Source organism: Embiotoca jacksoni, unplaced genomic scaffold (genome assembly GCF_022577435.1).
Source record: "Embiotoca jacksoni isolate LCO1_2020_lvr unplaced genomic scaffold, fEmbJac1.0.p SCAF_5, whole genome shotgun sequence".
NCBI lineage: Eukaryota > Metazoa > Chordata > Actinopteri > Embiotocidae > Embiotoca > Embiotoca jacksoni.
This window is the reverse complement of record NW_027185403.1, coordinates 6,896,648-7,023,065: the sequence shown is the minus strand read 5'-3', so window position 1 is coordinate 7,023,065 and position 126,418 is coordinate 6,896,648. Positions and strand designations below refer to the sequence as shown.

At 41.5% G+C, this 126,418-nt stretch overlaps 7 protein-coding genes across 8 annotated transcripts; 3 read left to right on the top strand and 4 right to left on the bottom strand.

Moving 5' to 3' along the window:
- The first annotated feature begins 18,277 nt into the window (after positions 1-18,277).
- Positions 18,278-24,250, top strand: npas4a (neuronal PAS domain protein 4a). Its single transcript, XM_069171020.1, has 8 exons — positions 18,278-18,795; positions 19,214-19,377; positions 19,468-19,570; positions 19,685-19,997; positions 20,126-20,235; positions 20,390-20,525; positions 20,654-22,422; positions 22,540-24,250. Exons 1-8 carry the CDS (start codon positions 18,621-18,623, stop codon positions 22,566-22,568), a joined length of 2,799 nt encoding a protein of 932 aa, XP_069027121.1. The 5' UTR covers positions 18,278-18,620; the 3' UTR covers positions 22,569-24,250.
- Positions 24,251-27,637: 3,387 nt separating this feature from the next.
- Positions 27,638-67,701, bottom strand: mrpl11 (mitochondrial ribosomal protein L11). Its single transcript, XM_069171021.1, has 6 exons — positions 67,622-67,701; positions 55,553-55,731; positions 36,858-36,953; positions 31,221-31,314; positions 30,357-30,516; positions 27,638-27,878 (listed from the first exon to the last, which is right to left on the bottom strand). Exons 2-6 carry the CDS (start codon positions 55,673-55,675, stop codon positions 27,764-27,766), a joined length of 588 nt encoding a protein of 195 aa, XP_069027122.1. The 5' UTR covers positions 55,676-55,731; positions 67,622-67,701; the 3' UTR covers positions 27,638-27,763.
- tmem265 (transmembrane protein 265) lies at positions 42,992-49,345 on the top strand. The gene is made up of 2 exons (XM_069171639.1): positions 42,992-43,411; positions 46,543-49,345. Exon 2 carries the CDS (start codon positions 46,545-46,547, stop codon positions 47,607-47,609), a length of 1,065 nt encoding a protein of 354 aa, XP_069027740.1. The 5' UTR covers positions 42,992-43,411; positions 46,543-46,544; the 3' UTR covers positions 47,610-49,345.
- A 2,328-nt stretch (positions 67,702-70,029) lies between the features above and the next one.
- LOC138211738 (uncharacterized) lies at positions 70,030-83,041 on the bottom strand. The gene is made up of 16 exons (XM_069171842.1): positions 82,745-83,041; positions 82,211-82,316; positions 80,309-80,522; positions 79,879-80,021; positions 78,560-78,734; positions 78,353-78,408; positions 77,348-77,538; positions 77,141-77,251; positions 76,870-76,995; positions 75,566-75,664; positions 75,322-75,480; positions 72,377-73,001; positions 71,187-71,250; positions 70,914-71,092; positions 70,732-70,820; positions 70,030-70,618 (listed from the first exon to the last, which is right to left on the bottom strand). Exons 1-16 carry the CDS (start codon positions 82,931-82,933, stop codon positions 70,517-70,519), a joined length of 2,628 nt encoding a protein of 875 aa, XP_069027943.1. The 5' UTR covers positions 82,934-83,041; the 3' UTR covers positions 70,030-70,516.
- A 4,233-nt stretch (positions 83,042-87,274) lies between these two features.
- slc25a5 (solute carrier family 25 member 5) lies at positions 87,275-90,027 on the bottom strand. Its single transcript, XM_069170957.1, has 4 exons — positions 89,350-90,027; positions 88,077-88,563; positions 87,842-87,982; positions 87,275-87,692 (listed from the first exon to the last, which is right to left on the bottom strand). The coding sequence occupies exons 1-4, from the start codon at positions 89,458-89,460 to the stop codon at positions 87,535-87,537; spliced, it is 897 nt and encodes a 298-aa protein (XP_069027058.1). The 5' UTR covers positions 89,461-90,027; the 3' UTR covers positions 87,275-87,534.
- A 178-nt stretch (positions 90,028-90,205) lies between these two features.
- slc25a43 (solute carrier family 25 member 43) lies at positions 90,206-97,560 on the bottom strand. Its single transcript, XM_069170956.1, has 5 exons — positions 97,073-97,560; positions 94,518-94,759; positions 94,133-94,305; positions 92,266-92,400; positions 90,206-91,344 (listed from the first exon to the last, which is right to left on the bottom strand). Exons 1-5 carry the CDS (start codon positions 97,342-97,344, stop codon positions 91,132-91,134), a joined length of 1,035 nt encoding a protein of 344 aa, XP_069027057.1. The 5' UTR covers positions 97,345-97,560; the 3' UTR covers positions 90,206-91,131.
- Positions 97,561-107,952: 10,392 nt separating this feature from the next.
- lnx2b (ligand of numb-protein X 2b) lies at positions 107,953-125,994 on the top strand. 2 transcript variants are annotated; one of them, XM_069171447.1, is made up of 10 exons: positions 107,953-108,254; positions 114,734-115,307; positions 116,834-117,027; positions 118,676-118,875; positions 120,156-120,581; positions 121,564-121,710; positions 122,698-122,872; positions 123,542-123,785; positions 123,887-124,045; positions 124,137-125,994. In XM_069171447.1, exons 2-10 carry the CDS (start codon positions 114,904-114,906, stop codon positions 124,270-124,272), a joined length of 2,085 nt encoding a protein of 694 aa, XP_069027548.1. In that variant the 5' UTR covers positions 107,953-108,254; positions 114,734-114,903; the 3' UTR covers positions 124,273-125,994. The 2 variants fall into 2 exon arrangements, with proteins under 2 accessions (XP_069027548.1, XP_069027549.1); XM_069171448.1 differs by lacking the exon at positions 107,953-108,254 and adding an exon at positions 113,706-113,883.
- Positions 125,995-126,418: the final 424 nt, after the last annotated feature.

Sequence of the window (126,418 nt, the reverse complement as noted above, 5' to 3'; positions counted from 1 at the left end):
GGCCATTTAGCAATAGCTTATAAAGGGAACTAATTGGATAAAATTACTGACAGCGGTAAAAATATTTACTGCTTGCTGAGTCTGCAGTTCAGGCCAATTAGAATAGTTGCACGTGGCTAGCCGAGTTAGGTCGTCATCTAGCCATCTACTAAACCGAGGGAATTTTCCGTAGCAAACAAACCAGGTGTACTGACCTTGTTTAAACACTTGAGATCAGATCTTTAGTGCAGCTAATTATAACACAAATCACACCTAAAAACAGTGGCATCGGTAGATGGTCGTGCTGTGACTGTCACCTTGTTACAATGGTCTTGCTACAAATGAAGATAAGCAAGCTATAACATAAATTATAGGTTTATATTATATATTATCACCATTTTTTTTTTTTTATTGATCCAACAGATACGATGTAACTTTACAATCATCTGGTTTTTTTTTTTTATAAATAGGTCAAAAGTAACACAGCAGGGCAAGAATATGAAGACTTGGATCAACCAGCTGAAACTTTGTCAGACTGAGGACAGATTGAACTCTACAGTGACTCACTATCGCCTCTTAAGGGTACAAAGAGGTATTACAAGTAAATCTGACATATTGCACCTTTAAGCTGCCATTAACAGTACTTTCACACAACAATAGAGCAGATCACTTGCAGTGTGATCCAGTTTTCTAGCTACACCGCATCAGCTTAAAATCAACGGGAGGACCCACTGGCTTGATACACGGCTTCATCCAAATCCCATGCAGAACTCAGTAGTCCATTCCTGTTTGTCCACCTTCAACAATAACCAGTAGCTGTATCATACATTTCCACACCTTTCTCTGACTTAATACACCTTTAAACTGAGTGAAACCTTTCTCTCACCCAAAGCAAAGAGCAGCAGTATCCACCATCACTGCTTATCTAGTTCCACCAGAATTCAGTCCCTTACGTCATATCAAAGAAAAGAGCATGGTTTCCTCCGAGCTGGTATGTTAGAATAAGAGGGCGGGGTCTACGGGGTCTACGGGGTCATCCGGTGGCACCCTTTTAATAACTGGTGTTTCGTTGACTTGGTACATGACACCCACAGCTGTGTGCTCGAGCATCCCAGAACCACCTCCTCTCTACCTGCACCCACACTCGACACGAGCCTCCCAAGCCAAGATATATACAGTATGTGCTTCTGTCTACAACACCATGCAAGCGAACGTCATCATTATTATTTCTGCCCTGTCTAAAAACGAGCTCCGTGCTGTAATGAGATAAAATGCAGGATCTTGGTGTAAAAAAAAGACAGAAACATCACTTCCTATTTTGATTCTGCTCATCTTCATTAATGATCTAAAATGTTTCCTTCCTGCTTGAGAAAGAGGCAGATTAGATCCTAACATCCTTAAATTAGGGAGGAAAGGCACCAAATGGCTGCAGTTTAAATTACACAACACTGAAGCTGTGTTGCTTCTGTTCTATTTTTACTGTCACAGCACTTCACTCGAGTGCCAACTGATTCTCCTGACCCACAAAAAAAACTAAGGAAAAACAGAGAAAGAGAGGGAGAAAAAAAGAGAGAGAGGGGGAAGCCCTTATTTCACAGTCCACTGATGTTTTCTCCACCCAGTCCTACACACAAACACACACAAACACACCACACACACCTCCCATCTGTCCTCACTTGGGGGTGATGACTCACACGCAGCCCTGTTTTACGTAATAGCAGCAGACAGCGTTCAGCCACCAGGGGGCAGCAGACCCTGCAGATCTCCTCTGCAGCAGCAGTCCAGGAATAGCAACAACATGAGGAGACAGTGTTGGTTTTATAACCTAATTGGCCAATGAGCCTACATTTTCTACCGTTTTCCACGAACCCATGCACCTGTGGGAGGAAAAACTGACAGCAACCCTGTCTACTCTTCAAAAAATACTTTTGAGCAATTTCCAAGCTCTGAAACATGTTGTATATACAGATTTATTCTTGCATAACTTAGCACCTTGTGAAGATGGAGACCAAAGATGACAGAGCCTAGTGATGGCGTTAAAAAGTGCAGTAGGGTAGGACGTGTGTGTGTGTGTGTATGTGTGTGTGTGTTCGTATTAGGGGGAGAGCAGCCCTGGCATTTCCTGTTGCCATTCAGACTGAAAGAAAATCTGACTGAAGCAGGTTGACACAGTCACCGGTGAATTCCTCGACAGGACAAGCCGCCTCTGGGCTACACCTGTAAAATGTCACTGAAAGAGACACACTACAGAGAGACACAAAACAACTGCAAAATGACAACAAAGAGATGCAAAATGACTAATTAGAGGTGCAAACTAACAACATAGGGATGCAGAATGATTGTAAAGTGCTGCAAAATGACCACAACACATGCAAAAGACCATACAGAAACACAAACTGACTAAAACCAGATGCAAAAGGCCTAAAAATAGATGCAAAACAACCAGAATAAGACGCAAAACGGCTAAAAATAGGTGCAAAATGACTAGAAATAAACACGAAACAACCAGGATAAGATGTAAAATGGCTAAAATAGATACAAAATTACCACAAAGAGGCATAAAACAGCCACACAGAAACATAGGATAAACACAAAGATAGAAAACGCCCAAAACAACATAAAGAAATGGAAAACTGTTGTCGTATCTCCTGTAGTTTGGGTGTGCTGCTCCTGTGTGAAGGGTGGAGGGCCTTTTACAGCAGCTCAGCAGAGTGTGAGTGAGCATCTGTGATTTTGTGTGAGCGCAGTAATGTCATTTGATGGATCAATGGAGCATTTCAAATGAGTGCATTAGTATATTCATCCAGTGTCCATATGAATCTGCTTGTATTTGTGTTTATGAGAGTGTGTGTGTGTGTGTGTGTGTGTGTGTGTGTGTGTGTGTGTGTGTGTGTGTGTGTGTGTGTGTGCGCAGGATGTGGGTGTTTACATTGGAGAGCATGTGTTTAAGAGTGGCAGTGCCCACACAGATGAGTGGGAGGAGTGTTTGGGGTGGCAGTGGGGAGTGTTGGAGCGCCTGGGCCTTGGTTTATTGGCACCTTGGCCGGAGCATGATGTCATTTCTGGGCAAGTCGTGCCCTGTAGGCCGCAGCGGGGCGATGGCGTGGGTACGGAGGTGGAGAAATGGAGGCTCATGTGGGGCACTGATGACTCCAGCGCGATAGAACAAACATGGTGGCCATGAAAGACATGTCCCCATGTTGTACAATCATGTCCTGTCCCTCAATTTGAGACATGTTACCATGTTGGAGGAGCAATCTTTCCCCCTTTGATCTCCTCCTATTGCATTACAAAAAGCTCTCGACGCCTCCCCCTCCACTACAATACAATGCAGGTATTATATTTATGAATGAAAGAGTGAGGTGGAGTATCATTTCCCTCCACCCACAACCCCGAGCACTGAGATTAGTTCATTAATGAAAAGAGCGGGCCGTGGAATCTGTGGGACATGAAAAGCGGACGTATAATACGAGGAGGGCTGAGTGATTAGGGAGTGTAAATTAGTGAGGGCATGAGGCAGGAAATGGTTCTCTCTCATCTGGATATTTGCATAGAGTATCTATAGATATGGAGAGAGGGTGATGAGCGGGGGAGGACAATTACAAAATATGACAAAAACAACAACATCAATAACTAATTTAAAAAAACAAAACAAGCCATGATTCTATTCAGTGTCTTTCACATACAATTTACGTTGAAACTAGTGTTTTATTTTTCCATAAAAACAATTAGAAATATGGAAAATTAGTATTAGTATACTCTGTATTTAAGTTTTAGGTAAACTAAAAGCTTCCCTTGGTAGAAAATAAAAGATGAAGCCAGGTCATGTTTTGCCTTGAATTAAATGAAAAACAGTATTTACATTGCTAATGAGCTGCTGTACTTTTTAATCACGAGATCCTCTTGGGTTGTAGCAGCTAATTTGAGAAAATAGAAACAATGATATCGCAAGAGATGTATATACATCCAGTGTATGTGTTTAGAAGGAACAGCTTGATGTGACGATATTTTGTAGACTTAACTTAAACTATATTGCATTATACAGCAAGATGTTTCTGTTATTCCACCCACCATTGATATAAATTGGGAAGACAAAATAATAGAAACACCCGTTAATTTAATGCAACATCCTCCAACATGAACATATACCTTCAACAAGAACTGAACATTAAAACCGTCAAACCCGTCAGTCCACTAGAGGATACTGTATCACTGTCACATTTTTCCTCGGCTAGGCGTGAAAAGTACACCCATGTCCAAGAAGGAGGTCATGTGATGAACTACAGAGTGGTCAGAGTCGGGGAGCTCGAAGGTCGTTGGATGGACACATAACTTTTTCCTTAATGACCGGTGTTTGATTCAGTGAGAAAGCAAAAGTCAACATAGATTTTTGTTTTTTTTAAGTAACGTCAACTAGTTACTTTTATAACGTACCGTATTTAATTTACAAGTTAAGTAACTTAAGTGACGTTACTTAAGCAAAGTTACTTATTTTAGCCCAAACCATGATCTTTTTCTAACCCACACATGCTTTTTGGGGCGCCTTACTTTTCACGCTGAGGGGAGGCATAATATGACATTTACACTGTATTGTCTCGTGGACTCACAGGTGTATTACACGCCTCATTGTGATGTCAGGTTGGATATATAGCAGATTTAATGTTTTTCATGTTAATCATCTTAGCTTGACACGTTAGTATGAGAAAATCATTATTTTTGCATGTATTTGAACATAAAATAAAGTATTGGACATATTCTCATTTTAACCTGATGATGATACCAGATTAAAAAAAAAAAATGTCATAAAATCTTAAAAGTTATTACAATTGATCCTGCAGGGATCAATAATATCTGAACAGAAATTCAGGGCAATTTTTCCAGTAATTATTATATTATTTATTATACTATTATATTATTATAAATAATAATTATATATATATATATATATATATTATATATAATATTATAGATTATATAGATATAGATATATTATAGATTTCACTCCATATCATTGACTGTATTGTTTACATTAAAATCTACTGGGATTTAAATGTTTGACTGTCTGAAGATGTTTCCACACATAGTGAGTGTTGATTGGATTTTCCATTGTTTAGACATAAATCCTGTGGGATCTTCTACTTTGAAAAAATGTAATCACTTCTCCGAGCAGGCGTGACCTCCACATATCACACAAAGGCTTACATGTCCTGCAATACAACACTTCTTGTTAGCTTTAGAAATAATTAGCTTATCAGTCTGGTGCAATTACAGGTTCAGTTGCTGGGTATGTTCACTACCTCGGGTCAATGTAATCGCCAAAGAACACTCTGGGAATTTAGTGCAGGTTATTGCAGCGAGCAGTATGTTGGATCACATGTCAGTGATGAACAACAGTGTGATTAAAAAATATGAGAGGATGACTGCACAAACTGCATGTCCTCTGACTGAAGTCTATGTTGACATACAGGTGCAAACGAAAACACGGAGGCCCCCAGAAGCACTCATACAACATCTTTATCCGCCGTTGTCAATCAAACAAACAGAATTTAAACTGAGATGTCGGATTACATGAGAGTCGCTGAGATAGATTTATACAAGGCTCCAAGTTAGAGACCCATTCCTACTTTACTTTCCTGTTTCTTTACTCATTGCGTAAATGTGGTTACCAAGAGACGACAACGTGTTGCTATGGGTGTGTGGGTGTAGAGCGGCAAAGAGGGACCGATGCTGAAAAGACATTCAGCCCTGAGAAAAATAACAGAAAAGAAAAAGTGAAAGGTATGTGAGCGGCGGGGAGCAGAAGGCTGGAGAGGAATTCTATGAATTACAAAACTGATTGTGAAACAGATATTTGAGCTGCTGAGGCACCGTTGCAGGATTCAAACGACAAACAGCTCACTGTGGTTCACTGCTGGGATGTAACTCATTTCAACTTAAGTAATCAAAAACATTTACTTAAGTACTCAAGTGCTGTTTTGAGGTACTTGTACTTTACGTGAGCATTTCCATTCTACGCCACTTATTAGACAATCATCAGTCAAGATATAATCAGCTACTAAATCATGATGTATTTTATAGATTAAGCTACTCAGGGGTATGTACAGTTGTTCAAATCAGCCTCACCTTTACCATCATGAAAGTGATGTTCATCAATAATGAATCATAGCCCAATTAAATAATATACATTATTCAGAAATGAGACATACTGCAGATATTTAGTTATTTTTGGCATTTTTTTGTGTATGTGCAAACACTTGTACTTCTACTGGAGCGAATTTTTGGACCTTTAGCATTTTGACATTGTTGTATTCAAGTAAAAGATCTGAACATTTCTTCCAGTATTGGGTTTCACCGAGCAGCGGTAAAAATAAAACACTTGCAATTCCAACTTGACTATTAAAAGTAAAGTTGACAAACCGAAAAAAGCTCCCTGTTGTTAATACTAATGCATCAGTACATAAAATAGTATTTTACAGTTGTGGCTGATTGAGGTGGCGTTTTAACCATATAAAGAAGTTCAATCGTTTATTTAAGTGGTTCCCAACCTAAGGGTTCAGGCCCTCCAAAGGATGACAAGATAAATCTGAGGTGTCACAACTGATTAATGGGTGAGGAAAGAAGAAAAAAGCAAACTTCTGCCACACAAATCTGCTTCCATTTCATTAACGCTGCTCTCGTCTTTGCTTTTCTTGTGTGATACATTTTAGATCATCTCAGTGATCATCTTAGTAAAAGGTTATAGAAATGAAATCACGTGAGATGTTTGGATTGTCATGGAAATCATGGAGCTGGTCTACTCTTCTGGAAGAAGCCTCAGGAGACTACTTGATGACTTTAGCAGAAATAACTATTGACTAACAAGAATAGCAAGTGTGCAGGTGTCTTGCCATCGTTCCCTCTCTGAGGTGCCGCTTGCTCGACTCCCGTTATCATTCACTCCTTAGAGTTTTCCGTGTTTCCAGATAAGGAGACGTTAGTCTTAAACTTGAAACTTGGTTGATCGGGGAACACCAGGCTGCTTTTGTCTGTAGCACACCTTACATCACAGACCTTGTGACCCACAGTTCAGGAGGTCATTCAGGTCCCATGAGGATCAGAATGAGAGAACCTGATGAAAGAAAAGTCCTTCGTATAAACACTTAGAATATGAAAAGGAGCCCCAACAAGGCCGTGATGTTTTATAAGGGGGCCGCAAGCCAAAAAGGCTGGGAGCACTGATGGCAGCATCCATCCACTTTGGTCCAGACTGAAATATCTTAACATCTACAGAATGAATTACCACAAAAAAATTGGTTTATGACGAAACATTAATTAACAGTCCCATCAGCCTCTGCTCTACTCTGTGTTAAGTGATGAGTACAAAATGTTTGTATGCTAACAAGCTAAATAACTATGTCACCTGTGGGACAGATTATAGCTTGGCTGTAGACTCTTAGTCTAGTTTACAACCTGTTACCTGTTTTCCAGCTTGTTGACGCCCTGCAGGTCCTGTTGATGTATTTTTGGGAGCGCTACAGATAGAAAGCCGGCCTCAACGGGAGGACATGAAAAATCCACAGCTGATTGTAATTGACCCTATCCGTTTATGAATCAGCCCACAATGAATGGACCCAGGACAGTAGATGACATAGAGAAAAAAATGAAATAATGACAGTTATGTGAGGGGAGTCATGTGACAGGTTTCAAAACGTCAGGTCAATAGGGATGTATTTTGAGCCACGCTCAACAAGGACAGCGAAGAAAAAGAGGACAAATGGACTGAAGTCTAAGAAAAGAACAAGGTAAAAATCCATTGAATGTGTTCCTGTCTCACTGACATCATCCCACTCTCTGCTTCTGTTACACAACACCTCGATCTATCTGCTCATCTCCAACATATGTCCAGGTGAGACACATGGAAAGCAGCACTTGAGAGCCAAAACCAAATGTGAGATGTATCCGTGCATCACGTCTTGCGCGCAGTTGTATCTGTTCTTGACCTTTTGTCTGAAAAAGAGGCGGCTGATAGTTAATCGAGGGGTGCGGGACGCACACGGGGTGGAAAACAGGGAGAGGAAAGCAGAAAGGGAGTCTCAATGAAAGATCTGCTGCTAGGAGGTCTCTCATGATGTAACACATCTACATCACATCACCATGGCAACCCCGCATCAGCACCAACTGACTGTGGGGAGCAAGAGTCGGTGTCTGTGCTGGTATGTTACATTAGATTACTCTGGGAGAAAAAGTCTCTGCGTGTGCCACAAAAACAAAATAAAGACTCATGGGTACAAATTACTGGATAATAAGTATACAAATGTTACATACAAATATCATGAATATTACATGGCAGTTCCCAAATTATACATAGGTGTCCACAGGCTTTTCTTTCTTTGCCTTGAAAGCTGCATGCAACCTTATCCTTGAGCATAGACACACATTCAATCTCATGCAGTATAATGACGCCTCTCGTGGCCAACTCCATCCACAATAGAAATAGCGAGGCTATTTACCGAGTTATTGTCCCCGTGTTCTCCTGTGAGTCTAAGTATAATCAAGAGACCTTGGGGAGATAGAGAACTCGAGCCCAACTAAAGAACACTGGTGAAAAAAGTTCTGTCCCCTGTTCTGTGCCCCAGCTGCTAAAAATAAACGATATTGAAAAGCGAAGAGAAAAGGCACAAGGCTACCGGCTCACAAAGCCAAACGGAGAGAAGGAGGCAGGCAGAGATGGATAAAGGCGGGAGGTGAGGAGCAGCAGTGTGGGTGTTTGTATGGTTCGTATACGCAGGTTGCGTCTGTCTGTCGATGGTTCTGACCGGCTTCGAGTCCGACAGAGGGACATGCAGTGCGAAGGAACTGAGTGAACTGAGCAGCAGAAAACATGTATGTTCAAATAGCACAAAAAAATATCTGATGATGAGCAGAGTTCATCCTCTGTATGTGTTAGGTCAAAAATAATGGAACAAATTCTTCTGCACACATTTCCTGCTCAGAGCCATGAGATGGTCGGTGTGTGTCTCAGCATGCATTAGGGAAAAGGTGGGATTCAGAGCAGTGGTTCCCAACCTGAGGTCCGGCTTACGAGATCAAATTAAGAAGTTGCGAGATGATTAACGTACAGAAAGAGTGGAAAAAAAACAACTTCTGATCTGCTTATTTTTTTTAAGACAATCACTCTCTGGTTAAACAAGTAGACATATGCAACAGGTGACTGCTTGTTTCAAGTAAACATTTTTTCTTTTTAATGCAACACTATTCTGTTGTGTGTGTTCAGAGTATTTGAAGAGCAGCCGGAGGACCACCAAGTGTTCGACCACAACAGCTCAGGCACCAACATATCTCATCATGGAGAGGAAGAGAGGGGATTTGTTGCCCTCCCTCAAAATTTCATAGAGATATGTAACTGCAACGTCCTCTGATAGACTCCATATCTCTATAAAAGCATATGGACAAGCTAATGAACACTTCCTGAATAATTTTGGGAGAGATGACAGGACTGAGTGAAGAGAGAGAAGCAAGGACAAAAGCCAGATGCAAGCCGGATACGTTGGTGGTTCGCAGGCCACCAGGGCACCACTCAATAATCTTTTCTCTGTGTAATGTGTGAGAATCTCTTTATTATATAAAAGTACATGCAGACAACTGGTTCCAGTTCTGACAGTCTTTACCTATGTGTTATTAGATTTTCCCTGTGTACTGTCTTGAGGCTTCTAATCATTTGAATTACTGAAAAATGCAATAAATAATGCATACAGTAAAATCAATCTGTACGAGTGTAATATTTGCTCAGAGGTTAAGATATATAATATAAACAGTATCCTTGTTTCAGATCCAGCTCAAGACCTTTACAGCTACTCTGGATATCTGCATGACTGCTATTCTATAAAGGCCTTTAAAAAAAAAAAATCAGACTTTGAATAAAAAAAACAGTATTTTTTTTTTTACATTCACTGTTAAAGCAGAACAAAATGGGATGTAACAAATTCCGACTAATCAATGCTTAGTTTCTACATTTGGGAGGGCACTGCCAGGAATGTAACTCCTAATTCTTATAAGTGGCCCATTAACGAGGCATGGATTCTTTAATTGTTAGATAATGCCTCTTTTAAATATATATATATATACATATATATATATATGAGTTAGTTGAGTCAACAGGAACAAAACAGATACAAAATATTTCAGAGGAAGTCTAAAGGAAGTCAAGCTTGTCTCTGTTTCTGATTGGACTTTAAAATTCAATTAAAAATCACTAAACAAACAAATTGTTGCAACAGATGTGAGTTTGCCCCTAAATTTCTAAATTCCCTAAATATTATTTTTTCCTCAACTCTTCTCTTTTCTCCACATCCTCTCTCGCTCCTGCTTCGCTGCAGGAGTGGGAGGTGTTGCTAGGCGACAGATTAGCTCCTTCCTTTCAAGAAGCTGAGTGCAGACCTTAACTCTCTGGGTGTAAAAATAAACAGAAAAAGAAAAGACAGGCTCAGAGGAAAAAGGACAAGTATCATTCACCTCTGGCATGAGAACTTCACTCCTTGTTTATCCTGAAAATATGGTGTATATATAACCCACCCCACTCAGCCTCGTTCCCCCTTATCTTCACCCTGAAGTGGTCCAAAAATAGTCCACACATTTATAGTCACATTTACATTCGAGATAAATACAATCCATCTCCTATTATGTGTGATAAACTTTCACAATACGGTAGGATGGAGCGGCTGCAGAGACCGATGATCTATCCGCTCTGTTCCCTGTGATGTGATGACTAAGGTTGTGGAGGAACATGCTGCTCGTCCCTCATCCACAGTTTCACTCACTGCCAAGAGCTGAAGCTGTGAAAGTAACACCTGTTGGCTACTGAAATAGTATTTGTACAGAAAGAGCCAGAACACTCCTGCCCTTTGTACATCTGTGCAGTATATGTGTGTGTGTGTGTGTGTGTGTGTGTGTGTGTGTGTGTGTGTGTGTGTGTGTGTGTGTGTGTGTGTGTGTGTGTGTGTGGTAGTGACAGAGAGTAAGTGTTGATGAATGAGGGTGTGAGCGACTGAATGAGTGAAATGTGCCTGAATGAGCACATCTGAGAGGGTTCGAGAGGAAATATGTGGGTGAGTGACAGAGTGAATGTGAGGGAGTGAACAGATTACAGGTTTTATTTCTGCTGCTCGCACATTTTTTGAAACACTGTTGCTGTAGGCTACTCATAAGCTACCGTACCACCATATTACACTGAGCAGCACAATGTTTCACTGGCCACTCAGAGCATTTAACTCCCATGTCAAAAAAGAAAACAACCGCCAACAACAAAAACAACTTTTATAATCACTTAAAACCTGCAATGGCTGATTTTATTGGCACCTGGGGGCGACAGAAACAAATTGTGGATCATAGTGAGCAATCATACATTATATATAAAAATGGATGTAGTCTCCGGGTCTGAAATGTGAAGCAAATGAAAAAGTGCCTTAAAACAGACTTCCAATGAAAAACAACCAACTTCGCTCATGAAGTCAACTAAATTTACTCCTTCTGTTCAGTGTTCTGGTGGTCCTGTTGAAAGTAACTAATTTGATTTTAAAGACAGGGATGTTTGGAGGCGTGCCTTGTTTGGTTGACACGCCTCGTAGTGTCCTCGGGTTCTCAGTCAGATCAACCACTCACTCCTCCCCAGCTTGTCTAAATATGGCTACGTCTTGCTCTGGAAAAACAAAATGGCGATGGCCAAAATGCTCGATGGCGGCTTCAAAACGGCAGTTGACAAACCAATGGGTGACGTCACGGTGGGTTTCCACTTGGGAGAAACATCATCATTAATCTGGAGTTATGTTTCTGCCTGTTTGATGAAGGTCTAAAAATTATTTTAGCTCTGTTTATGGTCTCAACGAACCCCCAAGATAAATATCTAACTCTTTAGCCACTAAATGCTCCACTATATTCACCAGCTAGTCGCCAACTGCGTCTGTCTGCTGATTGGTGCTGAGCAAGTAGAATACAATCAGTTTTTCTGTTTTGTTTTTTGTCATTTGATTCATTTTCATTATAAGAATATAAGTTAAAGCCTCTTCAAGTCAAATCAAGGTAAATATAATACATTGTATCAGCTTGGCAGAGGTCAATCAAAATGTGTGTCTTGTATGTCTCCTTCCAGTTTCAGCTGCCTGCAAATGTTCACAAATAATTTAGAGCCGGTTTAAGCCATCAACTCTACTAATACTCTTAAATTATCAATGTATTGGTTTTTTTTCAATTCATTACTGACCGTCGGCTCACCATGCTGTGAAATGTACCAGACACTCCCCGTGAATGGCTGACCGAGTGAAAGGGTGACTGAGTGAACAAATGAATGTGTATAAACTTGTGACAAAGTGAGGGAGCAATTCATTGAAAAATAGGATCAACAAGTGGAAAAATGAGCGAGTGAATGAGCGAGTGCCTGAGTTAATGTGCCTGGATGAGTGGCTGCGCTAAAGAGGGTTGTAAGACTAAATGAGGCTCCACATGAATACTGAGACAAACAGGAGCTTCTAACACAAAGACAGCCCACTAATTGGATTCATTTGAGTCCATTTGCTGTCAGGGAGACGATGCAATCATCCCTCCGACCCCTCGCTCTTCAACCATCCGCCTCCCCGCAGCCATGTTCTTCTCTGCCACCCACCTATGATGCCAACACAACCTCGTCTCTTAATGGCAGGGATTCTCATGTAAAAACACAACAATGGCAGCGTTTGAGACAACAGCATGTGTGGCACACCGGGACAGCTTGAGTATCAAGGAGACTGTTGGGTGCAGAGAAAAAAAAACAACTTTGAGTGTTTATGTTCGGGGAGCTCCTGCATAAAGATGCGTGCTATTTCTGCCCACAGAGAGTCTGCCGGTGCTGTTTTTCTTTTTTTAAAGGCAGTCTCTAAAAACATAACATGTTAAAGAAAGTGACACTTGCTTGGTCACAAATCATATGAAAACAAGAGTCACATGTCGACGTTGCCATCGGTAGGATGATGCTGCCAACACAGTTAAAGTCAATGCCAAACTACAATCTTTCTTGTATTTCAGCTCAAACAAATCATCCATTGTTTTGTCTCCTGATGTCTTGACTATTGCGAAGCTTTATAATTCTGTGAAAGCCAAGAAGTTGTAGAACATCTACAAGTACTTTAAATTTCTACTGCAAGACTCCTTTCAAAGACTCCACAGTATTTGTGTATCACACTGGCATCCTGTCAGATTTATGACTGAAATTAAAACCCTTCAAATGACTTTAAAGGTATAGCAGAATTTGGCTCCAACATATCAGTGAGTTGCTGGTCCTGTAAAGTTTTTTTTAGGCCTCTCAGGTCATCAGAACAAGGACTGAAAAATTAAGAACCAGGGTAACTGAGCTTTAACTGCTGAACCTGTTTCCTCTCAAAGACAAAGTGGTGGAGAAAAGTACAAAAACACTCAGCACTTATGATTTTAAATCTGAAAGACAGGGAAAAACACATTCATAAATCAGAAAAAAAAAGCTGCAGTAAACAGTCTGTATTAATGAATATGTGGTGTGGGGAAATTAAACAAATTACGTACCAACACCAGCTTAAGTGTAACAAGGGTTGGAATCTAGATTCCTCACTGCAGGATTCATTTGTGGTTGACATGACAGCGTAGAAGGTCAAACCTGTAATCGAAGTGATTTTGTAGTCAGTCATCCTTTGGAAAACAGAAATAAATAAAGTTTTTGTAGTTAAAGATTATTGTCTGTCATTAATTACTCTAATGATGGCCAATAATACACAAGGCCTCAGATTTGCTTACAGGCTAGTTAATGATGCAGCAGACCTAAATGTGTTGTCTGCATAATTATTCTTTTTTTTATTTTTTTTTTTTGTAAGAAAAAAGAATACCGCAGTGGTTCTATTGAAGAATCTGTTTAAGAGGAGGATTTTATTTGCTAATGACACCAAGATGCAGAGGATCCTATTTAGTATGTTGTCACACAGAGTACAACTTGTAGAGTACAATTCATTACTTCGTGGCAGCTGAAGAAACCAAATCACGAGGAGCTGGGTGGATTTTGAGCCAAACTCCTGATGAGAGATGGAAAAACGTTTTTTTATGTCAGGAAAGTCAGAGTTTGGTGCTTCAGAGGGGAGTTCAGAGAGACAGAGGTGGTGTGAGTCAATACATTATACAGTACAACCTTTTTACAGGAACAAGAGAACGATACAGAGTACAATGCAGCATACGATGCAAACATCTATTGTACGTACTTTTAAACTGGTAGGCACCTTTTCGGCTATAATGAGCATTGCCATTATTAAGAGCCGCACACAGGTCACAATAGAGTGTCCACTGTTGATGTTTTTTGGTGAAGTGAGTAGTAGCTGACACTGCTGAGCTGCTAACAGTATCATCAGATTATTCTTATAGCTATTGCCTGAGATTTTAGGTCTGCACAGTTTTGGATACAAGTCGAAGTTCCAACAGGCCTACTTTATAACACAAGCAGGAACATACAGAATAGGGCGATAGGCCTACAGCATGTTTCTGAAACTCTCGTTCCCGGTCCTGTTTGTTCAAAACTAAAAACACACCAACAAAAAACATTTTGTTCTCGTCTGCACTCCTCCAGTGTTGGTAAGTTGTATATAGTAATTTTGGAAATAACTCAACAGATTTCTTAAAAAGCTTCTTCCCATTGACAGTGAAACTGACCCTCATAATAAGAATTTAAAAAAATACTCAGTATTTAAAAAATACCCGCAGTATAAATTATCTTTAAGGTACAAAATTGCTGTCCCTTACTCCCTGACTTCATAGTTACCTTGTACCTACATGTATGTTTTTGTAAGTGCAATACTGGTGTACTTAATTCGATTGTAAATTGGGAGTAATTATACTGTATGTTGCAGGCTGTAAAACAATTGCACAAGTAAAACAATGAAGTCAATGTAATCACCCATAAATAGCAGCAAAGTAATAAAACATGAAGTCAGACTGTATAAAAAAGAACTGAAATGTATGAATTGTGAAGAGGTCGTGTTCACTGATCTTGCAAAGAGATAAAGGAAGACGATTGCAAGGTGGGAGCAGAGAATGTTTGGATTTGTTGATTATCGTATCTGATAATTAATTAGTTGTTTGATCGGCTTTGGCTTTAACAGACATTTAAGGTGATTTATGAGGAGACATTTTTCATGCCCTTTATAAATAACCACTGTTTACTCAAATAAAGCTCCTCCATTGGTATGTATGTGGTGAGATTACGCTGAAAAAACCCATTGTGATTTCTAACTGAACTTAAAAAATACTTTAAAGGAGTTTGTCCAAACTGATCCTGAATACAAACCACGATTTCTCACAATTATTACTCATGTGGGAGTATTGACTGTTGCCCCTCAAGACATCTTCATTTAAAGACATTTCCTTCAAACCATCCTGAGATGGGAACACTGGCTGGAGGACCTTTCACACATCATACCAAACAAAAGGGTATTTGATGCACATGAAACAAAGAGCATGACTCAAATTTAGTCCTTTTAGGATTGGTTGGGAAAAAAATATGATCACAGCCTCTGCAATTATGTCTTCTCTGAGTGAACTGCATTAATAAATGAGTGTGACGCTGCATCCAGAATAGGAAAACTGATGTCACTGTCCTGATATTACGGTCGCCACTTTAGCAACAGACTGGTATGTGATGTATTTCTCTGTGCTGGAGGGGAGCTGCTCACCCATGTGATGTGCAGCAGAGATGACAAACCCATATCTCTCATTCCTACGGCTTCAGGGATCTTCAGGGTGAAGTGAATTACAACTGCAAAGACAAAATGTAAGAACTGGGGGGTCGTTTTAAGAGGAAAACAGTAAATTTAACAGCAAATGTGTCATTTCTCTCTGATGATCTGGTTTAGTACCTTTAGGTCATAACCAAACTGGAATACAACAACAGAGGAGGAAGCAGAGGTGGCTGAGTCATCCGATATGAAAAGCAAGAGGCAGATCCACAAGCACCAGAACAAAAACCAGACACACACACACAGGGACTGAAACAAGTAACGCCGAAGGTCCCCAACAAAAAGCAGGATGATTCATCAATGAGATCTCCTCTGCACACTGAAAAATGTCACAGGAGGAAAACAGTGATGCAAAGTAATCAATATTGTTTGGTAAATGGGCCTTGTCCTGTTGACTCCTCATTCATCTAGATGACAGAGAATAACAAAACAACTCAGATAATAGAAGGTAAAACAGATCAGGGTCTGTATCCCATGTTGTAAATGTACACACATGCTCGTGTTTTCATCACTTCGGAGGACATCACATTGACTTACATTCATTTTATTCTAACCAAGTCTTCACCCTGAAATGTTATGATTTGCATTATGGGGGCTCGTTCTTAGTCCACAAAATGGTGGCAGGTCCCCACAATTCGACGTCATAAACAGATTTATGTCCCTTCAACACGAGTAATACACGTAAACGGACACACGCGCGCGCGCACACGCACACATTAAAGGAGATTTTAGATCACCTTGAATTTTGACTTTTAATATCGAGTCCGGCAGCTAAAAGAAAAAATGTGCCAGTGTATTCTCTCCAGTCAGTGACTAGTGTGTACGCGCGCGAGCGTGCGTGCGTGCGTGTGTGTGTGTGTTTGTGTGTATGTGTGTTTGTGTGTGTGTGTGTGTATGTGTGGACAGCGACACAGATCCAGGCGCGCTCGGCTGCGCCTGTGAATTAAGCACATACTACAGGTCTATTCTGGGGGGCTAAAAGTGAAATCTCCTCTCTATAAATAGGGCGATCTGGAGCAGGATGTGGGGGCGCGCCTCGCAGTCCTTGCGTCGGTCACCGGTGAGATCTATTTTTAGAAACAGCACTGCTTGCTTACCTCACGTGCGACCGGAGAACGGTTTGCATGTTGCGCAATACCGGCTGCTGTTTGCGCGCGCTGTCAAATTATTCATGAATGTCATTCATTAAAAAGGACTTCGCTATTCATTGATATTTTGAAAATCGTCATTGTAACGTTTGAACCCCTGACTCAGACATGAATTTAACATTTGTTAAACGACAAATATAAGACATAAAACCGATCCTGAAAACATGTATGCTGGTTGTTGATTGTCTAAACTGGTGTTTTATTGTTCAAGCTGTCCAGCTGTTTCTTTCGGCGTGGGTTGCTGGTCATGCTCTGATTGTTTCGAGTATCATCAGTCCATTTGATCCTGCAGTGCTGTATTAATCTACATTTCTACAGCAAAAACACACAACATTAATACCGTCGTCTATTAATTGTTATCTCAGAATCAGAAAAACGTCGCTGTCCATCGCAGTGGACGACAGCAGCAGTGGAAATGTTTCTGGGCACTTGAGTCATACAGCGCTTTTCGGGGCATTATGTAGGCTACAGCCTAATTCAGAGAATATTTAAAAAATTGCCATAGATTGCCTCTTAGTAACAAGAAAATATGAAAATACCGTATGAAGGCGCGAGACATGCGCAACATTCATGTCTAACGGACAGAATAAATGGAGGCTGTCGGTAAATGTTGAGCAAGTTTATGCAATGATTGCTGTTTTCAGTTGCTCAGGAATGATTTCCATTCATAAAAGGCGACGGAAAGACGGGGCGATGTGAAACAGCCGCCATGTCCGCCTCCTCGCACAGCAGCTCGGTGCGTGATGTTGCGCTCGGTCTCTGCGGTGCGGCTGAGCGGCGTCCATCATCAATCACACACCTTTTTAAAATGTTGACAGTGTAAACGCGGTCAAAATGGACTGTTCATTCTCCTCTAACAAGCACCTGCCGTGTTTACTGACAAGGTCCCGGGCAAACAGGCAGTGACGGATAGCCTTCCTCAGGTGCCAGACATATAAACACAGAGATCTCTTTCAGTATGCAACCCAGTCTTCCCATCCCCCCCCCTCCACCCCCCGCCCTCCCCTGCAACCCCCTCTTCCTCCAATACACCGGGGTCCGGTGACTCCGTTTACGTTTTACGGTTGCTCCGCCCCTTACTCGGTTTTGTCCAAATCGGGCTTTTTGCGTCGCCGGAGCTCCCGATTTCAGTCCAACGTCATCACCGTGTAGAGGGAAGAGCTGACGTCGAGGAAGAGTCACCGAGAGGAGAGGGCACGGGAGAGGGAGGGGGAGAGTTTCACCATCGCTGTCACTGATATGAGACATATCTAGCCCACTTGCCCCCCCTTCTCCTCCACCTCCCCTCCCTCCGTTTTACGTCGGTGTTGGTGCGTTGGGAGCCCCCCTACTCCGGCGGAGTCCCAGGCTATATAAGTGACCGGCGAGCAGAGTCCCTCAACCAGATTTACGGGTTCCGGACTTCAGTGCGAGAGACGGCTACCACAGCCGCCTATTCACCTGCACTCCGAGAGGAGGGACAGACATCCAGCAGCCGGCCAGCATCCGAGCTGGACGCTGTGGGGGAGTTGACGGAGACAGGACAGGAGAAGGTTTTTAAACCTTGCTCTGGAAACAAATAGCTGAGATGAAAGTCCAATAACAGACCGAAGAGCTTTCCCACTTTACCACCTGTCTCTCAACACATCTCGGAGACGGAGCTCTTCAGCCGAGGCACGACGTCAGACAACACGCTGCGCACAACTCTTCAACTTATATCTGAAGGAATCTCGATAGTTCACCGCTGCAACCGGCCACAATGTACCGCTCAACCAAAGGAGCTTCCAAGGCTCGGCGGGACCAGATCAACGCCGAGATCCGGAACCTGAAGGACTTGTTGCCCATATCTGATGCAGATAAAGCGCGGCTTTCATACCTGCACATCATGTCACTCGCCTGCATGTACACCAGGAAGTCCGTATTCTTCACTCAAGGTAAGAATGAATTTGTTCTGAATGAAACGACCTGTTGATGAATCTCATGTAGTGCTGCATAGACAGACCTCTCGCAGCGGAGGAATCAACAAGTGGTTCAGTGGCACTGCAGGAACTTGTCTTTATACAAATCTGATTTTATGATAAACTGTAGAAATGTGGCATGTTAACTGTTAAATAATCGACACCGAAGCCGATAAAAGCGTTGAAATGGCATTTTGTCGCTGTCCGTGGTTCTGAATGCTTCAGCATCATGAGCGCAGCCTCGCCGCTGTCCATGGTGCTGAAGAGCGCTGCGACCACGGTTTGTACTGTTGCAGCGATCAGATACAGCGTGTTCTTTTTTTTTCGAAGGACCAGGTTTAATAACATTTTTGACCATTTTCGCTTCTTTTCTTTACACCTTTTTTCCTTCCAGAAGCGGGAGCTGCAGCTAGTCCTGAAGAGAGTGCACGGTCTCTGTCTTTTCACGAGCTGTCGGAGTTGATGCAGGGGCTGCCTGGCTTCTTGATGCTGCTGACAGGAGAGGGGAAGCTCCTGTACCTGTCAGACAGTGTCTCCGAGCATCTCGGTCATTCCATGGTGAGTCTTCACAGATGCATTTTTTTGTTTAGAAATGGCATAGCCAAGTGTTGGTGTCATAAATAACATTTTTGTTTGTGATTTTAACAGGTGGATCTCGTGGCACAGGGTGACAGTGTGTATGACATTATTGACGCCTCAGACCACTTTATCATGAGGACCAACCTGTCGACCTCTACATCACTTGAGATGGGTAAGAAAAAAATGGAAACATTCGTCACACAATTTAATCTTTTTTCTTTCTCCACCTGACGCAGACTACCGAGTAGGATTTTTAAAACACCTCCTCTCATCCTCTCCTCCACAGACCGTCTCTTCCGCTGTCGTTTCAACACCTCCAAGTCCGTGCGGAGGCAGAGTGCTGGAAACAAGCTGGTTCTGATCCGAGCTCACTGCCTCTCTCCCCCCGCCACCTCTCCTGCCACCGGGACCTACTGGACCTCTAACCCCGTGTGGGTGTGTTTCTGCTCTCCTCTGGAGCCCCACCCAACCCGCTCCAGCCCCGGGACAGAGAGGGAGTTGGCCGCCACCACCCCTCCCCTGGCCGAGACCAACTTGTTCCTGGCTTGTTTCCACTCCCAGCATGGCAGGGACATGAGGTTGCAGACGGCACAGGACAGGTGAGTTCACGCAAAAAGCATGCTTTCTTCCACCTGTTGCTCTAATATGAATATAAATCTGTTTATGACATAACTAAAGTGGTGAAACGTCATCCTCCTAACTCATCACCGCCCACTCTCTCCTACAGCGTGAGGGCCTATCTTGGCTTTGATGTGACAGCTTTACGCTCTCGCTCCTGGTACAGCCTCCTCCACCCACAGGATCTGTCACATGCCTCTGCTCAGCACCATAGCCTATGTAAGTGTACTCTTCACACATACCAGCTACAACCATCCCTGCCCACACAATTACACACATTGTGCCCACTGGCACATCCACACAGTGAAGAACACTATGATGATTAATAGGATTACAAACTCATGCCAACTTGTGCTCAACTGTTATTCAACAGTGAGAGAAGGAGGAGAGGGCAGAGCTGAAATGGTGGTGCGTGTGCAGGCTCTGGATCAGTCGTGGGTTTGGCTCTACATGGTGCTTCAGCTGCAGCCCGGAGAAATCCCCATCAGCAGCAACAACTACATCATCAGGTATTTACTGCTCTTTTTTTTTTTTTTTTTTTAAACCACACACCATTCATCTATCTGGAGACAAAAAAAAAAAGACTGATGAATTGCTGCCAAAAACAAAAATCTAACTCCCTGTGTTTTTCTCTCAGTGACTCTGAGGCTCGGTCAGTGCGTCAGCAGCTCAGCTCAGAACAGAACCAGCTGACCCTGGTCCTGAGTGGTGGCGCCTCTCAGCAGGAGAGTCTGAGTCTCCAGTCCCCAGACACCCTGTCCAGCCCAGACCAGGTCTTCACCCCCGGCAGCAGCGGCCTTTCCGCCCAATCCTTTGACTTCAGCACTGCCGGCTGCAGCGTGGGCTCCTCTGATGAACCAGGAAGCTCTGCTGCTGAGGCCATGCAGGTGGAGGGCGACCCTCGCTCCAGCATCTCCTCTCTGGAGGAGGAAAGCTTCTTTCAGCAGCATCCCACCGAGACCCCCTCAGCAGCCTCGTCCCCCACTCCAGTCACTGTTGAGACAGTAGCAGACTTAGACTTTTTGACCCAGAACATTCTCCTGCCGCCCTCCTTCCAGCTCAACCCTCCACTGCCAGTTCTCCCGCTGCCTCTCCCCCCTGTGCCCACCTCACAAACTCAGCAGACCAAAGAGTTTGTGTGCACTCCCCCCTACACTCCCCAGGTGGGCGGGGCCAGCTTCCCATTCGGTGAGCCCCTCTTCAGCTTCGACCCCACTGGCACTACTACTCCTCCACCTTCTGCTACAACTGCCACTGCCACCACCTCGGCGCCCTCAGCCTCCTCAACAGCCCCACCGACTACCGCCTCCAGCCCCACCCCTCCCACCACCCTCTCTACCAAGCTCCCCCTTACGCTACCGACTCTATCTTCTGACCTCCTCTTCCCTATCGAGTCCTACAGTGGCTCCCTGTATGAGAAACTTCCCCCTACACCTGACAGCCCCGGAGATGGGGACTGCACAGTAATGACCCTGCCTGAGGTCCGGGGTCCACTGTATGTTGATGTACCACTGGGGCCCCTCCAGTGTCCCCCTGAAGGCCTCCTCACCCCTGAGGCATCCCCCGGAAAGCAGCCGTGCCTCTCCTTTTTCTCCCTTGACAGGGAGAAGGAGAGGGCAGAAATATCCCTCTTAGCTCAACATATCAGCTCACTGGCAGAGGAATTCTACTTGGATCCACTGTTATCCAAATTCTCTCCTTCCTCCATATCTCCCTCATCCTCCCCTCCCTCCCCCTTCCTGTCTCCGGCCATGGAAACTGATGATTCAGTCCACATGCATAGGGAGTTTTATCCCATCAAAGCATGGAGAGGTCTGGACATTCCAATCTTCCTCGACGATGATGATTCTCTGTTTGAAGAGAGCATCCTAGAAACCCTTCTCCAAGACGACTTCGCTCCTCCCCAATCACCCGACCTCCCCCCCACTTCCCCCTTAACCTCCCCCATGCCCAATCCCTCCAGCCCAATCTCTCCTCAAACCCCAGTGTGCTGGCACCAACCCTCCCAGTTTGAGGGAGTGGGCCACGTCTGTAGCGTCCAATCGGCGCAATGTAACTCCATGGCTGGGTGCGGGGCGACTGTGGCTGCCGAGGCCGGGGTAAAGGCGGAAGGGGAGGGGCTAGCGGAGGAAGCAATGGAGATCGAGGTGGTGTCATCTCCTGTGTCCTCTTGCTCCTCCATCCCAGCTTCCCCTCCCTTCATCCTCACTGCCTCCCCCAGCCCCACCACCTCCATGCCCATCGCCTCGCCCATGCCCGCCGTGTCTTGCACTCAGTCCCTCCTGGAGGAACTGGCCGTCCTGGAACCCATGTTTGGGGCAGGTGCCTCGATCGCCCCTGGCTTAGGGCAACAACCTGAGTTGTATCAACTCCAATGTCATCCATCGCCACAGTGCTTCCACAAAGGTGAGAATTTGTTGTGTATTTCTCTTCAGTTTCATTAAATAAGTAAAAAAAAACAACATTGTTTGAAAAGGCACCGCTAACTTCCTCCTTCTCTCTTTTCTATTTTTTGTCTTTCAGATGGGAGTGGAAGTGTTCCTCCGTTCTAAAATAAGTCTGTGACTTACTTCATTAAGTATGGCATATTGTCATATTTTGTGGAGCCCCTTTTACTGCAAAGTGAAAAATAATTAAGTGTATAAATATACATAATGTATATACAACTTAAGGACTTTAACTCCTACATGTCTCTTGAGAACAAAGATTGGCTTTATATTTTTGTTCAGTCATTTATCTGTATACTACTGCAAAACTGGTGCAACATTTACATGATGGTGCAACCGCATGGACCCACAACTGACTGGGTTCTGGGTCCATGTGGTGTCTCAGCTTCTCTGTTAGCTTCAGATATGATCAGACAGAGAAACCTCTCTGAACCTCTACGCGCTGTTTAATTTCCAGACGCGCATTTGTATTCACTCGTAGTGAAAAATCTGTTGTGAACAAAAAGAAAAAAAGAAAAAATTATAACAACACATTTCTTGCTATTTCAATAAGGAGATGAATTATAGCACTTTTGCCTGTCATGCAGCGACGCAAACCCAAACCTCAAATGTATTAGAAGTCAAATGTTTACAAATTTTCTACATCCTTAGGATAACTACGATCAGTACATCAAAAGGGGAAAGATTTCCCGTGTGAAATCTTCCATCCAGTCTTCAGAGCTTGTGCAACTCTTGTTTGAAAGCACTCTTCCTCACAGCCTTAAAGGCTACACCAAAACTCACACAGTATTAAACTAAAACCTGAGATACTTTGAGCTTTGAGTTTGCGACTTCAGACCTTTAACATTTCATATTTATCTCCATCTAAAATCTTGTTTATCAATGTGATGTGCAAACAAAAAAGAAAACATGTGAGGAGATCCTGGCGCGTGAAGATCCCAAGAATGTCGCCGGTGTCCGATGCTTAACACCAAACAAGAGATTGTCTGGATGTTGGCCGGGGCTCTGATCATGCCACAAATCCACTGCTACGTTGTACTGTACATTAGACTCTGAATGTGGGCTCTTCAGGTCCCTCCTGGCCTGAGGGCAGTCAGCTGGATATTCTTGCAGCATCAATATTTGCAATGCTGGCAGCTTATAGCGGCTCCTGTGTGCCTGAAACGGCCCTGACCTGCTGAACTCTGAACTCTTTATCATGTCCATTCAACGTGGACAGTTACATCGTTACTCCACTGGAGCGCGGTGTAGTGAGGCACAATTGACTATGTGAATGAGCGATTCTTCTTTTTTGAGAGGGGTTAGAATACAAAAATTTTGTTTTAAAAAATGAAAATAGGGATGGGGTGCTATTTCTATTCTGTTACCAAGCGACACGGGTTGAGAATGGTACAATTCCCATGGTGTCGACATGCTCACGTAGAGTTGTCTACGGTCAAGTAAAGGATTGATTCCTACGTTCTAGCTATTAAAGGCTAAGTTAATATACACGTGTAAAATTATATTATTGTATGTGATATTTGAAAAAAATGTTTATGCATATGCATTATGTCTGTGGATATAGGCATATGTTCTTTTCAGAAAGGTTGTACACATTTGTACATTTGTATGAAACAGTTATTGGTCTGTACATATACGAAAGAGATTTTTATTGCATAAAATGGAATATATTCTGAACATCTTACTTACTGCAGAATGGACATTGTGGACCAGTGTTCTATTGTGATGCTTATAAGTGTATTTGGTTGTCATACAAATGCATTTATATTAAAGTGCACTTAATGCGGCTGATGCATTTGTGTCGTCACAGTCAAGCCCCCCGTTCCTCCCTCAGCCTCATCATCGCCATCATCATCCCACCATCCCTGCCTCTTTTCCTCCCGCCCCTTCACTCTCCTCCATTTCTTCCCCTGGAGCGAGTTTCGCTCAGCAACAGCACTGACGCACACACATGACGAGACAGAATGAGACACTATCTGACTCAGACTGACGCACACACTTGCCAACGAGTTTTTTTTTTTTTTTTTTTCTTCTTCGTGTGAGGATGTGCACGCAGGCACACACAGTTGGCCTCCCACTTATGATGATGCACACGCACACACATAATAGTAGGCATATGACCCCCCCTCCCCTCCCTCTTTACAAATTGCAGTAGCCCACATTCACTGATGTACCTGCGACTATCAGCGCTCGGCGTGGTGTAAGACTCCATATATAGGCATTCCTGCTCGAGAGCTCTGACTGAAGCAGCGTCCCGTCTATTCTCAGCCTCTCTTCAGAAGGATCAGAGAGGGGAGGGCTGGAGAGAGAGGGGGGGGGGGGACAAAGAAAGAGCGAGAGGAGGCTAAAATTAGAGGTACAGTAAAGAGGGATGTGGAAAAAACTGAAGCGCCGTCGTCACACAGCAGAAAGGTAGCACAACCAAAATCACAGGAAAAAAAATAAATAAATTACATTTTCTGTTAATCATGACAGATAAATGATAGATTGGTTGCATAGATGGAGAAGTATAACATATTTTCTACCAGATCTCATCATCTGTGCCACAGAACTGATGAAAAATAAAAAATAAACAGAATTTAATGTGCGTAATAAAGCAAAGCCTTGAACATTGAACTGTGTCCCTGAATGCGAACATTGTGTTCCTCCACTACCTGGTGCAGAGTTGGTGATGGAGGTAAGAGGAGTGGAAGGAGTCTCTGCACAGCTGACTGCTGCTATCTTCTGGCAAAGACGAGCACTGCAGCAGAGGAGCACACCGTGTTGAAAATGATGTTGCCTATGAAGCCATATGAGAAAAGGTTATGAGGAGGACATGCCGCCAGTATATTTTTTATATTAACTTGACCAAATCAAATTCCAGACGTGATTAAGATTCACTCAACACTGTTCAAAGCTTAAATAAAAATACAGCTCACTGAGCCGTACGAGTGCCATCATTATCACAATAATAACAGTATATTTAACATGATTTAACTTATCAATTCCACGATTGTAACAACAGGTGCAACAGGTAACTAACTTAAACGAATCACAGTCTTCTATTTAAAGCCGCGGCTTCAAAACAGTACGGTGGAGAAGAAATGATCAATTTACATCATCGAGAAACAATTACAGCCGTGTCTCAGTTCAAGTCCTTAGTACACTTTAGTTACCGTTACTGTTAGTACACTACAAGTTAGTGCACATAACCTGTGTAATGTGTGAATTTCAACAGTGTTGTTTCAAATTGCACATGATAAAGAGACACCGTTTTAATATTTATTGGTTATACTGGGTATGCACCGCAGACGGTGGTATATTCAGATATCCACCATGACAATATTCTTAGGACAAATGATGTTACTTTTGACATTTATGTGTACTAAATGACTAGTCAAACTTAAGTATTCAATATTAAAGCAGCTTGCCAAACAAGGCCGTTGAGCACTTACCGGAAATGACAGAAACATTTGAATGCATCACCCGCTAAAATTATCTCCCGACTTTTGTTTGGTGTTTTTTTTTGTTTTGTTTTTTACTGAAAAATGTACGCGCTTTCGTGGCTCCCGTTTCTCGCCAACACTAAACATGCAGGTAGCTTCTATCCAACAACGGCATCGTGGTACGAAGTGAAAAATAAGCCTTTTAGTGTGTACGCTTGTCAGGATATCTCCGTATTTTTTCCCTTTTGTTTCCCCCCTGATCTCCTTTCTCTGTGTGCTCCGTCATTGCCCTCTTTGTTTTTGTCTTCCACGTGGTCTGTGTTTTGGTCTGTGTCTGGAGGGTGTGGTTTTCTTCGCTGCCTGCCTCCAGACACATCACAATAATTACCACCGCCTGCTCGGCTGGCACAGCTGTACCCGATTCCACTTATCACCGCCTGGCTGGACATCTACCCCGTGGAGAAAAAAAAAAAAAAAATAATAATAATAAAAAAAACATTGGTCGGTGGCTCCTCCTCTTCCGGTTTGCAGCCAAGATGGAGACTGTTAAGATTGGAAAGTTATTTTGTCCCCAAAAATGTTTACGTCAAAGAGTTCCTGCACTAACAATATCCATACACGAAGAAAGACTTCACTCCAATCCATTTGGTGTTAGCTCAAATAAAATAGTAGTGCCTTTGATGTATTGAAAGGCTTTTGTAGCTGTTTTTTTTTGTTCATCACAAAACAATAATTAAAAAGGGGACAAAGTGTTCAGCATTTCACACTCAATGTTTCACATCATCTGGGAACTAGTGCGTTCGTTATCATACATGACAGTGTGAACACATTTCTGCACTCCCAAAAAAATCAACTGCAAGTACATGAATTCAGACACACCCTCAAAACATAAGTAATTAAGTGAAAACAAAAAATGCCCCCTTGTCTTTTTTTTTTTTTTCATTTTATTATCTCCATCTCCTGGTTGACAAGAATCTCCTCTATGTTTGAGTTTTCTGTTTTGTCTTGACTTCATGCATCAAACCCCAGTAAATGTCAGAAAAGTTTGAGACATGCAAAGTAGCAGTCCGAAGCCGAGTCTTTGAATTGCAAGTTCAAAACTCCAAATTATAAGATTTATAAAAAAAATAAAAGCAAAGTGAAACAGAATTAATAGCAAATAATTTACCCATTTTTTTTCTTCTTTAAAAATAACTAAACTGACAGTTACATTTAATTAATCGTATCAGCTTTGGTTAAATCTTCATGCAGCACAGGAAAACATACAAAACATGTATTTTAAGTAAATTAAACTAAATAATTTGAACAGCAGAAACTTTTCGAACGATAAGATCGCAATTCCTCCGGAAGTCAATAATATTGAATTTGGTCACCGCACCAAGTCCCCGTGATTTTTGCAATAATTAATGTGCTGAACCCTTTAGATCCCAGAGTGATAGAAAATGTGTGAATTGCGCAGGAAACCATCTGCACAACCTGTCAAACAGCCAACTCGCTTCCAGAAGTGTTAATAATAGATTATAACATCAAAGAGACTGAATATATAAATCCTTCCAAGACAGAGCAATTACATTTTCATTAGCTCAGCACAGAGAAACTGAACCACCCAGGGTCATGAATATTTTCTAATTTCCAGGGGAAGTTTTTGTTGCCAAAATGTAGGTGATATAAATGCTGAAATTAAAGAATTTCCTGCAAATAAATATCTTAATATCAGATATGAATAAAGAAAAGAGGAAAAAAAATAAATCATCGTACAGCTGACTGTTTATTTAAATCTGACACACGCAACATTAAAATAAAATGTTTTTGCATGAAAGTGGTACATGTATAAAGTCAATATTAACAGGAATGCGGTGTCGGGGTTGCAGGTCTTTACTTCTTCTTGCCCGCTAAAGCTTCGGCCGCAGCGGCTACAGCTGCTACAGCATCTGCTTTCAACTTCTCCTCTCTCTGCTCCAGGAAGACTTTGTACTCATCAGCTGATAGACTGAGGAAGAGGAGGGGGAAAAAAATGATACAAAATTGTTAAAGGAAGCTACAACCTGCAGTAAAACAGTATAAAGCAAAATGTCAAAGATGAATTTTCTCACGACAAAACAGAATTGCGATTTAAAATGTAGTAAAACTGTAAAAACGTGAATGTGGGACAAAACACATCAACATACTTTCAGCTATTTGCAACATTTACTGTAATTAGTTATTGTCCCCCAGAATCAAAGAGCAATGGCTTCTACCCGAACTCGACCACAATGCAGCAACGTGTTTTACAGCCGTCCAGGGAGAAATCCATTGTAACAGAGACGGAGATACCAATTTCTCCACCGACAGTACTCTCAATAAATCATAATGCACCGCAGCCGCAAGACATGTTAAGTTTTAAGTAAGGCGGAGAAAGCGATTCTTAGAAAAGTACAAAATTATTAACTGAAGAAGAAATAGAAGCCGCAGAGGCAGAAAACTAAATTGGAAATGGCGAAATAAATGGGACGCTGTGCACGTCACAAGTGTGACAGAAAACACTCAAGATGTTCTGACTTCATGTTCCATACTGACTGTGCACAGTATAAACTATATACGACGTCTCAGTACACCGTTTTTGCAGTTAGTTTACAAATGAATAAACATAGACAACCGTTTTGTACGACCAAGACAACATGCAGCTTGTGTATCACTGCACAATCAATCAAACTGCCACCTTGGGATGTCGGTTCCACCCCACTGAGCTTTCAGAGAGCTTAGTAGGTATTTTTTTAGTTATTTTCTGGAGAGTTTATAAAGCTGTTTTATGACCATCCGCAGTTTATAATTCTTTTTGCAGCTGTGAGCAGCTCCTCCACTGCCTGTGTACACTGCATTGTGGGAGAGTTATGTCTATCAACAGCAGCACTCAAAAATCCAGTTTTTTTTTTTTTTTTTTTAATGCATACTGAATTACAAATGAAATAAAATATACTTCATGTACAGTGTGAACATGCTACATACTCGTAGGGTGAGCAGGTGTCACACTTATTGCGGGGCAGCACAGCATTTTTATCTCTTGTCCTCCAGCCCACACATTGAAACAATGTCCCTCATTTTAATTGGCTTTATTTTTGAAAAAGTGAACACTGCAGGATAGATGCTTTTCTAAAAAGTAGCTTTTGTCCAAAGGCTGTGAGGAAAGCAGCAGAGGCTGCTATCATGGGGCTTTTTGATGTCAATCAAACTGTGCATAGGAGGGTCAACTGCTGGTTAGTCCGTCACCATCGATGCCGTCAACGCTACAAGTCACCGCAAAGTCACAAGCTCTGCAGCTTTCAGCAGAATATGATGGAAACTTCACAAATAGAAAGAAAGGCAGCGAAAACAAAAGACTGGGAACTAATTATAACTGGATGAAGCCAGGGGAAGGTGATTCTCAGAGTTTTGGGCTTTTTTTGGAGCCAGGTCTCAAAAATTCACACGGGGGAGAACACATTGTTAAGCAACTCAGTACATGTGAGTCACAAGGAATGTGGCTCAACAAGAGAGGTGCCGATTTGTTGATCTTTCCCACTGAAATCCAAAAAAAGATTGCAAGATGGATAAGGAAACGCTAACTGAAATAACTCTAGCACAATGTGCAGGACTCCCGATCATACAAGTCAGCAGGCTGTGGTAGGAAGCTGGCACCGAATAAGACCTGTTAATGTAAAACTTTAGCTTCCTTTTATGCTCACTGCATTTACTTTTTTTTTTTTTCGGGAATTCAGTCACTTACCTTCAATTAAAATATATTGGTTCAGTCACTCACAGGCCAAAGGCCTTCTTTTTTTAATTTTTTTTTTAAAATTTTGTTGTTGTTTGAAACTGTAATTCCTGGAGTTGTTGACTGCTTCTCATTGACAGGTTATAATGCGACAGATATAACAGGGGTGGTAAGTGCAACCTACGACCAGGTATCATGTGATTATTACAACTGCATTACAAACTGTAGTCTCAACAGCAGACAAACAGATATTTAGAGTATCTTGTTAATCTCAGAGGTAAATTGCAACGATACAGCAGCATAATCAAATCAATCACAAATACAGGGTGATACGTGGTATGTGGGTGACAGAAGTAAAGTAAATACTGTAAAATAATGTGAAGTATTAGCATCGGCAAAGATTCATTGTGACATTAGTTGTCAAGCAAATAGCGACGGGTAAATATTAAATACAAAATGTCAAGATTTCGGTGTTTTATTACCTAGTTGTACGCTGAAACTGCTTCTGCTCAGCATTTGAATATACCATCTTCATGAAGCCTCATTATGCACTGTGCAGCTGGATTAGCTGTATACTCAATATTAAAGGACTCGGTTCCTCGTGAGGCTGTAAAGTCCCGTTGTTTTATTGCACGGGGTCACAGGTGTGTGTTTCAATATATCTCGTAGAATGAATCCAAAACGATTTCTGGAAAAGACTCAAATCAGAAGTGCACCGAGTGCAGCATCGGGACTCACTTGTTGACAACCTTAATGCCCAGCGAGCCGGCCGACCCGATGATGCTTTTGACCACCGTCTCGAGGGAGGTGTTCCTCATTTTGAAGCATTCGTCATGAGCTTTCACCTGTGCGATCTCGTACACGGCTCTCACCGACACCATCCCCGCGGTCTCGTGGCCTTCACACACACACAGACGAGACAGAAGGCAGAGCATGAATGACACGAAAGTAAATATTTAATAGACGTATCAAGAAATGTTTGGAACAGAAGAGGACAAAGCAAAGGGAATGTGTATGTGCAGATCAGAGTCTGACTGATTTATCAGAACATAACGCAGAAAATGATGCTTGGAGTAATTCAGAAATCTTTCTATTGGTGTGTTTTTTTTTTTTTTTTAATGTATTTATCGTTACTTTACTGTAATTGTTCACTGTTTTAATGCACTGATGCAATTTTGGACAATAATGTTTATGGCTAAACAGTAAAATATCCATTACGTATCTTTTTCAAAAATATTTAATCGACCCATTTCAGTCGATAGATTGATATTTTCTTTGACTTCCTAATATCAGTATCGGCCCCAAACCTTCGGTATCGGTTGGGCTCGAGATCAGTGTGACGGCGTGGCCGTGGCGTTCGGAATCAACAGCTGAAACGGGGTTGGAGATAGCTTGAAGCATAAAAGGTGGAAATCCATAATTCTCTTTTCTTAACACGCCACCTTTGCACTTCCTTCCTCTGCTGCAGATCCAAGGCGTGTCATGAATATAACATCAATCGCAGCAAAGCCTCAAAACTGAGACGCGTGTCCGTTACAGGATGGGCTCAGCGGGGGAAAACTGAAGCGAGAGCAGACACACGACTGCAGCGGCTCTTCTCACCTGTCTTGCCGGCCCCTTTCGCGATCCCCGCCGCTTGCTTGAGGAAGTAAGACACCGTGGGCTGGCCAATTTTCAGCTCGTACGTTCTATCAGGCTGAGGAAACACAGAGGAACCACGATTAAGAACCTGCGATCGACAGAGGGTAGGGTAACGCCAGAGATTATGACGCAGTGAATAATTCATGATAGTTCATGATTCCCCTCAGTAGCAACGCCATCTCTACAAAATGCTGCTTATTGGAGGTACAGAATTGTCGATAAAAGGTTATTTTTTTTTTGTCTCATTCATTCATTTGACTGTTCACACACCCTCATCTCCGTCAGTGACTGTTGCTACAGTCAAAGTTCAAAGTAACAGCAAGAGCACATTCACTAAATTCATTGGCATTTATGTAACAAGGATTCCTCTTTTTCCAGTCGCAGGTCGACAAAACCCCGTTTACGAAGCGATCAGCAGGCTGCCATCTCTGTTTTATTTGTGAGCAGTAGAGCAAATTGGGAAACAGGTTAAAAGAGGACTGAATATTTCGTTTTTATGCAGAACAACGGTGAACATTTCCAAACAACCCTCTGGGTTCTTCAAGCATCACTAAGAGAAACTGATGGGTTAACTCCGTGACCTGAATGTATGCTAACGGGGGAGTGGCACATACTGAGGCAACTAAACTTACATTACTGCGAGCTCCATGTTTCCATCTGACTCGTTTGGAAACGAGAAATCTTGCGAAAGATTTTGCCAACATGCCCTCGGCGGCAACGTGCCATCATCTCGGGGCAAAAATGACATTTTCCAGACAAAAAGCCATCGCATTCAGCATTTAATGGTCCATGAAAAAGACTCCTATAGTATAATGAAAATGTAGGATCAGATCTCATTTTAGCATAATCCCGTTTAGCCGCTCAGCTCACACACTCACACAGAGATGATGTCTTCTCTGCGAGAACAAGCCAATGTGTTTGACTAACATGTCACTGTCTAAAGGGATGTTGGCTGGGGTTATTTAAATGCTACGTCCAGTAAAGAAGCAGATGGAGCTGATAACCTTTCCCTGAGACTAAACTCTGATATCCAGGACTAGCATTAGCTTCCACACACACACACAGAGAAAATATCCCGTAGTGGAGGGCCTCACAAGTAAAGCTGGTTGACATTACCACAGATAACAAGATAGTTAGCGTGCCATACCAAAAATCACATCTTATGTTACAGCAGGCGGCTGTTTAATGATTCTCCGACACTCGGGCGCTTCTGCTTTGCTTGAGAACAACTTAAAAACCCCACCGCTGTTCCAAACTCTTTAAATCTCTCTCTCTCTCTCCACAGTACCATGCACATCGCTTCAGCACGCAGAGAAAAATTCAAAACCTGCAGGGCCGGCTGTGCTGCTTTATCTACAACTGACAATCAGTTCACAACTTTCCCTTCCAGCCTGATGGTTTAAAGTCTGCTTTGAAGCAGTCGCTACACAGTCAGGAGTATAACAACATTAATCTCTTTGGTTTTAATGAACGAACAAATTATGTTTCTCAGCTTCTGACCCTCAATAACAGCTGAAATTAGAGGATGATTTTCAAACACAGCTACGGCTCGTTAAGTTTTCCTGTACGGATGACTTACGCTGAAATGCTCACCATTATTTTCTGCAAATTCAAGACTGAAGTGAACAAAAATTCAAACCACAACGTTTTGCTTAACTTCAAAAAAGTTAAAAAGCATTTACTATCGAGGCTTTAAAGCACACATAAACACATCAACTGGTCTTCCTCGGGGTCTTAAAGCAGCATGCCTTTTTTAATCCTTCCCTGTGGATCAGAAGAACTTTGTTTAGGGTTATTATTTGTGTCAGTTACTGGCTAACTTGGGTACTTGGGGGGCGGGGGGGGGGGGGGGGGGGGTGCAACAACACTGGCATATTATCAGCTCATAAAGCTGCTGTGTGTGTCTCTTGAGGAATTCAAGTCTAGGGTTGTGTTTGTGTTAAAAATATGTCGACGTGCACCCTCGCCTATGTCAATTAAACATGTGACAAAATGTTTGACAATATCTATTTAACTCTTAATTGTACTTCTGTACAACAAGCTTTGTTGTTGTGCATGTCGTTCTGACGTAGCGAGAACGACACTTGAGGCACAACAAGTCAAACGACAGATCAGGAAAAAAAATTATAACAACAGTACAGCCAGAGGACACATCACAACGACATACACAACATCAAGGCATGCAACGACACGACAGAAGTACAGTTTAAAGTTGAATAGACAATGACAAATGTTTTGTCACATGTTCAATTGACATTTGACAGCGTGTATGTCACCATATATTTGGCCCAAACTCCACCTCATACAGTCCAAACATTCACTCTTCTTTAGCTCTGGTTTTGATCGCTTCCTCAGGTTGTAGTCGGCTCTTTAGCTGCTGAATGCTCCACTATGTTCAGTAGGTATTTGCCAACTCTGCCAGCCTGCTGTTTGGCCCTGAGCAAGTATGCGTTCAGTTGGTTTATCTGAGCTTTTTCATTGAACAGCCGGCTGTTGTTGCAGAAAATAACATCGATGACACTGAATCAGAACAGGAACGCTGCAGGCCACTGACCACAGCAACGAGCTGAGGAGAACTGCAGATAAATCTGTGTTGATATGTTACCAACAGCTTCTTTCACATTTACACTTGATAAGCAGTTCAGAGAAAATATTAAAACCAGCTCAGCTTTGAAATGATACAAATATTACTCAACTTTGAAGTGAGCTAAACCATCCGCATGAGGTGTTTTCATTTTTTTTTTTTTTTTGTAACCCATACGCGTGTCTGCTGCACATCTGCTCCCCAGCCTTATTTGCTCACCATCTTCCTCTCAGGACCAAAACAAAAATAACCTCCTCAGCCTGAGTCCTTCTGACCCTTTTCTTTTAATTCAGATTAATTTGCTGGCTGGGGACCTTTATGAACTCAAATATGAAGTTCAATCCAATCAATGCATCATCTGAAGAAAGCTTACTTCATATTATCTGTTATATGTCACATAAAACAAACACCAGACAATAAAGTGTGGGCTGAGCTGAGAAGATACCACACAGCAGGTGATTTGTCACCACGGTTGTGTTATCTAACAAAAGTGACCTTTCAGCAGAGAAAACTGAATTTTTCTTTATCTATGGAAAAGCTATCGGTTGTAAAGGTCCAATGAGTTGTTGTTGTTCGCCCCTCCATCTGTCAAATGACAAAAGGAAAGATACAAAGACAGAGGAAAAAAAAAAAAGGGGGGGGGGGAGTGAGAGCGCAGGAACCGTTATTGGAGTCATAACCCCCCCCAAAATATTTAAGGAACAACGTTGTTGGAAATAAGTGTTAATTGCTTAGAAATACAGATACAGATTAGATGGGAGGCGATTGGCTTCGTTTAGCGTAAAGACGGGAAACGTAGGAAACTCAGAAGTTTTAACGTGAATAGATCTGTGCTGACATTGTTTTACAGGACCTTTATCCAGACGGTATTGACCATATGTTTTCAGTATTTGGAGGGTGGGGGATCATAGCAGATCCACTGCACCCTCTGTGGTCTGAATAGTCACTCCATCAACAAAGCGAAGGTACAACATGCCCAGGATGAAGACAAAAAGAGGCTTTACATCCTTTGTTTCAGCATTCAGCTGCTCAACGAGCTGTGGTCGGATGGTAAGGATTGTCATTCTCTTGCACTTCACACTATATGTCCTTTATTGATGATGCTTTTATGATGTTTAAATGTTGTCTGATGATGATGATCTTTGTCTGAGGATGTAAAGTTTTTTTTTGTCAGAGTATGTGTTGTCTTGTAGTTGTTGTCGGGGCAATAAAGGTTTTCATTCAAAAGGAATGAGCTAGCCTGACTCCGAACCTCTAAAACTCGATCATTAACAGGTTATATCCGGTTTGCTCAATCCGTATTCAAACATAATTATTGCCTGGCAACGGCTGTGATGACGAAACATCAGGTGGTCAATGCGCCACTGTTCCAGTGCACAACTCCTCGTAAAAACAAAGCTCGTTATTTCAGCTATGCTAACAGCGTGACTACTGTGGACAACAAAGTCATGCTACGTTCAGATTGTCCACTAGTTCACTCTGAACAGCTGGCCAATAAGAATGGACCTTGTTCAACATGTAGTGGACAACACCAGGGTTTTCCCTGTTATTATAACACTTAGATTCCCCCTGTAGCTTCACTAGGAGCTTTGTTTCATGAATATTTGGTGATTATCATTTTCTTGGCTGACAGTTTTTAAATAAATACTGTAAATTAATATAGCCCCAAATTACATCCAAATGCATAGTTTTTAGTCAAATATCTGCCAACCACCGCTGCCACAGCTCCTACGCCCTGCAGAAACCAGAAAACCAGAGAAGAAACGGCATCAGGCTGATCTATTGATCGACTACTTCGTTTCAGACTGAAATGTCTCAACAACTGTTGGATGGCTTTCTTTTGACATTTGGAGCACACCCTCCTGCCCCTCTCAGGGTGAGTCGGAATAACTTGGGAGATCTCCTCACTTTTCCTCGGGCACCGTCATGAGGTCAAGATGCTACTCCATGTTTGGTTTCAATTAACACGTTCTCATCAGCCTCAGATATAAATATGCAACACATCAGCATGCTAGCATTTAGCTGAAAGTGCTTCTCTGACAAAGACCTGCTGGCATGGCTCTTTAAGGATCTTGGTTTTGCTTCATGTCTGTTTGTATAGGTATTAAATAAATATGATTGATACGTAACATTAATTAGTGCTGGCAGTCTGTCGTTTTTTTTTTGTTTTTTTTTAACTCTGGACAGAGCCAGGCTAGCTGTTGCCCCCGTCTTTATGTGGAGGTAATTGCCTCCTGGCTCTCGCTCCTCACTTAACACACGGACATGAGAGTGGTATCGATCTTCAAACTCTTTACAAGAAAGTGAAAAAGTAGGTTGTCCAAAATGTCAATCTGTTCCTTTAAAGTAGGATGAAAGGCATCCAGAGCTGTGCTCAAAGCTACTGACAAGCTGAGGTGAAGGATGTCTGAGAAACGTTCGTCTCAAGAGGCGGAAGCATGCTGCATGCACAGATTAAAGCCTTACAAAGTATACAGTACACAGTAAAGTAACACTAAACACCTCCAGCAGATGGCCCTGATGGGCAGCAGCAGGGCCCAAGAAGTGATGGCAGAACTGTTGCTGGATATTGCATGTCAGAATAAATCCACGCCTTTTAAAGGATTAGGCTTCCCCCTCCTTGCATCGCAAACCTAATTACAACACATATTTATTCAGCTGAAAGAACACAACTCTGATAAGAAACAATACGCAGGTGGGAGGGAGGTACAACGAGTCAAACAATATGTGGTTGTGTAAAATAAAAGCTACAAGCTCAAAACCCCTCTTTTATTAGTAATTCACATCTCTTGTATGCACTTAATGCTTCTTGACTCCAAGTTCCTCTGGGTATTGCTTCATTAATGAATGCAAATGGAAAAAGCTTACTACGGTGGTAGAGTATGAATAATGGAAAGTGCTCTGGTAACGTTATGCATAGAGTGGAATTAACCACAATCGTGGGAGGGAGGAGTGCTGAGTGTAAAGGGTCAGGGATGGGTTAGAGAGACCCACAGCGAGCCGCACTGACGAACCTTCACGTGGATCTTGATTGGGAGAGGGATGCCCTCCTTTAGCTCCTTGGTTTTCTCATTGAAGTCCTTGCAGAACTGCCCGATGGGGATTCCTTTCTGGATAGAGAACAGGGCGAGAAAATGGGGAATTAAACATGGAGAAATTGTGGAGGATGGCTTTAAAATGTATGAGGAATCTGAGGCTGCAAAACATTCAGCCGAACGTCACTCGTGTCACACTATGCTGCCAGAACACAGATGCCTGGGCTGCTGTCAGTCAATCAATCAAAGCTTCAGAAGTCTGACGATACTCACACACATGGCTGGTTCAGGGAGCAGCCATGTGACCGAATATATATATATATATATATATATATATATATATATATATATATATATATATATATATATACATATATACATATATATATGCAGTGTGTGTGTGTGTGTGTGTATGCGCAGCTCTCTGTTGTTCCAGACAAAGTGTTTGTGTTTGTGTCTGTGCAAGTGTATGCGCGTGTGTGCGCGCGAGTGTGAGTGTGTGTGTGTGTGTGTGTGTGTGTGTGTGCGCGTGCGCGTCTGTCACTCGAGCTATGACTGAATGCATGTTGGTGCCCAAAGCCAGAGAAACCCAGTGATGAATGAGCTCCCATTTTCTAGCTCCTGCGAGGCCAACCAGAGCAAAAGCAAAATGGATGGGTGACATTAAGTCAACACCCGGCCAATGCTGCTCCTTTGCACCATTCCTCTTTGGAGCGGGATTCAGCGGCAAAGTCTAATGAAGTTTCTAATTATTACTGCTGAAATTTAAACTGACCTTCACCCGCCATCCTTCCCAAAGGCAACACACTGATTGAAATGTTCATTTCAGAAATGAGGGGAGGAAAAAAAAAAGGGGGGGGAGGGGAATTTTATACACAGTTTAATGGACCCGTGCGCTTCCATCCCTCCATGACAGAACACACTGAGCAGAGCAGATTGTAATAATGGATCTGATGAAAAGTCAGTCATCCTGAGACATTCGCCAATGACAGGTGGGGGAAGACATTTATGTGAATTTATTGGAGCAGAAAAGTTCTCTGAACATCATCTCCACTAAAGGCTTCAAGAACACCTGATGAATGCTGATCAGTCGCTCGATCTGCATCTCTTCATTAGCGTCTACAACGTTTCTTTGCGTCCGTTAGCACGGGAACAATAAACTGATTGAAATTTCAACACATCACACGAGTCGAGGCAGGTTATTGTTTGAGCTGATGGGTGCTATCGGAATTACAATATCCTATTAATGAAATGAAACGCAGCTCCAACCCTGGGGCCCTCGCTAAGCTCCACCTTCCCTCCCCTCCGTACTTATTAATAGTAATCCCATGCCAACCTCAGTACCTTCTACCAGTGCCCTTCCCTCCCTCCGCCTCCCATAAAACAACACGGCAAGGGTAAACAAGCAGGGAGGGTGCTCTAAAGAAAAGCTGAATTAAATATGGATTAATTTAAAGGGTGTGATGTTGGTTATGAGTCCAAAGCAAACCCTCAGGCTCTGCCTCACACATTCAGCTCCCGTTCCCTTCCGTCTGTTCAGCCCATGTCAGATAATGATCGCTCCCATCGACTCAGACAGCCCTTTCATGCCACACAAAGCCATGAAAAGGCCTCCCTGACCAGCTAGAGATAATGCCTGATGCCTCTGAAATGTGCTTAAGCATGGACAGAGACATTATGCAGACAAGAGAAGGGACTGTGCTAAAGATAGACAGAGGCAGAGACTTCACACAGCCTTTCCTGAACCAGACGGTCCCTCACTGCTAAAAAGATCTCAAATGAACATAAAAAACGGGATGAAGAGTGGCAAATAGACAAAGACTGGCCTGGGGACGAGAGACACGACCCTCTTGGGACAACAGACAGTTTGCCCTGAGCTCTGTACCCATTAAAGTATGCACCGGAGACAGGTAATCATATTTTAATTAAGCTGCTCCACAAAGGTCCGGGCATACCGCTGTCTGAAGATGAAGTTTTATTTTAGCCTCGGGGTGTTTAATAGTTTAACTGCAGTAATTACTACAATTGAACCATGTTGGTAATTGCAATCACAGTCTTTAAATGTGTATAGCAGAGGGCTGGGGTGCCATGAAAGCAAGGTTCAAGGTTGGCTCCTCCAACTTCCCATGACATTTATCAGTGAAAGAAAGAGAGAGAGATGGCTGGAGCAGTAACATTCATGCCCTGGCCAAATCGCCAACCCCACGCTCTGCATCCGAGCATCTAATCATCCTCGAGTCCGAGCTGCTGGATAAATCCTCGCTCCTTCACCATGACTGATTAGAGCTCTCCAGTACAAAATGGCTGAGGCCCATCACCCAAGGCGGGGCCTTCCATGCTGGCTGTGGACAAGGACATTCAGCCGCACGTCTTCAAAGCCTTCTGACATCCTGGGCACCGGGATTAAACGCTAATCTACGAAGATTTTTCTTGCCGTCAAATCCAGCAGCGACAGTGGTGAGTAATTGCTATATGATCCATTTTGAAATCAGCACAGCCGAATCTTATTACTCATAATTATGGGAGCAATTAGGCATTTGCAATTAAAATCTGAGAAGTGTCCATTTGATTCGACCCTTCCACCATATTCTCTGCCATCTTTTTTGACACTCCCTCCATGTTAATGTGATTGGCCTTTCAGCTTCACTAACTCTTTTTAACAAGATGTAGCACTGGTGTGGCAGGATGGTGTGGGTGGGTGGGTATGTGTATGTGTGTGTGTGTGTGTGTGTGCAGGGGAGGGAGCATGATGGGAGGAGAGAAGAGACAGCAATGGGAAAAGGGGGGAGATAGCTGAGGTGCATTAAAGTTGTCAGAATGTGGTCAGCAATCTTGGTCAATATTTGAACAAAGAGACGAGGGTTTGTTTGACTGAAGTGAAGTGGAGGGAAGTAAAGTGGAGGCTGTGGGAGGTCCTTATAAATATGGGTGAGTGAGTGAGTGAGTGAGTGAGTGAGTGTGTGTCTGCGTGTGTGTGTGTGTGTGTGTGTCTGCGTGTGCGTGTGTGTGTGTCTGCGTGTGCGTGTGTCTGTGTATGAATACTTCAGCCTCATTTTAATCTGACAAGACTACGAGTTGAAGAGTGAATGTGTGTGCATATTAAGCTGCTACGGACTGCTGACGGTGAGGAAGTGTTCACTGTGTGGTCGCAGGTGTTTCTGCATCTGAGAGAACAAAAACAAAATGAGGGAGAGAGGAGAAGAAAGGGAGTGGAAGAGGAGGGGAGAGAGAGGAAGATGAGGAAGAGGCGGTCAAGAGAAGCATTGTGCTTAATGGAAGCGCGGCAACGATGGAGATAAAGGATACAGTCTCAGGATGAAGCCTCGGGGCAGGAGCAGGATTAATTGCCCCTGGCACACAAGGCCACTGGATAAATTGCCCCCATGCGGGCGGCATGGAGGAGGGCTGCGATACGGTGACAAAGGTGTTCCAGTGGAGAGAGGCTGGCAGCGGGCGAGGTTAATTAAACTCTTCAGTGTGAAACACTCTCATTCATTACCTTCATTAACTTGTTCATTTAATCTGCTCCGGTGTTGGCATTTTATCACATTCAGCCCCGATGTAGCGTCATACAGCTGATTAGGTTTCATGCTGAACCCCTCAGCAGCAGAGGGGGTAACTGATAGCGAGAGGCTGAACAACAGCTCAGGTTGGGCCTAACAGACACAGCTGCACACTGCAAACGGCACCAAATAAATTGACTTCACGCTGGACATACATTTTACTTGATTTTCCACAGTAGAATCAGTGAATTAGTCTCCAAAGTGGAAAATGAAAACGATTTTTACCTCCAGTCTTCAGTGAACTGTGCTGAGGCCAATATTTAAACCTGCATAAAAGAGTTGAGTGGCACTGCTCAAACGAGCATGAATGCAGAACCAACAGAGTGAACCAAATTCAAGGACTCGTCTCTGAACCAACCAAAACTTCTCTGCAGTGTCTTTGCTTTGTTAAAAACAGATGCAGTCTTCACTTTTTCTACCTGGCATGAGAAGAAGAATTGGCTGTTGGAGGGCATGGTGAAAGCAGGCAGGCACGCAGGCAGGAGGTGGAACAAAATGGATTGCATCACGACAAAACATCCCATTTTCAACTCCATTAGGTCCCCCTCACAGTCTTGACAGTGTTGTGCTTTTTGCCACTTCACATGATTAATCACGTGTGGAGGCTGCAGCAGAAACGCGGGAGCCTGAACTGCAGGCAGCTGTGGCTCCACGCTGGAGATGACTGAAAAATCACAAGATACGCTGACATGTCGAGGGGAGATGCACAAAGAAAGAAAGGCAGGGGCTGGAATAAAGTCAGACTGCAACAACAACTGATCGCGGCGCTTTATCAGAGCTGCTGTTTGTGGAGTATTCAGAGGCATAAAAAGGGGAATTTTACAGCTTAAAGGTTTTATTCTAAAAAGGGGAACTTTACAGGAAAAGTCCCCCCCCCCCCCTATTTAAAAAAGGTTGTATAAAGCTTTTTGATAAATTGACTCGAGTGACGTCACTTGAGTCCGTGCTGGGGCTTATGTTTGAAAATTAAAAACACATGGAGTTGTGGAGGTAGAAAGAAGTGAGCTTTTCAAACCTCTGAACCCATTCAGAGGTTTGAACCCTGCTCGAGGCTATTAGCTCCGAGCGTCATTCGCTGATACCAGCAGAAAATTTCTGAATCCCAATGGTTGGCAATCAAGGTGAATTATGGGTAAATGTAGGTGGGCCAGGTTTTGACAAGGAAGACATACGTGTTGGATGAGACAGACAATATCTCTGCTGCTGTTGCGCCTCTGGTTGTAGAGGTGCAAAGCTAAAAGGTGGCGTGAGTCATGCCTCGCACTGTGAGGTGACACTGAGTAAGAGCCAAGAGCAGGAAGGTGACGCCACACAGTCCTGTTTGTGGAGGTCAGCCTCGGGTCTGATGTGGAGCAATGCTCACTGTTGACGCCTTTAGCATTCTTGGACAGTCTGCAACCCCGTAAGTCCTTCCAAAGTTTCCCAATCATGTCTGAAGCAAAAAAAGTGATGAGTGCACAGTACTGTGGACAGCCTGCCCGCCTGGCTGCCCCTCGTCCTCCTCTGCTATTCTCCATGTTCCTTTTTCCTGCCTCGCTCTCCCCCTCTTTCCTCTGTGAAAGTGAGCCAGTGTGCACAGTGACCTTCAACCACACCCACAGGGAACAAAAAAACAGAAAGACAAGAAAGGAGGAGGGTGAGAGGGGGGGCAGGATGGAGGAGGGATTGGGATAAACATGAGGAGAAGGGTGACAGAAAGGCAGCAGAAAGAAGAAGAAGAGGGGTGAAGAAGAACACACACCCACAAAAACTCCAAGCGGGAGTGAGGAAAATGGAAAATCTCTCTTCTCTTAGAAGCCAGCGGACCGCAGAGCTGAATCTGACAAGAAAGATGACTCTCCATCCCCTTTCTCACCAGTCTGATTAAACCTCTCACTCTAAAATGAACCCGGCTCACTGAGAGCCACAGAAACGAGGCAGCTGAGGACTTGAGCCTTTTGCTAAAGGTGCAGACTGGGACTGCCTACAGACACACTTGAAGGAGCAGGACCTTGAGGACAAGGTGACGCCACGTGAAATTTCTTCAAACTCCATCTGTAGCTGACAAAAGGAGCTGAAATTGAATTCTTGAACGAGCAAATGAGGCAGCCCTTTTTTTTTTTTTTTAAAAACTGCTTCCGAGAGATTCATTTTCGACCAGATCTGTCTCCGAAAAATCCCAATCCTTCTGTTTAAGTATGCGCTAAGCCGGCCGTAATGAGTTAATCTACAACAGAGGAATGATTTCCTTGTGTGACTAAGACAGTAAGTAGACAGAAGGAGGACTAATTAAAGTTGTAACATCTGCCTTCTGAGGTCTAAATGTGTCTACAGGCTACAAGCATCTTTCGCTCCAGTTCCCCCCCACTCCTTTTTCAAGTAGAGAAGGGTAAATAAGGTATCTGCCTGCTCCCAAACTAATCTTCTGCAAGTGGCATCATTATTATTACCATAACCAAAGAGTATACTGTAACAGAGGACTCTAAAATATTCATAGTATATTCTTCCAGTTAAACTTGCACAGCTGATGGTGGAGGAGAGGAGGAGAAACTGAGGAGGAGGGTGGGAGGTCTGGGCTGGAGCACGTAACCTGCTTACAAATTAACACCACAACCCAACTCGGACAGCGTGAGTGAGTTTCTCCTCGTCCTCCTCTCGCTGTTGCACCGCTCTGCCTCTTTGCTCGTGAACCATCTTCTCGGTTGGATAGGTCTGCGGTCTTCACTTTATTCCGCGCCGCCGCCGCTTGCTGCTCCACTTCTGACCGACTTCCCCGGCTGCTCCGCACAGCCGGAGCCCGACCGAGCAGCAGCTCTGCACGGCTCTCTGCCCCCGCCGCCGTGTGAAAAGATAAACCGACAAACAGCAGACTCCCAAGACTGCGGGAGGCGACAGATCCAGATCCGCGCCTCTGCAATAACCACGGAGCCAGCCGAGGGGGACGGAGATATCTGCCATGCCAGATCTGCACGAAGGAGGAAATCTTGATAAGTATGAGCCGTTTTTTTTTTTTTTTTTTTGCCTCTACAAACTCGAGTCTGCTTGGTGTGGCATGTAGACATGACTTTGCCCTCTTAACAGCCTCTAGATGAGCCCTCTCCCGGAGCCCGACTGTATACGAACACCCGGACAGTGAGAATAAGACTTTTATCACCGAGTCCGGCTCATCAGCGACAATAAAAGAGACTTTATTGTCCACCGACTGCGCTTCCACTTGGGGGGGAGGGAGCAGGAGGGGGGGGGGGGGGGGGGCATTACTTGCTGTAAATCAACAAGCCGGGAAGATCGAGCCCAAGTGCAAGACGAATGGTTTGGGTAACTAAAGCTTGACTTTACTACCAGCCATGCGCGGATAAATCCACAATACCTGCTGTTAATAGGGCAGTTATGAAACAGGTGTTGCAGAGAAGAGGTTTAATAGAGATTGTTCAAGGATGCAACGACAGCAGCACCGCATGCTGGGCAGCCAGGGATAACCAAATGTTTTAAGAGGGAAACAAACGTGATAACTGTAAAAAAAAAAATTATAACAACATCCTTCGGGCAACTCTTGGGCTGTTACCTGACAAATCAACAGATGTTTTAGTCATGTGGCTTCAGGTCCGGAGAGAGGATTTATTCGGCATTATCAGGGATTGCACAGCCCTGACTCTATTAATTAACTAGTTTGCACATAATGGCTTAGATGTTGTCCTGATGCCCTTGGTGCTCCGGTGCCACCTGTGAAGGATTTGGTCTTTGATGCATTGTGGAGCTCTGTAGGGTGGGTGTTTGCTATGGAGATAAACTGCTGTTGTAGACAAATTAATCTTTGCACTGCATAGATTTCTGTCCACCTGGGAATCACCCAATATTAATGGAAAACAAATACAAGTGGCAACCCCACCCCTTGCTTCATCTCTTGTCAGTGTGCGGGATGGAAATGAATTGCTATTTGAACGATTACTTAGATAATAGTGTACATGGTGCGCACTCATGTCACACATTGAAATGCCCAGAGGTGGATTAAATAGAAAAAAACGGGACTTTCAGTGCTAAATAGAATGTATACGATTCTTTCAACAGTACAGTGAGCCATTACTCATGCTTACAGTGAAATAGGTTGCCTCGCCGTGTCAACAGCAGTGTCACTTTGCAGACAGCAGAATGATGAATTTGGTCATTATTGATGAGCTGAGTGGACGCACGGGTTGTCATCCCGGTTCCTCACTCAGAACAGAATAAATTGCACAGCGTTGACAGCGAGTCCAAACACAAACACAAGGTGACGGGGAGATTTCCGGGGTGAAATTTAAGGCGCAGGTGGAATAACTTAAGAGGCACAACCGAGAGAGAGAGAGAGAGAGAGAGAGAGAGAGAGCCAGCTGTAACATTCAACTTCTTCATCCCCCTCCTCCTTCTCCCCTGCAAGCTGAGGTTGTTTCCAGAGAAGGAACATTTTTAATTCCAATATCCTCTCAATCTGCAGGCTTGGTGAAATTCATTCATTTTTGAATGTAGGATAATCAAGTTGGCGTGTGCCGTCAGACAAAAGGCTTTAGATTTTACAAGTGCTGGCATGATCCACGCCTGTCCTCCCACCATGCCTCCGAGCAGATTAATCAGTTGAGATGGTTCCTTTTCCTCATCTCTTTGAGTCATCGGTTTTAGAACAAACCCTTAATGTCTGGGATTTTTCAATACGGCCGGTGATGAATACATTTGGATTTCTCCAGGCCAAGCTGGCTCGTGAAAATGCATGGCTTCATATTAGCGTGTAGAAGCCACTTTCTATCTGCATTTGAGTCTCTTCTTCTTCATCACTTCCCCCGGAGCTTATTTATGAACTATTACCATCATGCAGTAACACTTTATTAGGCATGTAGACAGCCAAAAGGCCTATTAATCTTTCACTTGCAGTCTTATATATATATATACACACACACACACACGCTATCTCAAACCCCCTTTGTCTTTTTTTTTTTTTTTTTTCTTCTACCCAGTAGAGTTCTTCAACCCTCTTCAATGATTCAGACAGCACCAAGGAGATGGCAGAGCTCCTGTTAGTCTTACAGTGAGGGAAGAGATGTGTCTTCTATCGGCAAGATATCAATACACATTTTTCATTGGCCGACTTTTCTCAGAGGCAGCAATCATGCTGACAATCTCTCGCTCAATCATGCTCAACTGTTGCTGTTAGGACACATCTGAGCTGGTAATGATTTTATATTATAATGTCATCGATCTAGCTGAGGGGCTGGCACCCCCGAGTGGTGCTGAGCAGATAACAGACAGTCCAGTGGTCTGTGCAGGGATTTTCAGCTAAATACGATAAAGATACGTCGTTTCGATTACACTGTAAAGTCAATGATCATTTCTCACACCGAGATCAATACTGAGGTTAATGCCATCTGTGGCTGACATACGAGCAGTAACAAAATAAAATGAACCCTCCTATTCAGCCAAATTAGCATTGCCAGCGTGCACTCACCCGGATGCACACGTGTGTACACAATGACAAGTCAAACGCATCTCTAAACAAATAGCAAGTTATCAATATTCATCTGAAATGAGAAGGGGATTTGAGATGATTAAAGGCTGCAGCACAGTATGAGAATAAACATGGCAGACTATAGAGGCAAAGAAAAGGCTTTGACAGGGCACCTGGCTGCGCCTGAACGCAATTAATTAATAATGAATAAGCTCAGTACAAAAAAGAACAGAAATAATAAACAGAAAAAGTAACAGCCGAGAACTCTGAGAGAAAAATCTCTGAATCAAAGGGAAACAATGTTTGGACCTTCATGGAAAATGAAGACTATTTAATTCAAAGAGCCGCAGAGAAAAAAACAAAAAAACAATTTAATAGGCTTCCCAGCTTGAGCAGCCAGGGTAGATGGAGCTCTGGCCAAAGATGAAGGGCACTCTCTGCTTACTCTGCAGCTAATGTCTTTAACCATAGCAACAAGCATCTAACTATTTTACATTTGGTTTTGAATTAGTTTGAAAAAAGCGTTCTTATCCAGCAGACTTGTCAGTTTTACTGGGGACAGATGGCACCGTGCAGAGCGATGCGAGCACAGCTTGAGTCTTGACGATGTAACAGATTTCCCACGGTGCATCTGTGTGTATGTCTCTTTCAGGCATGGTGCCCACGCCCCAGGTGTGCGTATCAACCCTGGTCACGGTGAGCACGATGGCAGTGGTGGACCTCTACTTACTGGAGCAGAGCATGCTGGGAGCCCGTGGTCTTTCAGGACCCAGTGTGTGGCAGTGTGCAGCAGTGTTGCTAGGTGATGTGGGCTTCCTGCTCGCACTGCGCTTCGTCTCAGCTGGTGTGGTGTCGGAGGCACGGTCGTCACGCCGCGGTTTTGCAAACGCCCTCTGGTTCCTGTTCCTGTCACTGCTCCAGCTCAAGCTCTTCTTTGTCTGCCACAACTACAGGCAGGAGCGCCGGCCGCCCGACCCGCTGGCCAGAAAGACCCTGACGCTGCTGTTGTCCATCTGTCTACCCTCCCTGTTTCTCATCCTGACGGGAGCTGACCACATGACCCCGCAGCGTAGGAAGCAGGAGGTGCGGGGCCGGCTCCTGTGGGTGGTGGTCGACCTCCTGGATGTGCTGGACCTGCAGGCGGGGCTGTGGGAAGCCCAGGGAGGGTCCGCGGCGGGGACTGGAGGTGTTGTTGAGCAGAAGCTGCCCATCTGGGCTGAGGGTCTGGTCTTTTTTTACTGCTACGCCCTCCTGCTGCTGCTGCCGTGCGTGGCCCTCACAGAGCTGGGGGCCACTGGACTGCCAGGACAGAGAGGACCCCGTAAGGAGGCTTTGTACCCCTGGCTCAGCTTGGTCACTATCAATATCTTCACCCTGGCACTGAGGGGCACAGGCATGCTGTGGTATAGGGACCCTCGTGTGTCTACTGTGTTCCTGGGGAAGAACCTTCTGGCTCTGGCTGTGAAGCTGAGCTCAGCCTGGGAGAGACACAAGCAGGAGCGTGGTGCTGCTGGAGCTGGGACTGTGCCTGGAGCAGAACCAGGAGACTCAACCTTGCCAAGCCAGAGTTCAGAGCAGGGAGAGGGCCAGGCCCAGGGGAAGTCTCCTCCCTCTCATTATCACACACTGTCTCGTTCTCAAAGCCACACTCTCTCCCACGTCAGCCTGGAGCCCACAGCGACGCCCTTAGGACCCTCTTTCATCTCCCATGAACTCTAGAGAATGACTCTGCACATGCACGCATGCATAAACACACACCCACACTCCAAACTCACACCAGCCGAGCCAGTATCACATCCAAACAGATAACTTGTATTGAATTTCAGTACAACAGTGACGGATGTAATGTAGAGCTGCAGAAATGCATTTGGCAAGCGTGGCTTTCTGCACATTTTGTTGTGCTGGAAATAACTCAAAATGCACTGCTGTGATTTGTGGGAGTGTGTTTTTAAAGTCAGCACTGTGAACACACCTGTCAGACTGTAGAGAATATTCCAGAAATTTGTGTTGAAGTCTAGTAGTGTTCATTGTTGTTTAATCTGGGTTTAACTGCCCTTCCTGCCGCACTTTGTTGAATTCTGTTGTTGTACATCGAGATATTTGTTTTTTATTTTTCACATTTATAACTAAAGGTTTAATGCTGATTTCTTGCTAAATTTCCAATGCTTCTCGACATACTGTATCTGTAGGGGTGAGAAATACAAATCCGAGTTCAAATTTGTGTGTTAGATTAGACCACAAGACCATTAGATGCTAAAATACACCCGGTGACCTTTCAGTGTTTTCTCCGTTACTTTACAGGGAACTTCCACAGAGCAAAGTTTAATACCGAGGAGTGATGATTCATGTTTTTTTTCTTTCAGTTCCACAGAGCCAAATCAAAGTCTGATCAAGACCCCAAGTGACATTCGTCCCTCAGATTTTTTTTTTTTTTTTTTTTTTTTTTTAGATGCATGAAGAGGTAAGACTGTAGAGTATTTTCAATATAAAAATTCAAAAGTTAGGGAGAAGTCAGAAAAAATAAGCACTTACTGAAGCAGAAAGATGTCTTTTTCCTTGTATCCTTGTATCTTTTTAATAGTGTCATGACCTCCTAGATATATCTTGTGGCCCCTTGGAGGGTCCTTGACCCAAAATTGTGCACCGCAAGTTCCATGGTGCCAGATTTTCATCCCATTCAAGGGGACATTGACTTTTATTATTCATTAGTTCCTCTTATTTGGCAGAAAATGTGAAACTTTTGACATTTTTTATGTGACTTAAATGCAGAATTTAAACATCAGTTACCTGGATATGACTTTACTTTAGTAACTGAGAAATGTATAATGTACCTTCACATACGTTTCAACATCTGCTCTTCATGTTAACATCATCAAGCAGTGATTTTAGCACAACAAAATGTGCAAAACTGAAGATGCCGACAACAAAAGACGCTGTTTGCATTAATACAATCTTTGACCGGTTTTAACACAAAATACAATACAGGTCTATTTTACTACTTTGTTTACAAATACTTAATGCCAATGTAAGTAATCCCTTTACAGGTCATGGAAAATTCATGTTTTGTTGTCTGTATTTGTCTTAAAGTGTGTGTCGGCCATTTTCAAAGAGAAAAAAAAAAAACAAGTCCAGTGTTTGACCCTTAAATTTTTCACTTTAGAAAAAAATACTTTTTAATTCCATCTGAATTATGGATAGAGCTTTTCATTCACGACTTTAATCAAGATGTTGGGAGATTATGGGTCGAAACAGAAGGTGTAGAGGACGTACAGTACAGTCAAGTGCCTTGTTTCCTCATGAAGCTACGAGCCTCTGGGTCGTTGAGAGGCGCGCGGACACGTTATGTGTACCATGTGGAACTTGGACATATGCCATGTGTATACTGTGAAGTTATTCCACAGCTGTTGTCAGCTACATCTCCAGGACAGGAAACTAATAAAGCGTTTCATACTTGCCGAGTGTTGACAGTTCATTGGCTATTATGTAGCAGCGTTATTGGCAGACTGTCAAACACATGAGCAAAAAACAGGAGGAGTCAGTTCAAATTATTCAAGGCCACGGGACTTTTGGGACAAATAACTGCCTCATTCTTGCAAAACCTCCACCCACCGTATTAAAGCAAATTAGCTCTCGTTCTGCAGTTGCAGGGAATTGCATGTTTTTTTTTCCCCCCCTGCTGTACTGGCGAAGTGAATGGAAGCCTCCCTGAATATTCGGGGCAGAGAAACGCGCTCTTTGCTCCACGGAGCGGCATGCTGACGGAAGGCCGTCATTTATCACAATTATGCCAGCAGCCCCATCAGCTCAGATCCCCTCGCAGTAATCCTTGAGTGTGCTGTCGTGTTGTCTGCCTTTAATGCTCAAAGAGAGAGAAGTCTGGATGTGATGGGCTGTGCGTGTCAAGAGTGGTAGTAAGTGCGCGTGATGTTTTCCAGAGTGAACTGGCTCTTTGCTCACAGCGGCTGTGAATGCACCCGTCAGCCTGTCCTCCGAGCTTTAATGGTCCTAATAATTGAAATTGAGGCTATTTTTTAAAATTCCAAGAGTTCATTCTCACTGCTTTATGCTTGATTTACAGGCTGTATTTACAGGACGCATTAAGACTAATGCACACTCTCAGCCACAGAAAGAAATTCATTTAAGGTTTCAGTTGGGAATTTCTCTTCGGTTCAGAGAGACTTTTAAGGGAAAGCACAGAGGGATAACCAGCGTAGTAGACTGCATCCAGCTCTCGCCTCCCCTCTTTCTTTCATCTCCTCCTCTCCTTTGCTCACTCTACATTTCAAACACATGCATTCTGGATGCACTCCCTGTTGGGCAACTTCTCATATTTCTATTATACTAAAGGCGGTGACTGCATAGGTAGCAGACTCTGCAAATGACTACCTCCTAGAATTTGTTACACCTGTTAAGCTCCGGATACAATGCTCAGCATTTTCCCTCAGCTCCCACCGACTCTCATAACCAGCATCTGAAGGAAAGAGCATTGCTCTCTTATTTTGTTTCTTCTTCTACTGCTCTCTCCATTGTTCGCTCTTCTTCCCCTCTATTCGCCTGTGCTAATTTCAAACTGTAATTATTCTCATGCACCAAAGCTGTCAGTTCCCCTTTTTTGTCTCCCAATTCCCTCTTTTATTTCTCTCGTTTGTTTAAATTTGCCCTGCAGCCGACAGGCGGCCTACCTTTCTGCACTTCCCCTGTCAAGGGTGGTTAGTCAGAGACGAGTAAAAAAACCGAGGGGGAGAGGCTGGCTAAGATTAAAGGGCCGGGGCCACTGCCATTTTTTTTTACCGTTTGCGACACACATTGCGAGCTTGATGGAGCACGGGACCCGAGAGAGACAAACACACACAACACGACCCTCGATAACAATGACATCCCAAACAGTCCAAAAGGAGGCACCTTTACACAAACGTATAGCTTTGTTTTGCCTGGTCGAGCACTTGGTTACAACCCATCTCACCTCGCCCTGACGTGGCGACAGCTGCAGTATGCCTACGAGCTCACAACCACCTAGTCTGGCAGCGAGAGCCACATTTAACAGACAGATGTCTAAATCATTCATCACAGCACGCACCATCAGCACCACTGCTTCTGGAGGGAACTTCAAAGTATACTCTATGAGAAAGAAATGATGCAAAAGAGTCTGTGACTCTTATGATATGCGATGCAGCAGTGGAGACAAACGCATACTAATACAGGTCTCAGAAGTTGGGGTGACATTCACCTGAAGCTGAAATTAAATAAAATTAACAAAAAAAACAAAGCAGGACTGAATACATCAATCGACAGAAAATTAACCACCAACCATTTTGATAAATGCTTAATTGTTTAAGTTCATTATCAAACACAAAAGCTGCACATTTGTTGGTTCCAAATGATCAAATGTGAGGACGTGCTGCTGTTCTCCGTTTGATGTCACTGAATACTGAACAGTGGTGGAATTTAGTAAAAGTAGCCAAAACGCAGTGAAGAAATTCCCTGTTCAAATTAAAAGTCAGCATGAGAATCAAATTAAACTTAAAGTGCTGAATGTAGTTAAAGCATAATGGTGATTATGGGGGTGATTTTAATCATTTTATATTCTAGGAGACAGATTAAACTTGATAATAATTTACATCATAATTTATTTCTTTACTACAATTAGTGGAGCTGAGCAATATATTGATAGTATATCGATATCTTGAGTTTTAATGTTGCCATATGGTATGAGTGTTGTCCTTTTATGCTTTTAAAAGCTGCATTATATTAGGACTATTGTAGATGGACTATTATTTGCCTTTACCAACTTAGTTATTTTATCCACATTTATGATAATTATTTATAAAAATGTCATTGTGTAAATATTTTGTTAGGGCATCAATACCCATCCCAACAATATTGTTACAATATTGATACAAAGTTTGATTTGATTTTGTCCATATCATCCAGACACTCTGATTCTGTAACCGAAGCTGACAAAAATGCAGAGGAGTAAACAGTACCATCAACACATACCTCTGAAAATGAGTGGAAGTACAAGTATCTCCGAAATACACATAAGTACCTGAGAGAACATACTTGGTTTCTTTCCACCACTGAAATGAAATATCTTTTGGAATATGGGCCTCACAAAGATGCAATTCAAAGATGTCGCCTCGGGTTTAGGGAAATTGTAAGTGACTATTTTTCACCAACACTTAAAAGTCAAATAAATTGTCTGCAGACAGCTAAAGCACTAAACAGAAGCACATTTGTCTTTTTTTGCACTAATCGTAGGTCTAAGCTGAGGTCACAAAATCAATAACCTAAAATGTGGATGTTAAAAAGAATGTTTCCAACAACAGAAACATAAAACTAAGGTGTTTCAGAAAGGTGAACGACTCCCAGAGAGAAAAACCCAAACGAATCGCCTATAAAAGTAACTTAAGTGGAGTTTTGTGTCCATTATTTACTAGGCTTCTTGTTCAAACAGTATTTTGACAGGACAAGGACAAGGATTCAGTGGGACTGTTCGCTGAAAAAACAAAACACCTCATACTGTACGTCTAACCAAGTGCTTTTTGTGCTTTTGGAGGACTTGTTGGAGCTACAAACGAAGATGAAGACTATATTGCTCATTTGTCACAGCTGTTGAAGCAATGACTATTTTTAGTTTGTGTGTTCGCACGAGGCGTCACAAATCCCAGATTTTTCAGGATGATTAAATTCCAACCGCGGCGTCTTAGGGAAAGAAAATAGTGTTTTTTTTGGGGGGGAAGAACACCCAAAAATACCACACACCCCCACTGATGCTGACATGTTAGCACTCATGTCACTATGACAGGTTTTATATGACGTGAAAGATGGGCTGAGCGCTGCTCAAAAATATATGTTTGCTATTGTTTGAGTATTTCTGTATGCCTGTTGTTTAGCTGCCATTGAAAATGTGTCCGTTGCCTTTCAAAAACAGAGACTGTTCGAGAAAACAGGTTTTTACATTTGAGTTTGAGGTGTACAGTGTCTCATGTTCTGCAAAATCAGGTGTAAAAGTAAATTTTCGATTAACCTTTGAAGCTCAAATTGCTTCAAATATGCCAAAAGAAAAACTCAGTGACCTTTAGAGTTGAGAGTTGAGTGACAGTGAGAGCGAGTTTCTTAATTCTCAGTCTCGGCTCAGAGGGAACTCCGAGGTCTCCAGTGTAACTAAAGGGGAAGGAAAAATTTAGCTGCTCCTTAAATGTGATCAGTAAAAATCAATTATACAGCTAACTGGTAAACACGGCAGAGACGGTAAAATTGGGTTATTACGGTCTCTTCACTTGGCAGCACTTTGCTGTATTTTGGAGTAGGAATAAAAGATGCTGAAATTGGATCAGATTAAAGCATAGATCCACCACTTTATTGTTGGATAAAAATGTCTGGATGTTTTTCAGTGGTAGGGGTCATTACTGTAATACCCAGGGATAGGTCATGATTTGAAAATTGTCCTGGGTTATGGTGTTAAATAATGGACAGAAAAGTGTTTTTGCAGAACATTAGGATGTCACAGTGAAGCTGACCTTTGACCTTTTGACTATAGAATATACTATAGAATGTCCTCACTTCATCATTTTATCCCATTAGACATTTGTTTGAAATTTTGTCATGATTAACAAATAAATTCTTGAATTTTGGCCACGAATGGGTCTTGTGAGGTCACAGTAACGTTTGACCTCTGGCCGCCAAAGTTGAATCAGTTCATACTTGAGTCCAAGTGAACGTTTGTGATAATTTTAAAGAAATTCCCACAAACAGTTTTTGAGATGTGGCGTTTACCAGAACAGGACGGACAGACGTACCTGAAAACATGACGCCTCTGGCATTATGCATAAAAACTGAGTGCCATCTGCATAGCAACGACACAGATTTTATGTTTATAATTGATGCAGCATTTGGAAGGAAAGACCTCGTATAGATGTGAGGAGAAAGGGTTGAATTACTATGAACAGAGGAACTTGTGATAAAGCTGAAATGATTGAGTCAAATAATTAAATGGTCAGTAGAGAGAAATTCATTGGCAGCTATTTTGATAATTGATTAATGGTTTTCCATTTTTCAAGCACGCATGGCAAATGTAATGGTTCAGGCTCTTAAAATGTGAGAATATGCTTATTTTAATATTTTAGGAGGGTGGAGTGAGGTGAGGGTGGTGTTGGCCTGTTGGGCAGATAAAAAAAAGAGCAATTAAAAAACCAGTTTCTATTTTCTGACAAAAACATTTCAGGATTTTCAGAGAAAATTTTCAGAAATGTATCTATAAAGGAATTAGTTAGTTGCAGCATTAATATGTGAACATGACATCAAGTATTTAGAAGCAGTGAAATCTGTATAAAATGACTTAAAACTACAGTAAGTTTGAGCACTGAATATCAGTCACAGTCTGTCAGGGAGATTTGTGTGATGGGTAATGTTGTGCAGCTGGTGATGGTGGAGTACATCACTTTGAACAGAAAGCCTGAAGTAATGGTGGTAAGACTGTTGATGTCACATAAGAAAAATATGATATTTTTACATTATTTAACTCCTTTCTAGGATTTCAACATTTGCGTTTCCCTCATGTTATTAATCACGTGTAGCTCCCCTTTCTGCCAGCTTTGTACACTTTTCCATTCTGCGGTCTGAGTGTCGTCATTAAGTCACAGAGATGGATTAGCTGCAAGAATTGATCTGGTTTGCAAGTGTACAACAGCATCCAGGGCTGATGAGTACTATCCATTAAAGAGGCTAACTGCATCATTTGTATGTACAGAACGAGCAGTAGGGTTGCTTTCATTCAATCTCACAAAGGACAATCAAACTTTAATAGTTGAATGACCATTAAATTGGCAGCGGATAGTTCTTTTATAGTGTAGAATAAAAATCTAAGCTTTACAAGAACGTTCTAAAACAATGCACTCGTGTGTCGTGATCAGAAACAAAAGACAAGTTATTGAACTGAGCATCCGGACTGAACACCTTCAGAGGGATGATTTTATTTACAACAAAATATAATTTACCCTGTGCTGTTCTTGTCCACTCACTCCACTTTGTTCATTGCTCATTGCTGGAGGACTGCTGACTTACTTTATTATTATTCCAGCAAATACATACATTTTTCAAGTTGGAATTGGCATCAGTGGTGAAAAGGTTGTAGTGGTGCGTCCCTGAGCAATAAAAAAACCAGACAACCTCAGCTGTCTTTCGGGAGCAATTGAAGCAGAAAGACGTATACAAGAATTTGAGACAAAACCTTCACAGGTTCAATCCCATTTCATCAACCGGCTTGTAAAGCGTGAGGCTAATGTGTATGGACAGCTGCTGTGGATGGAGGTGTTAGTGTCTTTGGTGTGGAAACTGAGAAAATAGTTGCGGACTGAGTCAGTGTGTGGCACCCACCTCCACAATGGAGCTATGAGACTAGAATAAGAATGGGAATATGAATAGGGGATAAAGGAGGAGATGGAGGTGGTGCTGGGGATGTACGGTGGGGTGACTGAGGTGAGAGACAACTTTGTGATTGGCAAAGTGAAAATAGGGAAGGATCAGGCTGTCTCACGGTTAATGAGAGCTGTGCGCAGAAGGTCAGTAGATAAAATGAAGACATGCTCCTGCAATTAAGCTAATACTCGTGATTACTCAGAGCGAACAGGCGGAACAAGAAGTGGAATCGTGAGTGATTTTACCTGTCCCAGGATGGGGCCCAGTGGAGGTCCAGGGGCAGCTTGTCCTGACCTCACTATAGCCCGGATTACATTGCCTGTATCCAATTTCTTCACAGCCTTGGCTGCCTTGGAGATCTTTGACATCCTGTTCTCTCTGGAAAGCCTTAAATCTGCCTCCAAGTCAACTGAGAATCCATCCACTGAAAAGGAGGAAGAAAAACAAACAAATTAGCCTTTCAAACATACACAACTGCAACAAATCATTCACATGCTGGGCTCATTAAAACATCATACACTCAAGTCGATGCGAATACCCACAGGCAACACCCGAGCCCTTCCATTCTGCAGCGGGTGAGTAATTAAAAAAATCTTTGCCTTCGATCGGCTCAGCAAGAGCCACTTTCCTGGAGGTGTTTGCAGTGTGGATCAGCAGCCGAGTCAAATGCTTGCCACACTGACGAGCCTAAAAACTAGCAGGATTTAAACTTCTCTCCGAAACATCACGGCATGCATGCCAAAACGCCTCCATCGCCTCACCTCTGTTTGATATGTGTCACCGTTAAAGTGTTTGTGCTACAGCGGCACTCCCTTCCATCAGGAGAGGTCAAGGGCAGAGGAGAGATGGGTAACAAGATCGATAAATGGAGGATGGGTGGAGGTGTCGGCCCCACATATGAAAGCAAAGAGGGGTCGGCTTTTTCATTCCACCTTAAAATGCATTTGCCAAATTAGGAGTCAATTAGTGGAGAGGGGAGAATGGCCTGAACTCTTTGCCTTTCTCTGAGGAGGCTCAAGACATAAAAGCAGACCTGTAATCCTCTGTTGGAATAAAAGTGAAACTGACACAGGAGGAAAAAAAAGAAGAAGAAAAAAGATCAATGACTGGAGCCAAGGGACAAATACAAGTTTTAAGGTTGAGCCTTGTGATTCAGGGGAACCCTGCATTCAATAAAAATAAGTACTTGAGGGGAGAGAAGAGGCCCAGCAATGATTCATTGTAGGCAACAGAGGGTATCCAATTAGATCAACAGAAGAGACAGTACCAGAAAGATATATGGGACCCCATGCTGCTTTACAGCAACAAACAGGGAGAAGCTACTCCCAAGAAAAGTTGTGATTCTATCTGGACTGCTGATTATCCAGCAGCCGTTAAAGTGCAACCACCATGAGGCAATATTTGTAAGGGCATTAAGGTGATGCGCATACTGCAGAGAGAGTCCCAAATAGAATCCATTTAGTCTGGATTCTCTCAATAGCCGTCTTTACAATGTAACTCACATACGCTGCTACTTTTCAGAGGTCAATTTCACGCTACTCACCTAATGTGTTCAGCTACTTCATTGCAGAAAAATCGTGCTGTCAGTCAGATCAATTTTGGAGCCAGTAAGAAATGCAGAAACCAGTATGCGTTAAATCTGAAGTGACAAAAGTCACTTCTGTTATCAAATGAAGACAGAACTCACGAATCCTTAATTGCCGACTGAAGCTAAATAACTAAAAAAGTGGTGTAAAATATCAAGCAATAAAATGGCATAATGTACATCCAAAGAGACAAGGTTTAACTCGAGTTCTGTGTCTGAGGAGGGAGAAAGAGTTAGGACCAGCGTCAACTGTTGGGTTTAATTCCAATTTGGGGAAAAGGGAATAACAGTTCTGTGAGCGGGGGAATGACAACGTCATGCTTTAATGCACCGCAACTCCAATCGCTGTTGGAGTATGAATAATAAAACTGCACTTCCCTCACAAAATGAAATCACTCATCGCAAGGCCAAGCAGTGAAGAAGAATTGACCTACATAAGGCATCACAACTGCACTGACAGTGCGTTTCATACAGCTGAATTTGCATTAGATTCAAGGAATAAAGCGCCATTAAATGTGCAGCAGCAGGAAACACAGTTCAAGGCCACACAATAAGCCTCAATCAGTGCTGGGTTAATGTTTTACTGTGAATAATCAAATCAAAGCAGCAGCAATTTGAAAGGAACAGACAAAATTTTGAGTTGCTCTTTAGGCTGAATATTACATTCCTACAGCAATTACTGGCAAAAGCGTCATTGATAACAAGGAGCACACACAAAGAGCAATTTGTTTTGGCCGTGTAGAGTAACTGCGCGAAAGCACTTTGTTAAAACATGCTTGATAAATGACAAGCCACAAACCTAGCATTTAAATTACTGCCTAATAAAGGAAGGTGCTGCAGTGAGCATTAATATATCAAAAAACTCTGCAAATGTTGGACAATACTCTGAATTGTCGTTCCACCCACCAATGTAATTCCTATTTCTGCCATTATAATTCCATTCCCTATCTCGTTCTTACAGTTATTCCCTTAGGATTTGGCATCAAGCCTTTCATCATCAACTTGTATGTTTTTGCCTAATAAATAACAACCAAAATCCAAACTCTAAATCCAGTATTTCCAAGAAAATCTGAACATTTTTCAAGGTCCCCTGCCGTCTGTCAAAATAAGGGATGGAAACAACACCTTTGACAGAAGTAAACATGTCAATAAAACCGAGCACAGAGGAGAAAAGCTGCAGAAAAATCCCCCGTCATGATAATGTGCAGGTCCACATAGACTCTAGTGGAAAAATAATCTGAAACCAGACTCCTCATGTAAAAACTCATTACATTTTATCACCTATTCATTATTATGCTTCTGAAATTTCTGAAGGTTGTCACAGAGCAGAAACAGAAGCCTCTGTTGTGTTTTAACGTAATTAAAACTGACTGCATTTCAAGGATAAAGCTGACTTTGATTAAAGAAATTAATCAGTTTGCTATTAAAAATGTGAGCTTAATTGCACCGGTGAAGCCCACCGCTGTTTGTTGTTTAGGCTATTAGGTTCACTTTAGTGTTCATTAAGGAGCCAAACTATAGTCAACATCAACAATGCTTGTAAATCTGTTTTTTTTTATCAGCAAGTCAAGGTTATAGATATTGATCTTATATAAAATTACATTCTTAAAAAATGGACAGAGTGGTATTTAAGAGTTCTCTTGGGTTTGAAAGTTGCAGATCACGCTCAATATAATTGATACGGATACTGTATCAGCCGGGAGGAAATTATGTCTTCTTCTTCTTCTCTTTACATCTTTCATATCTTTTTGCTGCAGCCTGACGAAATAAAGGCAGAATAGTAATTATTTTCTCACTGGGATGAGACTTTGTACCTGCAACAACACATAATCAAGACTGGCTCAATAACCTTTGTTAGACTTTATCTGCCTTCTCGTCTTCATATCTCTGCCAAATTAAAACTGAAAAACTGAAGAAAATGAAGTCAAATAATTTCCAATAAGACTGATCCTGTGTTGCGGCATGAAATGAAGACTCAAACATTCTTATCTTATCATGGGTACATTCTGACAAAGATTCAAACATAGGTGGAAATGTGTGTTAAACTGGAAACTCTACTTCAGTACGTTTTCACATCTTCTATCAGAGCCCCTTTATGTGGTTGGTTTATTATTCTCAACAGCTATTCCCCCTGCCCATTCTAAAACACCTCTGTAAGCCTTTGGGAACTGTTGCTCACCAGACTACAGCGTGTACAGCCGACGTGTGCCTGCCGTGGTTTAGCACTAACATCAGTGCTTGTTGTATTAGGTTCTGTTATGTTAGGAATTGGAATAAGTTGGTTATCATTAAAGGTCACCGCACCAAGGTCGAATTATTTCAGATATAAGCTTATAAAACCATCCTCTTCCAAAAAACAACTCCATGTGTGTTTTATGCAAGCAGCTTATTACTACCAACAGTTATATTTTAAAGATTAGTGACCTCTGGCGGTCGTATAGGTAACGACTACCTGGTGTCCCGCATAAGTGACGTAGTTCAGACGACGTCTATATAATGAGTTTTTTTCGTTGTGAGGACGAGAAAGGTCCGATGGACGGGTCGATTCAACAACAAACTTGTGTGCAGGAAACCTCTGTTCGCTTCCCAAAGAAGCATAACTTTAAGGAAGTAGTAATTTGACGCACAACAGCTTTCCATACATCAGTTTAACCCAAAGTGGTTGTTTTTTTTGCCTAAACCTTAACAGGGCACCAATGTAGGAAACACTCCTGTGGGTCGTATTTAAGGGAAGGAACAAACAACCTGTGCGGTCGTATGGGTTGAAGACCTGTAAATGTTAAATAGCACTTTATCACCTTACCGGTCTCAAAGCACTTTACAATTTTCCTTCCACAAATTCCAGGATGATTGAATTCACAACAGCGTCTTCGGGGAAGGAAACTTTTTTGGGGGGAAGGAAACTTTTTTTGGGGGAAAGACACCCAAAAAATACCATACATCCCCACTGATGATGATGTATCAGCACTAATGTCACTGTGACAGGTTTGTGTGTCACCTTGAGGTGTCACAAATCCCTAATCCCACTTTGAGAAACCCTATATGTTCATATGGGCTGGAGGACTTATTGAAATTTACCACCCGTTTAACTTTTTTGTACGTATGATTTTTAGCTACCCTGGTGGCGTGGCACCACTTTGATGGACTGCAAGTAAACTCTGTTCAGATGGTAATGTTTTGAGTTTTGAGTGAGATGTCTTGACAACAATTGGATGCAAATATCAAATATCCATTATGGCCACAGGATGAATCCTAAAGACTTCTGATTTCCTGATCTTTGATGTAGGACCACAAGCAGGTCAAAACTTTGGAGTTGGTGATCCACTGTCTTTTACTCCATAAAGCAGATATCAGTGGTTTTGAAATAAATATCTTGGTGACTACTGAATGGACTGTCATTAAATGTATCATATATATATATATATATATATACACATATATACAAATATACATATATATTATATTTATTTCTCTGACAAAATGAAACATAGCTTTTAGTTATTTTTTGCCTGAATAACAGCAACATTAATGATATTCCCTAAGTCTCAGCATTGATATGTTAGTGCTAATCAGCCTATGTTAGCATTTGAACACACAAATGAAAATGGTGAACATTACACCTGCTAAAGAATACCTATATTATCATATTATACCAGCGTTTTGATGCCTGTCATTGCCTTTTCTCTCCGTGTACCTTTCTGCAGGTATATCTGGCTAAGGAGCTCCATGTTTGTCACTGTGGTTACTGGCCTCACCAACCTGCCCACTGTTTACTATTTGTTGTGTCTCTATGCTGTTATTTTCTTTCTCCACTCTCCCCTCACTCTGTCCAGTCAAGGCAGATGTCCACCCACCGCTAAGTCTGGTCCTGTTGGACGTTTCTTCCCGTTAGAAGGAAGTTTTTCTTCCACACTGTCACTCGTGGGAATTGTTCGGTTCCTCTATAATGTTGTAAGGTCTCTCCCTCACTATCTTAAGTGTTTTGACTTTTGCTTTGATTTAATGATACATAAATTAAACTGAATTGAACTTGTTCTCATTGTCAGCTGTGGATTTCATTCATATCACCGACCCTTATTTCTGAACTGGTGCAGCTTTCCTATCTATTTTTTCCTCTGACTTGCTTTCCTACTATTCCTCATGTGATAACACGTGATAACACGGTATCTGCAGCTTCGCTGGTAATTCGACGCCCTAATTAGGATGATTTTAGTTGACAGATTAAGTTTACTCGAGCAAGCTTCTATCCTTGCTTGGGTCTGAAAAGCATGATCCATTACTTGATATTTCTCATCCTGAGGGTCTAATTTTGTCATACTGATAGGAAGTGAAGTATTCTTATTCTGGTCTCATCACACAGTTTTAACAGAAAAGAAATATTTATGTTTCCATCTCTTTGCAGAGATAAAGCCTGTTGGAGTCCTTTTACCAAACAGAGGCCATGATTAATATTCTTTGAATTTCCAAAGAAATTCATTCTTATCTTCTAGATAGACTTAAACCACCTCTGACAATCTGTCTTATTCAACTCTTAGTTTGGCAGTCCATCTAGTGGTTGCATTAACCTTTACATTTCATTATAGGACAATAAACTGAAAGATTAATTCACAATTTAGTAATACACTTCAGTCACTTAGACGGCCTGTCACCACAGCACAAACCCTGCTGCCGAATATATTTAAGATAAACAGGAAGACAACCCCTGGAGACATCCTGAAGTCCCTGGATATTAACAGAAAGAAGCACGAGCATATCGAAATTATAATATCAATTTCATGTTTCTGCTCATCTACGCAGAAAAGTTTGAATACCATTACAGCCGCAATGACTGGTGTCCTTGAAAACAAGAAACCACCAAATCTGTTAACGGCACATTAAACAGCACAGGAAGGACCGTCACTGGCAGCAGGGAACTCTGGGATTGGGATGCACGGTCTGTTTAGAAGGTGCCATGTTACGAGTTTAGAGCTACAGACTGATTTTAATCAATGAGCTTAACGCAGTGAACAAACAGAACAAATGTATTGGACTGTAATCATTCAGCGAGCTACACAAGACGCTCCAGATAAGATCAAGAGATAATGTCAGATATAAAGTTATAGAGAGCCAGTCATATGCTGTTCCTCTACATTAGTATTCATCCCGTCAACCTCCGGCCCTGGAGCTATTGATTGTTGAATGCCAAGTGCTAAAGGCCAGTCAAATAAAACGAAGAACTCTAGAAGAGTCTGAATGATCCCTCAAGACTGAAAAAGGAAACTTGCACGACCTGGTTTAACGCAAACCTGAAACTGAGCTCTTAGCTCAATCGAGCATTTCAGAAATAAACAACTCATTACTTCCACAGTTTCAGGAATAAATGGATTTTGCACCAAAATAGTCTGATGTTACACCACATCTCATTAAGTCTGAATTAGAACGTGAACAGAAGGCAGCAAAAGCTGCTTCAACTCAAATTTTCAGTGAGATAAATATATTCTGAGGAAGGGTATGTTACCACTTTGAATTAATATTTTACACTTAGCTGATGTCCTTCCTTTGCAGACAGACATTTAATCTGTGGCAAAATATTCAGCAGAACTGCAGGGTGAATGTTTCAGGGTTTTACATCCAAGTCGTCAACATAAAGATACTTATTTCAGCCTTTACATGCAGCACGCTCAACTGACCTTAGTCTTCCATGATGAGGCAATGTTCTTAATATGCAAGGTAGATAGACATTTTTAATTAGCATTTGTTGATTTGTGTTTTGAATAACTGTGACCAAAATACTGAACAAGACATTTAAGTTGAAGTTTACATTTTTCTATGTTCCTGCATTAATATGACCTAAAGCATCATCAGATTTTCACACAAGTCATAAAAGTAGCTACAGGGTCATTTAGTTATTGAGGAAAACCTCAACTTACTGTGCATTTTATATTTTATAGTTTTTACTGCTATTTTACTGCTATTTTATTGCTTTTCTATTGTTCTATTACTATCTATTGCTTCTGTATGCTGCTGTAGCGAAAAAATGTCCCCTCGGGGATTAATAAAGTAACTACCTAACCTAACCTAAAATGATTCAATATTACAGATCTGTGAATTGTAAAAGTATGTGAACCTTTACTGTCACTATTTGTTGTGACCTCCTTGTGCATCAACAACTGCAACTAAATGTTTGCGTAACTGTTGATCAGTCCAGCTGAGTTTGGAGGAATTTTAGCCCGTTCCTCCGTAAAGAACAGCTTCATCTCCAAGATGTTGTTGGGTTTCCTTACATGAACTGCTCCTTTTAAGTTCTTGCATAACATTTCTATTTGATTAAGGTCAGGACTTTGACTCTGCGTTAGCATGGGTTCCTGTGAGACCTCATGGACTATTCCATGTCTTGCTTTTGGAGCGATCTTTGTTGGTTGACCACTCCTGGTGAGGGCAACACTGGTCTTCAATTTATACACAATCCACTTAACTGTGAATTGGTGAAGTAAAAACTCTTTAAAAATGGTTTTGTAACTTATTCTAGGCTGATGAACAACTCTTTCTTCTTCAAAAACATCCTTTGTTCCTGCCATACTACACTTCCACAAATGTGTATTTTGACGATTAAATAGTAAATGGTGTGCAATTATGCCACCTTAGCGGTCTCAAAGTGCTTTTCAATTTGCCTCCCTTTTATCCACTCACACGCCAATGGTGACAGAGCTGCCATGCAGGGTGCTCACCTGCCATCAGGAGCAGTTTGAGGTTCAGTGTCTTGCCCAAAGACACTTCGGCATGTGGACAGGAACAGGACAGGACAGGGAACCTGTTCTGCCACCTGAGGCCCATCCGCCTCACAGATTAGAGTGTGATGGATCTCTGTTCATTAAATAAAACGGCGTACCCGCTCACAGATATGTAATATTGTAATATTTTCCACAGTACATAATTGTCCAAATATAATATTTTGTATATTACTTGTTTAATTGGGTTCTCTACTTTTGGAGCTGAAGCTGATGATATTTTAGGTCATATTTATGCGGAAATGTATAAAATTGGAAAGCGTTCACAAACCTTCGAGCACCACTGTAGCTTTAATATAGCCCTCAAAAATAAGACGGTTAATGAGAACAGCAGCCTCCCTCTGGCCTGTTTTAACGCTGCTGTGTGGAAAGTTGACGACTGAAGCAGCACACGGCAGCTCAGGTTCAAACCAGGACTTTGTACTTATAGAATAGTAATGACTCCCGGTCCAAACACCCTGCATGTATTATCTCTGACTGCCTGGGATCAAATCCCAAGGAGGCCGTTTTCTTTACTGGCTCCTCTGAATTACATTTCCGTGCATCCATCATCTTTGAATGGCAAGACAGAATGTGTTACAAACTCCCTGTACTTGGAATAAATCGAAAAAAGCAACAATGACGATTCAGCAGTACTTGAGAAACGCAAGCCCACTGACTTCACATTATCTTTTGATATTGTTTTGCAGGCTGGCAGCTTGTTTCATATGATGTGGCTACATAGTTGTGAGTTTTTTTTTCTGGTATCAGAGCACAAAACACATCAAAACTACTGACTGCTCTGCCAAGAAACACGCCAGAGTTCCATTAGAAGCTTAACTCCAGCTAATATCTTCCGATTCGCAACAGGGTATGTCAGGTTTTAGGCCCGAATCCGCCATTTGTATGACCTGAAAGTACAAAAAAGTAGCAAAATAAATTTGTATTGCTCATCAGACTCGTTATGTTGAGGATGACACCACACAAATAAGCAATGCGAGGGTAGGAAGTTGAGGAAAGATTTGGATGATTACACATGCAGGAGGCATCACAGCCATCTGACGACATGTGGATACTCAAGGCCCTGACATTATAAAATTCAGTCTTCAGAATTACAGCTCAGAAACTGCAAGCCAAGTCTGACAGCAGCCAAAATGTGACAGTAAACACTCTGAACTCTGAAACCTGTCTGCCCCCATGGGTCTGAGCTGCTGCTGCAGCTGGACCTCATAGTCAGAGCACTGGTGAAGTATCATTAATATATTACAGCGCAGGCTGGTGGATGCTTAGTGACCTCAGAAATGGACACCAGACTTATCAGGGGTCGAATCTGAACGAGCCGTCCTTACTCACGAGGACTCTGCACGAAGAAGCTGCAGTTAGGAAATGACTCAGCTATTTTACAAAATAATATATTCAAAAATATACGAACCATTCAAGTGTTTTCTTAAAAACTGTGGCGGCACTAATCTGATCCACTGTTCTTCTAGCAGAGCTGATACTCTGATCAGGTTTTGGCCGTACATGACACGAGGTAAAATACTGTATTTTCATCATGATCAGGTACATTTATTATTCACAGACAGCAGTCTACTGAGTCTAATGTTCCTCTGCATTAAATAAAAAAAGATACCAATGAGCTCTGCCGCACAAAAAGTGAACACAGTGCATCACTAATAAGAGGGGCAAATCAAACAGACAACCAGTTGCTCCTGTTGCATGGGAACAGCACAGCAGCGTGTCATGCACCGAGCGGGGCAATAACCTTCGTGAGTACGATTTCCAAGTAATGTTGCTTGATCAGCATCTGCGCCCAGGTTACCAACGTTTTTGTAACGCTTTGATTTGAAAATGGCCTTTCGCGAAGAGCACACGTCAAATTCAAACTCAGGAAATCAGCAACTGAATGACTCTTGAAATTCTTCTGAAAGCTTACCGCAATCAAGCAATGAGCCGGGTGGGGAGTCTTGAGTGACACTCGCATTTCAAGAGGGTCAGAAGGTCAGAGGTCAAGACATGAAAAAGGCGCATCAGGTCCGGAGCGAGCAGGTGCGTTTTCTTTGACAGTCGCAGGGTTCTGCACCACGAATTCACCCTCTAGGGTCAGACTGTCAACCCCCAAGTTCAATTGTGATGTCCCGAGGTGTCTGTGGGAAAACAACGAGAGCTGCGGGGCGATGGCACATCGGTTCTCCAACATGACAACACGCCAGCTTACAGCATTTGGAAAAGCACAAGTTTCTCACCCACAACAACACACACTGCCCCCCCCCCCCTCCACATCACGGTGCTGTGCTCCATCCACAACCCAATAGGAGTACAGTCTTTTTGAGCCACACATGTGCTGCTCACAACTACTGAACGTACATCCCTGTGATGAGCCGTCATAAGAAAAAAAAAAAAAAAGATATGGAAACCTTTGGTACACACAAGCTTCTTGTCCAACTTGGTTGTCATTTTCAAAATATCTTTACAAGCTTTTCACAGCTGAAATGATCTTGGTTGAACTTTTGTTTGATCCCACCGGGGCTTCATTTATTGCCTGCCACAAAGCAGGTTTAGTTTTCATTGACCGATAAGCATCTTCTGTTTCAACAGGTATCAGTTGGCAGGTGAAGATATGATTTTGATTGGTGGATCCAAAGACTGGCGGTGGGATGAGCATATCAACCACTGGTGCAGTACTGCATTGCAATAATAGCCGTAACAAAGCCAGAGGCGGTGCTGTTAGTTCTATTTGTGCTTTTTCCTGCTGTAAAAACTCAAAAGTCTGCTGAGAAAAAGGTGTTTGAATTAATGGATCATTTGGAAACAGTTAAGATAGAAGAGCACTTGGATGCTTGTAGGATTCAGGTTAGTAAACACATCAGTCAAATCTAAAACGAGGAGAAGTCTTTGTTTCTGTTGAGTTCACTGCCAGCGCAGCAGAGAAGAATTGTTTTATCTTTTGTGTGCAGACAGTTTGGTTTAAAGTGGTTTCAAATCACTAAGTACTTCAATATAACATTAAATATTCATGACAAATAAGAAACGGTAAAAGTAAATTCTCCTTAATTAGAAGTAATCTAACCATACATACAGCAAAGATGTTTGTTGGCTCTCGTTTCAAGTCTCTCCACACTGGCGACTGACAAACGAAGGCAAAAAAAAAAAAAATGCCTCAAAATAAATAATTAAACACCGAGAAGGACTGCAGGGCTGCGGTTTGATCAGATGTGATTGACAGTGGATCAACAACACGAGCAAATATTTTCCTCTGGTGCTTATTTGTTGATTGTGAATAATGAAAAATAGAGTAACTGTACAGAAAGAAAAAAAAAAAAAAGGAATTTTTGCACACGTGAACATCACTCGCCTTTGGACCAACGAATCCTTCCAGGACCACAAGCAGACATTTTCTACATTGTGGATGCAATTGACTGACTCTCTGTTCACAGAAAAACAAAAACAAAATAATAATAAAAGCTCTTAAAACAAATCAAGAAATGTTGTTCACAAACTGACGACGAGGAATCCAGTTTATCCAGTAGTGTTTACCGCTCGGTAAAAACATAATGAAACGTTGGGCACCACTGATTAACAACATTCAGTCACACACGTGTTCCAGTTCATCACTATGAAGATATTTCTGCTCCTGTGGAGAGTTTTTGAGTTTTCTTCCAGGTCAAGTCTGAAAACCACAAACGTGGAGCTTTTAAAAGAATTATTTTTTTTTTTGTTTAATTCATCAAACCACACGATGGGGGAAAAAAAAAAAAAAAAAAAAAAACACGCTGATACCTTTTCATGTTTAAAATACGAATCACTGAAACACTTCCTCGGGAATTGAACGCGTCACGTCGAAGCAGCACGAAGCTACGAACATATTTGACCTCACACCAACTCCACCGGCGTTCAAGACGCGCAAGTTTCGAAACGCCACACGTCAGACAGAGCCGCGTGAAACTCGGACGAAAACAACACGAGCCTCGGTGCCATCTTACCTGTCGCTTGTCCTGTACCTTCACGCTGTTGGCAGCGTCCTGCAGGGCGCAGACATGTTGGATTACTGAACACTTGAGGACTGCTCGCTGCTGTTCATCACGGCACCGCCCCCTGCTGGCCTGGAGGAGTAGCCGTCACAACGAACCGAGGCCTTGCTCGTGGGCACTTCAGCAAAGTAGGTGGTTGGTGAAGGATGCTACTTTTACTATTTATTCAGCCTTATATCTAAAACATTAAACTTTCCTCTTAAGTTTACTACGTGCGTTTTAGTTTTTAAATTTCCACAGTGTGACAAAAGCCGATGCCTATATAAACCCTTGTTCAAATCTATACCAGCTGTAACGTTAAAACGATGCTTACCCATGAATGCATCAGTGATAATGATCAGTGATGTATTATTCTGAAATGGATCATGCCGCATTTGTACTTTTACTTTAAACTAATATTTTTGGACTTCTTAAAAGTAAAAGCAAATCATTTTAAGTAGCCCACATTTTTTAAGTACAATTTTTAATGCAGGACTTGTAACAGAACATCAGTACATTGTGGAGTTGCCCAGTTTTTACAGAAATGTGTATAAATGGAAACATTTCCATTCCTTATACTGCAGGTTCATTCCTCTGACTGCTTTAAGGATACTAACACATGCTTTTTTTTAACATTTTGTTAACATTCGCCATACGATTCTTAATCCGAGTAAGAGCCTACCTTCCAACTCATGACTCAATCAAATGGAAATAGTCTAATCTTGTACATATAACCTTTTTTATTTGGCATTTTCCCCAGATGGTATTTTTGGATCCTGAGAGGTCTCAAGACTTTAATATAAATTGGATGTTCTCTTAAAAAAACAGATGTCCCATTCTGCACATGGTTTCAGTTGAACCTTCTGTTGCTCGGAGCAGTCAAATGACATTTCATCCGGCATTTTGTCATGTCTGTAAATATAACAGACATTTTTCTCTTCTCTCCAAACACCTGGAGTCTTTTTTTTATTATTATTAAATCACAGATGTTTTGTGACTTTCTATGTTTTCTTTGACATTTTGAGTTTTTCTGCTGATGGTAGCCATGTTAGCCGTCACAGGCTGTAGCTGTCTGAGGCTGAGGTTGCTCACATCATTCAAACTAACTGAAAACTAATTCACTGCCTGGCTGATATATGCATGCACCTCTTTTTTCAAATGTTTTCTTGTGGACTCTATACTGTGGTGAGATAATTTATAGAATGTTACTGCAGAGTCATTGTTTCTTTCTTTCATAAGGGTCAACTTATACAGCTAAAAGGTAGTTTATACAATTTTCCTTTTGCTGTACTGCATTCATTTATTTTTAACTCCTTTAGTCTAACTATTGTTCAGTGTCATTTTTCTGATTTGTCATTGAGTTGTTGCTGTATTCACAGTTTAGAAAACCTCAAAGGTCAACTGTCATTTAGTTGCCGCATTTCTAGAGGTTTCAATCACATCAAGTGCGCTTCAGCAGCCAATTAAGTCAAGAATCTTTAGTTCCAGGACAGCTGAAGAGGCTCCATCTTCCGATGAAGCCCACCGAATATTATTGAAAGCTGGGCATTTTGGCAAGCTTGTTTTCTTGTTGTTTTTTTTTTAACTTAAAGAGTGAACTTTGACCTTCAGCCACAGTGATTTATTAAAGATCGAACCAGAAGCAGGTCCAGCAGAAGTTTAAAGCATTTTCAACATGAGTTTGTCATTTTTAATTCTTTCCATTAAATCATCCCCTAAGGCTGATAATGGGATCAAGTGGGATTTACCAGTTTTCTTCTGGAAATTTTGTTTGGTTCAGTTTGAAGTTGGTACCTGACTCAAGGAACATAAGTGAATAAAAAGGAATTCATGTTGTTACGCTGCAGGATAATCTCCCTCCTGTGACCTGGACCAGAATAATCCTGTAATTAATTCTGTTACTCTTCCATAATGAAATACCATGAATATTACAGACAGAACTTCCATCAAGGGCTTTGGAAATGGCTTTTTTCTTTTTTTCAGCTGAAATACAAATCATTTCTTTGGTTTTAATCTGAGTCAGCATAATTTTTTGGGGAGATCGAATCCATTTTCTTATGCAAATATGTGGTTCAAATCTGAGGAATGTTTGCATTCTTATGCAAATTTATTTTTTTGCAGCTGACTTGAAAAAACATGAAGGTGACTGAATGTTAACAAGTTATTTTAATCTAGTAATTTTATTACAGTAATTAGTTTCATACATCTCACACTTCACTAAATGGATTTCACTTGGAGGATTAACTTGTTTAACCCGTCTGAATCATCTGTTACTAGGAAATTGCTTCAAAGCAAATGTTCTGCTCAGCAACAAATTTACATCTCACATTTGCTGCAGATCATTTTTTACCTAAATTTTACTTAAATACACAAACCAGGAACACATTAAAATATTTTAATTGGAACAAATTCAAGTTCTTTACATTACTTCAAGTTTCCATTGCAGTGATGCTGTCCATGTTTTAACAGATAATGTGATTGGGAATTGGGTATTCAGGTCAAAATCAAACAGTTTCTAAAAAACACTCCCCATACAAAAGTGCTCAAAGTGACCAAATATTTTTGAGAACTAATTTATGTTGAAACGTGAAATTCAAACTGTAAAAATGAAAAATAATTTATTTTCTCCTCTTGAGGTTAACACTAAAAAGAACAATATTCAAAGCTGACTCTCAAAAAACATTTCTGATTTCATATACAAAAGCAGTTTAACAATACAAAATAAAAAATCAAAGGAAACATTCACAGTATGTTTGATATGTTTGACATTATTACACAAGTGATCACAAATGCTTTAAGGCATTTTAAGATTGTAAATTAATAACTGAATATTTTAAAAACAGCAAAACAGTACCATTAAAAAAACAGTCAAGGATTGGTGGGGTTGGTCACTTTCTGTAGAGCAGCAGCGCTCACATTTAGTGAATGCTCATTGGGAAGAAATTCTCTCATTAGGAATGACAGAAGCATCTGTTATGAAAGATGAGGCAACAATCAGAACAAGATTTGCATCAGGTTAAACATGAAAATTAGATTAAATAAAATGAAGAATAATGACTGGTAGTAGATGTTGAGATACTCACATAAACCAGCGTTTTGTTTGCTTCACTGTCCTGGAAAAGATTAAAAACAGACTCCATGTCTGTCTTCTTCAGGACAAGGTAATTTGAATCTACAGAGAACATAAAAGTTCATTTTAGATCGATTGTCACCTGCCCAGAGTACCTGACTATTTCCTGCTAAAGTGCAGAAAGGTGTCGCCTACATCTGGCACTGATGAGGTGATGCGCCCGGTCCCTGGTCTCGTCCTTCTCCTCGTCGGTGCGAGGAGGATGAGGTGCTGCAGGCTGGAACTCCGGCCACAGTTTCCGCCGCAGCGTGTCGATGTACGCAGCCATCTGCACTTCTGTTGGGTTCACCTTGTTCAGGAAAGAGTTCACCTTCCTGAAGAGGGATACACAACATCATCATTAGACTTACAAAGACCCGAATACAACACACGTTTGGAACTGTGGGAGGACTTTAGTGCCAAACTTACTTTTTCAAGATGGACATGAAAGGTTTCAAAACGGCATCAAATATGTTTATAACAATGGAGTTTCCTGTCAAAACAAGAAGAGGATTAGCTTTGTCTTACAAATTACCATCAGTGTATGTTTTAGCTTGTCATAAACTGAGAATATTACAAAAGCAGCACTACTTCCTTTTTGTCACTAGATGGTGAAAAAACACCAAAACAATCTGACACGGCAACAACACATTTTGACTAAACCTAACCAATAAAGAAAAGAAAACAACAACTGTTTACTTGGCGCTACATTATGTTCACTTACAATTTTCCAAATTACTCCGTTTGCAGTTTGGTGCAGCTTTTAGGTTTTTATGAAAGCAGCTGTGATTTTAATGTGCAAACTAAAACCAAAACTAAAGCTGAAAGAGGCTACAAGACACTGTAGCTGCAGAGCTGGGTGTTTTTCCTTTTTCTAAATGAAGGGTGTTGAACTTTATATTGAACAGATTGTAAAGTTCTCAAAGGCAATTTTGGCTTTTTGACACTTTCAGAAGTCACTAGGATTGGCCTTTGATACAATACAGTTATCAAAACTAATGATAATTGCAAGTTCAAAATTACCACAAACTATTTAGTAAAGCATACCACAGCTCTTTATACTTATCCGTTCCTGCCTTTGAACTCATTTAAATTGTTTTCAATACTGTGTAAAAATGTATTTTCATAGGTTTGAAGTACACCTGAGGTTGATAATTCGTAACTCCAAGGCTGTTAATGTTATATGATAATACATTTCAAAGATCATTTGATTAATGTTTCCAGAACAAGCTTCTCTTACTTGTATATCCTGCACGACTTTAAACCTACACTGACAATCCTGTCAATGGAAGAGGGTTTTATTGAGAACACCGTTTGTGAATATAGAGGTGTCTGGCTGCCAGCTGTCAGTTCTCTGTTACCAGAGGACATAAATGCATCACCCAGGTCTTGTAAAAACAAGTCATGCTTTTTCCTTAAAACACCAAGTGAAGGTGAATAAGGACCAAATCTTCACTGCAGAAGATTGGATTTCTCAGGCAAGTTCCACGTCTACACAGGTTGACTTTCTTCCTGTGCTGAAACGAACTAAAACAACTGGCCGGCTAAAAGCTGCAATATGCTTTGAAAATGGAGCAGCACTCATGACAATACCGTCAGACATTAAACACTGAACAAACCAGATATTTCTTTCAGCAGATCAAATATGGTCTTTGTCGCCTCCAGCGGCTCCCAGTTGACTTGGCTCTTCTGACACTGGGGGTCCTCCCCTCTGTGCAAAGTGCCCTGCATCTCCTTTCCTTTGGCCTTGCTCCCTCCACCACACATCCTGAAACAAAATTTCTCCTTTTTATTTGACCTCGTGCTGAATTGGAGCCACGACAGGCCCTCTGCGCTCTCCCGCTGCGAGCCTCCATTTTGGGAGCAGTATGACTCAGGCAGATCTTCGTCACAGCCGGCTTTTGTTGAGGCCAGAGACTCTTGTGACTTGAATTGGCTCAGTCCTTTGATGATCATTTTAAAGTGAGAGGCTAAGGGGTTATCAGAGTCCTCCGTTTTATCCTGGGAAACATTTTCATTTGAGCAGTCTGAGTTAACAGAAGGCTGAGGATCTGTTTCTATATCTTCAGGCTTTTCTGAAGGAGAGTCGTGCTTGGAGATAACAATAGTTGGTATAGCAGCGTCGGGAACATCGCTGCACTTCTCAGCAGAGGCACAGTGGTTTTCTGAACACAGAGCGGTGGATTTTGGATGCAGTGATGGCAGTATGCTGTCTTTGGGGGCTTCCATCTGAGGGCTGGAGCTCTGCAAAGAAAAACAAAACAAACACGTTGTAACAGCTGACCTTGAGACATTGGCCTGATGGTTCAGAGCGGCTCACATCACAGACTAAACTAATCCATATACGGGTTCAGTGTGACTTTTTGAAGGAGCAGTCCACTGATTCTACACATGAAGTTCATTTAAGTCATTACAATGAGTGCTGTGCAGTATGTGAAAATAATCTCATTTTCTGTGGCTCTATAGGGAGTCTGGGATAATAGCTCTAATGATGTCATAGTGGTGTCATCAGTTATCTCAATTTCAGTTTGAGACTTCACTGCATTTATCATGCGGAGGGGGGGGGGTCTAATGAAAGATATTTTCAGCTGTATTGTGTGAAGTGTGGATCCTGTTTGTAGCTTCATTCATACTCAAGGCTAAAGAGTCAGGACATCTCAACCTCTGCTACTACAATTGTAACCAATTAAATTGTTATGGCACTTTTTGGCTAATTTTTTATAAATAATGAGACTATTTAAAACACAACTTTGACATTTTGTTCACCATACGTTATTTAACCATAAACCCAAGTTTCCTTTCAGCCCAGATTCCCCTCTTTCCTCCAGCAGGCTGCTTAGGAAGCTATTTAAATAATTTGAAAAAAAAATTGAAAAATTGCATTATCTTTGGACAACTATTCTATTGTTCAACTGTTATCTTGTTTATCACCGGGTAAACTATGAACGCTGGGTAGCGGTGGGCTCGTGCTAAAAATTCCAAGCAAATGAAATGACTTTCTGCTTTGCTGTAGCAACTCAAAGCAGCTCGCTCTCAGTACACAAATGTTACAATTTCAAATAAAATCAAAAGACCGAACACAGAATTTGTAGATTTATAGCACATGCAGGACATGACCCATGAGCCTAAACCATTATTTCTTGTTTTCTATAATTCCAGCAGCAGCTGCTTGCAATGTCCATATTTCGGTCATTGCGTTATTGGTTCTCAAAGTTATGAAACAACAAGTCTTGACATCTGCAAAAACTGCAGCAAAACTCCAACAAGCCCAACAGGTCAAGAAATAGGAACCGTCAAATGATCAGACAAGTTGTAAGTCAGCCAATAGTTTATCAAAATTATTTCAACCATTTTTTTTTTTTATTTGGAGCAAAATCCAAACTAAATACGGTCTGTAATGACCCCGTACTGCACAGGAAATCTATGGGTGCGTCTGCGTGTTCAAACACAGTAAGTAAGTTCAAGTTGTTCCTCTGTCAGCTAAAGGATGTTTACAATCGACTGGACAGTTTGATTAATGATTTTGCCATTTGGCTTTGTTCTCTCTCACAAACAAGTTTATTTGATGGCACACTCAGACAACACAAGATTTAATGGTCACTGTTTGGGATTAGGCCATTATAAAGTCATTAATTATTGCCGTGACTTGGCTGACAGACATGTTAGAATTCATGTCGGCCAATGTCCAATCACAGGCTGCCGACCTTCACGGCACCCTGCGTGATGTCATCAGGAAGTAAGAATGTCAAACATTGGTGGGGATGATGAGGAAAAGCCCCAAAAAACAACAAAGAACACACAAATGCCGACCCCTATGTGGGTCGCACTGAGAGGACTGTATGGGTCAATCATCCTTTAGCCATCTTTCACTTCGCCATTTTGGTCGCAGGTGCTCTGGGCTTCTATTGGTCAACACCATGGACAAGTTGTTGGAGTTCCCCACAATGTCCTGTATGGAGCACATCGCAGACACCATGTGGAGCAGGAGGAAGGAATTACTTTCATGCATAAGCATTTCCCCCCCGCCATCCATACTTGCCAGATTAGGTTCTTGATGACTTCTTTCTGGTTGCTAAAAGTTTTACACAAAATTTGATGGGCATCCTCTGGTCAAGTCCAAAATAAAATTAGCAAATGTGCACGTACCAGTGATCACAAAAACACATGTAACACAGGTGGCTATGTTGATCAAGAGGTGTAACTTGGACTACTTCCTAACAAAGGTTACTTCTCCCCCCTGCTCTGTACACATCACATCACGAGAACAATCTCTGAACTTTTTCATCCACCTTGTACACTGGACACCATAAAACATTCAACTGTTGGCCCAGATGGCCTGTCGTTTTGGTTGGGATATTTTTTTGCCAACATTGTGTCAACTGAACCTAGCTTAACCCTCAAGTTTGTTTAAGTCCAGAGTCTTACCGTGTTCCTGCCCAATCAGACAACATCTTATCATGAACAGATTTCAGAAATGATCATGCTGTACAAAAAGTACCAAAGCAGAACCAAGTTTGTAATAAGTGTCCTTAAATCAGGAAGGAAAACATCAGCGAAACTTTACCTCGTCTTCTTCTTGGCCGGGAGTGAGGAAGTATGCCAAACCGCTGAGGAGGCCCCACACACCTCCATAATTTTCCTCTTCATTCAGCAGTTTGTCAAGTGGACAGAGGAACTCAAAAACCGGTTGAGTGTGGCCGATCAGATTATCACAGACTAATTCCTAAGAAAGATAATAACAAAAGTTAAATCATAAATCTTTCAACTGCCTATCTGTCAATACATCTCAGCTCTGCGGCATTTTTCACCTGCAGGAAGTGCTCCACTGACACTCTGGCTTCTTCTTTAAGCTCATAGTTGAGATCAGACTCCTCCAACACCAAGACTGTGGGCAGGCTGGTCGAGTCCTAGAAAAATGATGTTTTATGACATGATACTTTAAGACTCAACAGTACTTGGTTGGCATCTAGTTTTAAGAATGCGTCTTATATGAATCCTATAGTGCCTTTAGTTAATACTACAACACAACAAAGTGAAGAAAACTTGAATACTTTTAAAATAGTTTTGATTTTTTTTTTAAATGTATCTTTGACTCATACTACATGTCATTAATAAATAATAATAATGAACTAATGACAAACAAAAGTTAAGGATACAGTATACAGACCCAGTTTCCAGTTCCTTTGGTACATCAATCTAAACCTAAAGCAGTCTAAACAAATCCTGCAATAAGTCCTACATTCATGAAGATTATAATGTTCAGGTTTAGAGAAGTACTGATTCCCTTTATGGTCATGGTGTAGGGATCTAACTTGTGGTGCTGTTGAACTGTTGTGCTGCACTGAGAGGGGTTTCTGTTTTTTTACCTCTGCTCTCGCATAGCCAGACCATTTTCCGCTGCACTGTGCCAGCGTTGGAGAATGGTCTGGCTACACCCATACATCACTCTGGTGTAGAGGAATAGAAGAACTCTGGCCAGTTTATATTTCTGTAAACCAATAAAAATCGTCTTGGACAGTGCGAGCCAAGGATGCAGCAATGGTGTCGTTGCAATATAGGGCGGACATCTGCACGTGGGGAGGCAAGTCATGGCATTGAAATGGCTGAATCAGAGCAAAACACTGGGGAAAAAAAGAAGCAGGACTGCCTTATTAGATGATCTAAATCTTTTATCAAAAAACCTTATCAAAACTTGACATTTTCAGTGTGTAGGTTGCTGCTTGGAGTTTGCTGTTGTCGTTTCCAGTTGTGATTGGGATTTTGAAAATGGTAACACACATTTAGCAGACTGAGAAGGTTGATGAACGGCAGGTTTATTCTACATTTAGTGAGTCAGATAACCCTACACCTAAGGGAAGTATAAACGTGTTAGTGTCACACAATACAACTCACCAGTACTATGACCTTTGCCCTCCTAATTGACCATAAAGTTGAATAAACACAGAAAAACTCATAAAAAAAAACCCAGAACATAATCTTCACACAGGACAGTTCTGTTAGACTGCATTAGTTTTAGTTTAATGTACCTAATATTGTGGCATCTAAATGAATACCTGAGGTGAATAGATCAGTTAATAAGAACACAAAACAATACTTTCCGTGTGTCTCTTACCTGCCATCTGTTGCAGAAATGTATCACATCAATGTAGGTCTTCCTGATGTCCCACTGTAGGTTCTCAGGACTGCCCTTTTCCTCCAAGTGAACAGTGAAGATGAGCTTCTCGTGCTCCCAGTCGGCCTGCAACACGGTTAACCCTTGCTCAAAGAGGCAGCTCAAACATTAACATACCATCCAAGGACAAGCTTTTACAGGGCCCTGGCAGATAGATAACACGCCGACGCCTCCAGGACATTCTACGCTGTCACTGATGTTTATAACTCACATGAGGGATGCCGACAGTCCAGCGGCCAATGCGCCACATCTCATACGACAGCTTGAATTGCATCATGTCCTCCTGGACGCTTGTCAGATAGTTCTCCAGATCACTGTCTCCCTAATGTTGTTTGGCCAAAAAACAGTAATGCATCTGTCAAACTGAATAAGTCATTTTCTTCATTTAAACATATTGCATTATGTAAAGAAGCCTCACCCTGTCAGAGTCCTCCTGGCTATGAAGGGAGCTACCCCTGCTGCTGACATCATCCTCGTTGGACATGTCGCCCTGGATCGCCATGACCCTGTTCATCAGCTTCTGCTCAATCTTCTTAATCTTCTTTTTCTTGGCTTTTTTGGACTTCAACTTGTCCAAAAATTTGGACCATCCTTCCTTTAACTTGTTGGCTGAAATTTAGAAAACAGCACAAACTAAATGTTAGATAAATTCTTACTTTATTCCAATATTTTTTTACTCAACACTATTCCCTTACCTCTGCATAATTTTTTTTCTACACACTGAACAACATCTAGGCAAAAAAGTGCAGACTTTATGCATTGTGAGGAAAATATGAGAAAAAATGTTCACAAATTGTAAAGCACACTAGATAAGAGGTGTCAGGAGTGTTCTAATCTTTGCAACAGTCTAACATTTAATAGAAGTCCCATCAGACTTAAACAATTCTTACAGATTATGACAAATGTTTTTTTTTTTTAAGCGTTTATAATGTGACCACAACAAAAAGATATGCATATTCATCATATTACAGGCCCCATTATCATGACATTATCAATTCTTTTCCAGTCATCATTGTTTTCAATAGAAAGAGTGGCTTGAAAACAGCACAGAAATGATTTGGCATTCAGTTTGCTGTTTGTGTAATTAACCGTCTGGAGCAACAACAAAAAAGAAACAGGACTAATTATGCACTGAAAGGCAGACTGGTTAAGCAAATTATAATGTTACATAGCTGACAAGACATTACTATTCATCAAACTGTTGTAAAAGACGTTTCAAAAGCACAGCCCTCTCTTCTCTAAACACCCACAAACTATACCATCTGCCTTTTTCAAGTCCCCAACATCTTCATCTGAAATCTTTTTTCACAAAAAAAAAATAACTGAAACCAGAAATTCCATGTACCATTCCCTCAGGTTCAAGTGTCACAGAGGTTTGGAATGAAAATGCCTTTGGTTGCAACAACTCCATCACGAAACATACCTTTCCTTTTGCCCTTGATCCTGGTGCTGGCTGAAATCCCAGCTCCCTGCCAGCTCCTAGAAATAAAAGCAGAAGAACAAAACAGCCACCAAACAAAACCAGGTCAATTCCAATTTCAAACACAGAGGGAGGTTGTTACAGTTGCTGCTTTGAGGCTCGCTACCACTTGGTCAAGCCAGCGGGGAGCCAACGATGACAGCCACTTACACTTCACTGCCTTCGTCCTCGCCTTCGCCTTCTTGTAAAGCCAGGGAGGCTAGATCTAGGTCTGATCCACGCAGCTCCTCCTCAGAGCTTTTGGGGGTCACGCTTTCGAGCTGGCTCACCACCAGCTGGTTCAGGTTGTCGGGGTCGGAAAGCCATGTCACCAGCAGTCCCAACCCTGAGAAAACAGCCAGCACACTAATCCTGTAATCTTTCTTTGTCATGGCACACAGACATATTTGACAATAATAACAGACTGTAATGAATTGTGGTTTGTATCACTAACATAAACAGTTGTAAAGGAATAATTCAAAATATCAAGAAATGCATTTATTTGCTTTTTCGGTGAAATGAGAAGCTTGACAGTAAATACAAACGTGAAACTGTTAGCTTCGCATAGAGACCAGAATCAGGCAGAACCAGCTATCCTGCCTCCGACCAAAGGTTAAAAACACCGTCTACGAGCACCTCTAAAGCTCACTCCTTCACATGCTTTCTCCAAGTGTAAAAAGGAGAATTTGCCATTTTATGCGCGGTGGGGGGGGGAGGGGGGGGGGGAGGGGGGTGGAATTCGTGCCAGACTAACCTCCCCACCGATTGACTGGTAACCTCAAGGTGACAACAAAACTCAAGAAAGTTAGTTTGCCTGGGCACAAAAACAGGTTTACATATGCATAACTCTCCATCTCCATTATGTTGTTTTACACTTAAGGTTTTGTACAGTTTATAGCAGAAACATCTGTTTCCAGTCTTCATTGTAAGCTTTTTTTTTGGTGTGGTAAAAATGTTAAATGTGTTCCCAAAAATCATCAAGGTAAACGACTGAAATTGGTACGAAAAATACAATTAGAGTTAATGAGTTGGTTTTTTTTTTTACTGTAATAGTTTAAGCCATGCATAAAAGTGCAGACTCTTCCAAAATAATGTCAACATTTAGTTCATCTACAAACACTCCTGCCAGAAATGAGCTCTTTCTAACCATCAAATTGCAGAGCAGTTTGGACATGCACATCCTTTTTTAACTACAGCTGTAAAAAATCACTTATTGTAAGTGAGCAACATGCATAATTTCCAAAACCTATCCCACAGCATGACTCTGATGAGATAAAACAGTTTTATCTGTAACTAAAAAAAAATTAAGAAACCCTAAGGGGAATTGGCAGATCACTTCCTTTTTTGTAACCTAAAATTCATGTCTAAGCCCCACAATGCCACTGACAATAAGGGATTACACACAATTCACACTCCTAAAAGAAGCCATGGGAGGCTTAGGCCTTCCATAAGTGTGTTACTGCAGAGAGATAAATTTAATGCTTCCTTACCCTTTAAGGCAATGATCTCCTTTAAGGCACAGCAGTTGACTTCTTGGCCCCAGAGAGATTTGGGAAAAAGGTTATGTACCATAGCTTCAGAGAATTCTCGGAGAACCTCGATCTCCTCTGCTCTGGAGCTGAACAAGAGCGCTCTGACACAGAAAACAAAACAAAAGTAAAATCTAACCAATAATGAGTACTAGATGTTTATCACCACATATAAGTGCTTGACCTTAATCTTAAATCTCATGTGATGCAGTTCTCTTTAAACTCTGTGTCTCAAGAAAAAACATCAAACTCCAGTAAAACTTCGGTCACTTACTCATAATGATAAAAAACAAATGAGGTATTTGTAGACTTCAGACAGATTTCTGAGTGAAAAGACTTACTGAAGCAGCAGCTGCATGAATGTTAAAAGAAAGAAAGTGTAAAGTCTCACCTGTCAGACTGCTTTACATTATGCAAGTGCTGGGTCAAAATCCGAATAGAGCCCACAACTGCCTGGCAGACATCAAAGTCTTTGGCTCTTTCAATGATGCGGTCGATTACAAAGTCGAATTCCCTCCTGAGCACCTGGTGCAGAGGCTGCTGCTCGCATGGCACGAGGACGCCGTACCAAGGCAGGACCAGCTGAGCGTAGGCGCATTCAAACACTGAGGAGAGCCACCGCAATGTCAGTCAGTCATTCACGAAGGATAAAAGATCACATTCATACCGAGCTTGCACACTCGCCTCCTGAACATCAAACTCGAGGGCTGCATTGACTTCGGCATATTTGGTGAAAGTTTTTTTTATAAACTTCTGAACAACGTCCGAGGTCCAGAACGCCAAATTACTCATTTCAATTCTCAGCACAAACATCCATGGCAGGATTTTCCTCTGATCATGAGGTGGTGAGAGGAAGTCACGGCCGTCTGGAGTTGATCCGTTCATCTGTGAGCACACTCAACATGTTTTATTTACACTAACACAACTTTATTTATGCATCAGCTGGAGATGAGGTGAGAAAACAGAAAGGAATTGTTGATGAGAGCTTTCATGTAGTATCTCATTTAACATTTTGAGAGCCATCAAGATATTTTAAAAACTGAATTATTTATATTTTCAGTGATTCACAAGCACACACACATCAATGTAAAAGCACAACAACAATTGTAAACAGACAATATTATACTTATTTTTCCTCACATTTCTCAACTGTATTTGTGTGGAATAAAATGTTATACAACTGTAAACTGTTCTCCAACAGTATTTTTTAGTGATTATCATAAAAGATTTAGAGATATGTACGGGCTCCTTAGTTATTTTTTTTTAATGCATTTTGGGTTCCTTGCAGCTTTATACCATCTTAAACTGATAGGATGAGAAGACCTGTGGCTGAATCTATGCTTGAATAAATGATGAAACTCATGTGGGGTAAAAGACAGATTAAATGGAGCAAAACAAACGACGAAACTGAACTCCAGAGGGTTGACAGCTCATGCATGTGTATACAAGACCTATATTTAGCACCAAGTGTTTTTGAGGCTTAAATCTTGATTTATGGCCACAAACATGTTTCGTTTTTGTAAGGTCACGGTGACCTTTGTCCACCAAAAGCGAATCAGTTCATCATCGAGTTGGAGTGAACGTTTGTGCCACATTTAAAGAAAGTCCCTCCAGGCCTTCCTGAGATATGGAGTTCACAGAATGGGACTGACAGACAACATTAATGCTTCCGGCCAGGGCTGTCGCTGGCGTGGTGCTCATGCATGTGTATTTAAGTGCTATATTTAGGACTGAAAGAAATCTAGTGTTTTCAAAGTGAAACCATAAAAAACAAGCCTATTTAACTTTCTTTTTCTTTTTTTTAACTCCACAGGTTTCCAAATGATTTCAAGGTTTGTGAACAAATTGTGAGACAACATGAAATTAAAAAAAATTGTATTCTCAGAGAAACTCATTAAGAGCAGCGAGATCAGCAGAAACCTAATTTAATTAACCGCTGCGCAAAATAGATGTAAAGCAAACAAATGATCGTGCTGCATGAAATCTTATTTCCTGTTGTACATCACACTCACACACAGTATCACCCATCTACTAAAGGGGTTTTTTGCATCGTTTCTTTCCCCGAGGCTCCTCCTCACCTCTTGTAACATGAGCTCCAGCTGCAGCAGTTTCTATTCTCAACTGTCCCAAGTCAAAACAGAACTACAAATCTGTTGACAAAACACCCACAAAGTCAGGTGCAGGACCGTGACTTTTCATGCTCTGATCCAATCCTCATGTAAAGGATTTCCTGCACAAAGAAACGCCAACTAAAAACACAAACACATTGTTTTCTACGAAAAACAGGCCTCACCTTGCTGAAGAGACCGTTTTACATGAGGATACCGAGACTCCAGCGGTTCAGCCTGCCCAAGAGTTCCTTCATCAGTCAAGTAAAAAAACTCTCTTTCAACAGTTTCCTGGAAAATAAAGACACTATGCATCAGACATCAGATTTCAAGTAAAAAGTAGATAATCAATTCGTGCTGAACTCCAGGTCACACTGTGGAAACCTGTTTATCAGGCCTCAGTAGAAAAAAAAGAAAAAAAAGACCTCAGGCTACATTTATAATATTTATAGCTTAGCTACCTCGCAGCTCAGATATGGGAGTAAACCCAGGAGATACATTGGATTACTGATTTACACTTTTAAAAAGGATTTAGAAAAACAGCAACATCTCACTTGTGAGGGAGGCAGGGTGCAGATTGTAAAGTACAATCATATGATCTGAGCATGCATCCCACGCTCATATTTTAACTATAAATCCTGCCTTGGTTTTGAGCTTGCAACAGAGTTGGTAAAAGCAACTTTTTTTTCTTGCAGTAAAGAGACAACATTTTTGAGTACCTGGAGCGGTTGATCCTTGGCCTCTTCCTCAGTTTGAGTGCCACTCTCTCGCCCACCGTTTCCAAACAACAGTAAAGCAATAAAACAAAAGAGAAAACATAACACGTATCGAGTGACTGCGTGACCGCAGTCTGACAAATACCAGACCAAGCCGAGCGTTATGGCGATGGAAAAGCGCCATAGATACATCTTCTTTTCTTTACAACGGGCTCCTTCTGCTCGTGTCTCGCACTTTCAAGCGCTGTGAGTTGCATGCAGCCAGAGTTGACGTTTTTGTCCACATCGCACCGCGAGAAAGAGGATGTTTCCTCTCGAAGCACGAGTTCAGACGGCGGAATGAGGCAAACTTTAACAAACTGATAAAAAAAAAAAAAAGCGGAGCTGTGATTGGCTGCAGGCGGGCACCGCGCGTCAGTTATGGTTTGTAACAGGATGTCATCTACAAGGCTACAGCTTTACCTGACAGCGAGGAGCTGGAGAGGTATGCGTGATGACGCCATTGAACGCTTCCTTTCTCTATATAGCCAGCACTCTGATGTTTTACTCCGATAAAAGCGACAACACAGTGCAGAAATACTCATTAAAATACATTGACTGCATTTCATTATCGATTAATCTATTGTTTTATCGATTAATCGGTTCGCTGTTTGGTCTTTGAAATGTCAGAAAATGGTGAAAAGTGCACACCTGTGTTTCCCAAAGCTGAAGAGGCATTTTTTTTTTTCTATTTAAAAATGACTCAACACGATTATATATATCGACTATCAAAATAGTTGGTGATTAATTTCATGATAATCAACTAATAGCCTAATTGCCAAAATATTCTAAAGTACCATAACAAAAAAAAAGGATTGAAAAAAAAAAAGAAGGAAAAGATTTTGTTATTGGATTGGGCTTATTGATGCATGTAAGAGTTGGAATACTGTAATTTGAATTAGGCTACTTTATACACTGCTTGGTTGATTGTAAATTTCCCCCTGTTCCTAATAAAGTCTTCTCATCTTACAATTCTTTGTTTCATTCTGTTGTTAGTGATTTTTTTTTTTTAAATAATTTATCTGAATCTGCAAAGCAACTAAATTTAGTTGCTTTCTATTGCACACTGAAACTTAGACAAAAAAAGTTATAAAGTTGCAGAAATGGAATTTACAAGGTCCACAAAATTATAACTTTTTAATACAGTATTGCACTGAAAAATTGTTTCCATCACTGGCATAAGTTTATGTCCTGTATTCAGAATCCTACTTGTGTAAAAGTACTGAAGCATTACCATCTTTGAAATGATTAAATAAAGAAATAAAGACCTTCGATGTGGCGTATTGTATAAATCAGTTTAAATAAAGAGGGATTTTGATACACAACTGTATTCCACCTAAATAGCACTGATCATCATTAAGGCAGTAGCTAGCTAAGCCCACAAGGTGGCGCTAACACTGCTCACACCAAGCAGAGCAGAGGACCAAAGACAACGTTTTTTTTTTTTTTTGTTTTTTTTTTTTTTTCATTTTTACAACAGGGAATATGATGACAGCGTTTGATCTGAATATTATGGATCCTGTGATCTCAGTTAAATGCAGGATAATGTGACTGACAGGCCTATTATTCAGTGTCAAGTGCAAATTCAAAAGAAAAGACAATCATGTAAATGAAGACTAGAAATACCAGATGTAACATTCATGCCTGGTGAAAGACTAAAGACAGACATTTAGCAATCAAATATATGCTACAGCTGGTATTAAATTACCCATATAATGCTCATAACTTTCATATTTACCGCTATGGTTGATACAATCAGCACATATGTGCTCTGTAAGTAAATAAAAATCATACTTCAGTGTCTAAATAGATAGATAGATAGATAGATAGATAGATAGATAGATAGATAGATAGATAGATAGATAGATAGATAGATAGATAGAATCCAACTGAGTGTTTTTTCTGCAGGAGTGGAAAGCACTGAGGTCATGACCCTGTGAATCGATGACGTAATGCAGTCTAACAGCTGAAATTATGTAACAGCCCAGCTGTCAGGAGGCTTTTAGTGACCCAGAGCGAAGGGGAGCTTCAGTGAGCCGTAGATCACTGAGGATATGCAACACTGATTTTCAAGAGTAGGCCACAGCAATGGAATATAAAGCTGCACTATCTTACTGAATTTGAGTAATTTTGAGTATTTTCTGCATATAAAGAATATCATGAGCTTTCAAATGTGTTGCACTATAGACTAAACCACCCAAAAGCACATGAAATAATTCTAAATCAGCTCCACCATGACGAACTAGAGCAATAACCAAGCTATTTTAGTAAAATAACTCAAAGGGTGCATTTTTCTGCGTTTCTGAACATTTTGTTAATAGTAGTTTCCTTTCACTTCTAACAGAGAATGCACACTGTGGCAGTGCAACTTTTACATTCGGCACTTTAAGGATCTGAACACTTGCTCCAGCAGTAGAATCAAACATAAAGGAGTGCCAGTTGCCTCTATTTGTAATGTTGGGTGAATACTTGCAGCAGAGTTGGTTGAAACATTTTCAAAAAAATAACAAATAAATGTTTTTCACCCCCCCCCCCCCTCTTCTCCAGTGTTTTCATTTTTTAGTCAGCATGTGTCATTCTTAATGTTTTGGTTTTTAAGGGGAGATACAGACTTAGTTATATAAAGTCACAAACTGAGATGAAATGAAAATAATACTGTTTTAAGAAGATATTATTAATTTGTAAATACTGGTAAATATTAATGAATTATGCATTCATTATGATTTCAGCCAACTAGCAAAGCACGTGTAGTTTAGCGACAGTGAAACTGTGCAGACGCTTGCACTTGTTTGACGTGTTAGCCGTGTGACCTCGAGGAGTGGCGGGGTCTCTTAAGCCGCACAGACAGACTGTGTGTAAATGGCTGTGATCCCTGTTAAAGCTGTAGTGGGAGGCTCACTGAATGAAGGATTAACTATATGGGATACCTGCTGAGAGGAGCTTTTGGGGATGGACCGGTCAAAACAGTATTAGAACTAATTCCCCTGGGGTCGAGGTCACGTCCAAGACTTCGTGAATCACTGAGAGGAAGATTAGACTACACCCAGCTGAGTAAATCATGTAATCTGATAGTGATGCTAAAAAGAGACTATGTTCTACATTCAAGAGCAGTCTGGGTGCCTTGTCAAGATTAATTTGATTAATTTTGATTGTTATATTAGACATAAATGATTTGGTTTGAGGACATTTCCAAAAGTGAAAACTACTAAAGACACATCTCCAGTGAGAGAATTAAACTTTTGATGAACTTTGAGAGCCGCATACTGGTTCAAAGAGCCTAATATAACTTTTCTCATTCACTCAAATTATGTAGTCACACTCTCAATAAGTTTAATTACAGCACCAGGGAGGATTTCTGTGACGCTAAAAGCCCACAGCAGACAGAGATCTTGACTGGACCCCCATTAGTCTGAAACAGACATTTTACCAAATCATAGCAGAACCATTTCAGACCCCACATGTCAAATAGACTCTTATTTGAAACAGTGTTTTCATTTTAATTTTTTTTTATTCTGAAATGGAGAGATGATGTTCGCAGCTGACAGCGGCTCTTTAATTGGTGAATGAAAATGGCTGATTAAAAGCTGCAAAGTGAACAAGTTTTGCTGGGATATAGTTTAAATGGACACTACTTCAGATGTGAAACACATTCATTTCTTAGTGTGGAGGGTTCTTTTGATATAATTAAAACATCTACCTTGACTGTCCCATATTCTGACAACAGTTCGAAGATAAAGATTACAGCTTACTATTACAGAATGGCCGGTACGCACCCTGGTCAGAGACCCATGTCCTGCTGCAAGCAGCCACAATGATGTGCTCCTTTACGCCTGCCAAGATTATGTGTCGGGAGGATTTAGATTCATGACGCCCCCTAAAATACACATCAATACCAGCTGCACAACCAAATATGAAACCGCCTACACAATGCTTTCTTTGGCTTCTATGTGGTAATAACTAGCTTGAATATGGAACTTTTTACAACAAGATCTGGAGATGACTTGACGGTGATAGTACATAACTAGTGTGTCATACTGGTAAATGTTTAAACAGCTCAAGATCAAAGCTTCAGTCACACCAGTTGGGAGTCAGGAAGCTTGACAGAAGGCAGAAGTATATTTAGAAGGTTGGAATAATCCACCTCACTACAGGTAATCCTGATTGTTTCTCTGCACAAATTCACATACGCAAATGTTCTGCTGAAATACTAACATCTGTAGAGTACACTGCTGAACGCCCCTGACTTCTTGCAGATCACTTTTCTGCAAGCGCGTCTTGGTTGAAATATTGTCAGCAGGTCAACTTTCTCAGCTGATTTTGGCTCAGCCCCAAATACAACCTGCAGTTCAAAGCTTACATTTCACACAAGAGGCTTCTGAACGGTTCCCTGAAGTAGCACGACTGAGGACGTACGCTGCCAGGGCGCTTAAGTCACACTCTGTCTGTAACGGTACCCGTCATGCACGGCATTACATTTCAAAACCAGACAGGAGATTCACTCAGTAGGTTGCCTTTATTTCTCTTTTTTTCCCGACAAGGTTCCTGTGGTTAGGGGATGACATTCGGGTGAGGGGCGAAACAAAAAAGAAAAAGCATGGGCCGAGAGAAGACAGCATAACAGATTCCCCCGGTACAACTAGTAGAAAATACTAGTTGGTCCCTATAAATATAACTCTGCATTTAAGTCCTTCCAAATGTACAAGATATGTTACAGTTAAACTTCACAACATGAACAGTGGACATACAAAAATAACTTAGATGACTTTCTTTAGCTCATCGTACAAGACGAGCACAAAGGCGCCACCCATGCCTCTGAGCACGTTAGACAAGGCTCCCTTGAAGAAGGCCTTGCTGCCCTCATCACGTGCAATCTTCTTCCAGCAGTCGATGGTGCCGGAATACATGATGTCAGCTTAAATGAAGAAACAGAATCACAAAGATGTCGTGACTTTATTCTAGTAGCACAGCAGCAAAAAAAAATAAATAAATTATGCTTTGTATATGTATATATATATATATATATATATAGATATATATATATATATATGTTGTGTTTATTACCTCCTTTGCGTCCAGATTGCATCATCATACGACGACGGACGGTGTCGAAGGGGTAGGACACAAGACCAGCGACGGCAGTCACAGACTGAGCAATCATCCAGCTCACAAAGATGTGTGTGTTTTTGGGGTCTGGAAGCATGCCTGTAAGAGAAACGTCAATCAAGAAGAGTGAGACAAGAAAGTCCACTGCAAAGAGACACATCGAGCTTTGTGATGTCCAATAAAGAAAGCTCACCCTTTGCTGTGTCGTAGACGCCAAAGTAAGCAGCTCTGTAGATGATAATGCCCTGTACCGAGACACTGAAGCCCTGGTACAGGCCCTTGATGCCATCAGACTTGGAGATTTTCACCAGGCAGTCTCCCAGGCCCTTGAACTCACGCCCGCTTCCTGTTTTGCCGACATCAGCTGCAAGACGTGTTCTGGCGAAGTCGAGGGGGTAGACGAAACAGAGTGACGTGGCTCCAGCGGCACCACCTGATGCCAGGTTACCTGCAAAGTATCTCCAGAACTGTTTGTGCCTGTCCACGCCGCTGAGGAAAATGTTCTTGTACTTGTCCTTGAAAGCAAAGTTGAGGGCCTGAGTGGGGAAGTATCGGATGACGTTGGCCAGATTCCCTCTCCAGAAAGAGATGAAGCCCTGCTCTTTGGGGATACGGACCACACAGTCGATGATGCCCTTGTACTGCTGGTCAACTGCAATCTGTTTGCTGGCATGTTGTACCTGTAATCAAAGCAGAGACACTGCAATGCATTAGAGACAATAAGACAAAGAAGCATGTGAACTTTGAACCTCTGTCTTCATCTTTCTTTGGTCTGTTAGCTTTGTGACTTGTATAAATCTGCAGACTTTCATGACTCTACCGTGTCTGTCTGACAGACACATTTGCATCCATGTGCCAGAGAACAACTCTATAAGGCATCCATTCAACAATTCACGGCCCTGCCTCCTCCCTCTGCTGCTGCTCCTCCTGCTGCTGCTGCTACTCCTGAGCCCAGGCCCAATGCAGCAGTGGAGAGCCATGGCGCAAGCCCTGCTGTGACCTTGGCTTATTGTTGTCAAGCCAAACTACTGACCCGTCATGAAAGAAGAGCACTTTCTAACACCATAGTCGTAGTAGATGGCCACGAGGGCGTGTTATAACACTGTTTTTAAGCATGGGCAGACTGCAGCTCTACGGCCGGTGTATTACGTAACAGGTCTGATACGCCTCAATTATGCTCATTCCTCATCTGTGCTTGCACCAATCTCTGACAGAGCTGCTCCGATTTACTATTTTTAGCCCAGTTTCTGCTCCTGACGGTGCAGCATCTTTATATTATGTTTTATTCTGTACCAAAACATCTTGTTAAATCCTCCTCCATCCCGTAGAAATTAAAGAGCATCAGCAAAACAATAAATAAATACATGTTACAAATAAACACCAGCAGTTTTGAGCATGCAATATCTACCAGAACTTCAGTGCCATTAGATGCCAGGTGTTTGCAGAGCAATAAAATCATAACTCACCTGGAGCAGGAGCTTGACTCTCTCGATGGGGGCTACAGCTGTTTTAGAGATGGCAGCGGCAATACCACCAGCCAAGAAGTCCTTGGCGAAGGAAATGGCTGTCTCACTCATCTTCAGGTGTTATCAGACGCCGTCCAGCGACTTGGTTGGTGTGGTTTGCCGGTAGAGCTGAAATGGCCGAATCCAATCCAGAAGTGAGGGGATTTAAGAAGGCTGAACGCGAGAAAAAACGTGAACTTCCGACTCCCGCTTCTCATTAGCTGGTTGTAGGAGTAGTGGGCGGGGCTACGGGGTGTCCTTCCGTTCAGATTTGGTGGTCTCTCCTGTCACTCAGAGGAATAAAAGCGTGACCGATGTCTGTCCCGCAAGGGGCACAAGTTTATCTACGATTTAAGAAGTTGTATGTAGTGGGATTGAATCACGTGAATTACAGGGTGCTATTGTGTTGTTAAATTATATATATATAAAAAAAAATTAAAAAAAATTAACTCAAGGTTGTGTCAAATGTCAGTATGAAACAGCTGATGCCTGAAGGCTATGGTGGGTAAAGGTCATCCCATCTGTTAGTGTCCTTTGGCTGTCACTCAGTTTCCCACAGAGAGGAGGACATGAATCTATCAGCTGAATGATTCCAAGAAAAACATGTCTCGGCACACTCTGATCTGAAAGTAGGCTACCAGAAGACATTAAGGTGAACAGAGAAAGTGAACCTCAGCCAGCATGGGGTGGCTTTATCTGTCTGAAGGTTTGGAATACACAACTGATATTGTTAATAGTATATATATGTAAATATATAATTTATATAATCAAGATATACAAAACCATAAAAAATAACCTTTTAAGAATGAAAACTGTGTCAGTTAAAGAAACATTTTAAATGTTAGAAGCAGATGTCTTCCAAAACAATTACTTATATCGGTCCATGGACATGATTGGGCATAACCTGCTCAAACTTACAAAGCATCTGGATTTCACACTCATTACTCAAGGCAACAAAATTTGTCCCATAAACTGAAACGGGTGGACTGCGCAGTACTTTTCACACTGAATTCAAATCTGTTTTTAAAATTTGTCAACCAGACAGGGTTTTTAAGTTACCGTCTGTATATTACTTATCAATAAATAAGGCTGTTGTTACACTTAAACTTACATCTAAAAATGTGCAAGCACATAATTTGCATTTATATTTGGCCTCAGGGATATCCCTCTTTCGTGCCCAGAAACAGTCTGTCAACAGAGAGGAACTCCACTTACTTCGGTACCACTTTTCAATGTCTATGTGAGAATACTGGAACAACGAAACTGTAGATGACACAGAAATTCTGAAAACAAATTTGGATTCAATGTGTAAAAATACATGAAACATAATTTCTTTTGCAAGGGGAACTAATCTTTTGTTAACCTGTGTTATACATTAAAAAATAGAATATATGTATCTCACAGTCATAATGCTGTAATTATAATTAATACACAACAAGACCATTTTGCAACCTTCTTCATGTGAATACACTGTGGCAGTATTTCAATGTTGATGCAGCAATAACTGCAATAAGCCCCAAAATAAATATTTACCTCTGAAGGCACATATTAGATAAAAAAACAACAACATTATAAGTTATGGGTGAGTGAACAATTCATAAACAAATAATACTCTCAGATAAAATCAAAGTACTGAAAGAGGTAGACTGGACTTCGCTTCTTTTTTCCCCCCAGTCTTTTGCTGGTCAACTGTGGTCAGCAGTCTTTTTTGTTTTTAACCAGACATCTTCTCACTTTAAGCTTTTACCAGCGATTTCCAAAAGACGACTCTCCTGACCCAAAGTTCCTGTTTTTCAAGTAGCGCTTGACCTCTTCCAGCTCTTTCGGCTGGAGGCTCTGGTCAACCCCTGGTGTGAGCTTGTAGCTCAGAGGTGAGACAATGTACCCGTTGCGGTAAAGGCAAACCTGCTTACACATCTCAAAGCAGGTAAAGAGAAGACCAAAGTAGGGAACGATCTGTGAGGGAAATGTAAACACTTTTTAATTAGCAATAAAAGTATTGACAACAAATCCACACAGATTTTGAACAAAGTTTGAGCACTTCATGTCTTTACAACTTGATATGAACTTTGCCGTCTTGTCGTGTGTGACAATGTACTGTACAGCGATATTTGCAGCTGAAATCGGAGAGTGGAGCATGCTGTTCCACCTTGCTCGTGATATTGCTGCTATGAATTACACACTGAACATTATTTTCCATACCCCTCCCCCCTCCCCCTCATTCCTCCCTATGCATGGTCATGAGTGACAGTCCTTTCACTGTCATAAAGTCACTTATGTTACCAAGAACGTGCAGTTTTTTCAGTTCATACTTGTTTGCAACATAAGATCAAGTACACTGGCCATATCAATGATCAAAGGTGTAAGGTAATGACAAACTATTTCCAATATATAGAGCCGTCCTAATTATTTAATCACCGGATCACTATTGTTTGAGCTAATCACAATCATTTTATATAATTGTTTCCAAACAGATGGATGAAGCTAACAACAAGTTCATTTCCAACACTATTTCTACTATTTGTGGTTTGATCGGTGATCTTTTGATGACGTCATTTCATTGTACTCTCTTCCTTTGCTGTGGCTTAACGGCATGCGAGTGCAGAATTAGTGTCAATAACTGTTTCTTGAGGAGCTTAAACTCTCATTTTTTTATTGACTTTATTTCGATGTGCATCTATCAACATGAACATAAATGATTTCGCTGCAAAGTTAAAAAGCACAACACTTCTGTGGGAACATTTTGGTAAAAAGCCAAATCAAAAAGTAAAGCCTAATAACTTGAAGGTGATTTTTACGACTAAATTTATAATCACAATTATTTATACGACAATTAATCATTAACTTCCGCCGGACGGAAATACAAGTGAACCGTACCTTTATTGTGTTGGCAGTGAGGCCATTCCACAGTGAGAGGACGCCCTTGTTCCTAACAACCTGTATGAAACAGTCGGTCATTCCAGCGAAGTGGACGTCAACTCCACCAAGATGGGGAAGACGGGCACTCTGTGCCTGAGAGAGGAATGAACATGAAACATTGGTGATGCAGGAAAGTTTTACAATATGTCAATAAAGTAATAACTGGAAAAGTCAAGTGAAGCACGATAGAACACAATTTTATACAATTTTGTTCTGTATTTAATTATGTTATTATTTTTCAGAAGAAGCAGTGCAGAAAATGCAAAATGGCCCTCCTGTCTCCATTTACTGACTGCAGTCAAAGTGTGCTCTACCAGTCACTGTGTGTGTGTGTGTGTGTGTGTGTGTGTGTGTGTGTGTGTGTGTGTGTGTGTGTGTGTGTGTGTGTGTGTACATATCCCTTTTGTTATACGTGTGTGTGTTATAGCAACAGACCAGAATCAATTCACTCAACATAAAATACATTAAGATAAGCCACTGCAGTAATAAACCAAATATAATGAAAGGACAAGATAAACTTTTAAAAAATAAGGATCGTGAAATACTAATAAAGTTTGAGGGAATTATTGACATAAGTGATGTAAATGTGTTAACAAACCTGAGTAAAATAATAACTAAAGATATATGATCACTCAGAGGACTCTTCCAGTGTGAAACGGTGATCTACTGTTAACCACAGCTTTGCAGACTGACTGTCATGTGACGGAGGAAATTTACCCTTAGACGTTTCAAGGTCCTCAAAGAGAGCACGCTGCCATGAGAGCATTAAGACTGTTCGAACAGCTTCATTTGAAGAGGAAACTTTAAACTAGCAAACAAGTTCAATTCTGCTTAAATCATTTCCCAAAGCTTCTGGACACATCCTCAGCTGTTCATGTATTCTGCAGTTAATGTTTAACTTTGAGGTTTCCGTGACAGGGACGGAATCTCAGAGTTAAATAAGGATATAAAAGCATTATTCTTTATCAAAAGGCAATGCCAGCGTGATGGTTTGATAAGCTGGTGAGAAAACTCTCAGTAGGACTGCTGTCTGAAAGTTACTGGCTATCTTTAGTGAACTTATCTATAGCTTCTGCAGAGCTGGGGGCACATTCACATTCCCAGCTGTTGTTGAACCTTGTGGTATCTAATAATAGGCTGATAAAACCGGATGTAGTACTCTGTCCTTTGCAGCGCCATTGTTCCCCCATATGCCCTTCCAAGCATACGGATGACACCTCAAACTTGATTTAAATGATTATGGTATTCATATTAAATTGAATTCAAATTAAATCCAGGCCAAGTAAACTGACTTGATTTGAATTTGTTGTGTTTGTTGAAAAACTTTACTACTAATGTAATTCTGATGTTCCATGTTCACTTTCAGTGAGTGGCAATGTAGTGTCATCCTGGTTTTAGGCACACTCTCACTGCCCCCTTATGGACTGAAGCTGGTAATACAATCAGAATACAGGTTGTTCTACGTGAACATGTTTAACAATTATTCAGTCAGTAGTTGAAAGATTTGAAGGGGACTTGTTGATTTAATTAAAGACTAAATCTTATTGTATCCTACATTCGTATGCAGCTGAATGCATTTCCTTGTAAGACATTAAAAAAAACAAAGTAATGCTAAAAAAAAAAAAATCTTACTTTCCTGACTGACTAAGAGCAGGAAACTCTATTAAACTGTAATGGTATGTATATTGATTAATTTATGCATTTAGATATATTCTCATCTTCGCTGAATTTCTAATTATGTATTTATTTTGCTTTTTAAACAAATAATAGGTCTGTCTCAGTTCTCCTAAAAACGACAGCCCACAGGCAGTAAAAGTGTTCTTACTTGCATTTTCCGCTTTACAGTTTCAAAAGGGTATGAGAGGGTTTGCGCCACTCCTGCTGCAACACAGCCATTAATGAAGTTCTGCAAAGGAGTGAAGCGGAAAGGAGGCTCCTGCCAAAGCTTGTCCAGGTTTATGTACACTGCATAGCATCCGACAGAGAAGGGAAACGCACCTGAAGACAAATAAAATATGCTGCAAGTTACAGTAAAACCTAGGAGGTAAAGACGTGGTTGATATGAAGTATTTTGGTCCCTAAACCACCAAAACTACTTGACTGCTGGACATACAAAGGGGAAACCCGGGTTATTTTAACAGCAGTAATATCTGATATCTGAACACCGTCCATAGGAAATTCATTAATTTGTTAGGAAAGTGCATACACACCCAAGACGGTGAGGGAAAATCCCCTGTAGAGAGAAAGCAGCCCTTCATTGCTGTAGATCTTTGAGAGAGTGTGAGCTACGCCAAGATATGTGGGCTGTCTGCAGTTCTGAGTGATGAGCCTGGTCTCTGCCACCTCCAGAGGGTACGTGGCAAGTGCAGCAGTGACACCAGCCAGTCCGCCGGCAAATATGGCCCTCCACTGAGGGATGGAGCCCAGTTCATCCATGTGAAGGTGGACTAGCCTGCACACAGAGGAGGGAAACACACAATCAAATATAATGCTGGCCGTTTCATGGTATGATTTGGCAGGTTGTAAGTGTAGACATTCAGTGTCTACCCCTATATACATATTTACCTTTTAGTATTGAAACATTAGTAAATAGATTAGTCAATTGGCAGAAAATTTGGTTTGAATGTTTCTTTTTTTTTTTAATACTGATTATTTGGAAAGGCATTTATTAAGAGGAAAAACGTAATCATTTGCAGATTTCAGCTCTCAAATTGGAAGATTTAATCCTGTTTTTTGTTTGATGTACTGTAAAGTGAATATTTTTGGGTGTGGGACTGTCTGTTTAGGAACAGCACCTAAAGTGAATTTTACAAGGTTCTACTTAAATATAAGAGATTTATTTATATTTTACTGCATTTAGTTTCATACAATGACAATTAATCAGTAAAGAAACTAATTTAGTTGCAGCATATTGAAAGACAACTTGTTTATTAACACATTATGTCAGTGTTTTCTATTAAGTGTTTTGTTTTATACATGTAAATATATTTAGGAAGACGCGACGCGAGTAGTAAGCCTGTGAAAGACGTGTGTGACAAAGACAAAGACAAAGAGGGAAGGGCTTTCTATTTCCTGGAACATGATGTACAGAAATGGACAGCAGTCAGGATATGGTGTTTACAAAAACATTATGCAGGTCCCCTGAGGCGTGAGAGGAAACCTACTGACTGATAGGTTAGCGGAAGCTTGCAGAGACCGAGGTTTATTACCCTATCGTGGATTGCTGTTGTCTTCAATACTCATCGTCCTGTACTTTATTTTATTGATCAGTCATACAGTTGACACCGAGGCACATTTTGCCTTGTAGTAACCCAACAGAAATGCAGTATATATATGTGTCCTCAGTGCTGCCTCACAGGGAGCACTTCTTCTCATAAGTACAACTATTGTTTTTTTTCCCAGGGACTATCAAACCCAAACCAGGGGCCTAACTGCAATCAAGATTAAATAACATGCTTATGTGTGTATTAAAAGAAGTTTTAAAAAAAAAAATTAGTTAATAATCTGTGATGATTAAATTTCCCCACTGTGGGATTAACAAAGTCTAAATCTAAATCTAATTTGTTAATTTTTTTAAATTAATTGTTCGTCATTGAATTTTTAAATTTGAATGAACAAAGAATAGCAGAAAAATATTCAGTTTCCTGAACCCCAAATTGTTATATTCAAACCATGAAAGTAAAAACTCTGAAAACAATCAATTTGCACCTTAATAATCATTAAATGGCAGCGACAACACAGCAACAATATACAATGATATCATCTATAAACTGAAACCTGGTAGTCAAATAATCATTTAGCCCTTTAACATTTGTAGATCTATTTTGATAACTAATCATGTGGTTTTCTAGCAAAAAATACCAAATATTTCAGAGTTTCAGCTTCTGAATTAAGAGGATTTCTTCATCTTCTGGGTGGGAAAGTGGTAATTCTGGGCTTTGGGCTGGATTTGAAGATGTCATTTTGAGTTTTGAGAAACTGTGATGGACATTGTTGATTATTATCTGACACTTAAACCACACTATGAATCATTTAATTGATACAATATTAGGTGGCTTTTTGGTATTTTTTTTTATTTCATTTCTCTTAATTGAGTAACTGACTAATCACTTCAAATCAAAGTGCAAACTGTTGGATTGTTGGTGTTAATACAGTGGCCCTGAATTGCAGAACCCAACACAACAAGAGAAAACATCTTCGAAATTAGGCAGTTTATGTCTGAAATGACTTGAAATTATTGTTTTGTGAAATGCTGTGGTATTTTGAAATTCTGTGTCTTCTAAATTGCTAATATGTTATATGTATATCAAGGCCACATTAATGTCTACTCCTATGAGACAAAACTCGGGGCAGGCTTGAACCTGCATCTTTAAAAAGATCGGCTGACCAAATGCAGCCTTCCGATTGGCTACGTGCCTCGTACGGTAAAACAGGAAGTATATCTTTAGCTGCAAGAATGGAAGTAAACAAACAATTTAAACGAACGCTTTTTGTTGTTTCATGCCGTCATACAGTAAAATGAATAAATAAATGGAAATATAATTTCATCTTCTACATAAGTTGATATGTGTTATCTACAATTTTACACTGTTCGCCACACAAACATGCCGTGTCAACGTCAGCTGACTAAGTTGGCCAACAAGCTCATTTTGAATAAATGTCGGGTAAAATACAAATAATAATAAATTAAAAAAAAAACCCACAAAAGATGTTGTGAAGTCGATCAAATGTGAGACAAACAAAACATAGACTCTGGTTCTCTTACTTCTTGTATGTTGTGAGGTGAATTGCGGTGTAGGGGGACAACCGGAGACAGGAGGCGAGGTTTCCCTTCCAAAACGCTCGCAGTCCCTCATTCTGGTAGATGACGAGGAAACGTTGCCAGAAACCCCTCTTGCAGTGAAAAGTGCCCACCTGACTTTTAATTTTCACCACCTCCAAAGGCGACGTGACAGTTTTACTGAAAACCCCGGCGAAGCCGACGCACAGAAAGCTTTGAGAACTCGTCAGCCTGTTGTCCTTTAAAACCGAGGCCATCACCGCCCGGCGACCTGTGGCGAGTTCACTTCTCTCACTGCGAAGGATTTGTTTGTACAGGTTAAACCTCCAAATACAGACAGCGAAGAGATGTCGGCCCTCCTGTCAAAGAGCAGCGGTGTTATGCGAGTATCACGTCACGTTGTGACTCTGGCGACCACTAAACAATAGAGGGCGCTGCGTGTCGTTTAATCCGATTTTTTTTTTAAAAATCCATAAAGGTGTTGCAATATTACAAGATTAGATAAACCTTTTTTTTTTTTAAAACAGTCAGCCTGGAGTGCTGCTAGGGAGTGTGAATTGTTGTCCTTCTGGTGCTCTTCAGTTTGAGGATCAAACCGGTTTCAATCACAGTAAAAAAACAAACAAAAAAGAACAGAAAACTCATGCCAACGCGTTTCAGCCTCTTAGGTCGTCATCAGGGGAGGTACAAATAAACAGCCTTTGGGTTGTTCCTTATAGCTGTTGCTGTATGGTCATATGACCAGTATGGACCAATGAACTGTCACCCAGAAAGACGTTGGCATGAAATTTAGATAAACCTTGTAAACTGTAATGAAAACGTTTAATTTAAAAGTTACTAAATATCATTATTTAAGTGCTCTATTTAAGTACAATTTTGAGGCACATGTACTTGACTTGAGTATTTCCATTTGGTGCTACTTTATAGGCCCACTTCCACTCCACTACATTTTAGAGGGAAATATTGTGCTTTCTACTCCACTACATTTATTTTGATAAGGTTAGTGGCTTTCCAGATAAAGATTTGACACAATGAATAATATAACAAGCTTTTAAAATCTAACACATTGTTAAATATCTAACCAACTGACTTCTTACAAAAAGCAGTGTGTAGTCAGGGTGACATTTCAGATGACTATAAGTTGTTAACAGGTCCACTATATTGTGATTTTTACCTCTAAACGTCTCTAATGGTTACTTTTCAATATTTCATCCAATATCTAACCAAAAATCAAAGATTAGAGAAAAAGTCCAAAACCTGAAAACAGATTTGCGCATCAGAACTTAGTTTTTTCTTCTTTCCAGTAATCATCTGATGACCACTCACATTTATCTGATCTCCCTGGATATAAAACTGTATATAAAGTTGTTCAAACCAGCTCCACCTGCAGCAGCTACAACAGTAACATGCTGCTTGCACACTGATGCTTCATTATTAATAATGTAATGATGTCATACATAACACTGTGTCAGTCAGAGAGACTAAACCAGAAATTTTACTTGAATACTTTAATTTTGTTGCTAACACTTTTACTTCAGGAGGATTTTTCCTGCAAAACTTTTACTTGTAATGGATTATTTTTACATTGCTCTATTGCTACTTTTACCTAAGAACAGGATCTGAATACTTCTTCCACTACTGGTTAGAAGTAAGTTGGTTGAGTAAATGTATCTGTATATAGTGAAAGGGAAATTTGTGGTCATTTTATTTTTTAACCATTTTGTCATAACTTACTTCCAATAACTAAGCAGAAGTGAAGTAGTTGAATTAAACCCTTCCTTCTATTTTCAGCTGACCTCTTGAGGATGCCCTAGGCAATCATATTTTAGTGCGGTGATCTATATTTATAGGTGGAGCAATACCCCAGGTTTTTTTTTTTTAAATGTGTTTTCTATGGTAGTTAAGGATGACATAATTATCAGAGTATCTTTATCAAGTACAGTTATAAGATTTTGGTTATAAATTGCGCATTAAAAGTGCTCAAGTATGTTTTTGGAGGCTTTGAAACAGTCAAACGACCAATGTTTTTATAACCTTCATCAATCAGGTTGTGTTTTCAGCATTGTTTGTTTGTCTGTTTGTCAGATGGATTAAGGAAAAACTTTCAGCTCCTGGTGTAGCATGGGTCAAGGAAGAACCCATTAGATTTTGGAGAGAAAATGAATCACAGGGCAGATCCACAAAGGATTTTTTTTTCACTTTCATAAACATTGCAAGAAAGGGCATCTGGCCTGCTAAATGCCATACATATTAAATTCCAATAGATGGCAGTAAAGCTCAATAATAGAAAACATAGGCCATTCTAGAAAGAGTCCACATCACAATCCATATTCACAGGTACCAGTAATCATCTGGGATACACCTGTACTTGCTTAAACCTAATACAGTAATCAGTCATCATGGAGCACTCAGGGACTCTGGTTTCATTGGGAAAACCAGAACTGGAACAACACCTGAGATTTGAGGCTTCAACTCACACCAGCAAATTTTGACATCATTCTAATATTCTTGTAAATATATCCAGACATATAATGGTTACAGTTGCAGATTTACATATCATAGAAGAGTGAATATTAGCCTTGGTGGTGGTCTTTACTTTGTGAGTGTCCCTCTAGTTCTTTTTTACTTTCATGAATTTTTTTTGAATGGCCTTTGAGCGACTCTTTTTCAGGCATGTCTTAGTCAAAATTGCATGAAACTACAAGAATTTAGAAAGGCACTACGTTGGTTCAAAGCAAACATATACGTAATATCCTCCTTTTCTTCTCAACATCTGTAGTGACATTGTCTTCCATGTTTTTGGACCTGCCAGGTTAATTCTTCATCATATTTTATTTATTGCACCAACTATTTAAATCAGGTATGATTTATTGTAAAAGTGTACTGACCAGCAGGGATTTGGTGACACTGACTTGTTTCAGCCCTGTGTTTGTTTTCTCCTTGTTTTGGCCTGCCAGAAGCACCTCCCTCCCCTGCCGGGCCAACAGCCTCAGATGCATGCGAGGAGCCCACCTTCTGTCTGGACCTGGGCCACTTGGCTCTTTCACAAAGGCTTTCTGGAATAACAGAGCCAACCAGAGGAAATGACAGCCTCATCACAAGAGGTACCCCTCACTCCCCCTCTGGCTGCCTTACTGGGGGTGGAAAAGGGTATGTCCGTGTTTGTCTGTGTGTGTGTGAATGGGATAGTGGCTTTCACTGCTGCAAACTTAAGAACCAATTTTGATGCAGTGGATGTAACTGCAGTGATGTGCAGAGCATACCCGAACTAGTTATAGTTCATATTAGGTATTCATGCAACAACTGAATGGTATTACTGGCAAATCAGTAAAATTTTGAGATGCAGGATCACAGACTGGTAAGAGGAGCTACAGTAATGTACTTCATATCTGTGCTGCAACATCAAAGTAGCCTAAAGAGCTCACGTTGAAAACTGAAATTTCTTTGATCTCACTGTCATATGTGTGTCCTCTAATACACAAGATAAAAAGATATCTTTAAAGATAGGTGGAGTGACGTTGACTCACGCGGTATCTTATCAATTAATGCCTCAGCAATCAAACAGAACACCACCAAGAATTTGTTGCCAGTCTGTCTCCTCTGCTGTCCTTCCTCTGCCCCTAACATTGCCTCTGCCCACCAGTATTTGTATAGAATACAGATAGAGCACTGCCTTCTTCCTGTATGCATGTTCCCTCTCCTGAATGAGCACATCCTTCATGAAGGAAAGGAGTGCGGGAGCTGCCTGCATGCCTTTGTGTCTTGGAGACTGGCACCTTGCAGTAGGTGTAGGCTGGCTGAGGCATTGTCATTCTTTGGGTGTCATGCACAAGTCAACCCTTGATCTCCCACTTTGAAGTGCATTGTTGCAGGACCTGGGAGAGCAGACTGTGCATGCAGTATGAGCCTGCACCAGTCAACAGAGGGCGCCCAATACCAGAGAGCCTGCACAGAGACCAGAGTGGCTGTCTGTCCTCACAGACTGGTGCCAGGCTCACAGACTGCTGCAATAAAATTCTCACCTCATTATCTCAGACAGTCACATCACAGGCTTGTGTTGGCAGGGGAGGGGAAAGGGAAGAAAGGTTGGGGGTGGGAAAGAGGAACAGGCTTGGGTAACTGATACTAGAGTCTGTCAGTCTGAGTGTCCTTTTTTTTTGTTAACTGCGGGGGTGCTTCAGTGAGGAAAATCAGGCTTTAAGTACAATTCACTGTGGCACCATGTTAACACCTCTGCAACAAGGCTCAGGCCAAACTGCTCCCGGCTCACTTAACAGGAATGGGAGACTTGTTATTCATAGCAGCCTAATTTTGAATAATGGTTTCTGTGATGGTGTAAACTGTGAAAGGTTGTCAGGGTTTGTTAAGAATAATAAATGCAGCTTTGCACCTCATTACTGGGAACAGTCTTATTACAACAGGTGCTGAAACCACTGTTATCTCAGCTCTGCGGAACAGTAAACGAGCTTAAACACAATCCATAAACTGTAGAATCAACAATAAATATGTAGGACTAAGGGCTTAATTTGTGTCAAAGTTGTAAATGCACTAATGCAAAAATTATGATGGTAATATGGGATTAAAATTATACATTTTTAGTGGAGTTTTAAAGCACGTTTAAACTAGTAATACAATAGTTTTTTTTGGTGTATGATTCTATCTCCCTTTTAAAGTCCTAACAATGACTGATGCATTACCTATTTAGTCAGGATGCAGATGAGCAGGAGGCCCATTGTCTGTGAGGATGCAGAGAAGAACTTCTGGCAGCTGTTGTCCCCTTATCTTCCCATGTACAGTCAATAAATCAATATCAAATCTAAGGAACAGGAAGCCAGATGGCCTTCCCGCAACCTCTCCAGGCCAGGCATCTCTCAGGGCCTCCTCGGCTACTGTACCACCGGTGCATGCAGCAGTCCTTTGAAGACATACACATTCAACAAGCAGCTCAATGAATGACTAAAGGGAACAAATAAGCTGTTACGACTCTGCTCAAATCAGTGTTTGTGTTTCCATCCACATCAAAGGCCTCAGTCTGTTTGATATGCAGCACCACACCTTGATCCGAGCCGTGTACAGGTAGAGAGGAGGAGCAGTCCATTGAGAAGAGAGAGGGTTATGTGGTTGCCTCTCAGCCTTGGCTCGAGGGTAGTTGACCCAGACGAAGGGTCTGGTCGTGTCTCTTGTTCCCCAGGGTGCTATTGCTCCTTGCAACCATCACGAGACACATTATTTATTGGGTGGTCTATTGATTACATGCTTTTAAGGAATATTCCCAGGAATGTGGAGCAGTAATGACAAAATAGGACAAGTCTCGTATTTTGAGATCGAAATGATTCTAATATGAACTGAATATGGAGAGGTTTGTTGAGTGACTAGCTCCTGGTTTGAAGTAAGGTTGGTAAGGTCAGTTACCTAAAATACATCCCACCAGACTCATCTTGATTTCTGTCTAGGCCAGGGGTCACGTTAAACAGTAGTTTGATTGAATGGCTGTTCACAGAGCAGTGTGAAATGCCAGCTCTATTGCAATGTGCAAGTGAAAAGGAGGGGGTTTCTCTGGCCTTTGTGTGGCCTGTGGTCTTAGAGCACGGACCCATTGTTTAAGGCTGACCAGCCAGCCCCTCAGACTCTCCTTTGCCCTGCTTTGTCCCGAGCAGTGTGACCATTTCCTTCATTCAGGTCAGGGCAGGGTCATGACTTTGGACACCAGTCTTGCCTGTCTGCCTGGCTGGCATACTCATAAATGTATGAAACACTTCGACAGATGTTGCTGATGTCACATGTCAGTGTTGAAATGTGGAATATAACTAGATCAGGTGGAATCTTAAATTCAATTCATGTGACCCTGAAATCACAATAATAGCCACAACATTAAAAATAAGTGACGTGGTTCTCGTACACACGTCGGTCAGAACTCATTAATGATCGATATGAGCTGCATGGTGAGAAATGTGTCACTCGTGCCTTTTCCGAGTGTGGAAAGCACATACACAGGGCAGAGATAACCTCTTTACTGCCTTGAAGTTATGTAACTGTTTAAAAGAGTGGACAGCTCCCTCCCTCCGTCCTGAGGCCGGACCTGCCTTATCACGGCCTGCCCATCACAGTGATAAGAAGAGGAAAGGCCAAGGGGCCGTAACGAACAGTGTGCACGATCCAGGTCAAGAGAGTGAGGAGACTGGACTCAAAGGGGAGGCAAGGCGGACAGGAATATTATCTGATAAGAATCCCAGGAGTCTTTTGATCTCAGAGGGGCTGATCCTGCGCTACAGGGTGTCATGCTGAGTGGACGAGCAGAATGACACAGCAGGTACAAACAAGCAACCCCTTGAAGATCACCCTCTGCTAAAGCATATTTACACAGGGAAAACTTCTGACTCACACACACAAACATACAAGCTTGTTCATGCTTTCGTAGTATTTCAAATAAATCTTGATTATGATTTTCTTAAATGAAAAAGCATAAATAAATGTAAGTGACCAGACAATTTCTGGCTAAAAATATAATAAAGAAAGACACATGTGTTTCATGATACAGTAGATCTTTACCAATCGAAGCCATAATCAGGAAATAAATTCAAACTTCGTAAATGACTCTGAGACCCCTGCAGAGAAGTTTGAATGTCGCAGAATAGTCTGGTGTGTTTTGTCTCATAAGTCACTGATTAAAAGCTGTCATGTGGAGGCCAGACAGGACCTGGGGCTGCAGTACAAGCTGCGGCCTGAACCAAATGCCTCGCTGCCTCGCCCAGGGTGAGATTCTTTTTGCCTGGAGTGGCCAGAGGGGGGGGTTAGCAAGCTGCTGCAGAGTTAAAGTGTCCTTGGTTTCCCCTTAGCAACAGTTAAAAACAAAAGAGCAGATGCACATGCAGTAAGCCTCTCTCTCTTTTGCAAAGCATGACTAAATGAGGTTTATACATGTGTATATACATGTTTTTTTAAATGTCAACAAATTCTATAAAAAGACTAAATCTAACAACCACTGCCATGCTAATATAAAATATTTGACTGTGCATTGGTGATCAAAAGCCACTAAAACACACAAATGAGCCACACCATCACGTGTTCCTTCATCACAATAAATATTGACACTGTAGTTAATTTGAGCGGATTCAATATACTTGTGTATATTAATCTGCAAATAAAAATAGTCCCAGTCAAACACACTTCTTTACTCTAGTTGAAGTCATGTTTGCGAAAACTGTTGTGTCGGGCTATGTTAGGGAAGTGTTTAACTGGTGTTAAAAGAAAAGTAAAGAGTAAATTTGTGACCTGTTTTAAAAGACACACATCTTCAGTAGAAACAAATGTTCTTGGGGCCGAGTGCTGCAGAGAGATATAAGTGTTGAGAGATGGACTAACATACTGCTGGTTTTGGTCTTTTCATGGGATTTTTTTGAGAGTATAAATACAAAATTTTGCCAGCCTTGTCCTATAATGCTCAGATAATCAGATGACACTGCAACAAAGTGACTAAAATCTGTATTTTACTTTCACTGAGAGCAAGCTGATGAGGTAGGTGTCTTGTCTTTATTTAGACAAATTGCACCAACTGTTGCCTCACAACCGGAAGAATAACAATTATGATTTTCTTTAAAAATGTCCTTCGTCCACATCAAGCCAAGACAATGACAGCGAGGTATCAGTAACCTGTTACATCCACACTCCAATTAAAAGAATTAAGATGTAAGGAGCCTTCATTATCAGCTCTCTCTGAAGGACATCAAAGGCTGCGCCGGAGTGAGAGTGCAGCTGCCCTGACGGTGTGAGTTTCTCCTCTCTCACTCCAGAGGAACTTGTTTGTGTTGAGGATGTTTACTGATCCCAGGAAAGACAAACAGCCTGTTTCTTGTTTGTAGGTAGTGCAGCTCAAACACAGTGGCTGTGGGCCTAGTCTGTGTGTGTGTGTGTGAGCGCGCGTGTGTTCCGTGTGAGAGAAAGCTAGAGAGCGAGACAGAGCTGCAGGATGTACTGCATTGTTGGGCCATTGTTTGTCTTGTCTTTTCAACCCACTTCCAAGTTTCCCATCGCCAAATTCAATGCTGTGAAAACAATTTACCAAAGAAAGACATGATTTGTGCAACCGCAGCTCAAATCGGCATGTTGTCATTAGAATTTCTCCTTATGGTACAATAAATAGATTTGTTGCCATGTGTTGTCAATCAACATGAAAGCCATCATTAAACTCTTAAGATACCTACATTCATATGCATCCTATAATTTCTTAAAGAAACCAAGTTGTGACACCTCATCTCAGCACACGGGGTCACTCTTTCTCATCTCTGCAATCAGCCCTCAAACTATTTGTTCCCTGTTTCACATTTATCACAAACCATCATGTTGTCAGCTTGTTATTGTTGTCTTAATATGTATATTACTCAGACAGCCAAAGGTGTCACTGTGAATTATAGGTACTTTATGTGATATGTCTGAAGTATTTTAAAGTTTCAGTTCTGGATCTATGGTTTGTAAAAAAAAAAAAAAATGGTTAAGTCAGAAACAGAAATTTTTCCTTGTCCAAATCAGGTGTGTTGTATGTTGTATGTATTATGTTTGGGAAGTCTTTATTTATTTTGCACATTTATTGACATTTATTTAGAGCTCACAAATATGTCTACTACCTTTTAATTTAGGCTGTACGCAAGGCAATAATGTGCTTTAAACACCCTTTATCATAGAACTCAGGACACTTCCCACTTAACCCCAGATTTCTGTTATATGTTATATATAACATTAGAAAGACGAGAAGCCTCACTCCCCTGGCTGTCTCATGAACTAAAGGCCAATTGATGTCTGTATTGCCAGCGTGGAGTGTCTCATTCTCTGAGCTTGTATCAGCAAATGTCACTTTGGAATTGAAGTTTCCTACCACAGCAATAAATTGTGGGGGAAACAGGCTTTCACAGAAAGGTTTTATGGCACAGACACTTCCCTTCCATACTGCAGGGGGTATGGTGCTTTACACCGTTCATGTGTCACAGCCCTTTTAACTGGTACAGTCCCAAAACTATAGTAGTTTTCTATCTGCAGATGTTGACTTTATGTGTTCCTTTGGGCATAAAGTGAAATACTAAAGTTCTAATAATCTATTAGTCAGTAATTCATCAAGGAAAATGCCTGCATTTAATGGTTCCAGTTTCCCAAATATAAACATTTGCTGCAGTGTAAAATCGCTGTAAATGTCTTTATGTTTTAGAATGTAAGTAAGGCCATTTTTATTATGTTACCTTTGACTCTGAAAAACTGTGATGGCTATTTTCTCACATTTCTAGACTTGTTAGTTAGTTGTTAAAATAAATAATTGATTGATTGGTGATGAAAATAAGGGTTTAAGCACTAAAAATGTAACTATTTAAAACATTTAACTTGATCACGGTGACACTGCAGAGAGTTTTTCAGTTACACATTGAGAGAAACAAAGGAAATACAACATACCCAGAGTTATAATATCAGAATCACTAATGTGAAAAAAAAAAAAAAGAAAAAAAAAATCCAGCCTTAATATAGTGTGTAATCAATGAACAGATGATGTTTTTGTTTTTAATTTTTAAGTTTGTGCCCAGTTTTTATAAAAAAAATTATGCGTATATGCATGCACACATATATATGACATGTAAATTACAAAATTAAATACAAAGTGATTACAAAAGTTCTAGTCACTGTAGATGCAGCCTTCCTATTTACAAAAAGCAATCTTTTGGAGAGTACTACTTAGCAAGTCACTGGTTGTGTTTTGATGTTGAAAAGTTGGTAAATCTGATTTTAAAACAGACTATACTTTCGAACTTCGGACATTTAGTTAAGCTAGGTAAATCCAGATCCTAAACAGCCACATTTCATGTCTCTGATGATTGAATCAACCACCAGGGGAATAATACAGTTTTTTGATGTATAATTTAAATAATTTTTAAAAAGTGAGAAATACTCACGTTTGATAAGCTGGAAATATGAAATTTGGGACATTTTGCATGAAAAATAACCATTTAAAATGCGAATCAATTTTCTGTCAGCTGCATATGTGATTGTATAAACTGCTGTGAAGTTTAATTTATAACAGAGCATCAAATTTTAGAAGCACCGAACATGTCTTGTCAAGTTTAGGGCTGTGAAATAAATATAGTGGCGTAAAATGTACAATATTTTCCAATAAGATGTCGTCCAGTGAGAGTGTGAAGTGGTTTGAAAATGAAATACTCAAGTAAATTAAGTAGCCTACTTATGTAGCTTACTTTCTTAGCCCCATTACACCAACTACACACAGTGAGGATACAGTGAGTGCATTTACATGCAATAGTATCCCACTTTTTCATATACAGGATATTATGTTTACATACAGCATTAGAAACCTGGATTTTCTGTAAACATAATCCATGTTTCTGATCAACTGTGAACCGTTGTCTTAATTTTTCTCCATCTTAGCCTTTATGTTCTCTACCGGCAGAGAATGTCCACAAACCTGAATAAGGTCCTCACAGGCTTCTGGTTTCTATTGGAGAAGTCCAGGTAGGCTATATATCCAGGTTTCTAAAACTAGAATAAGATGTAAAACAAAACCAGGATACTAGTGCACATGTGAACAAGGTTATGGAATGTTTTGTTTTGCATAAATGAATAATAATTTGTCAAGGGGAGGAAATATTTCCCTTTATATATATATATCGACTATATATATCTTAGATCACAAAAACTAAGACTTAAATGTTGAGTTTTTGTTCAAATATACGACAGGATTTTTGTGGATTTATGGTTTTAAATGACTGTTTTGTCAACATGATGTTTGCTGGTAGTTATGCAGTTATAGGCTGCAGCAGCTCCGTTACAGATCAGTGAAAGGGGGGACAGCGTGTTCGGCTCTGTGTATACCTGCATGGACTTCCTGCCGAGACTCTTGGTTTCCAAGTATGTTTGCTCGAAACTGGGAAAGTCGCCCAGTCTTCGCCTGCAGGTTGAACTCCACCTGGGACATCGGGCTGCGATAACTCAACCGATAGCTCTGCGGTAAAACTAACAATTTTTTTTTTTTTAAAAATGATCCTGGATGAAAACCACGGCGGGATAGACGCTGGCCACGAACACTCTCCGGGGTGTTTTAAAACCGACTTTACAGGGATCTCTTTGTTTTAGCTCGCGACACGTTAGCCGCTTCCGGAAAACAACCTTCACACAGGTAAGACGAGTTTCGTAATCGACCCGAGCTAATGCTGTTCGCTTCTGCAATCAAACGTCATTTTAAGGTGCTGCGGAGTTTGGGGGAGGGGGGAGGGGGGGGGCGAAACAAGCCCGAGGTCAGCGGTAAAATGTGTTTGTGTTAGAGCACATATTCACCCGCTGACACAGAAGTGAGTTTCCGGGCTCAAGGTGTGTGTAGCTGTTAGCGCGTCCCCGGCGGTTACAGTGAGCTGAAGGTGAAGCCACGTCGTCCTGCTCCCACTTTAACCGGGGTATCCAGCAGGATCCCCCCCCCACCCCCCTCATACCTGTGGACTTTTATTGCCTCCTCTGTCATCTGGATGTGTCACAGCGGTGTGGTGATTAGGACCACACCAACAGCACCACGGCTTGTCACAGGGGGACATGGGAGTTATTTATGGTGGCAGTGACAACACACACATCCATGAGGCAGTGGTGGTAGAAGTATACAGATCCTTTACTGAAGTAATAGTACATTTACAGCTGGGTAGATATACTTCATTACATTTTAGGGTTTTTTTGGCCGTATTGTATCAATACATGGACACTAAGTATTACAATTTTAATGTAAATAACTTGTCAGGAGCATGCAAACGTAAAAATGTCCCTCTGAGGGATTAATAAAGTATCTATCTATCTATCTATCTATCTATCTATCTATCTATCTATCTATCTATCAACATTTGTGACAGATTTTCATGACAGTGAGGGTCAGTCTGCTTGATAATCTCATTTTTCTGCAATAACAGTGGCAAAAGTGAAATTAACATACTGAACACTGTATTATTAGTTAAAAAGCTATTGACAACGTTTTTCTTTGGGGACATGCAGAGGAAGAAAGGTAATAAATTACAATACAATATATGTTCTTGGAATACCCAGCATAACCAAAATCGCAATAATATATTGTGACTTTAGTATTGTATTGTGGGGCCTTTGGGGATTTTCTCCCCCGATGGGTACAACAGATAAATATTAGAGGTCGTGAGATGATTACTGGGATTGGAAAGAAGTGGACCTTTTTCTCAAATCTTGATTTTTTTTTTTTTTTTGGTGAGATTTTGCATTAGTTGAACATTTATTGAAATGAAACCATGTGAGAAGTTTCAAGGGAAAACAAAAACTGTTTGGTGGAGCTGCTAACAACTCGGAGACATCCGAGATGTGACCCCGACTACACATCGTTTTTTTCAAAGACATCAGAAGACAAACATGCTGGTGAACCACTTAATATCACCACTTAAGTTTAATATTTAACAATGTGTTGTATTTTAAAAACTTGTTATGTAATGAATTGTGTTAAATCTTTACCTTAAAAGTAACTAAAGCTGTCAAATGCAGTGGAGTACAAAGTTCAATATTTCCTTCTGAAGTGGAGTGGGAGGATGGAAGTAGCATCAATGGAAATACTCAAGTAAGTACAAGTACTTAAAAATTGTACCAAAGTACATGAGTAAATGTACTTCTGCATACGCAGTACTTTTACTAAATTGAAGGACTTGATACTAGCTCAGATGTTTGGCCACTAATCTTACGGTTGGTGGTTCAATCCCTGGTTCATTCTGTGCACATGCCGAAGTGTCCGAACCCCATGTTGCTCCTGCTGGCACCTTAAATGGTGGCACTGCTCCATTTAAACCACTGTTGTGTGAGTGAGTATGTGTGTAAATGGGTGTCAAAAACTGTACAGTGTTTTGTAGACTGCTGACATAGAAAGGTGATATATAAGTGCAGACCATTTACTTATGTCAGCACGGATGCAAAAGTGGACCAAATGCTAACTTTGTTCTCATTTAGTGTGATTTTATTGATCAGTGAAGTTACCTCAAACACTTGTCTTCAATGGAGCTACTTTTGGACTTCAGTAGTTTTCTGTGAAAGTAGACAGAAAATAGAAACCTTTATAGACAGTGCTCAAAATAGATGCTATTTCATTGATGTTCTATTTTAGTCAAATAACAATACGTCTATTTGACCATACTCTTCTGATATTTTTGCCACTTCTGCAGTAGATGTTGCAAGTGTCCAAACAAAAAAGTGAGAGTATTTAAAGTTGACATGTTGACAAGCAAATCCAGATCTTTTTCTAGGTCAGCTGAGTTATTTCCATAATTTCTTCACCTACGGTCATTTGTGCCTGAAGGGCTTTTTGTTCTCAACTCTCATCTGCCATTTATGCTGAACACAATGGCGACATCCTAAGTTAAAGCGGTGGGTGGTGTTTGTTTGGTACGGGCTGCTGTACAGTGCGAGGCTCACATGCCCTGTGAATATCAGCTTAACCTTCATGTGTGATTTGCGGTGGAGACACTGGCACCGCACCACGTGTGAGTCTGCTGTGAGGCCGAGAATGAACAATGTTTGAGCCGTGGAGAAGCTAGTGGCACCAAGGGTTCCTCACATGGTTTGTGTTGCTGGAGTTGATTATTTCCTACAGATGGGTATTCAATGCAAATATTGGTGGTTATATTTCGAGCAGGGGACTTTGCATGTTGTTGCTATAGCAGTTACATAATATTCAGACAGTGCTCAAAATAGATGGCATTTCATTTTAGTTGTGAAGGAAATTAAATTAGAACTGCTGATAAGTAATGTGTAACTAATGCAGCCGTAAAAGACCTTTAACAACACCACTGACTGTCATAATAAACAGTGTCACACTGTCAAAGTAAATTTGTATCATACATACAAACAGGAGAGACAAAGTGACCCCAATAGTTCAAAGGGCTCCGTCTTAAACCCAACACAAGGCGGCCCCCAACACAACACAAGTATATTTGCCAGTTTCAGACCATTGTAGTTGTCATTTTCCCGTCTGCTTTTTTTAAAATAGAAAATGCAAAATGTAAACGGAGTCATCTGAGCACCTTTGGCTGTGTTGGTCTTTAAATGAGACGCAATGTTGGTGCATTGCTATCATCAGTCAGCGATTTACGGACAAAAATCTGGTCTTAAGTCAGTGATGCAGTATTTTACTGCTATTTTAAGAGACCAAAACCGTGTTTTGTACCAGGCTGTAAACGTTGGTGATTCTGCTGTGAAGTTTGGTATTTTAACACGGGGCCTGCGGGGACTGACTCGCTTTAGGAGCCAGCTTCAAGTGGCCATTCGAGGTTGCAGCTTGGGGTGCACAACACACAAATACTCTGCTGTTTACACACACGGGGCCATGCAGCAGCGCACAAGCAGGCAAAAGATTAAAGACTATCATGTGTTTATCAGTCTACTTAATCTGCACACTAGCAGATCCTCTGTCCTCAGGACAGAAGCTACTTGACAAATCCGCCATTTAAAAGCCACATAATAATATGGTCCTTAAAGGGAATGGGAAATTACACTCTGATTGGTTTATTTTATGTTACACCCAAAACACATCTATGATTAATAATAGACTCAAGACCACCCCTTTGAACCAGGTGTCTTACTTACACTGTTAAACTAGTGAAAGTGGATTTGTGCACACCTTAAATGCCGTGCACCATGAGGTTTTAGGCTGTACGCTTAGATAGTTAAAATAGAGCTCAAAGTGTCTCTCGAAGACAGAAGTTACATGGATTTTGTAATTATAAACAAATAACAGACACACATGTCGTGTTAATCTGTCAAACTTCAGCTCTGCATAATAAGACATTGCGGCTCCACATCTTTTCACAGGGTGCAACATCTACTTATCTAATGTTGCCTTGACCACTGGAACAATCTGTTGTCTGTACCGAGGAAAAGCGAAGCAGACAGTAAAATAATGCATGAATCAAAAGTTTCCATACATATTCAAGCTTTAAGGAAAGATGGTCTTTAATTCTTTCACTCATGTTCAAGCTTTCCATTCGATTATGTGTCACTCAAACCCTGATGATTAAGAGTTGTTCACCTCTGGGTTATGATTTGATTAATTTTCCATTTCATTTTGTGTAATTTCTATTAGTAATACCAGACATTGGTGTTATAGAAGCAGACATGACACACCTCCTGTCTCATGGACGGGGGCAACGATTATCCAACAAGGCCTCACCTGTGTTCACTGAGGGTGTGGCAGCACATGTGACTCATATCAACCATCGAAGCGAGTGATTCTGCTACGCTTTGAAGAAATGCCACCTTGGGTAATCCTGCGGTAGAGCGGAGGACACTGCAGGGCCACACAGGTTTTCCTCGGAAACCTATGCTCGCACATGATTACAAGGCGTTTGATATGGCTAAGGCGCTGCCTTGTTGAGGCTGTTTGTAGTCTGCATGGTACGCTTTGGTTGACTCTAAACCGGCACAGCATATTTTACCCCAGCTGTTGCAAGTTTTCTTCAAGATCTTGTGTAAGTGGGAGCTTTATAACCTTTTTTTGCTGTACTGTAGGATTAGGATTAGGATTAGGATTAGGCTTCATCCAATGGTTAAAGTAAAAGAAACTAAAGGGTTAATTGTTATTTGGGGGTTGAGTAGTTGATTATGATTATTTCCATTATTGTTTTTTTTGATTAATTAGTAAATCATTGGGTTAGAAAAGAATGAAAAATTTCATCAGATTGTTTTTTTCTCTGTCCAGCCATTTAAAACAAAGAAAACATTCAGTTTAGAGCTGCAACAATTTGTTTTCACTGTCAAATTACTTTTCTATATTAATCAGTTAATTAATTGGCCTAATAAATGTAAGAAAATAGTGCCCACAGAAATTCAAATGTCCAAATCGACATTTTCAAATTGCTCTCTGTGACCGTCTTTTGCATGCCACCTGACCACAAATCAAATAATACACCAGATATACAAGGATAGAAGAGGAATTGAAAGAAGGGAAACGATAGTGTATTTAATGTAAGTGTAGTGTGTTGGTTATCTCTTACTTCACGTTCTTGCACCAGGTCAAGCAGTCTCAAAATAAATGGAGCGCAGCCTGGTTTCTACTGTGCTTCTCTCTCAGCGCCACAGGATCTGTGACCCCTATCCATTACAGGAATAGGTATCGCCTGTACAAAGTAAAGACAAAGACAGTGAGAAGGCCTGTGTGCATACATGGGAAGACGTGTGCAAACATATTTGTAACCAGCCTTTTCTGTTTGCAATCAGTCATTGAGCTACTGAGAGTACTTTACCTGTAGTAGTGCAATGTCAGCATTCTGATCCCCCAACCCACAAACACACACAAACACACACACACACACACACACACACACACACACACACACACACACACACACGCACGCACACACGCACGCACGCACGCACGCACACACACTGGAACTGATGACAGATCCAGAAGGAACATTCCTTCTTTCCTCTTATGCTGCCGAGTTATACCAATTCCTCCTCTGCATTCCTCACACCGGTGCAGTCGGAGCTCATACACATCCACACTGATGCACACAAATATGTGCGCACACACAGCAACACACATACACAGTCATTATTCTGATGGTCTGCTGCTGGGGAGGTGGGGCTCTGGTTTCGTTCAGGCTTCAGGCAACTGCTAGAGTCTCGTGTTTGCGTGCAGTGGCTACCGGGCGCTTGACAACAGAAATATCATCTCGGGTGAGTCGCTCCAATAACACCGGAGATAAAGCAGCCTTTTTGCGCCTGAAATGTGGACCGGGGTCACAAAGAGGAGGACGCTGAAGGTAGTGACTTTACTGTGGTGGCTCATTTTCACTTTTTCATTTGTGGCTAATTTGTAGCTTTGTATGCTCAGGACAGAGGTAGGAAGCTGGTATGTGTGGTGGTGTTTTGTGCATTTGTTTTCTGACATGAAGTTTTCTGAAATGATGGTACACCTTTACTGTAACTCAGTGACACTTTTTGTTCCTAACTATGATTTAATTTTTTTTTCACTGTTTGCATTTTTTTCCATTCAAAAGTTGCTATGGTCCATTTGGAAGTCCTTTAATCCTTTTTTTTTTTTTATCCCTCCACACCGATTTTAGTTGATACAATTAATTTTATAAGGTCGATTTTTATGAGTGTATTTGGTGAAACTTATGCTGCATTTGTTCATATGTGGAGTAGGTGTGCAAAAGTTTCTCAAAAGAATGCGTTCCTAATCAGTTCTCTCCTCATGAGAAGGAATTAGAAGGAGATTAGGAGCTGCGCAAAGGGGTGGAGACCACTGCCAATTGGGAGCGAGAGGTCATTAGTGAAGGGGATTGCATTTCTGCCCAGTTCATTCAGAATTTGTACTCTCGTGTAGCGCCATGCCTTTGTTCCCTCCCATTAGCAGCGGTTTGACTTAGTCCGTTTTCTTCTGCCTCATTTCACAGAGTTTTTAGAGCTTTCAGTGAGAAGCACGGTGACTTTTGGCTGAGATGAGAATTCCTTTTGTCCCTCAGGAAACTCGCTGAGAGGAAGCAGCTGTAGCTTGCTGCCATATTGCTGCTGCTTTGTGGAATTCTCATTTCCTGTGGAGCTGGCCAGTATGAGTGGGAATAGTCCGACTTCTGCCGTAGACCTTACTGTGCTTCTCAATCTCAACAGAAAATCCAGATGAAGACCCGCAGATAACATCGTTGACTCTGCAACATCATTTGAGCTGAATCAGCTTTGGAGATGCAGACCTAAGCTTTGAGAAATATAACTGACAGAGTTTGTGAGGAGATAAGAGGGGACGCTGATCTTTTCCAGTTTGGACTGAGCCTCCTCAGACAATGGCTACAACAGAAACCAAAGTTGTCGGCAGCAGCTCCGCAGGTCTGTCGTGGGCACGCGTCTGTAAGGAGTGCGGCCAGCAGCACGAGGGCCACGACAGCCACCTGTACGAGTACCAGGACGAGGTGGATGATGAACTGGTGTGCCACATCTGTCTGCAACCCCTACTCAAACCTATGGATACACCGTGTGGTCACACTTACTGCTTCCACTGTCTGAGCAACTTCTTGAAAGAGCAGGACTTCTGCCCCGTGGATCGCCAGCGGCTGCAGCTACATCAGTGCCGTCCCTCCAGCCTGCTGGTCAGGAACCTGCTGGACAAGCTGACTGTGACTTGTCCCCACTACACAGAGTGCCAGCAGCAGATGCAGCGCTGTGAACTGCAGCCACACCTGCACAACAGGTAAGACCCGACAGTTCATGACAGCAGTTTCAGTGGATGTTGTTCGGCCTTCACCTCACAGTTCTAACATCGGAAACTACGAGTGGTGTGTTGTTTTAGATGGAAAAGCACAAATATCTTTTCCTTGTCTTTACTGTAAATAGTAAATACATAATACAATCATGTGCAATAGTTCTTCTAGTTTTAAAATGTTTTGAACCCTCTGTCAATTCCGGTAATCGCTATAGCTGGTGTAGTTTTGTCATACTAGTGCTGCAGGAGTGAACGAGAACGACACTCTGCTGCTTGTTTTTTCAAGTGAGAAAATAAACTGTTCTCAGTCATCTTGATTTGAGCCTGTGTGCCCTGTTAAAGCTACTGCCTTGGACTGTCAATACAAACTCAATACTTCCTGTATTTGTTTCAAATTTAAAGCTCTCTAGTGTTTCAGTAGACAGAAAACATTTCTTAACAAGGATTTTATTGTGAGACATATGCAAGAATCTGCTGTGACCATTGAGTATTTTATAATGTGGAAGTGCCATAAACTACAACACCACCGATGGCCACTAGAGGTTGGCTTCAAAAATAATCTGGCTCCGTAGACTCCCATTCAAACTTTCTCATGAAATAGAAAGTAAATAATTATTCATTGCATGTCACAGGTTCCCTCCTGTATAAAACTAATAGCAGTTCACTCCTGGTCACACTGATTCTCTCTGGTATTGAACTCGTCCAATAAATCTCTGGACTGAGTCAGTCCTGCTACTTCCCCATTTCCAGTCTATGTGCTAAACTAAGCTACCTGGCTGCTGCTTATAGCTTCATATTTACATTAAAGACTCTCGTTAAAACAAACCAAATCATTGAATTTCCCAAAACGTCAAACATATCTGCATTTGAAGGTAAACATCAAATGATGTTTGTTAAGTCATGACAAAAGAATTCTGACTACTTTGCATGAATTAAAAAAAAAATATTTAAAGTTTTTCTTCTTTGTGTCCTTTCGAGGAATGTTTCCCCACCTTTGAAGCTGTGCCACTAGCACAGTTCCTCTATGAACACACAGCCTTGTAATTATTGAGCTCTAAGCGGGTTGCAGGTCAGTCGTGTTGTTTTGTCCAGTGTGGTGCTTACCCCCCCCCTCCTGGCCCGCCGTGACGCAGTCAGTTGTGGGAGGCAGGTCGTCCCGCTGTAGCCTCTCTGTGCAAACAACGAGGAGGCAAAGTTCGGGTATGAGGGACAAGCAGCAGTCCCATCACACTGACTGACTTAATCAGACTCAAACTGTCTCAACAGACACACTGCAATGCAGTGAAATGATCTACTCATCTGCATAGTGCTTCTCTTCTTATCTCTTTGCCTTCTCAAAACACGGTTAATATCCATTTTTGAGCTCTCCGTTCTTGTCAATCTATTCCTGGAACATGAAACATTTAAGAAAATCTTTCTATTTTGTTAAAAAAAAGACTCATATTCACATGTGTTTCTCAGAGGAAAATCACTGGTCAGTCACTATTTCCTCTGTGTCCCTTGTCTTTCCTCAGATGCCCTGTTTTTAAAAGACTCAGAGAGGAAGCAGAGAGGAGGAAGAGGCCCTCGTGGAATGAATTAAAGGGACGTAAGGGCGAAGGGGAGTCGTCTGGAGATGCTAAACAGTCTGCAACATTGTCTCGAAATCCCACCCGGGATCTGCCTGAGCCCGGTCTAATTAATCCTGCCTATGAAGAGAGTGAGGATGGTATGAAGTCATTTTATCATCATAACAGTGACCGAGTCCCACAAGTGGGTTTCATGTCTAAACATGACACTTTGAAGTTTTTAGCAATACGAGGTTCGTGTGTGGCAATGAAAATGAATAATGTTTACAGGGGCTTCCAGGTTTAAGAGAAATAGTTTCCCTGCTGAGGTAATTGTCAAGACACACACAAGAATTGCTGCTCGTAGCCTCGAGGGTTTGATTCTGTCTGTCACAGGTGAATCATCAGCCGAGCCATAGCAACACGCACCAGCTCACAGATGTTTTAACCAGACAGTCTCATCATGGGAAAAGCCCTTAAAGCAGCCTGCAAGCTTGTACCGTGGACCAAAGTCCGCTAAAACACAGTTGCCAGGCAACTGGTGATCAGTTCCCACAAAGAACTTTGTACTTGATCCATGATGATCTCTGTTTTGATCAAATTGTGTTTGTATGCTCTTAAAGTCTCAAAAAGGAATCACAGTAGACCTAAAGATATATATTTAGATCATTATTTCTGCATAACAATATCAGCATGTTGACTCATCCAGGTCACACCAGCTGTGCTGTCAGCCTTTGTAATGCTCATTGTACTAAATAGATCGGTACCGCAGCATGTAATTACTTGAACGGTCTGTGTGTACGCATGGGTCGCTTCCACAGTTCAGATAGTCTGCGTGGTGCAGTGTGCGAGAATTGTCTCTGCTTCACTGTGAGCTGGAAAAACACACGTCACCTACGGTCCAAGAACAGGTCACTGGTTGACGCAGCGCTGTGTAATTTCATGCATGACTCTCCTGGTAAAGGTGTATGCCCCAACTTTTTTTGAAGAAAGTTTTTTGCTGTTTTGCTGAGAGTTAGATGAGAAGGTCATATCTGTTTATCCTGATTATCTGAACCCCTTTAGTTGGAGGTGAAAATAGAAAGTGAGAGGAGGTGCGTAACAGTAAGTGCGATACAATCAAGCTGAATCAGGATTTTTACGAATGACAAAATGAGTGATCATTTTACCGTGTGCCTTAGCTTTCTCTTTTAAATAGTTTCTGGAGTCTATATTCACACTGACCATGTTTTTATTTTTATTTTGAAAACTTAACTTTTTATTTACACAAGCCACAGGAAATGACAGATTAAAGCAATTAAAATGTTTTGCATACTAGGGTTATATTTGCTGTTTGTGTGTATAAATAATGAAACAAGATTTGTTTTGTTCCAACCTAAAATAATATTTGGATCATTAGTAGTGTAAGTAAGTTTTGCAGATTTCTATAGGCACCTTTGTCATTTTTCTTGTATATTTGAATCCCGGCAACTTTCTATTTCATTACATCGGGAACAGTCCATCTTATAGTTTAGTAACCATGCATGTGACGTAAGAGCAGTTTAGCAGGTGCTAAAAAAATGACTTGTTTTCAGAGACGTCATCACATTTCCAGGCATTTGCTCATCAGCCTGGAGTGTACAATGGTATAATTGCTGTTTGGAATAATGGTTCATACGGGATGGTTTTGGCCAGCACATTAATGTTTAAACTATATTATCACGTGTTCATCAGGTATAACGTGACGGCAGGACGGGGAGATTTTTGCTTCATTAACAGGAAATCCAGCCATGCTTATTCTGCTTGGTTCTCTGCTCCTCTTTCCTCCAGACAACACGCCCCTGCGGTCCAGTCTGGTGGCCGAGGCCAATGTGGTGGAGCTGTTCAGAGAGGAACCGGAGGAGGAGCTGGGCCTTCGCATTGTGGGGGGGAAAGACACACCGCTGGGAAACATAGTCATCCAGGAGATCGTCCGGGACTCGTTAGCAGCTCGCGACGGCAGGCTGGCGCCCGGGGACCATATCTTAGAGGTGAGAGAGGCTCAGACTAAATGAGAAGAGTGGCGGGATTATGTCCTCCATAATGTTGAGCATTCATATCTCCTTCAGCGTGGGGATTCAGAAATAGTCTGGTGGTGTAGCGTGTCAGTTTAATCCAACATCTTGTGACTGCATTCTCATGGTATTGTAAACACTGTGCTCTTCAGTAGGGAATGAGAAAGTGGCTATTCAAGATAAACACGTTTTAGCTTCATAGTAACAAGGTGTGGTTAATATCACCAGGCGAAAACATGCCGCGTGAGTGTAAACAACCTTTACCTGGTGGCTGTCACTGGCTGATTTACCACCTTTTTGCATTGAGAGAGTCATTCTTCAAACACAAAGCAGGGACTAAAATTCAATCTGTTCTTTTTACTGTTCTGTTTCTTTTTGAAAGATTATTATTAGAGCTATTATCAAAAAATGTGATGAGTTTAATGCCAGTGGTAATAATTTGATCATCTGAATTATACATTGAGTATGTTTAGTTTAATTTGCAGTAACACTTTTGGTTTCCACACAAAAGAATAGACGGCAGGGTGATTAACTGGAGACTTCAATAAGTAGTGAGCGCCACTATTCCTGTAATATCCTCCTCCTTGGATTTCTACCCTCCGGTTGTCCGGGCGTGTGGTGCGGCTGTAAACTGAGCTGACAGACTATTTCAGCTTCAGTGTGTCCTTTGAAATATACCTTTTCCTCTAAAGCCAACCAATCCCAAACCTAGAAACGAAAACAAAAAACAGCTAGCCAAGAGGCCACTCTCAGGATGTGAAACAATAGCTGCAGGTTTTTTTTTGTGTGGAAAGTTTGTGAATGTAAAGAGATATGGTGAAGATGAGGGAAGATAACATCATTAAAATCTTGAAACTCAATCTTTCTCTTCCCCCTGAATCGACACATTGATTTTTGTGTGGGCCGTCTGGTACATTAGATTCTCGAGCAAAAAATTACTTTGACGGACTCTTATTTAAAACAGAAGAGGCTTGTAGTTAATATTTGTTAAAGCTCTGATTATTTTAATGCAGGAGGAGGGTGGATAAAGATCAGAAAGTCAGATATCGCAAATGGAAACAGAGCTTTAAGTTGCACTCTCACTTTGTTAACACAATTATCTTTCAGGAAAAGTAACTTAATCTCCTTTTTGTGCTGAACAAAAACTTCCCACAGTGGCGGTGAACATATGTGTACAGTATGTTGTGCCATGTTTGTGTTTGGCTGCTTTACCACTGAGAGTGTTGTTTCTTCTCTCCGTGGTGTCGTGTTTCCAGGTGAATGACATCAGTTTGGCTTCAGTTCCTCACACCCGGGCCATCGCGGTGCTACGGCAGCCTTCACTCCTCAGGCTCACTGTAATGCAGGAGAAAGGTTTCAAATTAAGGGATCAACGGTCTGATCATCACCCCTCCACCACTCCCAACGCCTCCCAGCTCTCTCACAGTCCCCATGGCAACACTACTTCCAATCACAACCCCGGCACAGTCCTGCAGGTGACGCTAATGAAGAGCCAGCGCACAGAACCGCTCGGCATCAAACTCATCCGCAAATCAGACGAGAGCGGAGTTTTTATCCTGGACCTGCTGTCTGGTGGTTTGGCAGCCAAAGATGGAAAACTGAGGAACAATGACAAAGTGTTGGCCATCAATGGACACGACCTGAGGCACGGTACACCTGAGAGCGCTGCACAGATCATACAGGTATATGAAAGCACTAGAGACATGATTATACTACAAATGACACATGCTCAACATCAGCACTGATGTTTTTTTTTAAAGCACACTCTTAAGTGTATAATTTGATTTCCTTATTTCCAAGCTGCTATTGGTTTAACCAATGTATTTTTGTTCTCAGAATTATGTTATTATTATAATGTGGTAGTGACTATCAGCTAGTTTGAACTCGTACATGTTGTTACATTTATAGAATTACAGGCATTTTAGGTTTTGAAGATGGTTGTCATAAAGCATTTAAAAAACTAAGGCAGAAAAAAGGAAGAAATAAACAACATGGAAACAGCTTTTGTAAAAAAAAATTTTTTTAAAAAAAAGATAATGAGAATTATGGAGTTAAAAAAGTTCTTCCTGGTTGATGGTTATTATACCACAAATTAATAAGAGCAAACACGATGCTAATGATGAAGTCTTACATGTAGTTTGGTTACTTTGTAATGATTGAATGCAAATTCAGCACAATAGAAAATACCTTGGCCTTAATAGAAATACAATGGCAATCTGACCTGGTCAAAATGCAAATTGTATTTGTAGCCTGAAAGAAAGTGACAGTAATGAAAAAGGTCAAGGGGTCAACTAATTTACCAAATGAACCCTGCGGGGTTCATTAACATACATGATACAAAATGTCACAGCTTCTCAGATAGCTTGTTTAAGGATGTGAAAGAGGGAAACATATTGCCACTGGCCCAACTGTAAGCAAGGTAAAAAAAAAAAAAAAAAAAATGCGTTAAATGTGATGCTGTCAAGCAGGTTTTAAGTCTCTGCAAATTGAATTCCATCCTGAAATTTATATGAACCAAAAGCAGCTAATCGTGGTAAATGGTCAGCAGGAACATCGACGAGTGTCACATGTAAAACAGCATGAACATCAGAACAGCAGGCAGAGGTCACAGGATTGACAGTCACAGTACAGCACATTGATTGTTTTCTTGTCTTTTGTGTGCAGGCTAGTGAGGTGCGAGTGAACTTTGTGGTGATGAGACCAGCAGAGACTCAGGAGGAAGGAGGAAGCAGCAGAGAGGGACAACACACCCGAGCAAGCAGGAGGCCTGCGGAGCCGCAGTACTTCAGGCGCAGCTCCACCTACATGAAGGTAACATGGAACATTTCTTCACAAGCCAAACAGTCAAACTCAAATGAACAAACTAACTGCTGCACGCCTTCTTTTTAAATGACCATATTTTCTATCCACATTTATTCGGGCCCTATCCAGCTGTTATCCTTTTACACCACTAACCACAGTGTTGGTCACAGTGGCTTATAAACTTTCCACGTGTCTGTTTACACAGTGTGACTGTAATGGTTGCTCCTGTGTCTCACACTCAGCTGTACCATACACCGTCGGTAGAAAGAACAGCAACCCCCCCCCCACCCCCCCCACCCCCCAGTTGAGGGTGAGAAGATTTGAGAGCAGACACCTGCGTTGGTGAGCGGAGATGAAAGCCCTTCTCCGGGGCCTCCCTCTGTCCTGATCAAAAGGCCCGGGGTGCTGCTCACTCTGCCGCTACGGGGCCACTGTCTTGTTGTTTTTTGGTTGTTTCTTTGGGAGGCAGAGGATCAAAGCTGGTAACAGTTAGCTTTCGCCTGCAGAGTCGTGCCTTTTCGTCTTGTTGGGGGGGATGGGCTCCCTGCTGTGGGAAGGAAGAACCCCCGAGCTTCCCTTCTGACGGTTTACAGACTCCATAGAGCAACAAGGAGGCTGGTTGAAGTTGTCATTTTCCACACATCTTTTCCACTACGAGGGCTTAGTGTTGATCCTCACACGTTGCCTCTACCCTTACCTCTCAGCTCCATCTCAAATGTTTCACATTTGTTTCTGCAAGTGGTTTTCTGAGAGGGATCAATTAGGTCAAAAGATCCTGGAGACGCTCAGATTAACTGGCATTACTGACGGTAATGCACGTTATGTTAAAGAAGATAAAACGCGGATTCTTGAGGATAATTTGTGAAACACGGCGTGTTGAATGAAGCCAGTATAATTTTAGAAATCCAAACTGTCTTGGACAGTAACCAACCAAGCAACCCACCAAGCAACTAATTTGTGGTTGCTTGATATTAATATTTCTCATTCTTCAAATAGGATCCTCCAGGTGGGTTCTCTAGTCAGGAGAAGACCGTGAGCCTGAAGAAGGAGCCTCGGCTTTCTCTGGGCATCACCATTGCCGGAGGGAGGGATTGTCGAAGCCGCCTGCCCGTTTACATCACGAGTGTGCAGCCTGTCGGCTGTCTGCACCGAGATGGCACCATCAAAAGAGGTACAACACAGCATCTGGTCATCTGTGGCGTTAAGGAATTTCTTCTCGTCTTTGTAATGGTATTTCTATTAAATTCCCAAATTTGAGAAAGTGGCAGTTTGCTTAAAAAAATGACTGAAGGATGTCCAAGTCAGGTCCTTCACAGACTAAGCAAGACTCCTCCCTAACATTCGGAGAACACCTAATGAAACAGTTTAGTTTGTGTGCAGATGTGCGTCATTGTCTTGACCTATTGCAACCAGGCAGAACATTATCGCCACGTACAGCAGGGTTATAGAGAACGGATATTCTAGGCGTTCCGCATTAAAAAGGTCCCACCGTTGTGGTCTAAGAACGGCAAGGCTACAACTTATGCACCCTTGAAAATTCTCTTACGGAATTTCGGAGGATCCTAGACACTGGAGCAGTGAGCGGGATTTCATGACGCAGCATCATTGAAATGAAGTCTACCAAGGATGCATCCTTAAGTCTGAAAAACAGCCAGAGTCTTCTCCTAGAGAGCTGCTGTCTCTAAACATTGTGGCCTCCCCTGTTTTTATCCATCTGGTTGAACTGACAGAAGCTTCAGTTCACCCCTGAAGTGTTAATCTGTTGCTGATGTTGAACACAAAGATATTTTTAACTGATATGTCTCTGTCCATGCTAATAACCCCATCTGTATTTCCGCAGGAGACGTTCTGCTGAGCATCAACGGTGTCGATTTGACCCAGCTGACCTACAATGAGGCCGTCTCTGTGCTGAAGGCTCAGACAGCTCAGTCCCAGGTGGTGCTCCGTGTCATCCAGACCCTCTCTGAGGACTCGGAGGAGGACCCCGAGGCTGCCAACAAGGACGAACTCGACCCCATGGACGACTCACGAGACGACACCCTCAACTGGACACCGCTGTGGACTCGCTGGCTGGGATTACCGAGGTAGAGCCGCCTTCATCGCCACCAGTTACCTGATATCGGTTTCTCAGCTCCAGTCTGTTTGTTTTTATGTGAGAGAGATGACTCTAAACTTGTCTCCTCAGTCACATGCACTGGTGTCGGGACATTGTCCTGCAGAAGACCAACAACGAGAGCTGGGGCTTCAGTATCGTCGGGGGCTACGAGGAGAGCCACGGGCAGCAGCCCTTCTTCATTAAAACCATCGTGCCTGGTACACCTGCTCACTTCGACGGACGGCTCAAGTAAGCTTTGACTCCCTTATAATCGGCTCATCCATCCTTACATCGCTGTTACTCGCCAGACTCCACGTTAACAATCTGATGCCCTCTACAGGTGCGGTGATGAGATTGTGGCGGTGAACGGAGCCACAACAGTGGGAATGAACAACTCGTCTCTCATCCCCATGCTCAAGCTACAGAAGAATAAAGTCACGCTGACGGTGGTGTCCTGGCCGGGGAGTCTAGTGTAGCAAAGCACACTATTTTTTCCTTGTCTCACCCTTTTAGTTATCACACGTCCTGTTGGACACTCGCTGTCATTTCCATGTGTAACTTGTCACATCATTCCATGTTCAACAGGTATAATCACCAGGCACGTGTTTGTTTCAGTGTGTGGTGCACCCACAGGGCAGTAGATTGCGGCATCAGGGTGCAAAAATGGTGACAATCAGTGAATTATATGCTAGACAAACTGGAAGGATTGTTATTTTTGGAACATCTTGATCTTGTTTTGAAGCTATATGTATATTTTTTGCTTACTTGTTCAATATTGTATAAATTGGTAGTCATGACTCAAGAGAGTCAAGTGATTGACATTAACGGTGTACAAAGATGAACTAGAGTGAATATATGTAGGCAGTTGTAATGAGGAATTATTGATGACAAAGTGGCTGCTGACTCTACAGACTGATGCCAAAGACAACCCTCCTGTCCTGCACCTGTTGGACCACTAAAATGATTTAATCCACTCAAAAGTATAAATTGATTAATGACAAGCCCTGATGAAAAGTCAAGAAAAATTTAATCAAAATGATATTTGAAGGTAAAATCAACAGCTACAGCCACAGTGAGGTTTTGTGGAGACAGGAATGTTCACTTTAAAGGGGATTAAAGAATCAAATATTTGAGGTCCAGCCCTCTGTGAGCCTTAAAAGGAAACAGCTAAAACACTTCTAAATTTAACAAACCTGCTTAGACTATTTTACAAGGATTTTATTGATACAAAACCAATTGAGTTAAAGTTTAATTCCCGTTGCTTACAGGAAATAAATCGTATACTGTTATCTGAGCTGGTCTAAAGACACTAACAAACCCTGTGACGAATGTTTGGTCTTAATCGGACGTGTTGTTAATCCATAATTGAGACATTTAGCAGCTTTTGATTCACTAACTGAATAATAGACGTATCAGCACTCTGTATTTATTTTTAAATGATAAAATGGCCCATATTGAATGACTTTAATAAGCGGGTGCCTTGTAGATAGTGAAGGACAAACCATAATGTATACTTGCCTTAAATTGCCACTGTACCAAAAATGTGTTTTCCCTCATTGTTTCTTCTTGTTACATTCTGTTCATAGGAATTCAAAGGAGAACGGCCTTGTTCAGATAACTTTGTGTCAACACATTCCCAGTGGCCTTGCTTGTATCTTAACGGATGCGAGACTTATTGAACAATTTAGAGTGGCTGTGAAATATACAGCAGGTAATGTGTGTATTAGCCCATCCGCTGTTTCTTTACGTTCAATAAAATTACATCAAAAAATGTAGCTCTTCTGTTGTCTGACCTCTAAATGCATTGTAGGGATGTTACCTAAAGCGGTTTGAAGACGGAGCAGTTTTCAGGGTGAATTTAAACAGTGCAGTGAAGAGCAAAAAGTGAATCTCAAATATTTTATCCTGTAAATCTGAATTGTCTGGGCAGGGATCACTGCAACTTGCATGTTACTGCAGTTACAAGCTGCCCTTCAATCATACTTCAAGAAGACCAGATAGGTCAGAGGGGATTATAAATGTACAGTAATGCCTCATAGAATAATTTACAATAAACCAGAGAATAGGTGCAGAAGGTTGGAAATTATTTACTGTGGTCATGTTTGTCCAACAAACTGCAGCTGTACAGTTGAGCAGCCTGTTCAGTCTGACCTCTAGTGGACAGAAAGAATAAAGACGTGATCTCAGATGCTTTGAACCCCTTATACATTTTGTGTGTGTGTGTGTGTGTGTGTAAAACCTTTGCTCTGCAGGCATGACACAAAATTAAAGATGGCCAAAGTTACATTTTTATAAAGTCTGTACACCGAAGAAACTGTTTTAGATTAAATGAAATGCAGGTGGTTCAGAAGAATTATTGAGAATACTGCAGAAGGTGTATACAGAGAATAATGTTCATGTTTGAGAGGATTTGCATATGAAAACATACCAACATGCATGCACACGGATTTTTTAACATTCTCACTAATTTAAAGCCTCTACCACTCTGTCTCACACCCACAACCCCACACACACACACACACCCCCACCCACACCCCCACACACCCACACCCACCCACACACACCCCCACCCCCACACACCCACACACATACACACACCCACACACACACAGTAAGAATAGC

Excerpts from the sequence above, each read along its gene's own strand:
- npas4a (XM_069171020.1), top strand. The coding sequence starts at position 18,621 with ATGTACCGCTCAACCAAAGGAGCTTCCAAGGCTCGGCGGGACCAGATC. Across the intron at positions 18,796-19,213 it reads GTCCGTATTCTTCACTCAAG|AAGCGGGAGCTGCAGCTAGT; the intron begins GTAAGAATGAAT and ends TTTTCCTTCCAG. Across the intron at positions 19,571-19,684 it reads CTCTACATCACTTGAGATGG|ACCGTCTCTTCCGCTGTCGT; the intron begins GTAAGAAAAAAA and ends TCTCCTCCACAG.
- tmem265 (XM_069171639.1), top strand. The coding sequence starts at position 46,545 with ATGGTGCCCACGCCCCAGGTGTGCGTATCAACCCTGGTCACGGTGAGC.
- mrpl11 (XM_069171021.1), bottom strand. The coding sequence starts at position 55,675 with ATGTCAAAGATCTCCAAGGCAGCCAAGGCTGTGAAGAAATTGGATACA. Across the intron at positions 30,517-31,220 it reads GAAAGGGGCCGGCAAGACAG|GCCACGAGACCGCGGGGATG; the intron begins GTGAGAAGAGCC and ends GTGTGTGTGAAG. Across the intron at positions 27,879-30,356 it reads GGCATTAAGGTTGTCAACAA|TCTATCAGCTGATGAGTACA; the intron begins GTGAGTCCCGAT and ends CCTCTTCCTCAG.
- LOC138211738 (XM_069171842.1), bottom strand. The coding sequence starts at position 82,933 with ATGTATCTATGGCGCTTTTCCATCGCCATAACGCTCGGCTTGGTCTGG. Across the intron at positions 77,252-77,347 it reads GCCAGGAGGACTCTGACAGG|GGAGACAGTGATCTGGAGAA; the intron begins GTGAGGCTTCTT and ends AAACAACATTAG. Across the intron at positions 71,251-72,376 it reads TCTGCTGAAAGAAATATCTG|GAAACTCCATTGTTATAAAC; the intron begins GTTTGTTCAGTG and ends TTGTTTTGACAG.
- slc25a5 (XM_069170957.1), bottom strand. The coding sequence starts at position 89,460 with ATGAGTGAGACAGCCATTTCCTTCGCCAAGGACTTCTTGGCTGGTGGT. Across the intron at positions 88,564-89,349 it reads GAGTCAAGCTCCTGCTCCAG|GTACAACATGCCAGCAAACA; the intron begins GTGAGTTATGAT and ends CTTTGATTACAG. Across the intron at positions 87,983-88,076 it reads CGTCTACGACACAGCAAAGG|GCATGCTTCCAGACCCCAAA; the intron begins GTGAGCTTTCTT and ends TTTCTCTTACAG.
- slc25a43 (XM_069170956.1), bottom strand. The coding sequence starts at position 97,344 with ATGGCCTCGGTTTTAAAGGACAACAGGCTGACGAGTTCTCAAAGCTTT. Across the intron at positions 94,760-97,072 it reads CACCTCACAACATACAAGAA|GCTAGTCCACCTTCACATGG; the intron begins GTAAGAGAACCA and ends CTCTGTGTGCAG. Across the intron at positions 92,401-94,132 it reads CTGTAAAGCGGAAAATGCAA|GCACAGAGTGCCCGTCTTCC; the intron begins GTAAGAACACTT and ends TTCCTCTCTCAG.
- lnx2b (XM_069171447.1), top strand. The coding sequence starts at position 114,904 with ATGGCTACAACAGAAACCAAAGTTGTCGGCAGCAGCTCCGCAGGTCTG. Across the intron at positions 117,028-118,675 it reads CTATGAAGAGAGTGAGGATG|ACAACACGCCCCTGCGGTCC; the intron begins GTATGAAGTCAT and ends TCTTTCCTCCAG. Across the intron at positions 121,711-122,697 it reads GCAGCTCCACCTACATGAAG|GATCCTCCAGGTGGGTTCTC; the intron begins GTAACATGGAAC and ends TTCTTCAAATAG.